Consider the following 121,896-nt stretch of genomic DNA (forward strand, 5'->3'; position numbering starts at 1 on the left):
TAGCACTAGGATGCTCCAGAGAATATGGAGGAAGCTATGTTAGTAACAAGTCGAATATGCAAAGCCACACACTTATTATTTCATTTGCTGTGACAGTCACGACAAACATTTACAGTTTACAGACTAGGTAGGACCACAAATTTGATCTATAACTTTCTTCCATGTGGGCTTGCACAAGTTTCCTAGCCTACCATGAGAAATAAGCGCAAGAGAAATTGTCTCGTGGGTCTGCAATTAATATTAGCCGCAGCTTTAATGCTTCTCAAGTGCTTCTACGAAAGTCTGGCATGTGGTGAGCATGCCCATTGTTGTGGTCTTCATCGTTTCAATTGTGAATTATACTTTTCTAAGGCAATTACGTAAAACCATGGACCCTACTCTTGTACAAATTTTAGCCTCACAAGAGAAGGCCTGTGTGGAGATTACATTGTTACTAGATAAACTAGTCTGCTCCAGAATCTACCAATGCCAGATTCTGTATTGGGTACACAAAGATAGGTACATAATGCCTCCTAACTATTATGGAGTCAGGGCATCAGGGGTAACCCCACCTAGCTGGAAGTGCCTCCATTTGACTCTAAAGAACCATCTGCTGTATGACCTTGAATAAGAAAATGGCACTACTCTTAGACAAATGGTACCCACCTTCTGGGCTGGTGTGGGCTTTGGGTGAGAGACTATACACAAAGTTCCAGAAAAAAAAAAAAAAAAAACCCACACAAGTTGACATGCTGGAAGCTCCTGCTTACTTAGTTACATCCAAGTGTAGCAAATGATACCAGATCAAGAAGACCCAAGATGCCACGGGAGCACAGTGGACAGGCATATAGCACACAGGAATGGCATCCAGGATGCTTTCTGGACAAAGACATGTAGATAACAGTTGAAGGACAGCTAGCTCCAACACTCAAGAACATTGTGAACAGAAAAACCTTAATAGCTAAGAAATGTACTGTGATGGAGTTTTCTAGAAAATTTCACCCCTGGGAGTACCTGCAGGATAAAACCATTCTCCAGCCCAGGTCAAGTAAACAGAAGTTGAATCACCCTGGAGTTCAATGGCCGGCTCTAGAGTTAATTGTCCACAAGAGAGCAGGCTAACTGTTAACATGGAGCCAAAGGCTACGGGTTTATTTATAATACTGAAACTTCAGGGCCAGGGTGGGAGATTGTCCCTTGAGCATCATTCTTTCTTCCACCTGTATGTGATATACAATTTGACAGGAACTAGTTCCCTACTTGGCAGAGATGGACCTGAATGGTCCAGATTTGAGCTACCCCATACCAGCCTATGCTGCCTCTCAAAACAAAATTAGCTTGGCTAGGACACACAACAGAAAGGTCAGCAGAGGTTCTGCCTAAGAAATTAGCAGAGCTTTAAATTCTGGCAGCCTCTCCCCAAGCCAGAAAGATCATAAAATCAGACCACAATGCCAAAACAGCTCCATTTCTCAGATACCCACTACAGCAGAGAGACTGGCTCTTCAGCAATGCTTAGAGAGTCATTAAGGATAACACAAAGTTTTCTGTAGCTAATAACCCAGGAAACAAAGTCAGTCCTCAGACTCCAGCCTCAGCAGCTTTAACCTAGGATTCACATACCTCTGAAAATATTTTTCTATCTCCCTGGTAGGGGTAGAGGGTGTCTAGACACAAGCCTGAGCCTCTCAAGAACAAATGCAAGAAAGCGCCGGGAGGAAGAGGAGAAGGGCCAGGGTGAATGTTCTTTGCTATCTCTTAGCTCTGTGAGTGCCTCTATTTACACAAAAGTGTGCTGGGAATTTTTCCATCCACATAACACATTTACAGAGAATGTTATGGTGTGTACAGATTTCAATCAAAGACTTGTCTCTATCATTGCGGCACCCTGCCTATCCTTTGTAAATATGGGGTTATTCCAAACTCTTCCCTAATACCTTTTAACGTCTTTATTGGCATATATTAATTACGTATTGTTATGGGTTTCATTGTGATATTTTCATACATGTATAATGTATTTTAATCATATTTGCCTCCCCCCTACCGTCTCTGGTCCCCCGCTTCCTACTAATCTATTTCCTCTTCCCAAGTTCCCAGTTTAACTTTGTGTTCTTTTTCACCAGATGAGTTTCATCTGGGTTGCTTACAGGAGCATGGTGAGAAGTTGTTTACAGGAGAAAATTACTTTCTTCTCCTAGAAACCATTATGATTAAGTGTTTCGAGGTGGAGTAAGCCTCATGAGTCCTCCCATCCCACGGATGCTGATGGGACCAATCTTGTGTGGGTTTGTGCAAGCGATCACAGTTGCTGTGGGTTTGAGTATCACAACCATGTCCTGGTTCTTGGTGCAATTTTTAGGTAAAGTCACCCTTCTCCTGGGATATAGACCCATACATAATTTTTGTTTGAATGTGTGTCAGTGGGAGCTCAGATATGCTGCAGTAACAAATATCCCCCCCCCCAAAAAAAGAAAACACAGCATCTTAAAACAACAAAGGTTTTTTTTTTTTTGTTGTTGTTGTTGTTGTTTTGTTTTGTCTCTCCCATCAACTGCACTAGGGTACAGATGAGTGTCCAGGTTGGCTACCCTCCATGTGACAACTCAGTATTTCCCATTTGTGTCAGGACGGACTTCCAACAATGCTGAGGTGGAAGAAAGAAAATGGATGGATGTCACACGTTTTACTTGATTTGCCTAAAAGTGGTTTCCATTACCTCCAAAATCCATGGTTCCACACACACCTGCCTCCCTAGCCTCATCTCTTACACCCCCCATTCTCTAGATCGCCCCTCCACCACTGACTCTTTCTGACAAGGATTTCCAGACTGGTTTTGGGTGGCAATGTCCCGCTTCCAGGCCTGTCTTTCCCTCCCTGAACGTCTATTTCACCCCAGCTCCCCAGAGTATGCAGCGTCTCCTGGTCAACAATGCCCTCACCGTCAGGTTCCACCTTGTCTCTTCTCCTTGTTCAGAGCCACAACACCAGGCCGAACCACTTGTGGAAGGGACGGGTACTCTAGAGGACAGGGTGTCACAGAAGGTGAGAACCACCCAGCAGAAGGGCCAGAAGCAGGTCTGAGGCAGAAATGACTCCAACAGGAATGTGTTCCTTGGGCTAGAGGCAACGGTTCTTGTTTGGGGGACTGTGAGTGGAAAGGCAAAGCTACGGTCACACAAAGAAGACCTCGAGTGACAGGCTGACAAGGTCGGACTCCTGTTTTCAAGGGCACAGGAAAGCTCCATAGACTGTTCAAATGATTCTGTGTGGTGCAATGTGGTGGGCAGAGGAGTCCAAAAAAGCACCAGATGAATTCCACGGGGTGAGAGGGGCTGACTACCAGGATCTTGTAACCAGAACTAATGCAAGATGGAGAGATCCAGGAGTAATGACAGAGGGGTCGCAGGACATAGGGAAAGGGCCACAGTGGGCTGTCACCTGACGTGTGCCAAATGACTCGATAAAGTCCCTAAGTGTCCTCTCATGCTTAGCTTCGTTAATCCTCACAACAGCCATGTGAGTTAGAAATGACTACTCTCTTTTTCAGTCAAGAACCCAGACTCTTAGAGATTTGATGACTTGTGGGGGGCAGGGCGGTCACCCAGCCAGTGATGAACAGAAATGAAGCTCGCTCTATGGCCCTTGGTTGCACAGGTTGCCACATGGTACAACACCCACATGGTAGCCAGGACAGCAGCAAAAGGATGTTATCGGGGCGGCTGGTTATTTACAGGGCTCCATGCAGCCCCATTCAGTTCTATTCTTACTCCTCTGTCGGCTCACAGGGAGGTCTGGCTTGCTTAGCCTCCCAGCTGTGGCTGCATGTCAGGTGAATTCTATTCCCACATATTCTGTTTTCTTAATTTCACCCGTGGCTTCTCTCATTAGTCTTCCATTTTAAAGTTTCCTTTGCCGAGGACTCCTCTCTTATTAACTTCAGTTAATATGGTTTTCTAACTGGGGCCTCCCTGCACTTGGTGAAAGGGGAGGAGGAACCCCTTTTCTTGAACGAACCTACGACATTCACATAATTAAACTAAGTAATTATGCCCCCGATGAGATGCTTTCTTTCTCACATAACATTTTCCTCATTTCATTCTATCTGGTTTGGGATTCCGGTCCTCTTTGCCCCTTTTCCTCTATCTTGGGAAATTCAAAATCTTGACCGCCCCCCCTCCCCACCCCCTCAGCTCCTGCTTAGCCTTTCTAACCACATTAGTCAGTTCTTAAAGACAGATGTTTTGGGGTCCTGGAGAGGGATGTGAGAGGGTCTCTGGAGGGGTGAAGAGAAAGGGGGCCATAGGCAGACAACCTCTAGAAACCAGGAAAACAAAGGAACCAACTCCCCAAGTGTCTCCAGAAGAGAAAACAGCACTAGGGACACCCTGCTTGCATCCCGTAGAGGCCAGTGTAAAATGCTGACCTACAGATATATAGGAGCACGGCATTTACATTACTTAAGCCACCGTGCAGAAGATAGCCTGTTCACAGCAGCTATTGAGAGGCACTTAAAGAGCTTATCAAATGATTGGCATATAACTCAACACATGTCGGCTGACTGACGCTGACCCTTTTCATAATGTCCTGTGATCGCTCATTTCTTCCGAAATCTAGAAAACCACTATGATCCCTTAGGACATAATTCTCATACATTTTAACATCCAACCTCGGTAAAATGAAATTCAAACAAATAGAAAACACAGTGCGAGGTCTTTCTAGGTTACTGAAGGTTGACCACAGAGGCTGGGTTGAAACTCTTCTGACCAGTTAGTTTCCTAAGGCAGGCTTCTGCTTCTCCACCTCTGTGTTCTGTCAGGTACTGTGCACGCCCCTCACAGTTTTCCCAGCATCCACGACCTCGTTGGGATAGGGAAGAAGCCTGTGCACTTGCAATCTGCATGTTAATAAGGCCCACAGATGGTTCTTCTGCGTGTTTCAGTCTGATGCACAGTTCTACATCTAAAAGTGAGCCTAAAAACACTCGCAGTGATTGCTTTCCAGCAGTCAGTCAGCATCACTTGCCTCTGGGAACAGAATTCCTCAAGCCCAGAGCTAGGTAACAACTTAAAATCATCTCGTATGATGACTTTCAAACACATCCACCAGAAGAATGTAATTTTAAAGGTTATCTCAGAAGATCAGAATATGGAAAGATGGAAGTTGGGAGGGATAGGTCCACAGGATAACACACCTGTCACTTCTACCTACCACCAACTCTTAAGAGTCTACCTTACCATTTAGAGGCAGATTTTTGGCTAAACCTTTCTTGATATGCAGGATATATTTTATAAATATAATATATACATATATATGAAATTCGTTCATATCCCTGCACAGTTACTAAGAAAAGGTGGGTCTAGAAGCCAAGCAGCTTCTCTTCATGAATGTGTTACTAGCTCACAGGGTACACACAAGTACAGTGTTTACTTTTAAGAGACAGTTTCGCAGGCCAGACCCTGCCAGTCCTGCAGAGTCCACTGAGAATGCCTCTGGAGCCACTAGTGGCCAGGGTCAACTTCACAGTTCTTCCAGTTCGTTACCTAGCTAGCTGCTCGCAACAACAGTGGAAGCCAGTGAACTTCACAACCTGCTGAGTCTGAATATTGACAGAAGAGCTTGAATGTGCTGTGGGGAGCGGGGGCAGGTGGGACAATTGAACATTCACAGAGGATCTTGAAAGTGACAAGGGGAGGGGGGACTTATTGTCTTCAGAAGGAATGGAAATCACTCACTGCGAAACCTGGAGAACGCGGGTATCAGAATGTAACCCTCCAATGTACTAAACATCAAGGATGACTGCTGTCTCTAGGAATGAACTGCTTTGTGATGGGTTCACTAACCAGATACAGGTAGGCAGCTGTACTGGACATCTCTGACAATGGTTCTCAGCCTGTGGGTCACAACCCCTTTGGGTGTTAAATGCCTAATACCACCAGAAAAAAACAAATATTTACATTGCTATTCATAACAGTAGCAAAATTGCAGGTGAAGTAAGAACAAAAATAATTTTATGGTTGGGGTCATCACAACATGAGGAACTGTATTAAAGGGTAACAGCACTGGGAAGGTTGAGAACCACTGGTCTATGAGGTAATAATGAATCTCTGCTTTTAAGTTTGGTCCAATCACAATCTATTGAGGCCCAAGAATGTTTTATGTAACTTTGGGTGTATAGATACATAAAATAAGCATGCAAACCAAACATTTACTAACAGTAAATCATAAGTAAATTTTTTTTTTTTTTTTTTTTTTTTTTGGATTTTCGAGACAGGGTTTCTCCGTAGCTTTTGGTTCCTGTCCTGGAACTAGCTCTTGTAGACCAGGCTGGCCTCGAACTCACAGAGATCCACCTGCCTCTGCCTCCCAAGTGCTGGGATTAAAGGCATGCGCCACCACCGCCCGGCATAAGTAAATGTATTATGAAACAGTTCTTTGGCATATAACAATTTTCCATTTATTATTTATTAAAGCAAATTTATATTTGCTAATCAGATTAAATGTAGTTGTTTATTTTTACATAAGGAGGTAAACAGGGGAAGGGCTTGAGAGTTGTCTCAGTCATTAAGAGCAATTGCTGCTCTTGGAGAGGACTCAAGATCAGTTCCTAGTACCCATATTAGGTAGCTCACAACTTCCTGTAATTCCAGCTCCAGGATGTCTGACTCCCTCTCCTGGCCTTTGTGGGCATTGCATAACACACATACCCTACACAGAAAACATACACATATACATATAATTAAAAATAAATTTTGAAAAATTAAATCTTGCATAAATATTTGATTGTGTAGAAAATAAAATATCTTCAACAGTTTTATACTTAATCTGTATCTTGATTTTAAATACATAGTACAAAATGTGTTTGGGGCCATTTCAGAAATAACTGAAAATTCTGTTTTAATCGTAGGCCAAAATTAATTTAGTGATGTTTATGAAGTTCAAGTCAAACAGGAATCTTTAAACCAAACAATTTAATGCAATACAATCTAAAAATACGGTAATTTGGTACTTTATTCTGAAGAATGATGGTAGAAAAATATTAACTTGGTTCTAATTAAATCATTATGTTCCTATTAGAGCAGAAACTTTGCGTGTACAGTAAAAATGCCACAGTTAATAGCATCCAATAGACTTGAGTCTCAGCGGAGGCGTTCAGGCACTATTCAATAGCACTGTACAACATGAGAGCATGCGCACTGTGAAGAGCTCAGAACCAAGACTGCAGAGACTCGGCACTATCACAACACAGCTACGCGCAAGCAGCAGCATCTCAGATCCATCACACATTTGATTTTGAGTTCACTTTTGATCATTGCATCTGCAGAAATGTTTTTCTGTTGCCACGTTTTTCACAACCCCAGTCACTCAGTTGTGTGGCTGAAAGAGAGTTCTCAGCCCACAGCTTAAGACGCGTTGGGCGAGGCTGTGTTTACGAGTTTCGTGCATTGGATCTTGACAGTAACCTAATGAAGGAGAGTCCAGTTCCATTCGTGCTGAGATATAGCCTCCATTCCAGAGAACAAACAGAAGCCAAAGATCACATGCACAATAAATGATAACAGGAGCTTCCTGGCCCCAGACCCTGATTCATTCAACGACCTTTCTCAACCCTTTATTAAAGATCTACACTACTGTAGGGATTGATGTCTATCCTGGTATTGGTGAAGAAGACAGAGTATATTAAAAAAAATCAAGCATAAAAAAAACAAAATATGAACAAAAAATTTGTGCTCTCAGGGAAGTATCATTCTAATGACACTACTTAAATCTCAAAGTGTACCTCAGTCTCTTCACCTGTAAGACGGTGATGAGAACTATACAGGGAATCTCAGGCAATAGCTCAGGCTTATTAATAACTATTTTTTACATCTTAAATAAACCCATTTCTATTAATCTAGGTTCCTCCATGTGGCATCAGCTCTCTTTCATCTTGTACCTCCTGCTTCTTTGTGTCTTGCTGGCTACTCATCTGACTAACTATGAAACACATCAAAAGCTACCAGGCACAGAGCACAGAATACATAGGACTTGTTAAAAATAGATGTCATTACATTATTATTATTATTATTATTATTATTAATGTTGTTACTATTAGTGTCACTGTAGGGTATGACCAACTTTCTGTTCTTGTGAACCCAGCTATGAAGCACTCTGGAAAGAACCTGAGTTTTTTATAAAGAGCCTTAGGAGTTCCAATGAAATCACTTTTAAAAAGTGCACTTACACTATAAAGACAGAGCAGAATTTCAACAAAATTTGTGCCCCAAACTGACACTCTAGCTCTCTCCACATGTTCCCCAGGACTCTCACCACATACTCTAGAGAAAAATTTATTTTCGGGCACTGATTAGCATCAACAGTTATGTGATAGGCTTGTTCTCAGAGAATCATCTAAGTTCTTAATAAATGGGATTTCCTATATCCGCAATGATGAATGGGTGAATTAGCAGTACCTCTGGAGTTTCTACTCCCAGGATGACCTCATGAACCTTGCATAAAGCCCAGGACAACACTGAACAAGAAAAGGAAGATCTTCAAGGGTAGGCAGTGTACTTTGATTACCCATTTGGGATGGGAATCCTTAGCACTTAGTTTTACTGTGTGTTTTAATACCACATTCTGATGTTCTGAATGCAAGCAGGCATAGTTTTGTCTTGTTTCCTTAAAATGACTTTTGAAAGTCTACAAGTTTGTTTTGCATACTTCCTGCCAGTAATGAATGTTCTAAGCCATGTCCCTAAAGACTATTTGAAATCCCTTTTAATCTACAGATTAACACCTAGTAGAAAATCGCATTCTTTCTCCCCAATAAAAGGGACAAGCAAGACAAAGATCAATATTATGTGTGGCAGAATTTCACAAAGAGCTGAGTTCAAAGTGAAGGCTGAAAACTTCAGGGAGAAAATATGCAAAGTATACAAGAAGAAAGCTGAAAGATTACAGAGAGGGAAAAAATGGATTGATAAAGTCTATGCCAAGGCAGGAAATCAACCTCGACATATTTTATTTAAGCCTCTTGACTCCCTTGTTCGAGTTGAATTTCAATGGCTTTGAACTTTTTGTCTTTACAACTTCTAAAGCTGTTTCTTACAGAAGGAGGAAGTGGGGTGAGATTGGGGCAGAATTGCAGGAGATTCATTAGTTATTTCAGTCCTTAGCCTGCGTGAAGTTTCTAGATTCTTCTCATGGATCTTTGCTTCACTTGGGAGTGCACTCAGGAAGTTTATTAAAACTTGAGGCACCTCCCCATCTTAAGTTTCTACTGAGTTAAAAGTCTGGGTACAGGTGTGAATGGGGGGATAGCTCGGGTTTTCAAACAGACCACAGGAACTCTTAAGATAGCCAGATGACATAATTCTACCTTTGCTTGTTGATCGGCCACCTCAGTGAAAGTCTGTGTTCTTACTTGGGTGTGAAAACTGAAACAGAGAAAAAAGGGTAGAATTCAAGCTAGAATTTTGCATTTTTATGGTGAATATGTAACATAAGATGTTACTGCTTCAACTACTCTTAGACTAAAAGGGTCAGTGTTGTTAGGTGGATCACACCATTGTGTTGCAGTTCACCACCATCCATCGCCGGAACAGTTTGTTCTACCTACCATACCAAATTCCATGTCTACTCAACCATAGCTGAATATCCCCCCATGTCTTCTGGAAGCCACTGTTTTACTTTCTGTCTCTATAAATGTTAATATTTTAAGTAAAAAAAATAGAAAAGAACTCATGTGATATCCATTCTTTTATTTCGAGCTTACTCATTTAGCTTATCTTCACGTTTCATGCATGTTGTAACATTGTCAGAATGACTCTGTTTTTCAGATGGAGTAATATTCTGATTGTACATGACCACACATGTCTGTATTTCATAACAGAAAGCCTGAAAGTGTATCTGGGTTTATCTACTGCCCTAGCATCAAGTTTTATTATTTCTCCATTTTTGTCTTTCATCTTTCTTCTCATACATTTTGTACATTTACCACCTGAAATTTTCAGTTTTAACTTTGAACGTGGCTGCTTAAAAAATATACACACGTGTGCGCATGCACAGAGAAAAAAATACTATTTCCATATAAACATGCCGTATACAGTATTTTAAATGCACACATACTAAAAGACATTGACTATCTGCTGTTCCTTCTTAACTTTTAATTGGTGCCCTGTATTTTATTGGACAGCCCCAATGTCCACTGTCAGCAAATCGTAAATGAAAAGATTTCTGTTTGGAACTCTGAGTTGCAAGGGTTTTTGCCTTTGAACCATACCTTCCTGTGGACTAACATGCAGCAGGCAAAGGAGAGCACAGAGCCCTCTAACTCAGGAACTTTGCCTGCTGCATCACATCCTCTCCTAGCCCTGCAACCACCATCTCGTCTTCTAGATTCGGAAGTGGGGCTCTCAAAGACCTCAAAGAGTTCCCAGCTTCCTGTCAGTGGATGTAGGCAGTGACTGAGATGGTCAAAATGGCAATTTTTAAAGAAGAATGTCTAAGAGTTGGTGGGATGTGGTCTCAGTTCACTTCTCTCTTTGGCTTTGTCTTCTCTGTCCTCTGGAACATCCTCGGGTGGAAGGGAAGGAAGGGCAGAACCTCCCTTATTTTATGCCTCACTGCATCTACTGCCTAGAATAGAGTATTCTCTAAAGTGCATTGTAGTAACTTACCAAATAGCAGGAAGACAAACAAGTGACAGACCCCCTGGTTGAACCATCCAAAGGGGTTCCTGATTTATCAACTACATTTGAATGAGCAAAGCAAAGCATCTCAAACTTCTGGGGAAATCTGAGTTTGAGAGACTGTTCCCGGCCACGTGTAAACAGAACTCTGTGTGTGTTCAAATGTTCCACACGCAGGCTGCCTTCTCCCAGCTTCCCTCTCCACCACCCTAGGCAGGCAAGTCCAGGGAGCTTATGAACTCTGCCAGATCCCCAGCTCCTAGAGCAATGTCTGGCGTACAGTGGCCTCTTGATTAATGAAGATGGGATTTCTCCTGGCAGAGGGAGAAACGGAGCCTTCTTCTCTTTTGGATCAGCACCCCACTCCACTCATCAACATTTACGCACAGTCATCCCCCTTAATCATCATCCACGTGACTTCAGGCAAATGGAAGAACATTGTTTTCAGAGGAAAAAAACAAGTTGAGAACCCAGTCAATAACACATTGGGGTCAGAGTGATATTATTTATTAAGAGCAAAGGCTTCCAATTCTCCCTATGGAACAATAGCTCAGTCCACTTCAATCCTTCCATCCCATCTCGCATTGGATGAACTTTTACAACAACTGGCATCTATGGAGTATTGTGGGCTTAGTTTATGTCTTAGCTAGAGTTTCTATTGCTATGAGGTGACAGCAAGGCCACAGCAGTGCTTATAAAGGCAAAACATTTAATTGGGGTGGCTTACATTTTCAAAGGCTTAGTCCACTATTATCATGGTGCAACATGGTGTTATGCAGGCAGACATAGTGTTGAAAAGTAGCCGAGTGTGAGACCTCAAAGCCCACCTCCACAGTGACACACTTCCTCCAACAAGACCTCACCCACTCCAACAATGCCACACCTCCTAACAGTGCCACTCTCTTTGGGGGCAAATTTTTTCAAACCACCACAGTTTCTTCCTTCCAGATTCTAGCTTACAACTTCCCTTTGCACAGGGAACATAGACCCTTGCCTTCTGACAGAGGAAGACATCACTGCTTTGTCCTAAAATTAGGATGAAAGATGACTATCATACTTGCAGATGCTTTGTTTTGCCACCAGCTCTCTAGCCTGGTGTTCATTCTCCACTGATTTATAAGCAGCAAGTGAGCTGAGCTTTCTTATCATCCTTTCTCCTGTCCCAAACACTAGAATCTGACCTTCTCCTAAACGTGCTGTTCACCTCACCATCAAGAGAATGTAAAAATCCTCCTCCGATCTATATTAAAATGCATAATCTTCCTCTTAATATAATTGACTTAATTTCTGAAACACTGTCTCTCTTAGAATGCACTTACCAGTCTCTATCTTCTTCAAGTCAAACCCATCCCTTCCCTGCTCTCTTCAGAAACATCTGAAGACACTTCCACTTTCCCACAGGTTTCTATCGAATCTCTACATCTCTCCACTGGCTCAGAAAGGAAGATCAAAGAAAAGTTTCTGACACCCACAGGTGCTAGCAATTACAGCAGAGCCCTAGAACACACCTATAGCAAGGCCAGATGGCTGTGGCAAAGAAAAAGAGGCTATTCCTAAGACAAGACAAGATGGGGTGCAGTCTAGGGGCTGTGTCTGTCTTGCCGAGCAAACTAGTACAGAGAAGACCAGTCTCGACACTCTATGTACTCATATGCAAATGAAGACAGCCGTGTTTTACTCAAGCAAGTTAGACAAGATGACGGAAATGAAATTGTTCTTATTTTGCAGAACTTATACAAATGCATTAAATTTCTGCTCTTCTTCAGTCTGGACACTTACACAATGAAATGATTATCCCATGTTCATCCAGAACTGCCAAGCTACCCTTGGTCTTTTTGGTTTGTAAGCTGTTGAAAAATACAGTGGAAGGCAGGTGTGGACAATGAGAAACAAAGACTTCAAAAGCAGACCGGCACCATCCTCATCATGCTATGTGGCCTTATTTCAGGATTTCAGAAAGAGTACTTCCTTCCTGTCTGGCTCCTTCAGCAGTCTCCTTCAGGTTCTAGTACAGAACAAACCCTCGTTTGCTGCTTGTATCAAAGATAATCATCTCTTCAGTCTGTAGTTGTTGAAACCTGATAAAACTCTACCACCACACGCTCTTCAAATGTGAGGGGCTTGAGAAATGGCCCAGCAGTTATGAGCACTTGCTGTTCTTGCAGAGAACTGGGTTCAGTTGGCAAAACTCACATGGTGACTAACAGCTATCTGTAACTCAAGTTCCAAGGGATTTAACACTCTCTTTTGTACTCCTTGGGTACCAGGTGTACAAATGATGCTCCTATATCCATGCAGCCAAATTTTCATGCATATCAAAAACAAAAAAATCTTCAGAGTAAGAAAAAGAATAAAGCACCTGAGGGCTGAGCGGATGGTTCAGTGGTAAAGCGCTGACTGTGAGAGAATGCGGACCTGAGCTCAGGGACCCAGACCCCACAGAATAGCTGGGCACGGAGGAGTTCACCTAGAACCCCAGCACAGTGGGAGAGGAGTCAGTTATATGCTCAGAGCTTGCTGGCCAAGAAATCTAGCCAGCCTTCACAGGTCCAATGATAGATACTGCCCAAATGAGTAAGGTGGAGAGTGATGAAGAAGGATGTCCAGTGTCAACCTCTGGACTCCACACACATCTTCAAATATGTCCTTGCACAGCCACATGCACATCCACACACCCACACAAATGTACAGACATGAAAGAAATACGTTGCCAGCAGATATGATCACACAGGGGAATGAAGGACTAGACACCAAAAGGAAATCTTCCTGTCATGTTTCCCTTGATCTGTTTTACTGTGACACAGAGCAACACCAACTAACAATAGTGGCTATTTATTGACACAAGATGAGCATCCCTAATCCAAATATACAAAAGCCAAGATGCCCAAAAGCGGGAAACTTTTTGAGAGAGTCATGATGTTCCAAGTGGAAAATCCCATACCTGACCTTATAGGATAGGCCACATTCAAATGCGAGTAAAAATATGGAATAGGAGCTGGAGAGATGGCTCTGTGGGTAAGAGGCCTGGCTATGCGTACATAAAACGTGAGTTTGGATCCTAAGAAGGGCCCTATGCATAACTTCAACCTTTGTGCTGAGAACTGGAGCAGCTGGGAACAGGAGGACAGCTAGATGCTGCTGGCCAGCCAGTCTAGACAAAATAGAAAGCTTTGGCTTCAGTAACGGACCGTTTTGAGTAAATAAAGTAGAGAATAATGGGGCAGGACACGTGCTATCCTTCTTCTCAGTCCTCTGCATGAAGCAGGTGCATGGGCACGTGTGCACGTGCACACACAAATGCAGAGTGTTACATAAAATTACATTCAGGTTGTGTCTACATACGGTAGATGACACGTAATGAATTTTATGTCAAGATGTGGATTTCATTCCACGTTTTCTCATTATAGATATGCAAATATCCTCAAATTCAAGATACTTCTGCTCTTAATCATTTCAGGACACCCTGTCACTTTCTTTTAACTCTTGTGTACTAATCAGAGTCCTCAAAAGAAACAGAACCAAGGAGATGATGAGGAAGAGACAGTCAAATACTTATTTTAATAGACTATGGCATATAAATTTGGGCAAATGAGTTCAAATTTTGTTTGTCAGGCCTTTGGCTCGAGTTAGTCATCTATAGTGATACCTGAGACAGAATTCCTTCTTTACTGAGGAGATCTCTTTCTCTACTCAAGATCATCAACTAATGTAGTAGAGGCTACTCACAAGGCTTCCTGGCTTAATCCTCTCATATAAATGTTGATTCTGTCTACAAAATACTTTCCCAGCATCTAGATGGCCAAACAAGTGGCACCATATCCTAGACAGACTGATGTGTAAAGATTACCACATCCTGTGTATCAAGTCTGCACAGACCTGTCAATGTGGAAGTCAAGCCCTGAGGAAGGGCACTGAAGTCCTTGCTTCCATCATTCTTTCCCAGTATGCTATGGAAAGACAATATCTTTTGTTAAAATAAAACTCCACACCTAAAAAAAATTCCTAGGAAAAATGCTTTCAGGACAAGCCTGGCTGAAGAGAGTTTCCTTATTATCTAAATGGAATATTATTGGTTGGGGGAAAAAGAACTTGACATGTTAATTGGCTTCCATCACAGTAACAAACTGCTTGAGATGACTAACTTATAAAATAAAACATTTCTTTGGCTCATGGCCTAAGAGGTTCCATCCCAGAATGCAATAGTTCTATTCTTTTGAAACTGTGGCAAGATAGGACACCACAGGGAGAGGTCTATAGGAGCAAAACAAAACAGGAAACAAGAGAAAAGAAGAAAAAGACCAGGGACCCACAGTGACTGTTGAAGATACTCCTCCAATGATCTCAATGAAAAGAAGTTCAGGAGACAGTGATATTGGTAAGCTTGAAACACCTTCTTCTACCAGGCCTTCAAACAAGAACCCTACCCTGGTTTCATTTGTGTTAGACTCTGAGTGTAGAATCCAGCAGTCTCCCACCCAATTCTGCCTCTGCCTCGGACCTGGAGAGCCATTAGCTCATGACTTGGAACCTCTCCACCCCCACCCCCCGCACACACACACATCCTAGATTCCACCTCTTAAAGGTTCCATCACCTCCCAAGATCCCCACCTTGGACCAAACATTTAACACGTGGCCCTTAAATTAGAGCAACTGATTTCTTTGCATTGCATGTGTTTGGTCTCACTACAGAAAATGTAATCCCTTGGCCAGCAATACTGGTATTATTTGGGGTTTTATTTGGGGTCCAGAGATTTCACCTACAACTGTTAAGTTGGAGTTATCCTAGTAGGAACTTATAATACATATATTTTCTAAACCTGTAGAACAAATTATCATAGCCATGCAAATCAAACCAAGCCATAAGCTCACCGTTCTGTGGGTCAGAAATGAAGGCAAGATGAGATAGGAGGATGCTGAATTCTATATCCAGAGTCTAACAAAAATGAAAGCAGTGTGGGCTCTTGTTTGAAAGCCTGGTAGAAGAAGGTGTTTTAAGCTCACCAATGTGGCTGTCTCCTGAGCTCCTTTTCATCAACATTGTTGAACTGAGATCCTTCTTCAGCAGTGGTGAGAAGGTTTGTTCTATGCCCCTGAAGCCTGCCCACATCCTCTCTCAAGATGCTGCCCCATTCTCAAAAATCACAATGCATATTTAGCAAACTACTTTCAACCTTCATCTGCCCTCAATCTCTGCCATGTATTGCCAGCACCCGGAGGAAGTGCTCTGTGTTTAAGGCCTTACATGATGAGATCACATCATGGATCATTTGCCTTCAGCAGCTGGCTGTGCCATGTTTGTAAAACACATACTGCCTTCATAGGCGCCTGTGATTCAGGAAGGACACATTGGCTGTTCCCCAAGGTCATTGTATGAAATAATTTACTCATTGCTGTGACAAAATACATTTAAAAGGCAACTTAAGGAAGAAAGGATTTACTTCCGTTCATACGATGAGGGTGCTGTCCATCGTGACAGAGAAGTGGGGGTGCCAGAAACTTGAGACGGCTCATCACTTTTTACATCTGTAGTCAGGAAGTACAGTGGATGGGTGCTGGTACCCAGCTAACCTTCTCCCTTTATTCAATCCAGGACTACAGTCCATACAATGGCATGGCCTACATTCAAAGTGGATGTGTCACAGTGTTAAATAACCCAGTCTAGAATGTCCCTCACAGGTGTGCCCAAAGGTTTGTTTCTATGGTGATTCTATGAAGTTAGCAATCAAAATTAGCCATCACAATCAACTGTAAATCCTAGGTGCCACCCCAGTGGTTCCATTAAGCACATGTTATGGTGCCCAGACTTGTGGGTTTGCACACAGTCAGCTCCTGAAACACGGGACACAGAAGCCCCTCAAGTTTGGTTAATGTAGTTTATTTATATTGCACTTCTGGGTGCCTTGTCTCATTAAATTCTCCTAATTGTTTAGTCATGGTGGGGGATGTATTTATCTAAGGATGGAAAAGTTGGGTCTCAGAGAGTCTGTGTCCTGCCCAAGAGGCTAGACAGAAAATGTACACACACACACACACACACACACACACACACACACAATCCAGTTTGGAACCCAAACTTCTGATTCAAAGCAAACATAACTTCCTCCCTCTCTTTCTATCAAATGGTGTGTCTAAATATTTATGAGATATAGGTTTTGGTAAATTATTAGAAGAGCAATTCTGTCACTAAGTTCATTTTTACTGAAGTGCAGGAGGCTAACAGAACGATTCATTAATTTGTTCTGTAATTATTCAAAGGGGGACTTGCTGCTGCTGGGTGACAGGCTTGTTCTTTGGTGGCTGAGACCAGCAAAATTGTTCCCTCTGCTAGAGTGGCATGTCAGTAGTCAGATGGCAGTGGCAGTTGAGCACTCCAGGAGCTGGCAGCACAGGGTGACTGTGACTGGTGTGGGGCATCTCTGCAGAAAGCTTTGCAATTTGCAGCATAAATATGACCAGGTGGCATTTAAATCACTTTTATGGAGTAGTCTTAGATAAAGGTACTTTCCTCTGAAATGTCTCAACTCCACCTGGGAGCAATGGGGACTTTCTCAAAGGCAGGAAACACAGATGCTAGACAGAGCCACCACCAACATAGAGAACATCACACACCAGCCCTTAGCTTGCTTTAGGAAGCCTCAGTTGGAGTAAGCTATCTTCTGGATGCTTTTGCCCGAGAGTGTTATCCTAGAAACATCAAGAAGTTCTAAGGTTGACCTCAGGAAAGGAACCACCAGATAGATACCTGCAAACAATTGTGTAGAAGCCATATTAAACTCTCTCTCATAGCCCAGGCTCTGCTCTCAGTCACGGAGCAAAAGCTGGGAAAGCAGGTAGCCTCAGAGTGGGCCACGAAGACGAGGCCTGGAGGAACTCCATGCAGCCAAACTGTTTGCCATGCCCCACCTTATGCCCAGAGGCCAGTTGGGTCTGGTAATGGTGTGAGCCCATCCAAGCCACAGGACTTAGACACGGAGCCAGGTCTGTGTCTCTGGCGAGCCACTTTCTCTCAGACATTTCAACAGCTCAAATGGAAAACTCTTGGGGACCCAGTTCTCGAGGCCCTGGCGGGACAAATCGTCAAGCTAAGTGATGCCACCTACATACTCTGTTGCATCTGGAAAGCTGTTCAAGTCTCTCTCTCTCTCTCTCTCTCTCTCTCTCTCTCTCTCTTTTTTTTTTTTTTAAGGAGTTTGAGCATCTGGCCACCAGATGCCAGCCTCCACTCTCTGAATGATGTTGGCAGTTTAGCCTGGGGGTAAATTAATGACCAATCCTCACTGAAGCTGGTGCTTTGCAACTTCTAGGCTGAACTTGGACTGTTATGGGGCATTTAAATGTAGGACAATGGAAGCCTGAAGGAAGAGATGGTAAAGGTGAGCCCAGAAAGCTGTCCTGGGAACAAAGTAATCGCAGCCAACAAAACTCCTATAATTTTTTCATGTAAAGCACTGTTCCTAGAGTAAATAAATTAAAATAACTGTATAAAATAGGGCCATCTTACAAGGAATAATTTAAAACAACTACCAAATTGCAGTCCATTTCAAGAGGTCTAACGTTTTATCAGAAACATATTTCTGTGAAATGAACTGAACTCATCCCAATTGATGCTTCAAACTCAATTAAGTCTTGATACTGCCAAATATTGCAGCATTCACTGTTTTGAAAAGCATACGTAAGATGAAGGAGAGAGTCCAAATTCTCAAAATAATTGCAGAAAATATTTTTGAGAACTTTTTCATCCGAAACCAATGTCCTTCCACGTGTGACAAACACACAAACCTGTCGTGTGTACAGTTCCGCATTGTAACAACTGTCTACCACTGTAGCCCTGACAACAAGCAAGGTAGTAAGTGTTCCAACAACTCCACACTTTCCCTGGAGGTTCCCAGCTCCCAGCCTCTCCCTGCCCCAAGTTCAACCCGCCCATTAGGCCTGAGGGATCAGTCTTTCCTTCCCTAGAGTTTCATGTTGTCAAGCTATTCCAGCACATTCGCTTCTGTATCTGACTTCTTAGAGTTTTCATTTATCTGTGTAACGTATGGAAATTGCCTGATTTTTGTTTGGAATAGTATTAATTGTAGAGATTTGACACCATTTGTTTATGTGTTCATCCATTACTGAAAATCTGGGCTGTTGACGGCGTTCTAGCTGAATAGATATACCATACACAGACATAATACAGTATGTTGTAGATGAATATATTTATTTCCAGATTTTTTAATCATTAGCTGGGCTGCTATAAACATCTTTAATTAACTTCTTAAAGATGTTTTCTCTCAATTGTTTAGGGTAATGTTATGGTTTGTATATGAAGGATACCTTTTATGAGGGCACTAACTCTCCATGAGAGTCCATCGGTGCAGCTTCATCTAAACCTAGTTACCTCTAAGTTCTATCCCAATGAGAGGTAAGGCTTCAGCATCAGAGTTGGAAAGAAAATATTATTCAGTCCATATTAGCATCATAATATTGCAAGTAAGCGTATGAATAAATCCTCCTCTCTGGTAAAACACCAAGGTGTTATGGAAAACTGCTTTAACCCCTTTTCAGGAGCAGTCACTATTGAGCCAAGGAGCTCTGAGAGACTCTGTCTCTCACATTTCTACCACCTCCACATGCCATCAGCCTGGGGACAAAGAGTCTTTTGCATAGACTCACAAATGACACACAGTCCACATCCTGCCCATAGCTGTATCTGTGACTGTCATCTCCATCACCCCACAAATCCTTCCAGGAAGCTACACTTCTCATCAGTGTTTGAGGCCAAGTTTATGTTGACGAGTCCCTCCAAAAAAAGAAGTTATTCAAGAAGGCTTCACCATACTCTTGCTACCATTTTGTCAGTTTGACGACATTCAAAACTATACACTACCATAGATCTCAGGCCTTTGGACTGTTAGCATTTCTTCCAAATGCAGTCTAGTGTTTTGATTTGAAGAACCACAAAACATGATGTAAACTTAGAGAGTCACTGTTATCAATGAAAATATATTATGTCAAGCTTTGGCTTATTCTAAAACAAATGTGAACAGTTCTCCTCTCACAGGTTTGTATAACCTTGTGTCTTGGCCCTTCCTGAACTAAAAGATTCACACTTCATAATCAGGAAGAATTTTGTTCATGAAGGCAAAATAAGAGTTGAGCCAAAGATTCTATCCATCCCTAAAACTAAATCCAAGAAAAAATGTTTTCTTGACTTTCTTCCCATTTCCCCTTTCATTCTGGCAACAGGCTGCCATCAAAATGCAATCATTTCATTTACTCATCATCTATCTCTTGCCTCGTCAGGATTCATAACCCATTAGCATCCTGTCCATAACATCATATCTGGTAGCATTTAGCAATTGCTTGAAAATGTATAAACACAGGCATGCATACCTAAAATTTGCCTCCTAAATTTGACCACATTTTTTCACCTTCCAAATAGTCTTCTTGTTTTGGTACACATAATAAATAAATTCCAGATACTCTGTGAGGCATCATGGTTATCAGAAAGTTACGAGAAAGTTTAAAACATGATCCTAGTCCTTGAAAAACATATGCTTTAGTACATAAAAAAAAGCACACAAGGAGAGCTATGACATGAAGCAGAAATTGGTAAGTACCCTTTGAGTGAGATAAATGACCACAGCTTGAAAGAATTGAGTGTCCTTGTAAGCAACTGCTTATTCTGCCAAGAGAGCTATGCAAGCGAGAGTTAGTATCCAAGTATGAAATAAAGCCAGGCTTTTATTAATAGCTGAGATGGTGCCCATTAATACTACCTTTGTACTGGGGGTGCGGGGGAAGAGCAGCTCTGAAGATAGTGTTAAAGCCCAAGACCTGTGGTTTGACTTAGAAGTAAGCATTGTCTGTTCCTATTGCTCGTTCTGAAATCTGTAAAGACACCAAGCCTTGTACCTTGATAAACTAGAAACAATAAAGACCTAAAACAGAATGAAAGAATGGTGGGGTCATCTTTTGGGAAGATGGCTTATTTGTACCTATAAGAAAACAGAGATTAAAAACCCACCTCATCTGGACTGAACATGAAACGAAGACTGTCTCATCCCCCAAAAGAGACACAGTTTCCTGGTGTGCCCATAGAGAAAGATCATTCAGAGGAGTTATGGGTCCCCTATTTTGATCCACTCACAATTGTTCTCTGTTAGAGGACCACTGGACAAGGGCAAGAGAATAATGCAAAGAGAAGACAGTAGGTAGCTCCCTTTCGATGGGCTGAAAATGAGCTGTGAGAGAAAGAGGAGAACTGCCCTCCCCTTTCCTTAAATATGGAGAGCTTTACCTATTGATAGAATGAACACAGCCCTCCTGCATCTGTGCTCTACGGTTTCAATGTGTTCCCCAAAGGACTATGTGCTGGAAACTTGTTCCCTGTGTGACAATGCTGCAGGTGCTGGAACCTTTAAGAGGAGGGGCCAAGTGAAAGATAGCTTGCTATCTAACTGAGGCTGTCACCATCTGGGGAGAGGCAGGTAGTCCCCATGGGATCCCAGTGAAGTCTCTTGAGGATGAGTTCTTAGAAAGCAAGCCTATCCAATAGAACTGATCCCCTTTTCATGAACCTGCCTCTTTTGATTTTCTACCATGCTGTGGCAAGGATAGGATACCAAAACTGTGCTAAATGAGCCCTCCAGCCACCAGAATCACAAACCAGATGAACCTATTTATAGAGTACTTAAACTTATTCACTATACTCCAACAACAAAAACAAAAATTGGAGACCATATCTTCTTTTTCACATTGACTCTGGACATGAGGTTAGCCTGAATCAATCAGTCATCAGCAACTTACATAAGCAGTCATGAAGAGACATTTGCTTATTTCTACCTTGAGATCTTCTTGACTTATATAATTGCCTGAGGGGGATACTTAACTATCTGATGGAGGAGACACAAGGGCAGAGCCAGCTGCCATAACCAATGACTCTGTAAATTCAGTACCAGCCAGAAAGCTTCTGGGTGTAAGTCAGCCTCAGCAAATTCCAGAACTGCCTAACCTGGGACGGACAAGATGAGCAAATAATCCATGGTCAGCACTTTCAGTGACTAAGGTTGTTGAAGAAGTTAATGCTAGAAAGAGTTAATTGATGTGTCCTCCTTGAAGAGATTTCCATATTTATCTTTTTAAAAATTTTTTAAAATATTTATTTATTATGTATACAATATTCTGTCTGTGTGCATGTCTGCAGGCCAGAAGAGGACACCAGACCTCTCTACAGATGGTTGTGAGCCACCATGTGATTGCTGGGAATTGAACTCAGGACCTTTTGAAGAGCAGGCAATGCTCTTAACCACTGAGCCATCTCTCCAGCCCTTCCATATTTATCTTACCATATGTCCCTTATCATAGAACATTTCAAAGTTTGGCTTCACAGATCATATCCCAGGAAAACATTAGGATAATAAAAATTATAATAATTCAAGGAACCCAAGGACACTGGCTTTAGAGAGACAACAAAGAAAAGACATTCAAGATCTGTGGTGGAGTGTTTTGCAAAGGAGGAAATGGAGCCAATAGTATATGTTTACAATCCTAAGCAGCTGGGAGGACTGTGCTGATAATGACCACTCTGGAAGAGTGGATCGAAGGGAAAATGGTTTAGCTTGAAATATTAAAGCCAAGGATTGCACTATTTCCAGGAAGTGGAAGTCAATAGATGTTAGAAGAGAGCCAGGTCCCACAGAGGGTGGGGTGGCACTGTGTGTTCTAAACAACAAATAATTGACTCAGGGAAGTGATTCTGCATAAGGCTGCCTCAGAGTGATGAATCTGGGAGATCACATACCCGGAGCTAGAAACAAGGGGCCGCCTTCTCAAGGCTGAGAGCAAAGTTGACCTGTAACTCAGATGTTCATTCTTTGGTCACCTTACCATACTTTTCAAGAGACATTTAGCCATTAATTGGATATTGACTCACTGGAGGGCAGCCCAGCAAACTGGCAGCCTGAATGAAAACATGTTTCTTGAAGAACAGATGCAAAGCCAGATTCATTAGACTTAAGGAAAGATGTATTGGTGGGGAGAAAAGGCAAAGAGTTGTTTGCGACTACTTGAGAGTTGTTTGTGTGTGGGAAAGAGGGCAGGCATATTTGACGTTGCTCGGAGAAATGTACTGACGCTTTGTGACATGGTGGTCCCTATCCCTGGGGAAAGTTGAGTAGAGATGGTGCGGACACCTGCCAAGACTGTGCTGCTGACCTTGAGTAGAATGCAGGGGTGAGTTAGAACATCCTCGAGCTTTCTCCCAAATATGTGGTCTTACAGTCTACAAATCAATGTTTTTCTATTCTTGTTCTGTAGTTTTGACTTCTACAATAAGGTGACCTGTTACCCTTAGTCACCATGGCAGTGAAAAAAATGCCTTCATATTAGTTCTTTCTGACAGCCAGGTTTCTGTTACCATAACAAAATAGCTGAAATATTTAATAAACTAAACTAAAATATTTAATAAGTTAATAAACTTATAAAAAGAATAGGTTATTTTAGGTAGCAGTTTTGGAAGTTTCCCTCTATGTCTGATTGGCACAATTTGGAGGAAGCCCTTGGCAAGATAGGAGGCACTTGTGGTACAGCAAAACTGCTCACTTTAGAGCTGAGAAGTGAAGTGAGAGACGAAGGCGTGGGTTCCACAGTTGCACGGGGTGGGGGACATGACGAGGACATGCTGTCAAAATCCTAAAGCCCTCACATCAGGTTACACCCCATAAAGGTCCCACCACCACCCTATAGTACTTTCTTGAGGACAAACATAGCAAATGAGTCTTATGAGGTCATTCCAGATTTAAACCATACCTCTCCCCCAAGATCAGAATCCACAAAGGGAGGGTGATAGTCTGCAAACCCCAGAAACGACTGTGGCACCTTCTGTGTTCTTAGTGCCCGAGAGCAGAGAGCATTATGTCAGCATCTGTGCATAATCTGAAATGAAGAAAGGGCCACACCTGAGCGTCTTCGCCTTGACACTGGGACTGGTCTTTCTCTACCACTCTAAACACAGATCATGTATTTCATCTCTGATTTCCAAACTTGACAGCGTCTCCCAAAGGAAAGATGACGCTCCCTGACAAGAGCTGTACCTCCTCCCAGCCTGTTCCTTCAGGTTGTGTGTAACTGATAGAACTCAGCAGAGATTTATTAGGACATCCAGGAAAAGTCACTGGGTTTCAAAATAACATTTGAAACTTGGCTGGCTTGCAGCATGCAAGCCAAGGATGATAAAAGTTAACCGTCAAAACAGAGCACAAAGTTTAATACATGGAAGTGATCTGAACATTATAATTCCATTCAGAGAGGAGCAGGTGGGCTTTCCAAGTGAAAACAACCTGCAGTGTTTTAGAAAAGTTTTCAGAAGAAACCAAAACTTATCACAAATATCTACCCAGCAATCAGGCTAAGGAAATGGATGGCCTAGAAAAGTTCTCTTCACTTGCCCTGAAGAAAACTTCTCAGCAACACACAAGAGTTTAGACGGACTGGTTAAAGCAGACACTCTCGGTGCAAATCCCTAGGTTTGTGACCATGAGCTAGTCACTTGGCCTCTCTGTGCTTCAAGTTGTCCAACCATAGAAGGATTATATTAGTTTTCCCTTGCAGGACTGTTAGGAGAATAAAATGAATTAATGAAATTGAAGATAGATAGATGATTGATAAATAGATAGATGATAGATAGATAGATAGATAGATAGATAGATAGATAGATAGATAGATAGGATAGATAGATAGATAGATGATAGATGACAGAGAGATAGATAGATGGATATAAATAAATAGACATAATAGATATCTAATAATATATAATAGATGAGACAAGAAAAATTTTTGAAAATGACTATTTATTATTATTGTTTGTTACTAGATTGTGGTAATGGTTTCATAGTTATATATTTTCCTCCAACCTTATATATATATATATTAAATATGTCTAGAATTTTGACTGATAACCATATTTAGATCAAAGGTCTTACTTCCTGCATATCAAATTCTTTCCTTACATTTTGTTTTTGTTCATGTCTTAATCTAGAAATCTAGACACTTAAACAAAAGTCTATAAACAAAATCGGCAAATTCTTTCTCTCTCTGCATCTCTGTGTCTCTGTCTCTATGTGTCTCTCTCTGTCTCTGTGTCTGTCCGTCTGTCTCTCTCTCTCTCATACACACACACCATACAAAAGTTACAGCAGCAATAGTATAACTACCATAAAAATTCTCATTCACAATAGGGTGAAATCAGAGACCCCATCATTCCTCTGATTCTTAGCATAGAAAACTTAAAGCCTGCTCATTTCCTTGTAGGCTTTGGTCATTTCTGTTTGTACTTATTATTTATATACTATAGAATATTTTAAGTGCTGCCTACTGTGTAATACTTACTTGAATGAACTCTAAAATACAAGGGAAGTATTGATAGCCTTTGAAATAATGATGTTCTATCCCAGGGCTTTTTTGCCTATATCTGTGCAGTGAGCATACTTAATGGAAAGTGTCCATGCCGATGTTTCTGATCGTTCTTGAACAGTTGATTTGTCTAAGAGATGTTTTCTATTCATTGAGGGGGTTTTATTGCACAGTGATTCATTGTCTATCAAAGCCATACGTTGACCTATTTGAATTTCTACACACTGTGACCTGTTGATCATTTTGAAAGGGATTGTGCATCTAGATCAAAGTTGACACAACTGTTGATTGATACAAACATAAGCATTACTCCATTCAGTATTTACTGAGCACAGGCTACTTAGCAGGCACTAAGCAAGAATTATTTTGATGTATACCATAAAATATTTTTAAATCAACATTTAAACAGTGCTTTAAAAGTTGGCTATAATTTTAATTCCCGTGTGTGTGTGTGTGTGTGTGTTGACAGTGGGGAGAAATGAATAATAAAATGCATAACACATTCACCGATTAAAATGCCAGATTTATTCTGATTACAGGCTAAAATGTTAGAAGATTTATTCAATTGAATAGACATAATTTGTGAAGCACGTGTCCTTCCTAGATTTATGCTACACATGTGAAATAATGCTTAAACAAGACCAATGTAAAATCATCTTAAGCATTTCCCTGTTTCATGAAAACACTGCGTGCGACAATTAAGGGCAGTCACAGAGAAACAATCCCGTTAGTAAAAGCGATGCGTGGACGCGATCCCACTGCTTCAGCCCCCTTTCCTAAGTTTGCTGCATAAACTTTCCCGAGTGCCCTTGTTGCGTTGGGGAAGTGATGCCAGGCGGTCTCTAGATCACACTCTAAAGGCTACAGCGAAATGAATCCACATGGTGCGAAGAGCCATGGCTGCGGGATAGAAAAATCCTCGAGATACCTGAGACCTTCGCTCTGCATCTGCCTCCATCTGGGGTTTGCAGAAGAGCCTTGCCCGCTCCTCCTCATGACTAACGAGTGTATATAGCAAACTCTTTGAAATGTGAGTATTATGGGAAGGATCGCAGTTGCTTTAAATTATAGAAGTTGGCAAGTGCCTGGGAGAAGGAGTGGGAGGCTGTTTAAACTGAGAAAGACGGTTGCAGAACTTCATCCGACAGCATGAGCGCGCGCTCCACACACATCCTCTGCTTTTCACCACCGTATTTCTCTGCATTGTTGTGGAGCAGCTCCAGTAGTAAACGCGTTTCTGCTCTGAATACTTGTTAATGGTTTCTAAATTCATGGGAGAACTAAAGCACAGACGTCTCATGTTTGGGGGAGAAGTCTGAACCCAGCAATGCCCAGGAGAGGTAAGCTATGGTTTTTATTACAGCTTTTCTCTTTTCCTCTTCTGTTTGGACTTTATCAAAATATTTGCGGGAAGAACCACAGACAGCTACTTGTAAGGAGATGGGGGGACATGCGGATAGAGTGTCAACAAATGGTAAATCAGAGGCTGGGGAGTCTCAGCAGCGGTGTCTCTCCAACTGTCTACTCCGCTTGGTGTGGCAAGCGTCTTTGCATGGAAATGCTGTTTCTCTAAAAAAAAGGTGGGAGGGGTTCTCTGAAACCCCCAGATTTTGAGCATTGACTGTCCAGTGGGCAGTGGGCTAATGCATAGTCAAGATCTCAATATCTGTTTATGCGCAACTCACTCCTAGAGCTGAGAGTCTTAGAACTCGGGAAACCTCCTAAACTGTGGTAACATTCTAAAATGTCTCTCAGTCGTGATTCCTGTCACTTACTGTTTATGGAATACATTCTGTACAGTTAAGGAAACCATTTGACTGTTTCATGTAAGAATCTAAGAATATATTACTAATATTAACTTTATCTCCCTGGAGGAGAAAAATAAACAAAACAAAAACAGTTGAACATGGCATGACATTTTGAGCTTAAGTCATAGCCAGCTGATGGCGTCGTTATCTGCACAGAGTAACTGACTTGCCTGTTGTGCCTTCGGATAGCTCTTTGTTTTTGTTTGGTTATTTTGTTTTTTTGCTATGTGTTGGTCTTTTGAGAAGTATCTTGGGGTGGAGGGTTGTGAACATTCTGTGTGTCTTTCGGTTTCCTGGAGAAACACTCTGTTATCAGCGAGCTCCTGTTTTTCCAAGGCAGAATTCCAGGTGCAATCCCCACCGCACCCTAGATATTCACTGAGATCAGAAGATGGATCTTGCAGGCTAAGAGTTTTTGCAGAGCCCCTGAACTCATTGCTCCATGCACACACACGTGTGTGTGTGTGATCTCAGACAGAGGTTAGAAAACTGTGGGTTTGGTTGAGCTTACATGGTTGGAACCTAAGGAGGTTAGGTAACCTCTATGGGCAAGACCCTCTCCCCGGTGTAGAAATAATAGCAATTAGAGCAGTTAGGCCTGGGAGAGAATGGGAGCTACTGCCGCAGTCACTGTCTCCAGCTGAGAAAGCCTCTACCTTCTTGTTATTTTTTCCCTTCTGTGTCAAAGTCTAGTTACATAATAAGAATTGCTCTGCCTTCCCTTGCCTTGAGGTCTTGTTGATTAAGATCAGAGTAAAGGCATTTTTATAAAAGCAAGGAGGAGCCTCTATTAGCTCCTGGCAAGGTGATTAAGGAGAACTATTTGTTAGCTACATCCCTCGACCCAAAATTGCTAATGGAGCAAGTAGCCCTCGACTGCCAATCCATAGGTTTCTCTAATTCCATATCGTCCCTAATTTCTTTTTCTCCCTCTGTGCTAACCACACTAGCCTACAGACCACTACCAGGGAGCAGGAAGTTAGACAAGTAAACCCATCTCCCCCTTTTCCAGTTCTTCGGGCCCATCCTGGACAGCAGAGGAAGCCCCCACCCTATCTGGAGGGGGTCTCCAGTACCCCACCCATGACCTCATCGCAGGCAGCCAGAGAGCTGGATGGCCAGCGCTTGCATGGCGCCTGAGTGGGCCCTGGGGATGGGTGCGGCCTAAAACTGCGCAGTATGGCATGACGTGGTTTCCCATCACAGGCTCCCACAGAGGCTGGCGGCATCTCTGGAAGTCAAACTTGCCAGGCCCCACCCCAGAGCCCAAGGAGCGTGCACGCACGCGCACACACACACACACCACACTCCCCTTCCCCCACCTACACATACACACACATACACCGTGAAGATGAAATCAAAGGCAATAAGGGTAGCTAACAAAAATCCTTAAGCCAGCTGACTCATCCGGGGCTTAGTCACGTGAGCTGAGTATTGAAACATGGACAGTGCCTTAGAAGCAACCAGAACTGTCTCCCAAAGGGTCTTGATGAGAGAGACCCAAGGTGACCTAAATGTGTCCTTGCTACAGAATCTAGGAGAAAGAAACAGACTCTTCCAGGAATGGGGAGAAGAGAATGTTAACTATTGAACTGCCGGGAGACTGTGGCTACCTGTCTGACCTGCTTCTGTGTGAGACAGGCTTACCCAAGTGTGTAGGCTATAGAATGGGTCTCAAGTCAGTCGTCTAGACTTGACAAGTCATGCTTAGGGGTCAAAGGTCCAAGGACTAGAAGAGGAACTCCATCTTGTTCAACAGGTCTTTCTAGATGTCACACTGTGTGCTGGGTGGGCACTTTAGCAATGGGCTTTAAATGCAATGTCACCGTCAGCAGCAGTACAGACAACACGAGACCACCAAGAAATGCCTTGTACCACAGTTGGCTTTAGTCAGAGAGAGATCCCTATGGAGTAGCCTTTGAAATGGACTTCGGAGGCTGAGCCCCTTACCACAAGAAAACCAAAGAATGGGCACCCCACACAGAGGCAAAAAGGTTACCCCAGCTCTCCAACAGGGAACTATTTTACACTGCTTCCCAAAGCGAGTTCCAAGTAACTGGCTTCATGGCTATTAGTCAGAGGATAATTCAATATATTGCTTGGTTAGGCGACTTGGGGAATGTGGAACAGGGCATTTGGTTCCAACTTTGTAGATGGCTGACATCAATCTCAGCCCTCATCCTGGCGTATGAACTTGGACCCTTTCAAATGTCAGGGTTTTCACTGGTTAGATGAGAATAGCAATGTATCTGTTTTCTGGGGGCATTCTGGGGGATTGCCTTAGAGGGTCTGTGCCCGGGCCTGTCTCGGAGCACCTGGCATGGCCCCTTGATAATGTCAGCTGTCATCAGCAATTCCGAGCTGCTTTTGCTGCAGAACCTATGCTCCTTTCCCTGGTTAGCGAGTCCTCTGGCTTTCCGTGAGTGGCTCCTAATGAGGACCTAATGTTTTCTAAAGTCATTAGACCAAGAAGCTTTTTTTATTTTTTTTAGAAAAAAAAAAAGATGCATGTTGAAAGACTAGTGAGCTGAGAACAAGTGTCCTTAAGCTGCATGAGGTTTCCCAAGACTTAATAGAAATGTACCAATTCCCGTTGGCCACTTCACAAACTGCCCACTCTGGAAACCCAACTGAGATTCTCAGGTCCAAGAAAATTGAGTTATAAAATCCATTTTCAATTTTTTTAGATGGAAAAGGGGCAGAAAACTAAAAATGCTGTCAGTGACTAAACACTGGAAAAGTCCGTTTCTACCTATTGGCCGAGGACCCAATTGAGCTGAGTGTGGGTGCTAAGTCAGCAGAAACTGCTATCTCACTTCCAGGGACTTCTCAAGAGAGGAAATAAAATGTGTACTAGAGATCTGAAATGCAAAACTCAATAATTGTAATATGAAATGTAAGAGAGACTCCAATTAAATAAAACTTCCAAAAAGAAGACCTGAATAATCAGAATAGTGAGCCTCGTTCCTTAATGCTGAGGTTCGCAGAGAGTCTTGCTCCATCCTTCCCAATAGGGCTAGCCCGGTCCTAACCTACAGCCCACAGGTGGAAGCAGGAGACTCATTCCTCACAGGAGAAAACCAAGGCAGAGGAACTCAGAAAATCCCCTAATCTTTCCGAGCCTAAGTGCTGGAGGAGGGAATCTCAAGTTGAAGTACATCTGATGCCTTGGCCCTGGCCAGGAAAGAGTCCTCAAATTAGGTGACATGTCACAGGATCCTAGAGTGAGGACGATGGGTGGGGCACTCCAGGCAGAGAGGACAGACTGAGTACAGGAGAGAACTGAGGAGCGGCAGGAGGGCAGCCCTGACAGAACAAAGTGCAGCCGCAGGGAGCACCACCTAGGAAGATGTAACCCCAAAAGCCTTGAATGCCATGACACAAAGTTTAGTGTCTTTCATGGAATAAGCAGTAAATGATTGCAAACAAGGAAGTAACATGATGAGAGAAGAGAGAGAACCATGCTGGAAGGCTAGGTGTGTCCAGGCGAGACACGAGGCGCTGAAAGGCTTGCAGAAGTTATGGGTAGAAGTTCACATAGTCTTTGAGATAACAACCCTCAGACCTCACCAGATCCACATCCCATGTTGGCCTCCTGTGCAATTCCAGTGTGGTGGACCAGGAGTGTGGGAAGGGCTGGCTGACCCAGGAGAGCCCTCCCAGTCTGTATTCAGGAAGATACCATTTTAAGCACTTTTATGGAAATCATTAACTATACTGTTCCCTGTTCGATCACTGGGTTCCAGACTCTTAGCTCATATCAAGCAGGCACATTTCCAAAACAACCTTTGGATCTACAAAAGTTTTATGAGTTTACAGCTAAAGCAATTACACAATAATGGTATTGGCACGCAATGATGGGGAGGGGGGTGTTCAGTTCATATAACCCTTCCGGAGGGACTTAAGTCCCTCTTCCTGGCTGTCTGCCTTTTGCAAAAATAAACTCCCCCTGTGTCTGAGAACTCTGACCGCAGCTTGCACCACATTCTCGGAGTATTTTGAATGGTATTACCCACAGGGGTGCTTTATGAGCCTCTGTGACAACCCAGGTGATGGCATTCAGGGATCAGGAGTTAATTCCCCTTGATTCCCCACTGCCTTACAAATGGAGCAGGCCTAGATCTTAATTTAGGAGCAGAGGGCTGCTAGAAGTGTCACATTCCTGTACTTTCTTTAATTCAACTGAAATCCGATTCCAAGAATCCACGCCAGCAGGGCTTGAGCTGCAGAAATTTTTGGTGCCGCCGGCTCTACCACCTACAGCACCAGGATCAGACAGTGGTCTCAGGAGATCCGCATTCACACCTGTTACACCAGCTCTTCTCCGTTTGGATCACACGTCCAAACCCTGGCTATGTGCTAGGAATCACTGAAAAGATGGCAGGGCCCAGTATCTGAGCGTTACTAGGCATCTCTGGCCTCTGAGATATAAGTCGTGCTGGATAGACACATTGATTTCTCATAGATTCTTCAACCCAAGTCTGCCAGGTCTGGGAAAATGTCTCATCAAGAAAAAGCCCTTAATTTTCCCCTCCTACACATATACATGGAAGCTGGGAATCTCTTTTTAATGATTTTTTTTGTCTTTTTTTTATCTTGATGTTGCGATTTTAATTACATATTTTTCTTTCCCTTTCCTCCCTCCAAGTCCCCCCATCTGTTCCTCACTCTTCTTCAAATTCATGACCTCTTTTTTCATTAACTGTTGTTGTATGCATATATGTATTTGTATGTACCTACATATTCCTAAATCTAGCCTGTTGTGTCTATATAATGTTACTTGTATGTGTGTTTTCAAGGCTGACCATCTGGCACTTAACACTAAGTGGTGCGCCCTTCCCTGGGGAGGACCAGTCCTCTTGCTCCTGGCTCCCAGCTTTACTCAGTTGTCTGGAGTTCTCTGTATGGGGTTGGAGACACATAGGCTTTTCCCTTTGCAGTTTGGAATATTGCTTCGTGTTTTCCTTGTGAAACTGAAACTCTCTAAAAAGAAAGGCAGAATTTTCTCTTTTCCTGAAACAAGGAGGTACATAGGGTCTGCCAACACCCTTGAAACACTGGGTGGAGACAGCGAACAGCACAGAAATGAACAGCTCAGGATGTTCCATTGTCTTCCTGCGAGGTTGTAAATAATCACCCAGGAAATGTGCACCCCACTAATTAACAAAGCAAATTCTTCGAAGTTACAAGCTTCTACCAGAGGAAGTACCTAGTATGTTCATATTAACAGTCTCCTTTAGTTACACACCTGCTACATTGCCAGCACTGTGCACCTACTGTGACCACATTACCCTTGTTTTTAGGCAAGAGAAGGTGAGAAAGTTGCCTAAGGACCTTTAGGTAGCATACGTGTGCACGTGCACATATGTGTGTGTGTGTTGTTTGCATCCATGTACATATATGCATATGGAAGTCAGACAACGTGGAAATTGTTCCTCAGGAGACACCCACCTTTTGTTTGTCTGTGAAAGTAGGCTAGACTAAGTGGCCACTAAACCCCATGATCTGCTTCAGCCTCTTCAGCTTTGGGATTCCAAGCTCATGCCACAATGCTCACTCAGCGTCATTTCCAGATTTTAAAGTAGGGATGGGTACTGGACATTGAACTTGGGTCCTGGTGTTTGCATGGCAGGCACATTACCAAGTAAGCCATCTCTCCAGCCCATGGAGTAGGTGTTTGCATGCATGTTATAATTGACTACCTCCAATTAAAATGGAACGTTTATTTTTTTATATGTATAAATGTTTTACCCAGTTGTATGTCTGTGCACCAAGTGCATGCCTAGGGCCTCAGGAACCAAAAGAGGTCATTGGGCACCCTGGTATTGGAGTTTCAGATAGTTGTAAGCTGCTCTGTGGGTGCTAGGAATGGAACCCCGATACTCTAGAAAACAGTCAGTGTTCCTAACCACTGAGCCATCTCTCCCGTCCTTAAAATGCATGTTCAGCGGAGATCTTCTGTCACTATGAAGCTTATATTTTATTTGGTAAGATGCACCCAAAGCAGCTTATTACCCAGTCTTGTAGTTCACCTGTGTGGTGGCAGACAGAGGATCCAGTCCTGTTGAAAAGAGGGCAACAAGGTAAAGGATATTGTCCAACGCAGAGTTGGTAAAGAGAGCAAACTCTCATCCATTCCTCTCTCATCTGCCTCTGACTCAGGAGAAGAAAGTGACCCCTAATTCACGAACAACTAACTACAGAACAGGACCAAACCCATGCAGTTCTGAGCCTCCGCATCCTACCAGTAACACAAAGCCAGGGCTGATCCTGTTGTCCTGAAACACATTGCTGCCAGATGGTCTCAGACAAAACTCAAGAGCAGTCATTAAAACACTATTTGCTTGCTAATGGACAACATCCTCCAAACAGCTTATCCTCTTAAATTAGGGCACGTTTCTTTTTTGAGTGTTGTGGGTTTTCTACATTAATTTATTTGTATAAGACCTTATGGAGTGATTTCTATTTCATTCCATTCTGAACTCTAGTTTAACATTAACCTGGTCTGGCATGAACTTGTTTACCAAGGCATTAAGTAATCACCTTCCAGAATCACTGCTCTTTCTTTGTTCCCTCTACAATAAAGAGGGTGCTCCTGGGTGTGGGTTTAGGGAAGGCTATGTTTGCAGTGTGTTTGCCAACAGCAGGGAGAAGGAACTGAAATCCCATGCAAACAGTATTGGGAGGCAGAGTTTAATGGGAGGAATAGGTCATGGGGAATTAGGAATTAGGTCCAGCTCTTGAGTGTACCGATGCCCTCTGCACAGGGCTTCCTTGTGGTGAGTTCCATTGCGTGGATGCTCTCATGTTCTGTTGATTTCTCAAATAAGACCAATCACCATCGCAGCCCTTCCTAGATAAGGGTTTTTTGGTCTGAGACTCCCCAGTCTCCAGAAGTTAGTGTTCATCACTCGTAAACTGCCCATCTCCAGTATCCTGGAATAGCACAAAGGGTATTGCAGCGGGAGCTTTAAGTGTCTTTCTCTTGAGCACTCAACTTGTCACCTCCCTGCCTTCCACTCTCCTCTAGAAATCCCAGACTCCTGAGCAGTCAGCCCTCCGTCCCTAAAGCAGCCCTTGACTATTCGGATTGTGAGGAATCCGAGTCCACTTCCGTTAACGAATCCTATCAACCCAAAGAACTCAGGGTCATATGATCCGAATATAGTCTGAAGATAGAATGCAAAACCCTTGTTTCTTAAAGGAATTTACCTACGAGGTCCTGGAATACTCAGTGCCCCTGCGGTCAAGAGTGAATGCGATCCAAATGGACTTTTAAACTCCATCAAGATACAGACTTTACTTTAAGCTTTAATACCAGCAGGAACAAATCCTGATGCCTAGTAAAGTCACCCCTTCTGTGAAACTGCACAAAGCATTAGAAAGGTTGCCATTTTATCAGAATCTGCCATTTTACTGAGGTTAAGACTGTCCTTATTCTGCCTTCTTACACAGCAAGGGAAAGTCCTCTCTCCTCTGCCTGCCTTCCCCACCTCTCCAGGGTCTCCATTTATGGAAAGACTGTTTCCCTGTGCTTTGTGGCTTACTAAGGATGTATGCGTGTTCTCCCTTGACATGGAATCCAGGCCTGACCCCAGGTTCCAAATGACCTCCACTCTCCCGTCATAGTTCCTATTTTTCTTGTTACTATGACACCAGTATCCTGATGAAAGCAACTTGAGGAGAAGGAGTTTACTTAGTCTTACAGGCAGTCACAGCTGGGAAGCCAAGACAGCGAGAGCTTGAAGCAGCAGCTCCTGTCGTATCTGTACAATTGCTTATGCCCAGAAAGCTTCCGCTCTTTTGCTCAGTTCAGGACCCAAGTCCAGCGAATGGGGCCTACTTTAGGAGTGTGTCTTCTGAGCTCAGTTATCCTAGCCAAGATTGTTCCTCACAGGAATGCTTATCCCGAGATGATCTCAGATCTTGTCAGACTGATAATCAGTATACACACCAAATCAAACCCTCCATCCCTAACTCCTGAAGAACAGAGGCTACCTGTACTTTTTCCCTGGGGTGGGGGAGGAATCTTATCCCTTATATTGAGCTAGCAAAAAAAGAACATGGCAATCAATTAGTGGATTACATGGAAACCACCACTTAGGTTATTGTCTGGAACCCACAGTCCAGGGGAGCTGTTAAGCTCTGTGACACAAAGGTCCTCTTCTATTAATGCTAAATTTGCAACAAGCCCATCAGTAAAAAATTCAACTAAAACCTTCTGTTTCTTAAAATGGTTCTAACAAAGCTTGCTTTCATCCATATTAAAATTGTTTTTTTTTCTTTTCTTAATTAACTAATTATTAATCATAAATTAAGAATCTGGGGTTATGATCTTTTTGTATGGCAGCCTCAGCACTGACTTTCCCCTGCTCTGTGGTGCTGTGTAAGTCATTTGATGCATCTGAGCCACTGTTCCTCCTTGAAAATGGAGCCAATATCTACCTATCCTCCTGGCTCACTGGATATATTGACACAGTCTGTATAAAAAAGTGTGCAGACTGGAAGGTAAACCACAAATGAGTTACTGGGGGAGCCTCGTTCTTTAGACACGCTTGATCATTTCACCTTGGCCCCCTTGCTACGGTTGACATATTCTCTCTGAACAAACTAATACCTAATTTAATGAATACAAACAAAATACAAGCAAGAGGAAAGCAAGCACTCCAGGGATGCAGAGAAAAGACTGGTGTGAGTGTAAAGATGTCAAGAAAGATCATTTCAGCCAAGCTGACCATACTTTCATGTGTTGTGAGGGAAAAATGACAAGCACATTCTAGGGGAGCTAGCCTTGGCTAGCTGTCATCATGTCATACCGCTTTTCTCCACGGTCTGTCTCACTTTCTATGGCTTCATTGTAGCTCAGCCCCATTCAGCCGTTATGGAAACTTCCATAAGTGCATGATTCTTAGGTTTTAATTTATAAACCCTTCAGAGGTATGTAAAACCTCACGGAATTTTGTACTCTCCCTTCCTGGAACGCTGATTAGTCCTTGTCGAGAGTATCCACTCTATATATTACCCACCGCTAGTCATTTAGTCGCCTTTCCAGTGGTCAAACTGAGTGTTCTCACGTCACAGTGTATATTCAGGTAACCCTAGTTTACTTAATACTGATCCCAAAGTGCAAACTTTTATTACAGTTTAATGCTTACACAGTGTCGATTGCTATAAATCCTCTTAACCTCTTACTGTACCTAATGCATGAATTAAACATTATTAAAAATATGTATGTATAGTTTTAAAAACCCATAATATACACAGGTCAGTGCTCTGTGAGGTTTCAGAGTGGGTTTGAGACTGTTACTCTCCATAAAGAATGGGGCATATGTGTGTCTGATTTGAGATAATTCGTGCTTGCTATTTGTATATACAATTCAACACACCTTCCCTGATGCTTCTGTCTATTAAAGAAAATATAACCATTTCTCAAAAAATACACTAGAAATAAGACATTAGCATATTTCTGGACAGTACATTGAGTCAGCAGTCATAGGCATAGATCTACAAGAGTAAACAAGCAGTAACCACACACGAACGCACATGTACTGGGAAAACCCCAGAGAGTGAGGACTTCGTGCTCTAACTGAAGCAGGCAGGGTCCTCATGCTCTGGGGATGATGTCCGAGGGAAATATGGCCTAAGAGCCAGATGTTCAGGTCTTTTATTATATTTTTTTAATTTACTTTTTTATTTTATATCCCAACCACATTTTTCCCTCCCTCCTCTCCTCCCATCCCTCCCTCCCTTCCTCTCTGCTTCCTCCTTCAATCAGCTCCTCTGTTTCTATTCAGAAAGGAGCAGGCCTCCCATGGGTGTCCATAAAGCACGGCATATCAAGTTGCGGGAAGACTAAGCACCTCTGCTGGTATTAAGGTTTAATGAAACCTTTGTGTCTAAATTTCTCAATAAAATTTTCCTGGGCAGGGGAGATGGCTCATTCAGCACAGTGCTTGATGAGCAAGCATGAGAACCTGAGTCTAATTCTACAACTCACAGGAAAAAACAGACGTGGTGGCAAATCCTTCACGTTGGCCTGTCAGGCTAGCCTAGTAGGTGAGTGAGTTTCAGACCAGCGGAACAATCTGTTTCAGAAAGCAAGGTGGGTAGCCCCTGAGGAAAAGCATTCATGGCCCCACACACATGCACACAAAGGCACACTGAGAAATACACACGAATGCACATACGCACAAGTAATTGTAACATGTTTGACCTACAGAAACAGAACTTTCATATGGCTCAACTGGCAACCATATAGAAATATTTTAAAACGGTTTTCCTGCTGTGTGGGAAATCCCAGGAGCATCTGCCACTCAGCAGCATGCCCTGATTCAGCATATCACATATGCAGATGTTCCTGGCTACAGAAGATGGCGCAGCGTACACTCATGCAACAGGAAAGCGCCAGTAGCCCGCAAACTTCCTTTCTATTCCGCAACACCATTATAAAATTCACACTACACATCTGCCCCTGTGAGACCTGAAGCCTTACATCAGTTGGAAGCAGCAACTACATACATGAATATATAATGTTGGCCGATGGAGCTGTATTTTCACACCCTTTGTCATGAGACTCAACGGGATACATGTGAATTCACTGCCCATTCCCACAGAGGCAGACAGTGGAGCAGACAGTGATGATCATCTACTCGTGGCAATTTCAGTCTCCATGTCCATTCGTTCTTCTGAGGTGACTCAATCGCACCTTCATCTCCCTCCTTTCTTATCCCAGCCAGCGGGATACGAACGGTGGTCCCTGGTAAACCTAGAGGAGGAAGAGGAATGAAAAGGCACAAGAGACACAAGAAATGAGGGCAAGACAGTATTTCTGATCAAACCGCAGTTTATTATTCCTCAGAAGCTGTTATATAGCATCCGGGCAAGGGGGAAGTGAGGGTGTCAGGTCTGACGGAAATCTGGCCTGGAGACATCCCTAGCTAAGAGGTAAATACTGGGGGTCTGTGATTGTTGACTAACAAAGGAAATGCTAATTGTTTCTAAAAGCCTGGTGCCTGCAGGTCTCACTAGGCTAAGGTCCTAGGTCCAGAACTTTCCCTGCAAAGGTGAATATCTTAAGATGGCTGTAAACAAAATAGATATCTCAAAATACAGGTCTTTGCTTCTGGCATTTTCTAGCCCTTAACCAGGTCCTTGATTCAGACGGCTGCTTCAGCAAGGTTTTCTTCCTGCTCTCTTCTCTGACCTGTGCCAGCCTTTCAACCTCTGGTTTCGATTTCCCCCTCCTGTCCCACATTCTCTTGCTGTTCCCGCTCCTTTCTCTCCAAGTCTGCCCTTTTCCCGTTTCCTTCAGGCAGCTTCTCCATGCACCCTCTAGTCCGAAGTTCGTCTCTTTGTTCTTATTTGTGCTTTTTATCTCCTGCAATGTCTATGTCCCTAGATAACCAAGGTTCCTCGCACAGGACCCGGATTTGAGCAAAAATTCCATAAATACCAGTTGGTCTTTTTGTACGTGATTTTAGGCAATGGGGAAAGACATGTGCAGAATAAACAATTGAAATGGAAACACGAAATCAGAGCCATGACAGGGAGAAGAAATAAAATATGTGAACCGAAAGAACCAGTCTAGTTAGAATGATTGAGAGTGAAATTTCGCTTCCTGGCAGCCCAAGCATGTATTCTCTGGTGTGTGGAAGGTGAAGGGCCAAAGGAGAGGAAATGAATTCTCCTTTTGCCTTGACTCAGCCCTGCTTTCGGAGCACATATCTTTCCCCATTTCTTCGTTCTGTTTTCAGCAATCCATTAATCTCTTGCTGAACATCCAGATCGTCACCGTGTCGGAGTCTCCCGCAAACCCTGTTTAGACGGTTGTTCTCTATAGTAAACACAAAGCTTCTGATGAGGACAATTTATGTTGATGCTGTTGCTATGGTGTTGGGAAAGGAGACTTGCAATTCTTGGCTCATCAGCTTCTGCTGGTTAGCAGGTTCCAGCTGCAGGGGCTGGCTTCAGGAGGGAAGAATCAGATAAAGGAAAGAGGGAAGGGCAGTTCTTCTGAATTCTCGTCCATTTTCCTCCATGGCCACCCTGAGCTTCATCCTTCCTCATTTCTAGTCTATCAGTCTCCCTCTGGGACCCATTCAAGCTGAATTTTTCATTCCAGTGGGACTTGCAAGCTTTACTGATAATAGTGATATTTAATCCAAAAGGCGGTCAACGTGAAGGCTGGCTTTCATTTTCTAGGTGGTATCATTGGTGAGTTAAATTTTACTTTGCATCTCTTTGTAAAATGTGAAGATGGGGTATACATCAGACTCACTATACAGCTACAGCAGGTAAGCACAGGGGTGTCAAGTAACCCAGCCACAACTTGGTTTGAGCCATAGGCACACAACACTCTCCCGACAGTGCGCTAGCCACCCAGAACTCCACCTGCTGTGAGCTACATCCCTCCCTACCCCAGAGCAAACCATTCACGGCAACCTAGAGCCCCCAACAACACTTAGCAAAACAGATCTTGAAGCTAAGGGCAGTGGGCCAATCTAGCCTAGACTAGTTCAGGCTGCTTGTGCAGGAAGGAAAACTCTATCCTCAAAATAAACATTTAGGGAGGGGAAAAAAAAAAACCCTGTTTACCATCTTAGGCCTATGCATAATCGGCGTATGATTACATACACATAATTACACAAGATTAAAATTAGATGCATCTTTGGAAAAACATGTCCAATGGCTTACATAAAGCAAATCTATCAATCAACGCGGAAGTCACCCATATTCTGCCCCCAGCACTAACTCTTCTGTCTGGAGCCACACAAAGACACCCCTGGCAGTCATCAGAGGCTTTGAGTACGTATTTGCGCTTTAAGTTCCCTTGCTATTTGTTCTGTCTGTACTTTCGCTTCACTTCTGACTGAAGCCCCTCAATACTGTACTAATTAATTGTGTGTGCTTCTTCGATTCTTTAACAAGATGCCAAGGGCCTGCAAACACTCAGTCCAGACAGAGACCACCAGTAGCAGGGTTTCGGTGAAACAGTAAGGGGCTGTATAAATAAATCATAGCTACTGTTAAAATCCTGTCTCCACCATTTGGAACAGACTAGAAGATAAACCCTTGGCAAGCAGCGGGTAACAACACCATGTAACTGAAGGATGTTGGGCCTTAACTCATAGAGAGGGAGCCTCAGAAACCCCTTACGTGCAGACTATCCCCACAACCATCAGAGCTCTGAGGGTGGACCCAAGGTGTGTATAGTTTTGTAGCGCTCCTCCATGACTTTCACGTGCAGTCTTTGTGAAGAATCACCATCTTACAGCCAATGATGTAGCTTAGCTGTTGAGTTCCTAAGGCCTTGATTCGAGGACATTGACTATTCTTCAGCTCCTGCTGGACCCTATTTGTGATTCTGACTATGCTGGGCGTATGTTTGCAAACTGAACTTTACTATCTGGCTTTGAATGGCCAGGGTCATGGAAGGCACGTGTGAGGACTTCTATGACTACAGCATAGACAGTCTAATTCTTCAACTAGCATGGTGGGCAGGAAGGAAGGAGGTTTGAGGAATTAGCAAAAGCAACAGAATCTAGTTTTGGAAGGCAATTGACTTTTAGAATATGTCAGACCTAAGCATATTTGAGCCAGAGTAAATCAAACCAAATTACATTAAGTTTACGAGATATTTTTTAAATAGTGAGAAGCTGTTTGCTTACATCTACTAGATGTACCAGAGTCTCTTGACCAGGTGGGTCCCCACTTCACACATCATCATAGATTTCTCTTTAATTACTGCTTGTGAAACTGCTCAAGCTTTGCCACTTCATTACCTCTCCTTTATCATCACAAGCTTCCCACAAAAGGCCTACCCTCCATTTAATACAGAAAGAAAACATTTCAGATGAGTCAACAGGACTCATTGAGAACAACAATTTGCCTGAAGTCAGTAGAAGCCAAACTAAGACGCAAGCCTGGGTCGCTATGACCCTCTCAAGCCCACTGGTTTTGACCCTGATACTCTGGATGTAAAGCCCAACCTTCATTCCTGCAAAGCTATGTGTTCGTTTCATAATCTGCAAAAAAGATGATAACTGTGCCCTAAAGAATATGACAGACACCAGAATCTCTGAACGAAGGAGAAGATATCACCAAGTCTGTAGTCATCTCTTCAGGTCCAGATCATTTCAGAGAGAAGTGGAGGGGTGTGGGGTCTTTGCTCTCATTGACACAGATGCCTAGGATGGTGGTGGAGGAGCAGCCAGAATAGGAATTGCCCATAACTGTCACTAATCAGGAAATGTTGCTCCCTCAGCTCGGGCAGTCGGGGTTGGATAGAGCTGAATGTGCCAAACACCATTCATCTCCGCCATCTGCTCCTTCCTACTCCCTGAACAAGGAGTCCTTGCTGACTTCTGCCTGCCAAAGCATCATGTGTGCCAGCTCATTTGCCATCTCCTCTTGAGGAAAGCCAGTCTCGCGTCCTTTGATTGCTCCGAAAACTGATTAGTATCCATTTGCAAGCCCTCGTCTCCTCCTAATGCCTCCAGGTGTCTGTGAGCCACAGGGCTTTGATTTCTGGTCTATTAACTCTGAAGAGAATTAAACCTAATAAAAATATAACATTCGCTCCAAATAGCTGGATACTGCATGGCAGTGAGATGCTCTCCTTTGGTCTGCACAATGCCGAGATTAGTAGGAGTTCTTCTTTGCAATGAGAGGGAAATGAGCAAAATGCCACTTCCTCCCCAGAAGAAAGGCTGATGCAATATCTCCTTGAAGAAGTAAATGGCACTTTATAGTGCTTTAATAAAAAAAAAACACTTTAATGTTACGTTGAAAGGGGGAAACTGACTTGCAGCTTCATTCCAGGATAAATTTAGGTTCCTTGAGAATAAATCTTAATAAGGCTATAACTTTGACTGTTCAGTTCAGATAGAAAAAATGTCCAATAAAGCACAGATTAGCTAAGCATTTTTTTCAGCTCACATTTCCATGTTTTTTTTTTCAAAAATTATTCTAGTAAGAATTTGAAAGAAGACATGTCACATACCCATAAATACAACCAACTCAGATAGAAAACGTGTCTCAGACCAAATTGGTCCAGAGAGTTTATGGCAATTTGGCCATGGCTGCTGTCCAGAAAACCACAGTTTATTGCAAAAGTTGTCAGCAATGCCTACTTTTCCTCTCTCCTGCCAACTACGAGGGGCTAATTCTGGGGGAAAATACTAGTTCAGCGCCCAGGTGGTTGTTAGTGCCCTCTTACCTAAAGACAAGCTGTGGGAGATGGAAAACATATACAACACAACCAATATATGCTTGAGATTGAACCAGATGTCTCTAGTTGTTCAAAATGTGTTTGAGTCCATGAATGAATACAACAACCAAGACAGAAACTGTTCAATGAGTCTTCCTAAACCCTGACTCTGAAGGCAAAAGTCTCCCACGATTATAAAGCTCTCGTAGGATATATCGCAGTATTCACAGCCAGGGGCAGCCGGGACAGCAGGTGTCAACAGTTGGTTGTGATGGGAGTTTTTGTGGAAGACTGATGCATGCACTTAATCACTGTTGAGACCCACTTTGCAACTAGGGAAAATGAGGCACGATTGTCACAGAAGAAAAGGGTGGACTGGGTTGTAAGAGAACAAGGAAACCCACGTGTCATCAGCAACAAGGAAGGAGAGGCTTGTCCATGCTATCTTCTATGAGGGCCAAGTAGCTCTGTTGAGTCAGAAAGTAATGTTCTGGAAGAAAAATAGCAAGATGAAAGAAAGAGATTAGACAAGGATTTGGATTGGGAAAGGATGGAAATGGAGGAGAGGTGATTCTGACTTTCTTCTGAAGGGAATGGGAAGTCATCAAAGGCTTTGGTGTGAGGGAAAGACATATGGGGAGCAGAGTGTGGGAGACGAAGCCACTGAAGTGCAGAGGGGAGGGATGGCAGTCTGAGGCCAGATGGAGGCCTTCCCTCATCATGCCGGAGCTCTCTGGAGGTCAGAGCTGTGTGAGGCTCAGGGTGTCCGGTTGGCTCTGCTGTTCTCTGCCCTGGGTGCAGGGAAGTGCTGCCGATGAGTCAATGGCCTGAGCTCGGCCTAATGTGTCTCCTGCTGAAGGGTCTAAATCCTCTTGGCCTTTGATGTGGAAATGTCATCAGTACATTGAGTGGATGCCAGAAAGTCTTCCAGGGGAGAACACGCAATACAGGAGGCCCTGCGCAACACACATGTGGGCCTCGGCAGGCAGAGAGATGGTGATGAGGGAAAAACAGAGTGAAGGAAAAATGAGATCTCTCCTCCAACGCAGTAGGACATAAATTTAAATTATGGGTCCCCGTGCAGAAACAATATGTGAAGCCTCACTCGAACGCTGCTGGTCCTTGAGGAACGGCTTTCTGCAGACATCTGCCTTACCCTCTGACGGTTCATACCTGCACATGAGGCCCCATTGGATGCAGGTTTTTATCCCAGCAATCTAGAGATTGGAAACATCCTAGCCAGGCCTCAAAGTTTTTTCATGCTGCTTAAAGGTTATAAAATTTCAAGAAGGCTATGCTAAGGGACAAGAATGGAACCTGAGTTCACTCTTAGCCATATGACCTTGGGCAAGTATGTTCATCTCTGAAACAGCAATAGAAACACAAGGGTCCAGGGACCCTGTAGCTATAACAGCATCTTACTCAAACCAGGGAGTTGACATAGGAGTGAGCAGGATAAAGCCAGGAAGAAAAAGCAAATGAATCTGGTGGGATTCCTGAGAATTCAGAGGTCACCAGCTATTTGCCTTACTCAGTATCCTCACGCACAAGGGAGTCACATGGAATGATTTGAAAACACCTAGACCGACTGAGAGAGACCAGAGAACAAAGAAGAAAGATTTCTGTCATTTTTCAAACAAGGGGTCTCATGTTTTAATTCTGTATTAGTCCTATACTATGTTGTTGGCCCTAGAGGAAAGACTGAGGGAGAAGGGATCTCTGATGATATAGTGGGTAGAAATGAGTCAAAACAGATTGATGTTACCAACTTTGAGTGGTGCATGATTCTTCCTTACATAGACCTCTGTAGGGCATTGTGGGGCACATGGTATCCCAGCCCCTGCCTGCCTCCAAGCAAGCCAGTTTCAGACACCTCTAAGAAAGTGCTCTACCACAGCCCCATGCCCATAGTAAACCCACCTACGGACAAAACTAGACTGTCAAAAACAATGTTAGTGTAAGAAACTGAATTGTGGAATTGAAAGATAAATTTCAGCATTGAAGATAATTTACAGGTTATCATTCGAACTTCTAAAAGCACTGCCAGGGTCCCTGGCACCTCGGTGAGAACTCTTCGTGATTCTAGGCCCAGGGGTCTAGCCAGAACAGGCTTCCATCCCTGCCAAAGAATGGCTCTTTCCCAGGAACACCCTCCAGCTGCATGGTAAGGCCAAGCAAGCAGACTCTGAAGACAAAGGAAGAGAAAAGGTTGATCACCATGCACAAAGCTGGGAGGCCAGGTGACGGTCCCACCCCTGGCCAGGTAGGGGTAGATATAGGCTGGCAGTGCCTCCCCCATTCCAGAAGTCCCAATGTCCTCTGCTCCAACAACCCTAATGTCCTCAGCTTTGACCTCGTCTGTCAAAGGTCTGGCAGGACTAAGAGGAATAGTCTACCCTTGGAAAAGGCCTGCAGTGGCCCCCATTTGAGCAGTCTGAGTAGCCAGAGTTCTGAGGCCGCAGCAGGTATTCAGGCGTTGAGAGCTCCTTTCTGTGGGCAAAAGTAGCCCCTAAGTCTTTTAAATCGTTGCCAACAGGTGAGCTGGCAGTTGCGGAGTCTGTGAATCGTGAGGCCTATCTACAAACGACATACTTAACGCACTGTTAGATACAGTCCGTTCTCATGGCCTACTGTAGTGAAGAACGCACAATAACCAGTGGTGTTGAACTGGAGCCCTGAGACGCCGATGAGCTCCTCTGCTGAGAGGTCTAGGACACTGTTCCTAAGAGCCTTCATCGCAGCTTTAGGAACTGCTCGTTATAAAACCTCGTCTTGGTTGTGTTTATGTTTAGATCACCTTTTCCATGCCCTGTTGAATCATTAACATTGAACTTCATGCCAAGAGCACTGTATCTTGTGCATGAGCAAAGTTGACCTAAGACAGTTTCCTCGGTAACACACAGCCTTCCCGCACTTAAGAATACTGATAGTAAGCTATTTGTTTCCATTTCTGTGATGGCTTTATTTTTATTTTACATGTATGAGGGTTTGCATGCACGTATGTCTGTGTACCGTGTGTATACAGTGCCCTTAGAAACCAGAAGAGAGTGTTGGGTCCTTGGGATTAAAGTTACAGACATTTGTGAGCTATTATGTAGGTGTTGGGAATTGAACTCACGTCCTCTAGAAGAGCAGCCAGTGCTCTTAACCATTTAGCTCTCGCTCCTGCCCTTCCGTTTTAAATAACAGGACTATAAAGTAAAAGAAATGTCATAACTTTAACACTAAATTCACTAGGGGGGAAGGAAGAAGAACAGTCATTTATAACAGGCAGATTGAGTGCAGAAGACAAAATGTCGTCATCTTTCGCCTCAGCCAAGCATACTTGCAAATAAAATAACTAGCAGAGCACCATGAGCATCCTTGTAGGGATTACAGATTTGTTAACCAAGGTTAAATTTGAAGATTCAGCATCTGTGACAGATGAGGAGTGGTTGTCTATGTAAAATCATCATTTTAACCCCGCCCAGGAGGTCTGTGATGAAGTCCCAAGTAGGCTTCTATCTAAGGCCTACCAGTGTTAGGCTAAAGAGGACCATGTGTCAAACGGAAACACAAGACCCTTGCAAAGTTGCATTTTGCTTTAAAAAGATGAAGATCTCAAATCTTTAAACCTTTCCAAGATACCACATAACCCATTTGCATACTCAGCATTAAATTAAGAAAATATTTTTCCAATGAAGGCAGACTCTTTAACTGAATCTTAAATTTATTTTTAGCATGGTTTTACCTAGGTTCATTTTGTTTTGAGAACTTACATCCTCGGCTGAGGATGACCTTGAACTTAGATCCTCCTGCTTCTACCTCCTTCTTGGTGGGACTGCAGGCATGTGCCTCCACACCCAGCTGATGTGCTCAGGATGGAATTCAGGGCGTCCTTACGCTGGGTAAACATGCTACCACCTTAACCACATCCCCAGCCCTGCCTTTTCTACTTTTAATTGACACATGATAATCTGATAGTCATGTATACTGTCCAGGGGAGAATGAGGAATAGTGGGTGGCAATTTTAAATTTTTCAAATAGGTATACAAGGCAAATTGATCATAGAGTCACCGGCAGATACATTACAAACACTTATTGTTGCTTTGTGTTGGGGACATTCGGAACTTTCTTTTACAGTTTTTTGAAACATGATTAACTATTAGCTATAGTTACCCCAATGATCTATGGACTACTGGAATGTAACTCTCCAACCTGAAGGTTTCACCATTTAGCCAGTGCCCCCTCTCAGCCCCCCACGTCTCCTCCACCCTTCCCAGCTTCCATTAGCCACCATTCTAATCTCTACTCCATGTCGTCAGTGTTTCATCCTCCGCATGCAAGTGAGAACATGCTGCATTTGTCTTTCTGCTTCTGGCTTATTTCATTTAGCATACTGTCCTCCAGACCATGTAAATCAGACTCTCTGGAACTGCTACAAACTCATCTTAGTTCTGTGCTTGGGAATGACACAGAACATGGTAACCCTCTTTCCACAGAGCACTCTGTAGGTTGTCTTATTACTCTTTCCTTTTTTTTTTTTTAATCTTTTGGGGGCCTGCCACCCAGCTCCCAAATAAATCACAATTAGAGGCTTATATTACTTATAAATACCCACCCTTATCTTGGTTTATTTCTAGCCAAATTTCCTTAATTTAAATTATCCCATTAAACTTCTGCCCCCAGGCTTTTTTCTTTTCTTACTTCTGTACCTTACTCTCGCTCTAACTCCACGGCTGGCTGTGTGGCTGGGTTACAGCCACTCGCACCCTCCTCTGGTTGTTTTCTTGCTTTTAGGTCTTTTTCCTCCAAAATTTCTCCTCTATTTATTCTCTCTGCCTGGCAGCCCCACCTATTCTTGCCTTGCTTTTGCTCTTGGCCTTTCAGCTCTTCATTAGGCCAATCAGGTGTTTTAGACAGGAACAGTAACACAGCTTCAGAGAAGTAAACAAATACAACATTAAAGAATGCAAGACATCTTTGCATCATTAAACACATATTCCACAGCATAAACAAATGCAACACATCTTAAACAACAGCGTCCTTTCAGACATTTGAAGATGCTGCCAGTTCCCACTTCCAAAACTACAGCTTCCCACCTTCAACACCCGCTCTGATTGTTCCTCACAACCTCTCCAATTTCTATATCTCAGTAGCTTTGGGGGCATGTTCTAATCAGTCAGTCAAAACTTATAGCCACCTTCTGCTCAGGCTAGAGAATAACATGATTAACACCAAACTCTGGGAAAGGCAATTAATTCACAGAGCTTTTCTGGGCAGATTTCTCAACACACGTGAGTCAACTCTTTTCGTGTCTCCTAATTTACCCTAAAGGGCACTAGTGAGGTGATCCAGGGAGCAATGATGCCTGCTCCCAAGTCTGGCTATCTGAGTTCAGTTCTTAGGACTCACGTGGTAGAAGGAGAGAACGGACTCTCACAAGTTGTCTACTGCTTGTCACAAATGCACCATGGCATGTGTGCATCTATGCAAACACACACACACACACATACCACACACACACACTAAAAATAAGTATGTGATTTAAAATATTCTGATGAAGCAATCATATACATGCACTAAAAGTAATTTCACCACAAGGATGCTCATTATGGAGATTTTTATTACTCCAACATATGGGTACAATTAAGACATCAAAACTTTTAATTCTAAAGAAAAATGTGCCACATCTGTCTAACCGCTATATACCATGCAGCCATTAAAGATGACAATGTCAGAAAGTCTTCATCGAGTTACATAGATATCTGTAGAATCATAGAGAACTATATAAAAGACTGGATACAATCTGATTACATTTTAACTAAAATAGCCATCTGTTCAAAATATATAGAGAGAAATATTCCCCAGAGGCTAGCAGTAGCTCTCTGTATCACTGAGACAAATACTTCAAAGAAAATGTTCATTGCTCGTGCTCTGTCTCCTGCTCTTGATTTGGACCTTGAGATTTCAGTCCGGTGCTCCAATGTGGGTCTTTGTCTCTGTCTCCTTTCATCGCCTAAATGTTTTTCTTAGGGTTCACCTTCTTAATTAGCTTCTCTAGGATCACGCATAATAGGCTCAACGTCCCCTATTCATGGCTAGAAACCAAATATGAGTGAGTACATCCCATGTTCCTCTTTTTGGGTCTGGCTCACCTCACTCATTATAGTGTTTTCTATTTCCGTCCATGGGTTTTTGATCCTACTGCACGTACTGGCTTTGTGGGAGCCTAGACAGTTTGGATGCTCACCTTCCTAGACCTGGATGGAGGTGGGTGGTCCTTGGACTTCCCACAGGGCAGGGAACCTGGATTACTCTTAGGGATGATGAAGGAGGGGAACTTGATGGGGGAGGGGGAGGGAAATGAGAGGTGGTGGCAGGGAGAAGGCAGAAATCTTTAATAAATAAATAAATAAATAAATAAATAAATAAATAAATAAATAGAAAGAAAAGAAAATGTTCAAAGAGTGAAGATTCATTTTGGCTTGAGGTGTCATAGGCTCCATCCCATCCGCGGTAGACAGGCTCTGTTGCTGTGAGCCTGAACTGATGCAGCAGAGCAGCGGAGTGGCAGGGTGTGACAGAGAGACAAGGGAGGGACCAGAGACATCGCCCAGGGGCCTGTTTAAGGGACCTGCTTCCTCCAGCTAACCTCCGCCCCCTTCTATTAGCCATCTGTTGAAGGAGCACCCCAGCTGGGTTTGACACCTTCAATCCATGAGCTGCTGGGAGACCTTTCATATTCATGACATGCATTTTCTGTAGCTTGTCCATCTAAAGTATTACTTGTGCTTCTTGTTTTCTTCAGTAAGAAACTTCATTTATAATAAGAAAAGGTAAACCTTTGTTAGTTGACTATTCCTCTCAGAATAAAGAACCACACCCTGGCATGGGATTGAAACTGCTGGTGTCTTCAGCTTCTCCTTACATTAGCATTTTCATTTTAATCCCAACACAACACCCAGATCCCCAACTTCATAGCCCTGCTGGCCATCTGACACCTTCTGATGATTGTCTCCTATAGAACACGATAAAGCCAGGCAGTGGTGGTGCACACCTTTAACCCAGCTCTCAGGAGGCAGATGCAGGTGATCTCTGTGAGACTGAGACCAGCCTGGTCTACAGTGTGAGTTCCAGTACAGCCATTCACAGAGAAAGCCCATCTCAAGAAAGAAAAAAAGAAAGAACAAGGTCAAGAAATTTTCACGGGTGTTCTAAATAAAATTTTTGTCACCGAGGTGTAAGAACCAGACTCTGCTCCCCAACACCCACATTTTAAAAGTGAGTAGGTATGAAAGCTACCTATAATCTTGGGGCTCTTGAGGCAGAGAAATAAGATCCCATGACAAACTACCTAACCAGACCAGCCAACTTGGTAATCTCTAGGCTCAGCAGAAAACCCTGCCCCATCCAATAAAAGCAGAGAGCAATCAAGAAAGACACCCAAAATCAGCCTCTTGCCTCTACATGAGCACACGAACTTCTATACCCACACACATGTAAAGCAACACACATGCTAACACGCATACCATACACACATACAAACAAAAAGCAATGCAGCTTGAAGAAACTCTTCTCAATTACATGAGTAATAGCAAGAAGGCAATGCCAACCCAAGATTGTGTGTCTAATCTAAGGCTATGTCTCCCCAGGACCAGGACTGTACAACAGGACTTTCCTATCTTTGTGCTATAATCATAGCATAGGCAAATCATTTACATTGTTTACAACATTATCTGGGGAGAAATACCCTGAAATATAGTCCCTTCCACTGTCATGTCTACAAACAATAAAAGTAACTCCAGATATGTGCTTTTCCCTTTTGAGAGAATGACCCTGGCCATTCAAAGCCAGATATTAAAGTTCAGTTTCCAAACACATGCCCAGCATAGTCAGAATCACAAATATGGTCTACTGTGTTTCATTATAAGAATTTAATATTGAATTACAAAACCTAAATGGCATAAATAAATTCCAGATGTCTTCCCAAATCCCTAAATCTCACATTAGACTAGAAAGAGACATCGCTGTGTATGAATGGTTACATTTAGTTCCCCCCAAAGCCCAGAAGATAGATCCTCCCAGTTCTTCAGCCCTCTCCCAAGAAAATCCACGAACGCTTGAGCTCCCGAGATTCAGAGCCCAGCTGTCTGCCATGTGCGCTGCCTATTTATCTCCACTCAAGGGACAGCGGCAGCATGGTGATACAGGGAATGGGAGCCAGGCTGCCTGAGTCCCGCACAGCGGGGTGGCTTTGAAAAATATCCTCCATCTTCTCATTTGTCCCTTGAGAATGAACACAGCGCCCCCCCCATTTCATGGTGCTCCTACCATGGGGCTAGCCACATAACAAAGTCCTGTACTTACTAAGATTCGTGTGACATGGAGATCCTTCAAAGCAGAGAAAGTCCACGTCCCCTCTCAGCCCAGATAAATAGACCTGTGTCTCCTTAACTTTAGATCACAAAGAGTCTCCTACTGGGAATGACCAATGAGCTAACTTTAGATCATAGTTGGTTCTAAACCTGGTCAAGCCCTGATTTCCCTTATTGCTGATCCGTGTACTCAAGCCATGTCATTCTACCAACTGCCAGGTGTGCAATAACAAAGACACAAAAGTTCTGGCCTCAGGTTTGTGGGAATGTTTTTTCCAATTAACTTAAAGATCAAATCTATGGAATTTACCATATTTACAATGATAACAATCAGAAGCTGATCATTTTCTTGCTTCTTAAACCGATGACCTCATTAATAATTGGCACCTGTGTTTATAAGAAAAATTACAACTCTGAAAGGTTTTCGTTACTGACCCTTAACAGAGTATTTACAGCCGGTGTATCCTCCAGTGGCGCAGCTCACACCTCCAGAGTGTGGGTGGACACCAGGTGGCAAGGGCACAAGCTTCATGCAAGTTCATACGTGGCCTGCCTTTTGCCTTGGAATAGCCACAAAAGTGTGCACAAATTTAGTGTTTACAGATTGCATTCACGTGCAACACCTTACCTACTCCTCCTACCAGCTCTGTGTGAGAAGGTTTTATCATCATCATCATCATCATCATTACCTTACCATGTTGCAATGTAGACAGCTAAAACCAGGGAAGATGAGAATCCTTGTCTAAAATTTAGCCAGCAAGAGAAATTGGAACACGGATTTCTTGCCTTGAAATTTGTGTGTATGTGTGTTTCCTACTAAACTTCACTCATCAAGTTACAGGACTGGCAACCAAAATGCTTAAAGCAGTCACAGGAACTCTTGGGCTATATCTCTTCTTTGAGTGTTCTTTGTTTATTTGAAGCTCTGGGTTTCCTGTTTTGTCTGATGTTCCCATGGTTGGGGAGAGCAAGCCCAGGCACAGGCTAGTCCTTCAGCCAGATGGAGCTGTCTCTGCTAGCTGTGACTGTGTACTGCAGAGTGGGGGAGGGGCCGGGTTTAACTGCTGTGTTATTGGAGCAGAATTTTGCTACACTGTAGCCAAATGATGCTTCATCTACAAAGAAAAATGAACTACTCCAGAGAATTTGTTCACAAAGAAGCCAAATCCTTTGCAACAGTGAAGGGTTATACTCAGCTCTGAAATTATTGCTTAATGAGTCTAGAATGAAAACGTGAAGGAGGGACCCGTCAGCGAGGGAGTGTATCTGACTTCAGGAGAAAGAAATCAGTCTCTGTGGTCTGGTCAAAAGACTTTCTCACTTAAAAGTGTGTGGAGATGTAGTCAAGAGTCGGTGCAGTGGAGTCTGACTTGGTTTGACCTCCTATAGCAAGATACCATTGACTGGGTGACTTAACAAATATTTACTGATCAGATTTGGAGACTTAGTAGGCAAATCTCATGTCCACTGATTGGCCATGTTCATCCTTCATTCTTGAAATGCTCTCTCCTGGCAGAGAGGGAGAGATTATAGGTCTCAGGTCTCTTATAAAGGGCACTAACCTCGTTTACGAGGATTCCATCCTCTTGACTTAATAACTTCACAAAGTCCTATCTTCAGCCATCACATTGAAAGCTAGGGCTACAATACATGATTTGTCAGGGAAACACCACAGACCGCTACCTTCCCGCATGTCTATCTTGGTAGCAGCTCTCTGTTACTTCAATGTCATGACTTTATTTTGAACCAATGACAAACTAGATACGATCAAATCTGAGCAGGCAATACAGACTTTGTCTTGCTTCTTTTCCAACAACCTCATCCATCAACTTCTGCTCGTGTACCATTCTCCCAAGTGGGTGGGTCACATGGCCTCAGCTGGAGTCTGAGAAAACGTGGATGAGCTGATTATACTGCCTCCCTAAAGAAGAGCTCTAGGGTAAGAAAGAAGGAGGAAATAGGAGTTGAGCAATATCTGGGAGACCGCTACTCACTGAAGGTCTGATAGGTACAATTTAGAACAGTTCCAAAGAGAAAGAGCACTCTCCTCGCATTAAGCATCCTGAAAGTGAATCCTGAGAAATGTAAAATGTAAAGGAAGATGTACTTCTCTTAGGAGATTGTTCTGTGGACATTTACACAAGACAGTGACTGACCAGATGAATACAGACACTCCAAAGATGACGGCAAATGGTCCTTCCTCTTTGGTCTCTCTCTCAGAGATGTCACGCTGCTTTCCACTTGGAATGGCTTTATATATTCTCCATCTAATTAATCTTTTGTGATCCAGCTACGACTGTAATACAGTTCTGACTGATGGTGCCCTTATCCCCTAAACCACACAAACACAGCACTGCTGATATACTGAGTCAAATCTCTTCTGCCTCCTGGTTGTCTCTTTTGGTTGATTCTAAAACTCTTGGGATATTTTATTCATGCTCAGCTAACATAGCAGTAGCCTTGGTACTGGTGATTTATTAACCTATTCATTACGCTTAACAATTTCTGGGACGAAGCGATAGTCACTGAATAAGTGTAATCCTGGGCAAGTTTCACACCTCCAATAGATAAGAAAAGAAAAGTTATAAGCTTATAAAATTTTAGAATTGTTCATTCGGCCACAGTATGATAGCAGCAACAGCTGAAAATTGAACTACCATATAGCCAAGGAGCATAGATGTGCAACAAGTTATGCCAAAGGTGCACACATGCATGTACACACATGTGTGCAAATATGCATGTGTGTGTGTGTGTGTCTAATACTAGGAACTTAACCCACAGCCTCACACATGCTAGGCAAGAGGTCCACTATTAATCTACATTCCTAGATCCCTTTTGACCGTTTATTTTGAGACTGGGTCTCACTAAGTAGTCCAGGCTGGCATTGAAGTGTGATCCTCTTGTCTCCTTCTTTTGAGTTGCTAAATTTATAGGCCTAGGACACCCAAGCCTGGGTTCAAGGGCAATAATTCCACAGTATTATCTGTACTATAATAAAATGTGTTATCTTTCTAGTTTGAATTAAAATTAACAAGCTTTTCTGAGTTGTCATAACCTCACATAAAAAATACACTGAAGAAACAATGACCCACAAACATCCCAGAATCCCTCTGACTTTTATGGCATGAGAAAACACTACTACAGAACAGAGACACTTCTTGGGCAAAAGGTAGGCTCAAGTTTCAGGGAACAGCTGAAGTGTCTCTGTGGTGCCAATAGATCTGGTGAAGGACCCCTCCTCTGTGGGGCTGCTCATGATTGTCAGTGAACCCCAAAGTGAGTTTGGCAGCCTGACAGCATTGCCTCAAGCTTCCTCACTGACTGAACAAAATGTAAATTCACAGCAAAGAAGGATATCACATTCTATCTTTACACTGACGTATCTGTCTCCTTTCTATGGAGCATCCAGTGAAATGGGGATTTTGGAAGCAAACAGCAGGTGTTTGGCATCAGCTCTGCTTGCAGGTGGAGTTTATGTCAAAATCTAATGCTAACTAGGATAGCTCAAGAGATTTTTTTTTCAACAGTATAAACATTGGAAATTTACTTATGTGCCTAGAATTAAAATTGGTTTGGTTCCCCAGGTCTTCCATGTAATAAATGTGTAAGTTTGGACCCATTACTTACTGCCCCAGTTATTTCATTGTGTGTAAGAGGGAAATAGTAACACTTCCATTGAGCAAAACACAATCTATATTATAAGAAGTAGGAAGTTAGTGATTTCACATGGTTCATCATGCACATCTCTCACTGGATTGAATCAAGGGGGAAGAACTCATGTCTGTCTGTTGGTTCTAACTCTTTGGGTTGCACACGATGGGTACCTGACTCAAAGTAGCTTACAGAGAAATGGAAATGCTTTATCTCATGCAGTGGATAGTCTTAGCTTCAAGCATGGCAAGATCTCCCCCCTGCTGTGTATGTTTGTGCATATGTGTGTGTTTCTGTGTGCCTATGTGTGCACCTCTGTTTGTCTGTGTGTGCCTCTGTGTGTGCCTATGTATGGGTGTGTGTGCATGTGTGTGTCTGTGTTTCTGTGTGTGCCTATGTGTGCATGTGTGTGTGCATCTGTATGTGTTTGTGCCTCTGTATGTGTAGGTGTCTAAGCCTCTGTGTGTATGTGTGTGTGTGCCTATGTATACACCTCTGTTTGTCTGTGTGTGCTTCTGTGTGTGCCTATGTATGAGTGTGTGTGTGCATGTGTATCTCTGTGTTTCTGTGTGTGCATGTGTGTGTGTGCATCTGTATCTGTTTGTATCTGTATCTGTTTGTACCTTTGTATGTCTTGGTTATATACGTGTGTGTGTGTGTGTGTGTGTGTGTGTGTGCGTGCATCTCCTCCTTCCTCTATGTCTGTAGACTTCACATTGTGGAGAAGATGGCCAATGATTGAAAGGACATGTTCCATGAACTGTCTTTCTTGAGTTATGCATGCCATTGACCTTTGTTGCCAGATATATCACGTGTGTTCTCCATGGCTTAACCTGCTTGACCTGCTCACCTTGTAGGGGAGGCTGTAGGAGCCAAGGACACTGCACAAGGCAGCCTTCTTTGAGCCACACAGAAAAGGAGGTCCCACAAAGACAGGAGGTCCTGCCTTACTGAACATGGCCTTGCATTACAGGGATGTGTGTGCAAGGCTCAGAGGCAACGCCATGCCCACAAGATTTACTGCTTGACGCACAGATCAAATAACCAACTTTGCCTAATTTGCCTAAGAGATCCCTGGTTTTTATCAATGGAGACCATGCTCTGGAGAACCTCTCTCAGCCCTAGGCAAATCATTTCTCACGTTTTACTTTTGGTGTCACATTTACCTTTCAAACAACCTGTGATTTGAATTTTGTTTGCATTCCCCAAAGTAGCTGTTATGCGTTGTTTGTAAAACAAGCCAGGCCTCAATAAACACACGAATCTCATATAATCTGCGAAGTAAGTAGGAGCTAATTGTTGATTAAGAGAAGAGCCTGTGAGCAGTGGCTGGGGATGCTGACATGATGTGGTTATAACGTTGAAATGAAGATGAGGAATGAGGAAAGAAGACAGGATATTGAGAATTTGGGATGGGGAAATTGGGAACGGGAAGGACTTGGGACCATGTTGTTAATGGTGTCTTGGTTTTACTGTTGACAGAGAAACAAATTATCAGTAAAGGAAAGTGTTGGGACTTGTCACCCTCTTATTTTGAGTCATCATTTATGAAGTAAACCAGGAAGTGCATTTTGGTCAAAAACCACACCAACTCTGCTTTGAAGCTGTCTTTCTTTGAAGTTTTTTTATCAAAATATTAACATTAGAGACAAGGAAATTTACAATCTTTGAAAGAAGAGCTATAAGTGGAGAAAACAGCTTTCCAAATTATAGTCTTAAGAATACGCAGGGCCAGTAAGATGGCTTAGCAAGTAAAGGCACTTGCCACCAAGCCTGAGGACCTGGGTTCAAATCCCCTGAATACACACAACAGAAAGAGAAAACTAGCTCAATCAATTAGTTATCATTTAATCTGTGTTCACTTTCCATGGTACATGTATACTCACACACATACATACACACATATACACAAAAGACCAGTAAATAAATATTTAAAATAATAGTAATGAGACTGACATAGACTTATACAAATTAACTCCAAATTCTAATGCCCCCTTCAGACATAGTTTTCAACAATTTTCACGTGACTTTTGTCCTTACCTAGTACCACTGCACCATTCATTCACCTCCATCGTTCTGCACATGTTTAATTACACAGACTGAGCTGAGTCAGCCAAGGCAGCTCATTGGGGCATCGTCCTATCTGAGTCCAGATGGTCTGGGCTAATTTTTAAAACCTAAGATTTCTGAACTCTAATGAGAAAGAAATATGATGTAACCTACAAGCAAACCAGGGGTCTTGGGTGGCATTGAGAAATGGCTTTAACCATACCACCTGGTTTCCCTCTAGTTTCTGCCCTTTGGTAAACTTTAGATTTTGTAGAAGTGACCTAAATTTTATCCTAGTACAACAGTGAAGATTAGTTAAAATGTTTCCAGAAGAGTCCGTGAACTGTGCTAGCACATTCCAGTGTTGGCCATGATTCTCCTCTTAAGCCAACTGGTTGAAATAGAGAAGGTTTACAGAGTTCTTCGGGGAGGAGTCTATTTATTTATCCTTGAAAAGCCAACCACATCACAAATGTGCAGCCAAGATCACCTTCTGAAACACATGATTTCAGGTTCTTATCCTGCTCTGGGGAAAGTAATGTGAAATAATAAATAAATAAATAAATAAACAAATAAACAAATAAACAAATAAACAAATAAATAAATACATTAGGTTCATGGTTTCCCCTCTACAAACAGGATACTTTGAAAGGAAATGTGTACCAATTCAAAAGGGTCAAAGAATCGCATGTGACCAGAGACTCAGAGGGAAAAACGAGAAGGGAAAGCAAAGTCTTTGAAAAGACTTCATGAGTCTCTGCACAAAGTGAGCTGATTAGGTTCAGTGGGAAAAAATAGAAACAAAGCAAAACAGAAAATCAGACAAGAAAATGTTAATATCCCTCTCTAGAGAACCCAGAAGCATTTTGGATACAGATGCTACTTGTTAGTGTTTAACAATCTCTGTCTTCTTGTTATGTGTATTTGTCTTGCATACCTAGTTTTTATTAATAGGGTTATACCCAATAACTGTGAGATCACCTTTATTTTCTTCTCAAGCATATACTGTTTCTAATGGCTCTTTTTAAATTTGCTTTGATTAGACTGTGATAGTGTGCTTATGTAAAGCTTTGGGTTTGATCCCCTCCAAACAGTTCTTTCACTAAACATAAACTTTACTTTATAACCTTAGCAATTCACAGTCCCATTAATCGTTATGCTCAAATCTGTTTCAAGTTTTGCTATTGCCAGAAGACATCATCAGTAGGGAAGTTAGCTTAGTTTCTTTGCTGGTGTTTAGTGTTTTTGTTTCTGTTGCTTCCCAGGATTGTGTAACTGGTTCTAAATAAGACATTTTATTGAAGGGGCTGTGGAACAGCGACTGCAGAGAGATGATGTCGCTTTACTGTAAACCGGGAGGCACACAGGAACGACTGCAGAGAGATGATGTCGCTTTACTGTAAACCGGGAGGCACACAGGAACTGGGCTCCCACACTAAGATGTTCCAAAAAAGCATCCTACACTTAAGCTCCCCGAATGTCAGAGGAGCTGACAGAATTTTCTGGGTTGGCAACTGCCATGAAAAATACTGTCCTCTATATTTCTTCTGCCCTCACATCCTTAGGAACCTCTCACTGGCTGGGTACTGGGGATTCTGCTTTGACCCTCTATTCCTGGAGAAAGGGGAAAGGAAAGGGGAAAAGGAGGGAGAGAAGGAAGGAGAAAGAGGAAGAAAGAGAGTAGAAGAAGAGGAGGGGTAGAGGAGCAGGAGGCAAAAATAAGAAATGGAGGTAGGGTGGGAACCAGCCAGGAGTGACAGCATCCAGGTAGAAACCTATTCCAATTCATTGATTCTTAACTTTCCAAGAGTTCGTGATTGAGGCTTTGAAGCGAGATCAGAAGAAAATTAGTCAGTCTTTTCAGATTACAAATTAAAGAATTACATAAGTAATTCAATTTCTAAGAATAACTTGTTAGTCTAATAATCTGGTTATCTTCATCCAAAAGAATTTATAATAAAAATATTTTAAAGAATTTTTCCAGTTTATAAAACAATTCAACATGTGTTTTCTTGTTGGTTATCTAGACACTAAATATTGGATATTAATAAAACATTTTATATGTGTGACACTTTCACTGCTATAATCCGTTTTCCCCGAAGTCCACCAGATAAAACTATGCTCCTTAGTTCTCTAAGCCCAGCATTCTGCAAACCACCTTCCTTGACCAGAATGCCAGAAGAGGAGGTTAAAGATCTGGTCCCCAGTCATCTCTCTTCACACTAAAGAATATATCCCTGGGTAGCCAAACTAGCAAGCCTATGCAAAGCAGGATGGGAAAAATCCATTAAGGGGTACACAGAACTTAACAAAGTGGATCCATTATTGTTCTGACGGGTATATCTGTGAACCCTTAGTACCTTTCTACTGTTTATCTTCTTTGTTAGCTGGTCTCTATTCAGCCCTCCTTTCTCCTCACAGACCCTCGTGTGTCAATATAATGGACGGAGAAACCTTTCGCAGGAGTACATCTCTGCCTTCAGGGAACTTGCAACAACCAGTAAGGCAGACAGACACTGTGCAATTTTTCTTGGAAGTACATATGTGCTTTCACAATTACAATCGTGCTGAAACACGTTTACGAAGTTTTAGAAAGGAGAAAACTTCATGAAAGAGAAATACTATAAGATAAAGTGAAAAACAATAGTGTGGGTAATCAAAGAAAAAAGCCAAAAAGAAGGAGTATGGGGTCAGGGTTTGAGCTAATTGTGACAAAGGAAGCAGGGAGACCTGGGCAGTGTCCAGAGCTGTCACCCTCATCTCTGTAGGAGCCTATAGGAGCCCCAGGGCTGCCTCTGAGTCCCTTTGCTTCTGCTGGTACTATGAGCAACTGTCACCTCTCAGATCGACTGAACTGGGGACTACTGAGGACAAGAGAGTCGGAACTGAGGATTACAAGTGCCGAAAGATGAACTAGGGAAGGGTTCCCATCAGAAGAGCAGGGCTCTGGCCATGGGAGGAGACAGCTGGCTTTGTCACTTACTATCTCTGTGACTTCTACCAACTTCTCAAAGCTGTTTCAAGGATTCAGTGAGAAGGGCACAAGTTGGCATCCTCAGTATCAGCTCTGTTCTCACTGTCTCTCCAGCCTCACTCAGACTGGGTTAGATACTCCCAAGATTCACGTGTCAGGTTGAGTTCCCTAAGACAAGGTTTAATTAGAAAACTGTTCTTGCCAAAGTGAAGATGCAGGTCTTCACCTAAATGACATTTAGAAAATGAGTTTATGGAAGGGCAATGAAAGTCAATGGTGTAATTAAATATGGGTTAGACCTGGGCTGTGCGCATTTTCAGTAGGAGACCAGGTCTCCCTTTGTCTGGGTTAGACCTGGGCTGTGCGCGTTTCCAATAGCAGAACCAATCTTCCTTTGTCTGGCATCTGTGACTGCTGTAAGGATGAAGGGAAATGGGAAGACAGTTTGGAATCCATCAAAGGAAACCAAACGTGGCGACCATGCAGAGGCAATAATGTGGATGACAGAGAAAGAAGAAAATTCACACCTTGGAGGAAGAGAAGTGCGGACAGAACCGAGGTGTCCTGGCACCAGGGGTGTGGACCAATGTCACGGATGGATGGAGAGGGAAATAGAAGTGCTCCCGGCCATTAGCCAGATTTTCTCTGTATTCGATGCTGGAAAAGATTGTTGTTTTAATTCAGTAGTCGAGCAATAGGAAAATGCCACAGACCAGGTGACTTTTAAGCAATTTATTCCTCACAGACCTGGCAACTGGTAAGCCCAAGATCAAAGTGAAAGGCAGTTCAGCATCTGGTAAAGACCCAGCCTTTGCTGGTTAGCTCTCGCCTATATCTTCCTGAGAAGTCCACTGTTGTGTGGTCATTCAGAAAAAGAGTAAAAAAGGTCCTTCCAGGTCTTTCCATAAGGTCACTAATCTCACTAGAGTGGACTCTCTCCCTGTGACTTATTTATCCCAAGGTCCTCACCACAGTAACAAGGGATTGTATCCCCAGTGGGGAAACAGGGTTGGAATAGTGAAGTGGCCCCGAGACTTCCCTTTGCTGATAAGTATTCTAGGTCGTGGCTTAGTCTTGAATTTTCTCTTTCCATATCCAATATTCTCTGTGAGCAAATGTCTGGACAGGCTATGCCTGTTCATCTGGCATAACATGCTTTCTCTGTGCCTTGTCCCATTCCCTGACCAAAACTCAACCTTTTCACCTAAAAGGGCTCAGAGCTTTCTTCAAAAAAGGTGATGAGAAAGAAAAGGAGAACAGAGGCCTGAGAGTGGGGCTATAGCGTTGAAATCTCATTCCACCCCACAATTCCATCCTTGATAGAGCTCTTCCTCCACATACCCACAATTCCATCCTGATAGAACTCTTCCTCCACATACTCAAGCAAAGGCCGCTACTGTTACCAGTAATCCCATCTTACAGCTGCCAAAAGCAGACAGAAAGACCCTTATCTGCTGATACATTTCCTAAAGGCCAAAATACATGTATCAAAACCCTGCATCTGCCTCCGCCTCCCATTGGTACCAAAAGCTAATTGGGGCTGAAGTGGGGGGTGGGGGGCGCTTAACTCCAGTTCTTCTACCTCCTGTGTGATTCTTGTGGAGTTTTGCAAACCCCAGCCTTCACATCTTTCCACGGCCAACTGAAGGCGATGACATTGATGGCTGCCACAAACATTCTTTCTAGCAGCAATTAAGAAACAATAGCAGTCAGCCTTAGAAGATCTGTCAGAGAACGTTGATGTCCCACATGTGAAACTTGAACTTTAGATCTTATCAAGGCTCAGCGTTTTTTTTTCCCAAACATGATTTAGAAAACAAGCCAGTAGATTAAAAAAAAAAAAAAAAAAAAAAGAATATTTTGTTTGTTTGTTTGTGAACCTCCTTCTAACAAACAGGCACTCTACAGAGATCTTGCGCCATTGGGTGCCCTGACCTTGCTGGCTCCTCTCTCCACTCTTTGAAGCCTGGGAGTACGCTTTTGAAAGCAAAACAGGAAAACAAGTACCAATCTGAAGACACACACACACAAATATGTGAGAGCTTTATGCTTCCAAAAGGAAAGGGGCTTTGAGCTCAAGTTCACATTTGTGCAGAGTTCCAAGCGTCCAGCTGTTCGAAGTTCTTGCAAGCACTGTAAGTAAACAGCCCTCTCCCCTTTCCCCATTCACGCAGACATCTCCAGGCTATTTTCTCCCTGGAGAAGATGCTTGGCTTCCGTTGTCTTGCACTCTCGCTGTGCTTCTCTGATGATTGGGGGTGTTTACTGACTTGGGTCTTCGTCAATAAAACATTTCTGGAGGACATGTGTGCCAAACTAAAGAGGGAAAGTGAAAGTCAACCTCAGCTTTGTCTGGGTTTGTTTTGAAAAGCTCCAGACTTATATTCCTCCTAGCTATGGATCAGTCCTCACGGCACTCACCGGGAGAATAGCACAGATACAATCAGGGCAAGCCAAAGCAGCCCTCTGACCTCCCTGCCAATGGCAGGCTTGTCTGTGAGTCTGCTCCTGCTGAGCCCAGGGTGAAGATGCTTCTTCCATTTGCTGTAAGATTCTAGTGAAGGAGAAAGAAAACCTCCAGGCCAACACTGCTCCTCTCAAGTTCTTTGTGGTGGAGAGATCCTGTGCTTGACTTCTATTTTGTGAAGAATGTTGATTTATTTACGGTCTGTTTTATGATTAAACAAATGTTCCACTCTGTGGGACTGTGGGCATAATGCAGGACAAAAGCATAATTATAGGGTAAAGGATGGAGTCTTGTTAGTAGCAATTTCAAGAATAGATTGTATGTTTTCATAAGTGATGAACTGTGTCAATATGCATTTCTTTTACCAGTGTTTTATATTAAATTGTGGTTTGTGACTTTGAAATTATGGAGAGAGCATAATAAACTTCAAGGGAATCTTTTTTTTTTTTTTTTTTTTGCAAATTTTCTGTCATGAGACGGGTCATGGGTTATGGGTCTTCATTGTGGTTTGATGGCTGTATGGGACTTGTGTCCCAAGATCTCATTACCTATCCCATCATCAGATTATATTTCCCAAAGTGTTTTCATTTAAATTACTAAGTTTCCACACCCTTGACTAAAGTGTGTGCTCCAGATTCTCTGGAATGTTCCCAAATTAACAAGAATAAGCACTCTTATGCTGGCTGATAAAATCTCTCTTCTTGGGTTCACATGACAGCATTCAATGATGATGATGATGACGATGATGATAAGAATGGTCTCATTCTTAGTAAATCAGCAATTGTCAACATACTCTTTTTTAAAGATTTATTTATTTATTTATTACGTATACAGTATTCTCAGTATTCTGCTTGCATGTATGCCTGCAGACCAGAAGAGAGCACAAAATCTCATTACAGATGGTTGTGAGCCACCATGTGGTTGCTGGGAATTGAACTCAGGACCTGTGGAAGATCAGGCAGTGCTCTTAACCGCTGAGCCATCTCTCCAGCCCTCACCATACTCTTAAAAGATATAAATGTCAATGAGATTCTACAAGTTATCAAGGATTCCCAACCGTCCAGTTCACACGCATAACTCTAGTGCACAAACCCTATTGACTCTGAACTTGAGGTGATCGCTAACCTTTCACCTTCACTTAAATAGATGCTGTCGCCTACTGCACTGACAGAAAAGCGCAGCAACTACCAACCCTGCTAAGACAAGTGTGTTTGTGGTCATAGCACAGCTCAAGCTAGCTTCCATTATACAGACTAAAGGTGCTGGGTGCTTGCCATTTGAGATGTGTGCTGGACTGTATCATAAGACAGTGGAAGCCCGGCGGTGGTGGCGCTTGCCTTTAATCCCAGCACTTGGGAGGCAGAGGCAGGCGGATCTCTGTGAGTTCAAGACCAGCCTGGTCTACAAGAGCTAGTGCCAGGACAGGCTCCAAAACCACAGAGAAAAACCAAAAAAAAAAAAAAAAAAAAAAAAAAAAGACAGTGGAAGATGAATCCATTGTGTGCAAGGAGATGATTTCAGAGGAAATGTTACTGGGCATTTAGGGTGTTTTGCTCCATTACCTGGCTACCTTTTACCTGCTCTGTGAAGAAGGTAGACAGCTGCCTAGGAATACAGGATCTGAAGCTGGAAGGGCTGGGGATAAAACAAACGGGCTTCTGTGTGAGTATGTTTACATAATGCCCCTGCGCCTCGGTCTCCTCTGTATAATACATCAGCAGCGTTCAAGTAAGGATGAGAGTTCATATTACAGGTGTTTATTGTTCTTGTGTATGTGTGAGAGAAGACTAAACCTAGTGAGGTGGCTAGCCAGGGTCATGTGAGCAGCTGGCCCAACACCACACAGCTCCCTGTGAGCAGGGATAGGATCCAAGAAGGTTTTCTAATTCTGCATCCTGTGATGCAGACTCCACATTCTTTCCTGCTCTTGCCAAACTGTTCAGGTTGTCAGCGCTGTGTCAGTCCCAAAAATAAAGAAGGAGCCTGCCAGGGCTGCTCAGTTGTTGTCAACAAGGTTAGAAACATTCTTGGGGCAGTACTTCATTTGCAAATGCAGGTGTCTGCCACTCCCTGATAGCAAACCCTCCAGATAATTCAGTTGTACCTCAGAGTTTATCAGTCACCATGTTCAACCAGCTCTGTAATAGGTGATGGGAAGGAAGGAGGGAAAGGTTGTGTATCAAGCTTTACCTGAAGAAAGTAGAATTCTCTTCGGGAGAAGAGATCGACCGTTTTCGTTTTTGGTTTTTTTTTTTTTTTTTCGAGACAGGGTTTCTCTGTGGTTTTGGAGCCTGTCCTGGAACTAGCTCTTGTAGACCAGGCTGGTCTCGAACTCACATAGATCCGCCTGCCTCTGCCTCCCGAGTGCTGCGATTAAAGGCGTGCGCCACCACCGCCCGGCTAGATCGACCGTTTTCTACCCACACAATCTGTGTCACGTCCTGTCGTCAGAGTGAGTAGTAAATCAGGGTTACTCACTGTCTCTTTTATGTCCAGTGAGGTCCCCCTCTTTCAGTGTGCGTCACTTTCTAAGCCCTGTGACCATCTGAGCTTTGGTCACCAGTCACATTTGCTGGCTCAGGTTTCAGCAAACAGCAGAGAGAGATTGCTTCTCTCGAGCTTTTCGTTTATTACAGATCAGTGCAATTTTAAACACTCAGTTAAGGGACTGGAGAGAGGGCTCCATGGTTAAGAGCGCTGGTTGCTCTTCTATAGGACCCTGTTGGATTCCCAGCACCCACATGGCCGCTCACAACTATCTATAACTCCAGTTCCAAGGGATCTGATGCCTTCTTCTGGATTCCGCAGGCTCTGCATGCACACGCTGCACAGAAATACATGCAGGCAAAACACCCATGCACGTAAAATAAAATACATAAAAATTTAAAAAATCAATCAATAAATTTCTCAACAAATGAGAAGTCATATATGGTATCTATATTGTGAGAGATTTGCTTTAAAAGCTCTTATCTATTTAATGTGCTGAGTAAAATGTATTTGAGTTGCTGCCTCTGCTGGCTACATAAGCACAAGCCTGTGAACACCAGAAGGGAGCAAGGCCAAACACATGCTTGAAAGCTGGGAACTTCATGTCTGAGAAAGGGGTCTTAGAGGTAGAGGAGAACAGGAACCATGGAACCATGTCAGGGATCAAAAGGAAATAATTCTCTCTTCATCACTTGTCAACATCAAGACTCCAAGCACATCACTTATCTCTTATGTTTGTGTAACAGACATAAAAGGCTCATCCCAGCTGTTATGTGCATAACTCCACCCCTTGATGCTTCAGTTCTGGTTCAGCTTGACCCCTAGCATCTACTGAACATGCAATATGTGCCAGTCATTACTCGAGACGTAACAGGGAGCAAGAACCAAGGTGCCTGCTCTCGTGGACTCTGGGCTTTAGAGGAAGTGGCAGACAAAAGAATCACAAACCCGAACGTCCCTACAGAGACTATGCCAAGAACAAGATAAGTTAATGGACAGAAGGAAGAGCAGGTGCCAGGGAAGGGATACATTCAGGTTGAGGTGCTTAAGGACTCATTGCTGATAAAGAGGCATTTTGCACAGATTTAAGTCATAAGGAAACACACAGAACCAAATCCAGGTTTGAGCAGCAGATTAAGCACGTAACAGCAAAGTCACTGAAACCCTTTAAAAAGTATTGATTATCATATACATATTTATGTGTGTACAGGTACATACCTGAAGGGCAAAAGACCATCTCAGGTGTTCCACAGGCTCTGTCCACCTTTATTATTATTATTATTATTATTATTATTATTATTATTATTATTATTATTATTATTATTATTAAGATGAGGTGTCCCTTTAACCTGGAACTTGCCGAGCATGCTAGGCTGGCTAGCTAGAAGTATGCCTCTCCCTACCTATCCAGCGCTGGCCTTGAAGTTAGGTAATTTTACATGGGTTCTCCGTCTTTCTGGGCAGATACTTTCTACCTAAACTGTCTCCTCAGCTCCAGCAAAACACTTCTTAGGCCTGATTTATGCATCACCTATGAGCTGCAGAGCTATGATAAATCTACAGGGTTTCCTTTTAGCCTTGGAGCCATGTTTTGGAGTTTACTTTTTCTTTTCTTAGAATCATGTTAGGAGTACATATACATAAATAAGGAAAAAAGCCCCTGAGCCAATCTCCTACTGTAGTTGTTTGCTTCCTTGTTCTATTTTCTGGGTTTTTAAATAATGTTCTTCCTCATCTGAGCTACATTAGGAGGTCCTAAATAAAGATTAAATAATCATTTCTCTTTCAAAAGCCTTAATCATCACCGTTTTTAGGGATTAAGTCGTTAGAGAAGATGGAGCCAGGACATGGCAAACTTTGGAATGGGATGAATTGTGTGGCTTCATGGTGACTTTCTGTGTGGCTTCAAGTCTGAAATGGTACATACGTTAACGACGTTAACATGCAGCATTGAGGGCAATCAGCCAGTCCATCCTTACTGGCCAAGTGTCAAGTGAACAGCTCTTCCAAATTGGCCCGGGATATTTCTTCTTAAGTCTGAGACCGCACATACCTAAAGAGAAGGTGCCCACGCAGAGAACATACCCCAGATGAGTCTTTGTCTCTTAATTATCCAGACAATTGCAGCCAGAGTATTTTTAGCTGTACGGATGCAGACTATTGTCTCATTGCTGCCTTTCGCGTTTGTCTCCAGAATATAATTTTGACGTATGGATCCACAGCCCAGATGAGAACAGATGCACGGGCTGATTTTATGCAGAGGCTCATTTTGTTGTCTAATTTGGCTCACTTTCTAACAACCGCCTTCTTCCCAAATTGCAAAACATATTTCAAATGTTTGTTTTAGAAACAAGTTTCAAAGCTAAGACTCAAGGGGCAGCAAGAAACGAGGGAAGAGGATGGGATTAGGGGGTTGGAGTTCGTTGGCCCACGGGGCAGGAAACTGCGCAAGTGAGACACTTTGGCAGCTTCGGGGTGAGACAAACGGCGAACTGCTGTGGGGTGGGAGAGAGGACTTGGTACTCTTACAAAGCATGATTTTTACAATATCCCCAGCAGCATATCCTAATTTGCTCTTTCCTGTGGCCTTAGAGGATGGGAGGCAGCTATTGTACTCTAAAGCTTGTTTGAGTGGTGCCGGAAGAAAGTTTAATGGCTAGCGTGAACTAGTGAGTAACAGAACTGCAGTTTAACCCAGGACTTCCACGGCTAGTCCACTAACTTGTCACTCAGCCCTGGACAAAGAGAGTGCTTTTTTTCCCCCATATGAATTGCATGTCTATTTAAGTAAAACAAGAATGTACTGCAAGGTTTTCAAAGTTGATATAGTCTCTTGAGGGGAGAGACTGCGGAAGTGTCTTCTTTGGAGGTCTATTAAAACCACATTGGTTATCATATATGTCTGCTGCGGCTTCAGTGTGGTCCATCCCCAAGGTAAAAAACATAGACAAAATGAGCCCTCCGGTTCCTTTCTCATTCTCAGAAGGTCACATCTGTATCCGTGCAATGCAAATGGAGGGTCACATGCAGTCCAGTGTGCACTCGCTACCACTCCCTCTATCCCAGATTGCCTGGAAGGATGATAGTCTCTTGGGCCATGACTCTGTGGACTGTCTTCCTACAACCAGGATCGGGACCCCACTCTGCTCTAGTCTATGCCTAGCAAAACAAGCACCATCCTGAGGACTGTCTTGTCAAACTTCCAATATTTTTGAAACAAAAATTCAGACAAAAACTGGCATGAGTGTAGCGCTATGTTAGAAAACTAGGATTCTCTTAAACTTATACTATGGGCATTGGTTAGAATTGTATTTGCCTGTATCATAAACCCAGTTCCTTTAGCAACAAGGGGCTTTATGTCATTATGTAACAATAAACTCAAATGCAGGTGGTCCAGGGTGCCGCTGCTAAAGATGCCATCAGGAAACCAAGGCCCTTGAAATTTCTTGCCCCACAAATGTCATCATGTGACTTTCATCTTCACAATGGCAATATAGTTGCTGCACCTCCAGTGTTGATTTCCTATTCCATTCAGGAAAGAAGAAGCTAATTCCTTGTCTAACTTTGCCTTATACTTTGGAATAAGAAACTTTCTTTCAGGGACTGGAGAGATGGCTCAGAGGTTAAGAGAGAGCACTGGCTGCTCTTGCAGAAGTCCTGAGTTCATTTCCCAGCCCATGGTGGCTCACAACCATCTATAATGAGATCTCGTGCCCTCTTCTGCATAAAGGCAGAACACTTTATACATAATAAATAAACAAATCTTTAAAAAGAAAAAAAAACCTCTTTCAGAACATGAATGTGCAAATTGTCTCCTGAATAATGTATGGAATGCAGCTACCCCCAGCCACAAAATCATTTCAAGTCTGCATGTTTTGCAGTACAGTCTTTGATATAGAAAAAAGGCAAGTGAAATATACTTTGAAATTGGTTTTGAATGAGTATTTATTAAAATATGTTATAAATTCCTATGTCTCAAAATAGTAAATTTGGAATTTGGCACAAAAATGAGATGCTATGTCAATATTTACTTTCTGTGTTTATTTGAACATTTAACAATTTTTCCATGCACGAAGAATGATTCTAGGATAAGCAATAAAGACAGACAGTGTCATAATTTCAGTTGCAGTAGATGACATTGAAAGATCTAGGGTGTCTGGCCAAGGTCTTAATCCCAGATCACTAGGTATGGGCACTTCTGGACCTCAATTTCTTTATATCTAAAATGAAAGGTCTGGGGCTGGAGCTCATCCGGTAGAGTGCTTGCCCAGGATAAGAGTGCCTGGATTCCATTCTTCCAGACGCCTAAACCAGGAGTGGCAGTCCACACTGTAATTTCAGTGGTCAGGCAGAGAGACAGGAATCTCCTAAGGTCAGGGTCATCCTTAGCTACAAAGGGAATGGAGGCCAGCCTAGACTATATGAGACCCTGTCTACAAACAATAAAATAAAGGTAAAAGTTTAAAGAAAGGGCAATCTTCACAAAGAATTAAACAAGTCGTATAATTCTCATGAAAAACGTGAAGTGCATAGCAGGCACACAGGAAGTGGGAACTTTCTGCCCGTTGCTTGCTTTGAGTTTTTTTTATTCTGCAAGTCTGTGAGCCTTGGGAAACCTACCTCAGAGCTAACAGTCAGAGCCTCCTCTTTACAAGAAAAGGGAGCAAACCCACTTCGTGGTACCCAGGCTTTTGGCTGAGTACACGCCAAACTCCTTTCATTTAGGGCATCATCACTCTATCTTAGCAAACCAGACAAAAATGCCTAAGCAATTTTGTTTTTCCAAGATGCATCATCCGCTTCAAAGTGCCATCTGCCTCTGCCTTGTTACAAAACAGAGTCAACAGAGCCATTTGGTGACATTTTTAAAAGTGACTTCAATGTTTGTTACCAAGGGATCTAATTCCTCGCATTTGGGCAATTTGTTCTGTGTTTTGGGATGTGAAATAAAGTCCTCATGGAGGCACTGGACTATTGCAATGCATTGTCCTCGTCCTAACCCACAAAGCCGGCTTTCCAATTGGCTTTCCCTCCGTTTTAATTATCTCCCTTGTCACTCGAGTAACTCCAGTCAAAGATGGATGCTGGCAGTTTATCACCTCACGTCACGGCTGTAGAATTTAAAAGAGAAGCAGATAAACAAACCCCAAATCCTACCTAGCAGCTGAGCTCTGCAAGATGGCAAGATGAAAACATTTGAGTCCTGCTCAAAGTCATGAGGAGTTCTCACGAACTCTGCCTCTGGTGAGGGACCATTTGACCTTATTGACTCCGTTCCTATCTCTAACAAAGAATAAACATCATGTGTCTCACACAACTCTCCTGGTTGATATGAAAATTACTGATATAATATGCCTGCATATAATTATTGATATAAATACGCACATACAAAACAAGGCACGGTTCATCCAAACTTATGTTGGTACTTCCCACCTTGCTAGAGTACGGTGTGCACCAAGCTGTCCCTCATGATTAATTCCATACCCCTCTCATATTCTCCTTTTGTTTCTCGTCTTCTGTTTACGTTCAAGCTTTCTTACAGGAGGTCTTTTTTCATCCTTCTCTGTTCTCTTCTCATCCATGATCTCGCTTTGCTGTAGTCTTCCTGGGTTTTAGTTGAGTCCTTGTCCAGACTAAGCAGCCCACTGTCTGCAAACTGACAAAAAATAAAATAAGCAGACTGTTAGTACATCCCAAGTGGACCAAAGAAACAAAATCCCTGGCAGAAGTATGTCACTCCTCAGGCCTCTCAAGAAACACCAACAACCAAGTGGCATGCTCTCCTCTCACAGAGCAAGCTCTTGGTGTCGGTGCTAAGCCCACCTGAGAACACAAACCAAGGTAACAATAACTACTATGCAGAGGCAAACCATGGTCCCCAGTGTCTTGACATACAGCATCCACATAAATGACTCAAGTCCCTGCGTCTTCTTCATCAGCCAAGAGAACTGGTCATCTTCATCAGCCAAGAGAACTCTGAGGCAGAGCTGTAGAGAGAGCTGGCTTCCAGGCAGTCGCCTGGTTCCTAGTTTGCAGAGGCACAAGCCATTGTTGAATGGTTTTCCTGAAAATTCTGCTCGCACTGCCCAACTGAACTTACTCCGTCAGTCCTCAGAGTCAGACCATCACTAGAGGACAACAGAAATGACTTAGAACCTCACTGGCCACTCCTCTCTCAGGGATCGCACACCCTGCATCCCTCACATCTAGCTCCAGTTTCTAGTTTGCCTTAGTTAGAACATTCTAGAAACCAAGGAAATCTGGAAGCTATTTTAAAGCTGTATGCCTTCAGAATGATAGTGCTTAGAAATAGTCATTATCAATATTCCATTAGAAGGTGGAGGTGGAAACCATCTCCAAACCATACTACTCTGAAGGCAGAAGTTGTTGAGCAGGTTCACCTAGACGCTTTCCTGTGGCGAGCTCGGCAGCATCCTTAAAAAGAGCTGGATTGCTTTCTTTACCCCTTCTTGTTCTGGGGGCTGCTTTTACCACGTCAGGCCCATGTCTTTTTTGGGAAGACAGGTGTATGCAGTGACTAGAGATGATCAAGGGAGCCAAGTCAGTATTGTTTCAGGAGGGAAGATACTATAACACTTGTATTAACTGAAAACAATCACCAGGAGTAGAACCTGGAGAGATCAGAGAAAGAGGGAAATGAGGGTTCCAGGGGATCTGGGTATGTGGGTGGCTGGGGAGATGGCATAGGGAATAAAGTGCTTCTTGTGCAAGCCTTACTCTGGATCCTTAGTGTGCACTTAAGAGCCACAGATGGTGGTGTACATGTGTTACTCCAGGACTGGGGGCGCAAAGACAGGAGAATTGCTGTGACTAGCTGGGCAGCTAGCCTAGCTTAAATGGTAAACTCTGAGTTCAGGGAGAGACCCTGCTCAAATCCCCTTGCCCCAGAAGTAGAGAGCAATACAGAAGAGAAGAAAATAATACGTGTGATTTCTGGCCTCTGTGTGCACACCTGTGAGTGTACATAGGCATACACACACTTACACGTACAAACAGACATCCAGAGAGAGAGCGTTTGGTATTGAGCACTCAGGTTCTGACTGATCCCTATGTCTCCTGAGCCTGAGAGATGCAGCTAAGGAGAAAGTATCATTGCAGGAGGAGGGGGCTATAACAACCCGACAGTGTGTTTTCCTTGGGAGGCTGGAATCCCAGTCACTGCTTAAGATTAGGGAAGAGAGCTGCCTCGTTGTGCACTGTGAGAACCTGCTGGGGTGTGCCACAAATTCTGCTCTAGAAGAGAAAATTGCAACCCCACCTCCCTTGAAAGGCTGAGATTTATACCAAATGTTTATCTACAAAATGCTTCCCATAAAAATAGCCCGGGCAGCCACCCACATGTTTTGTCTTCTAAGGGAAACACATGAGCTTTCTTAAACTTTTAGTTACAACTTCTCTAAACTCGGCTTCCTTTTGAAAACAACTTGGCTCAAATGCAGAGAGGATCAAGGGAGCTTTCTGACCAAGGGTATCCTTTTGTGACCCACGGCTTAGAGAGTCCTGGAGCCTGGCCAGCAAGAGGTGCAAGTAGAAAAAGAAAAAAGAAAAAAAAACTGAGATCTTTAGCTTTGGTACTCAATGCTATAAAAAACGGTTCCAGACATGCCATGTGGGAAGGAGATAATCTAAAACAGGGGCTATTTTCATGTTCGGCCTTTGAAGATTTTAATAAGCGTGAGCTCAATCAGGTTGTTGGCTTCAAATGTTTCAGATTTACACTGTCTTCCTTTGATTAGTTGAAATCATAGGGTTGTTTAGGGAAATTCCCAGGCAGCTGATGGACAGCACTCAGCAGGTAGTGACCTCCAAGAGAGTCTCCTTCACTTCATTGCTTCATTCCTAACCCTTCAGCCAACCAGGAAGGCAAAAAAAAAAAAACGAGATTGTGGCTAGACTGTTCAGTTCAGTCCAGTTCAGCAGGTTTTTCAAGGACCCCAGGAGGAGGATGTTCTTGTGTGAACAACGGTCAGGAGCTTGAGGTTTCTTGAACTAATTTGTGTTCTCTCCCCCACCCACCTCCACCCTGCCTTTTTTTTCCCCTTCTCTCTTCTTCCTATAAGCAAGGATGGGCCTCTTTGGCTTGCCTTTAAGAACTCCTCGTGACCCACAAGACTAGTATATACACAGAGACCCAGGATTAAGTACTTGGGACATGGCTGGACAAACACTCTTGTGGTCATCTAGGACAGATCTGGGATAACAGCCAACAACAAAATCTCTTTTTCCTGGTCCTTACAGTCCAGCTGAGACAGAGATAAAAACAAACAAACCAACAAAAAAGCGCCAAGATGAGAGGACCTGTAGTGTCCTGTTCAACGGGCTCAAAATGGCTAGAGTCACAGAGGGTACCATTAGCATGTCACAGGGCACTCTAGGGGCAGCCGTGGTGCTCTAGGAGTCACAGTAGGAGAGAAGACACCAAGGGCCTTGCTTGTGCTTAACTCAAGGACAGCAAGGGCACCAGAGAGTCTGTTTGCCTGAGGCAGGCAGAGGCTTGAGGTCAGAAGGAAGTGGTAGACGGTCACCTGTCCTCTTGAAGAGCTTTGACCTTTACCTGTGAGGAGCTGGGAAGCTGTTGTAGGGTTTGGAGCAGGAGAATGATGGATGAACTCCAGGTAGAATCTAAAAGTCTAATCTGCCTGCTGTTTGAAGAACAAGACTATGAGGAAGCTGAGCGTGGTGGCTCCGTCATCCGCGTTCTCAGCAGACTGGCTGGGCAATTTCAACAGCATGCTTATGGATGAGATTCCACAGACCCAAATCGAAGTGTCATACATTGAAGAAGGGAAGCCATAAGACATACAGCTCATGTATTCTCCTGAGTGCTCTGTTCGAGGACTGGCATACTGTGTTATAGCGTGCTGGTAAAATGAAATTCATGTGACCAAGGACCTTTCTATTCGTGTATCTCATTTCACCACCAGCAAAGCTCAAATACCAAAAAGTCATTTTCAAGCCAGAGCTGGAGAACAGAGTATGGCGCCATTTGTTCTCTTTCCCCTCGGACATGCCTTCCCCTCAATGAGAAAGCTTTTCCACAGACAACAGGAAGGGAGTCCCATCCCTGGCTGACTCAGTATTCAGAGGTTCTACTTGGAGATCTGTGGCCAAAGTAGAGACCTGAGGTCAGAAGGAAGAAGAAGGGGGTCATCTGTAGTCTTGACAGACGGTGAACTATATCTGTGTGTGGTAAGACCTCTTCAGCAGGGTTCAGAAAAGTGATGTCCCCACTAGCTGCAACTAACTCCTGTGCATGTGGCTTCCTCCGATCATGTGTGGGGCCTGGCATAAAACTATCTAGTAGAAAATTTAGTGCTGAGGTCAAGGGTAGTACGGCAGTCAGATGTTGAAGAATATCATCGCAGTCCTTCATTCTTTGTTCTATTCAGGAGACGCATGGCTCTGATGCACACTCAACTCAGCCACAGAAAGAACAAAAATATCAGACTTTGAAGAGCTTCCTTTTTAAGGAAAAATAAAATGAGTCAAATATGAAACATGCTAGATAATGATGCATGCAGTGGGAAGGGGAGGGTGAAAAACGGGGTGAAGAGTGACTGGGTTTGGAATCAGATGAGGAACAGTTAGAAAAGCTTCACAGGGAACAAGAAATTTGAATATATACATGAAAGAAGCATCAGCATATAATAGCTGAAGTCCGTGTAGCTATACGACATCGAATGGAATAGATACACACATCAGACAAAACCGTTCAGGAAGAGGAGAGTGCAGATATCCTGTAGAAGGAAGCTACATAGCACTCTTGAGGAGCAATGCAGACACCTGCTCAGAGGTGAAGGACCAGAGAAGAGGACGTGGAATAAGAAAAGCCAAGATAAAGAGAAGCTAGCCTTGGACAGTCTTCATGCTAAGCTTGCAGCATTAGCTGAGGGAAATCACTGGAGATACTAGAGGATTGCTGTCTGTCTTCTGGTGGCTTCTCCAAGGACACAAGCAAGAAGACTACTTAAGCAGGAAGCAACATGAAAAAGACAGGGGAGGCAGCAGTAGAGATGGTGGGAAATGGAGAGACACGAGATAATATTTAAGGAGACTGGCAAGGATGGTTACCGCCAGATCTTCAAAATGGGGGAATCAAGAGGTTTATAAAGTGCTTAGGCAAGGGCTGGAGAGATGGCTCAGTGGTTAAGAGCACTGACTGCTCTTCCAGAGGACCTGAGTTCAAGTCCCAGCAACCACATGGTGGCTCACAACCATCTGCAATGAGATCTGGCACCCTCTTCTGGCCTGCAGGCATACATGGAGGTAGAATGTTGTATACATAATAAATAAATCTTAAAAAAAAAAAAAGTACTTATAAAAAAAAAAGTTAGGCAATGTGGGCCCCAGGTGGAGGAAGACCAAGGGCCATATACGTGTGTGTGAATGCCTGCTGGAGAAACACATGGGGACAGTTAGTGGATGAGTAGATGTGAATATTTCCTTTGGAATGGAGGGCTGGGCTCGAAGTGGATCTTCCCTGCCCTGTGACTGACTGGGGTTACAAGTCAGTGAAGTGAAGACACCTAAGGGTGGAGAAGAGAAAGAAAAAGTGGAAAAGGGACTAATGAGGATTAGCTGCAATAGGAGAGTGAGGAGAGGAAGGGCAGCAGTCAAGTCCCAGGACCTGGGAACTGACCACTGAGTCAGACACAGGCGTTTGCTGCTGATCTTGTCAACAGCAGTGCCAGTGGGACCGTGGGGCAGAAACCAGATGTGACTAAGAGAAAATGGGAAGGCTGAAGCTAAATAGTGAGTAGAAGTCAGTTACCCAAGGAATTCTCTCTATGCACTGGGCCAGCCAAATTAATAGTGAAGAAGAAATGATAATATGTGTATATATAAGGAGGAAATACATGCAATGTGCTACTATATGTATCATTTTACACTATTTCTAAAATACTACTGTATATATAAATACATATACATTATAGTATAGTATATTACTATCCACACCACTATATCTACACACATCTAAGTGATCCTCTCAAGAAGAGGAAATTTGTGGAAAACAGAGAAGAAAATCTTGAGCTTTAATACGTAAAGAGAGCAGTTGGTAAGGAAAAGTTCAAAGACATGATCACATGACTGTAAGCCTACAACTGAATGAAAGATAGGATCATTAGAAGAAAATCTTGGAACTTGGAGACCAGGACATATGGACAAGTCTTCCAGCTAGACATTGAAATCATGAAAAACAGTAATATAAGAGAGAAAGGCACGTGATGAAGGGCTGAATTCTACAAGTAATGAGGGGAGACAGGGAACAGGGGACCACTTCTCTCAGGATGAGTGGTGAGTTTTACATATGAATTACATGAGATTCAATACTGGAGGTTGAACAGTTTGAAGATGGCAAGAAAGAGAAAAGAGGTTACTTGCTTCATTCAGTGAACAGTGACATGGATTAAAATGTCACCCCACGAGTAGGCTGCAGAAGACGAGGATATTCCTAAGGGCACAATCAGGAGGCAGAGGATATTCATAGTGAAGAGGAGAACACAGGGGCTGATCCTGGTGATCACTCTCATGTTCTCAAGTTCAACAATAAGAGGCCTGAAGTCAGGAAGGGTGCAAGATAGGTCAAGAAAGTGGTCATAAACCAGGCAGTGGTGGTGCACACCTTTAATCATGTGGCTCAAGAGGCAGAGGCAGGCCAAGCTCTGTGAGTGGGAGGCCAGCCTGGTCTGCAGAGCAAGTTGTAGGACGGCCAGGGCTATACAAATAAAGAGGGAAAGAAGGAAGGGGAAAGAAGGAAGGGGAAGGAAGGAAGAGGAAGGAAAGAGGGAAAGAAGGAAAGAAGGAAGAAAGGAAGGAAGGAAGGAAGGAAGGAGACAGATGAAAGAAGTAAAGAAATGGCCATAAGATATGAAGCTCCACTAGCCCAGCAATGGCCTGGATAGATATAAAGGGCACAAATTAGGTTTAAGCTGCGATTAAACTCCCTGTTGTCTCATGGTTATGCCTGCCAGTGCGCCTGTGCATGAGAGGAAGGAGTGAGGCCAAGCCCACAAGAACTATGGCAGGTCCAGTTTCTCTTCACTCCCATCAATGGAGGGTTTGAAGCAGGGGGATGCTGAGTCTTGTGTGGAGCACCCATAAATGTCCAGAGTACTATCTGCTGTCATAGTACCTTGACAGGCACATTGGTAATCCCTCATCCTAATGTGTAAGGCTGCTGATGAGGGGTATGAGGCAGGGACATGTCATGGAGAGAACCATGTGTCACCAGTACACTAGGACCACCGGGCTTACTGGTGTGCCATAATTCCTCTGGGATTATAAAGATTACAGACTTTCTTCTGCCGCCACATAACCCTGGGTGTCTGCTCTGCCAGCAATTCCTATGCTGTATACAGAATCACTCAAGCAGAAGCCTGAAGCCAGCAGGAGACAGATGTTGAGAGACTCACTGTAAAGACTTTGGTTCTGTGAATGTGGGCCGTGGCTAGAAGTCTCCCATTGAGAGAGGGGACCTCCAGGAAGGAGAACTGGCTAGAAGCGTCAGGCAGAATCTGGCGTGGCAGATAACGAGCAGAATTTCTCCTTTATCAGGGAGTCCAGGCCACAGCTCTATTCTTAATTCCTTTCAAATGATTGAATGTTGAAACTTGATGCAAAGTCAACAGATCGTGGAATGTAATCATATGAATGAGATGTCTTCCCAGTAAGACCCAGATGAGTGTCTAATGAATGGCTGGGGACTAAAGCTTAGCAAAAGGAGTCTATAAAACAAACCATGATGTCAGTGACGTCTCTAAGCCCCATATATCCTCTGCTGGGGACAATTTTCACAAGCAGGGAGGAATCTGACACATCTGAAGAAGGGAGAGAAATTCCACCTTCCCGTGGGAAGAGATTACATCCGCACACTTACATGGTGAGCAGTCTTAGAAAAGAACAGGAAAAAAAAAAAAGTACTAAAAAACACAACTTTGTCCATCTCAGATCTAGAGACGGTCTCAGTGGGAAGCAAAGCAAGCTAAGCATAACCCCAGACAAAAGCCATCCTAAACTTCCCTGGGCATCTCAAGAAAATAAGTATTTCTCTAACATGTCAGGATATTTAAGTAATGGATCAAAAATGTCTGGCAAATCTTCCACTGAAATTATGATTGAGAAGTTGGCAAGCATTTATGACCACAGAATCAATGCCCAGCACTCTCTGGAAAACAGAGAAAAAAAAATAGCTTATATCCACGACACTTTTCCTAGGGGTATATCAGGAAATCCTTCAGTTAATGGCTTTCTATTGAAAGAGACAGAACACCCAACTCAAAACTCCTCTGAAGTAGGAGTTTTTAGTGCTAGGGCTGTAGTGTGGGTGGACCTGACGGCAGGCACTGGTGTGGGCCGAAGCTCTCGGTACACATACTCAGGGTACCATCGTTCCAGAATTATTGGGTCTGTTGTCTCTGGGATGGCATCATTATCACCCAGGCCATTCTTGGTGGACAGAGGAGATACTCACCCACAATTTCAGGTCTATGGCCTTACAGCTCAGCCACCTCAGTAGAGAAAACCACTAGCTCCTAAGCTGCAGTAGAACCCCAGGGCTGGACCTCAGTGGATTGTCACACATGAACTCCCAAAAACAGAGTAGCCTGGAGCTTCTGGAGACGAGATCCCTATGAGCCTATGTTCTAAGAAAAAGTAAAGGGAAAGTCACTAGGAAAAATCGGACAGGCTCTCCCAGAAGAGCTTGCAAGGCAATTGACACAAGGCAATGCCTTTCACCCAGAACCATAGAGACCAATGCATGGCAGAAAACAGTTTCATGGACTCCCGCCCCCCATTCCTGCCAGTCTGTTTGCTCTGTCTCTGAGGGGGTATGATAACTTTTTATCATGTCTCACAGGCCCAAGTGCTGTTTAAGACCAAATGAGATAACATACATAAATATGCCTATCGAACAATAATGGTGACATATATGCCAGTAAGGGCTTTTGAATGAAGCAGGATGTTAGTTTGGGTTGAATGTGGGATTTAGGGAAAAACAAAAAGCAAAGGAATAGGTACTCATAAGAAGGCAGTTGACAGCACCCAAAAAGAGGAGTTTGTTCTGTTCTGCTAATGTAACTAGTGTCTGTGACCTGTGCATCTCTGATCCTATGGGATCCCCTGGGAATTCTGAGGACCAGTGGTCTCCAGACTACTACTCCGGGTAGTCTTCTTGCTGTGTGATCTGAAGAAAGGTCGCTGTCTTCTCTGGGCCTATTTCTTCTAATTTAAAAGGTGGCAAACGCACTCTCTCTACAAGGTAAGCTGGGATGAGTTGAGGACCTGGAAGCATTGCCACAAGGACAGGTAATGCACTCGGGCAGTGCATGCTTATTGAGAGCCTACTATGTGCTGAGACTTTCCTAGACATGGACACAGCACCAAGTAAGACAGTAACTCGGCCACATGGACCTTACCCTCTGCTGAGGTGAGAGAGTCCGTGGGTAGCCATTCCCTACACTGGAAAAGAACTACACCAGCCAAAAAGTGAAGTGGAATAAATGGACAGATGGGGCCAAGACTGGAGGGTTCATTTCCTCTGAGGGCCAGGGAAGGGCGTGGGGATGCTGGCATATCTACAGGGCTCTGAAGGAGGTGAGAAAGCTATCCTGAGAGGGTACAAGCCATAAACTCCCAAGGCAGGGGCAAAGCCTTGCAAAAAGGCCCCGAGGCAGGGATGTTTGAGAAAAGCAAATACATTCGAGATTTCTTTGAGCTGATGTGACTGAGTCAGAAGAGAACCCAAGGCCACAGAACACAGCTTCAAAAAATAAGAAGCTGACACATTACAGACAACCAAACGAGGCACTATGTCTTATACCCATATTGCCACACACTCTGCAGGCTGAAGCAGGAGGCTCGGGAATTTAAGAGTAGCTTGGGCAACATAACAGTTCTCTGTTCAAGATTAATTAGTGACTTTCTTAATGAAAGGCAACCTAACTATTCATTGGGGGTGAAAAAATGTCTGGATAAACTCTTCCAATTGAGCTAAATAATCAGATCAGAGACAGACAGACAGCATGTGTTTCTGAGCACAGAAGCAAGTCACAGAAAGCAGGCATGAGAGAACGCCATCTTAAACATAAATCTATCTCGATGGGTGTGCATGTTTGTACAGGGTGAAAGGATGTGCTCATAAGGCAGCTGATGGGGGAAGTCTGAAGAGCAGGGTTCAAAGAACAACTTCTGCACAGGGGGACACTGGACTTCCATGAGAAATACATTCTATTGCTTTCAAAAGTATAAACTACATACTGGACCCAAGTTAAACGAGACAAGGCACTCTTCATACTTGGGGATCACACGAGAGACGATGAATCCCAGACTATCTTGAACCATAAATCCTGGCTCTGACGCCTTCTGACCAGAGACATCAGCCCTAGGTGCCTTAGGTAAGCCATCCATGTACCAGAAAATCTAGTCACTAATAGCAAGTTGAACGCCTCATCAGTTTTACAGAAGGACTGGGGCAGAGCTGTCTCCTCAGATGATTTTAGTATGTAGAATGACTGCCCCCACTGCTTAGTGTAGATGTAACAATGTAGGTGCTCTCATTTCCTGGAATAGGGGACACATGGCGTCACACTGAAGCACACATTGTTGAGGAGACAGGACCAGGAGGGCAGAAGGGTGAAGCAGAGCTTTTGTTGTGGAACATAGAGCTAAGGCAGGAAAATGGTTGGGAAGCTAGAATAATTGCAGCAGGCTCAGGAGCACAGAACTGCTCTGAGCTGACTGGCTAGCTTTGGGATGATTGAAAACAAGAGTATTGGCTTACCTTGGCCAAGTTCAGCAGAAGAGATGCCCATGGGTGACTTAAGGAATGGGCTCTGGGTTGGTTGGTTTGCACAGAGAGGAAATGGCCCTGAGTAAGCCTTTTGTTATTTCTTATGCATGTCTATCCCAGAGTAGGTGCCTTCTCTAGTCAGATCAGCAATATTGAAAATGTGAAAAGGCAAATGACCTAGGTGACCCGATAGTACTTATTCCAATTCTGTGACCCCGAGCCTTGGGTCAGTTCCATCCTGAACTTGGGGCTTGGCTTCCCCTTGCCTAGAATGGGGATAATAATAGCAATACACGTACAGTTCACATCCGAGGATCCCCATGTGAAGACTCACGTCAGCCACAGCACCAGCTACGACATCTCAGAAGCAACTCTCCCATCCTTTTCTCCCATAGTTCAGTTGGACTGTCCCCTTGTTACCGTCTATCACTCTAAATGGAACAGTCCTGCAGAAGACCCGGTGCATCAATACTGAGTGGTCAAGAGAGTGGACTGAGGGATCACTCTCAAAGTTTACAAGGTGATTTCAGGTCATTTAGACTGAGGCTTGAGACCAGGCCCCACCCCAGAACTCTTGCTAGCTCATCTGTCCATGCCATTAGCCCCATAGGGTTAAGACTGCTACGGCATTTTCATATTATTATGGGTGATGAAGCTCACGTGATTTTCTAAGGCCATGCCTCTAGTGAGTGACAGGACAGAGTTTCAGACCACCTGGCATGGTTCTGAATGGAACACCGCTGAGGCTCTAACATGCAAGCTATATTTGAAGAATGTTGAGACCAACGCTAAAACAGTTCCCATTATTATTAGGCCCAACGGTCTCTCAGAAACACAGGATGTCTTGGATTGCATTCACATTTCTTTTATTGTAAAGAGATTTTTAAAAAAAAAAAAAACTTGACTGAGAAGAGGAGAAACATTTATAGACTATAAATTGCAACAGAAGGGGACGGCAGCAGTTCCTACGACTCTTGGGGAGATATAGATGATCACTGTAATCTATCATAAAGTGGCCACATTTGCTCAGGGTGGGAAATAACACTGTCAACAGCATTCGGTCGGTGCTCAAGAAGATATATTTGCAGTCAAGGAAGCAGAGAGAAGCAGAAAGGTATTGGCTTCTTTTCTGGTGAAGACAAGAACTCTGAAACTCTCTGCAACCTGAGACCCTAACTGGATCTTTTCCACTTCCCTCCAGTACTGGATGATACGATTGGAGCAGGTCCATCCTAGATGCATGACGAATGCTCTCCTCTGAGCCTCACCTAGCCATCTCTCATGGCTACCTCATTCTCTGGCTTCCTTGTGCTTGCTATAGAAACCATTGGCTTGGTTTGCTTTGCTTAAAGGTAGAAAGCAAATTTAAAAATTTAAAAATTCAGTGGCTTCCAAAAAACAAGGTTTGTGATTGTTACATTCTCACGTTGAAGCAGCTGGGCTCTGCAGTGATCACTGGCAATCAGGGACTGGCTGTCTTTACATCCTCCACTGTCACCAGTATGGCACAAGGTCAAGAGTTCACTGATGAAGGAGTGGAAGATGTCAATGACTCAGGCTTCTTCTGGTCACATCCCCTTACCTAAGCATCCCCTTACCTCCAGCAAGCCAGGCCAGACATAGGTCTCGTGCATGAGGGAGGGTGACCCTTCTGTGTGCCTCAGAGAGAGGAGAACTGGCAGTGAAACTACACAGCACAGCAGCAGAAGAGTCCAATAAAAATCCATTTCCAAACTGCAGACCAGTAATGGGGAAGGGAGTGGCTGATAACTAAGAGGGAACCGAGAACGTATGTGGGCTTATGTTGTTCATGAAGTATCTCTTATTGGATACTCGGGACAGAAAGGGATGAGGAGAGTGGGGAGTCAGGACCCTCACATGGCAACACAAGCTGTATTTCTAAGGGATTCCTTGTGCGCTGCTCTGATGTTCTGAACAAACCTGAGTGGGACATTTTACCCAGGAAGGTTGGGTAGAAACGTCAGAGAAAGATCATAAATCTAACTGGACACTGGTTAGCCATGCCTCTAACACACACACACACACACAACTGCTGGTAAAATAACAAAATTCATCTGTTCTTGTATGAGCAATGCCAAAGAACCTGGCAAGGACATTACAAGAAATAAATATAGAAGGCAAATGACAAAGCAAAACAAAAAAATAACCCTCATTCTATCTTAAGTGACTGGCCACTACGCAGAACAGAGGTTAGCTTTCGTCAGTCTTTTTTTTTTTATCTTTTTTTTAATTCTTTTTTTTTTTAATTCTTTTTTAATTAAAATTTCCAACTGCTCCCCGTTTCCCATTTCCCTCCCCCTCCTCCCACATATTGCCCCCTCCCCCCGCTCCCCTCCCCCTATCCCCACTCCACTTCTCCTCCCCCTAGTCCACTCCCCCTCCCTTTCGATACTGAAGAGCAGTCCAAATTCCCTGCTCTACAGGAAGACCAAGGTCCTCCCACTTCTATCTAGGTCCAGGAAGGTGAGCATCCAAACAGGCTACGCTCCCACAAAGCCAGTTCATGTATTAGGATCGAAACCTAGTGCCATTGTCCTTGGCTTCTCATCAGCCTTCATTGTTCGCCTTGTTCAGAGAGTCCAGTTTCAACCCATGCTTATTCAGTCCCAGTCCAGTTGGCCTTGGAGAGCTCCCAATAGATCAGTTCCACTGTCACAGTGGGTGGGTGCACGCCTCGTGGTCCTGATTTCCTTGCTCATGTTCTCCCTCCTTCTGCTCCTCATTTGGACCTTAAGAGCTCAGACCGTTGCTCCAAATTGGGTCTCTGTCTCTCTCTCGATCCATCGCCAGATGAAAGTTCCTGTGCCATTCTCCTTGGCCTCTCGTCAGCTCTCATTGTCCACCACATTCAGAGAGTCCGGTTTTATCCCATGTTTTTTTCAGTAGCAGTCCAGCTGGCCTTGGTGAGCTCCCAATAGATCGGCCCCCCTGTCTCAGTGGCTGGGTGCACCCCTCATGGTCCTGACTTCCTTGTTCATGTTCTCTCTCCTTCTGCTCCTCATTATAACCTTGGGAGCTCAGTCCGGTGCTCCAGTGTGGGTCTCTGTCTCTATCTCCATCCATTGCTAGATGAAGGTTCTATGGCGATATGCAAGATATTCATCAGTATGATTATAGGATAGGTTCATTTCAGGTTCCCTATCCTCAGGTGCCCCAATGAACTAACTGGGGACATTGCCCTGGGCATCTGGTAGCCATTCCAGGTTCAAGTCTCTTGCCAACCTTTAGGTGGCTCCCTTAACTAAGGTATGAGTTTCCCTGCTCCCCAATCCAACCTTCCTTTAACCCCAATCACCCCGATTCCCCCAGTTCCCCTCATCCTCTCTCGTCAGTCTTAAGAAACAGAAATGGTCAAAAGAAAAATAAGATGAAGACAAACTGCAAGGGGCTCTCTTGAAAGTGTGTGATAATGAAACCCCAGCACAACAAAACGTGAATCAAAATTAAACACTCAACAACTAAGAAGTGGCCATAAAAAAGCAAGAGTGAGCGTTGCCTTCTTCCAAACATGGAGTCAAGACTAAACAATGATGGGAACTAGTTCACAGAACAGAGGAGAATGCTATGATTTTAGGATATGGAAAATTAATAATGCAATTATACAAAAATGGGAAGCTGGTATGAGGGAGAGAAAATATGCATAGTCTCCTTCCATGGAGGCAAGCAAATATTAGTTAAAGATGAAATATATATTTTTTAAAAGTGAAATTTGGGGACAGGAGAGATGACTTGACAGTAAAGAGCACTTGTTACCCTTCTAAAAGACACAGGTTTCATTTCCCTGCACCCACAGGGTTATTCACCACTATCTCTAATTCTGGTTCCAGGGGATCTGATGCCTCTTTCTGATCAGTTCTGGCACATACATGGTACACAGACATACATGTAGGCAAACAAATAAAATGAAATAAATCTTTAAAATATTAATGAAATTCTGCCTTAAACAGAGAACAGTCTGAGAAATCGGTATCTCTTGTTGTACATAAATACTTACCTGAAGGTTAGTAATTTCTTATGTTTGATTCTTACTTTTTTATTCTTCTAGTAGATTCAAGTAGACTTAGTGGCAGTCAGTTTTATAAAGTGGTGTGTGCACAGTATGAATCTCTTCGTAACATCATCTCCACTAAGGCTTCTGACGAAGTATGTATCTAAAGAGGATCTATATCAATACCCACAAATGTTGGCAGAGGATTTCTAAGTTTGTTTTGTTTCTTTTTTCACCCTCTTCTATATTCATTTCTAAAATTATAAAACTTTTATAAGCAGTTACATTTTTTTTCTACAAATATAATCAGCACAGTCCCACTGACGTAAATACATTGCTACTTAAAAGATTCATCCCTGAAAGCCACCACTACTGGCTCCATGCTTCATGAAACCCTAGGCAGAACCAGTAGCTTGTTTTTCCAGGAGAAATGCGTCTGGCCTTCCCTGTCCTTCCTCACTATGATGAACCAAACATTTAGTTTAATGCTTCTCATTTTAAGCTCCAAATGACTTTCTCACTTAGCCTCATCCTCCTAGATGTTCAGGAATGCTTTATGGTACCCTGTTGCTGCTGTAACAATATTCACAATAAAGTTCTTGAAGCCAGAAGTCCTAACTCCCAGTTTGAGTGATGTTGGTTTCCTCTTGGACTCTTAGAGAGACTTGGACTGTTAGATTTTAGAGTACAGAATAAAGAGGAGGAAAGAGACCGGAATCTGATCTCAACAGATCATGATCATTAGTTTATTATTATCTAGTGCACACAGCAAGGAGAAGATACTCTCCTGCAGGAATGGAGGGATCATCAGGGCAGAAGGGAAGTACTTAGAGTTTATACAGAAGCTTGGGAATGAGTAAGTTGATTCTTTGAGCTTCTGGTGGTTGTCAACACTCAAGGGGTCTTAGATCATGGATATCTCCCCCATTTTTGCTTTCTTTTCCATCTGTTTTTCCCCTTGTTCTGAAGACATGACTATCTCATCTCAATTTCTTTACAAGCCAGGCTTCTAAATACAGTCAAGTTCACCAAGTACAGTTGGTTGGGGGGGGGCATGGTAAATGTATCTTTTCAAAGACCCTGTAAAAAAGTTTCCAATGGTATAAACACAAACTGTGAGCTGCTCCCTTGAAGAAATCTATGCAAGCAGAAAGCTATCTACTAGATGAAGGTTTCATACAAAGTCTGGTGCCCAAAGATCTCATGAGAGCAGAAATCAATGTGGAATCAGACAACAATGTGGTGTGGATTGGATCTGAAATGTCCTCCATGGGCCCATGTGTTTGAATAATTGGTCTCCAGTGCTTATTCCTGTTTTGGGAGCCTGTGGAAGCTTCTACTCATGTGTCATAACTGGAAGACACTGGGTTACATAAACTTGGCTTGAGGGTTATGGGCCAGATCCAAATCCAGACTAAGCTTCCTGTTTCCTGCTCACCAAAATGTAGATAATCGAATTAACCCACTGCCTTGAACACTACCTTGATTTTTTTAATATTATGGGACTGTATCTTTTCAAATTATGAACCAAAATAAATATGCCATCCCTTTCTATGCTTCTATCAGGGATATGATCACAGTGATTTAAAAAGACGTAACTAATCCACTAGGTACTAACTCTTAATTGGATATATTGGGGAAGTCGCTTAACTTTTTTGGGTCTTGATTTTCTTCAGGAACATAAATTCTAGTGATTAAATCATGCTAGAGAATAAATGCAGGGTACAGATAATGCCCACAAAGGATTTCATAGTGTCTACAATGCAGCAGGCTTTGGTCATGCTAGTTTATAGAGTATATAGTTCAGAGAGGGTGTGGTAGGAAGAGTAGGGGCAGTAAGCTCTCCGTGGAAAAGCCGACAAGCAAATCCAAAGATGCTTTCATAAGTCCATGATCAGGATCACTTAAATTGTACATTCTTTGATCTTTGATGTGTGTTTGGAACTTTAAAGTGGCAAGGTTGGAGCAGGGCTGGCTATAGTAGTGTCATTTGATTCTTAATGGGAACCAAGATCATGGTAAACCAAACTGAGAGAAAGAGAAATCCCAATTACCTGCCCCAGAGTCTTTAGCATGGCGCATCTCTGGCAGAGGGCATCTGTGGAAACCATTCTTACATCGGCTGCCATTTTAATGACATATCCCCAATGCATCTGAGGTCAAGAGCCCCAATTCCACAACACACAGTGCTTTAAATTGAGGCCATCAATCATGTCAATTTTAATACATGCTGAGGTGTTCAGAACTCCAGTGATATTCCACGGAATGACCCAAGGAAATAGTTATGTGTACCAACTAAGAATGCTAGCCAGAGTAGCAGACACTGACATTAATTGGCATTGGCGTTATTTCATGAAACAGGGTGAGTGGTTACCACATGGGTTCAGATGCTCATTAAAGCCTCCAGGAAGCTGGGCTGCCTCTCTGTTATCATTGTGTGCCTTCAAATGTCATGTCTCGTGTGCTTGCTTATCATCAGGTGATAGCAGAGTGCCTATGCCCTTCAGAAAGTATCTCTGTGTCAGAGGCAGGCAGAGGAGGAGAGGGGGGGTCTGCCACACAGATCTGTGTCTTTTCATCAGGAAAACCAAGGCCCCCCAGAACTCCCCATAAGCTGTCTGATCCTTATAGGCCAGATTTTGGTCTGGTGGATATCATTCGGTCTCCTAGAAAGGATTTTGAAAAGGAAAGATACAGACAGCCAAATGTCATTGTTCAACAAACTCAGGATTCAGGCAACAAAGAGAGAGGAAGAAGTGAATGTCCTATCAGGACGCATCACAAAAAGAGACCTGGACCAGCTGGGTGTGTTGATGCATACCTTTAATCCCAGAGGCAGACAGATGTCTATGAGTTCAAAACCATCCTGGTCTACAAATCTAGCAGGTGTCTTAGCAGGTAGAGCAACTCTTCAGTTGAATGTTAAAGATAAAATTGAGCAGAGTGGTCTCTTGAAAATAAAACCCAGGATGAGGTCCTCTCTTGCTTCATTCAAGATGATCCCATCAAATTTCTAATAAAAATTAAACTTCTCCCAGGTCCTTGAAGACATGTACAACCCGGTCCCCATCCAGCCCCTGCGTTTTCTGACATGCTCGCCCTGGTTCTCTCCTCTGCTTCTCTCTCTCTTTCCTACTTTGATCATTCTTGCCCTGTGACCTTTAGGGCCAAGTTTCTTCAGGGACCTCACATCCCAATGTCCATGAGTGGTGCCTTTACCTGACTCAGATGTCACCTCTTAGATTTCCATCCAAAGAAGCCTGTTCCCCACCCGACCCCACCATATATACATTAGCTGTTCATCCTCTTCCCTCTCGGTGCTGCCAAAGCAGCTGTCTAGACTTTGCAGAATTTCTAATGTTTAAAAGCGTCAGTCTGCTGCTCTCTTTCTGTCTGTTATCACTCTGGGAGGCCACTCGCTGAAGGCAAAGCTTTCATGTGTTGCATTTACCACGGCTTTCCCTCCACCCGGATCTCTGCTTTCAGATACCAGATGACTGAGTGTATGAGGGAAAGAGCAGAGCTAAGAACCCAGACGGAAAATACCCAAGCAGAACCAGCAACAGGCACACAAATGAGGGGTAACAGAGTAGAAACACACAGCTGGATCTCCACAGGCCTGGGAACTCCAGAAGAGGAAATGGAAAGAAGCTATGGGCGCTCACCGCCCTCAAAGAAGCTTGCAGTCCATCTAGGAAGACTATGGAGCAAGGGAAGTTAGAGGAAAAAGGGTGGGGTTGAGCATGAGAGCTGCCAGCTTCCAGCTTCCTAATTGGAAAATGGTACATTTCTCTAGAGGGATGCTCATTGCAACGTTATTGGTAAAAAGTCAAAACTTAAAGACAACTGAACATCCCAAAACAGGAAGCAGTGAAAACAATTCTAACATGCTGATTTGATAGAATTTTAAATTATGCTGCAATTATGTTTTATGAAGCTCCGTGAGATTAATAAAGAAGGACAGAACACGGAAAAGTGATACATGCTAGCGAGAATAGACCTCTTTCCAGCTGCAGCTCCCCAAACGAAAACCAGGTTGTTTAGGGGTGAACTGTTGACAACCAGCTTCTGCCATCTTCCTCTTCTTGTTTATGTAGTTTTCTTTGGTTAATGCTTTAATTGAGCAACATTTCCCCCAAATTTAAACAACTGAATTCAGGTCCACATGCTGAAGTCTGTCTCAGCAGTGTAATCCTAGGTGGATTCGATCCTGCGGAAGAAAAAGAGCAACGGCAAAGAACCGTGAAATCTGGAGTATCTGGAGATTAATTGCTAGGAAAATAGGAAAGGAAACACAAATAGGTACAGGTTTTTTAAAAAGCTGATCTTGTAGAATGGGGAGGAGAGCTCCTAAGTTAGAAGCCCATCTGTTCGGTCACCAGCTTTCCTTCACCTCAACACCAAAGAAGACTTTAGGCTCCCCTTGGAGCCATTTTGGTTCCACTGAGCTGGACAATTACTTCATAGCTCCCAAAGGAACAACGTTATGGATCAAATGTTTGTGTTTTCCTCGGGCTTTATGCTAAAGCACCAACCTTCCCGAAGATGGGGAGATGTTAGGATTAGATGGGGTCCTGGGGGTGGGGTCCTAGTGATAGCGTTAGTGACTCCATAAGACAAGCTAGAGTATTTCATTTCCTCATTGCTTGCACTTTTTCTCTCCCTCCCTCTCCTTCCCCCTTACCCCCCACCAAAGACCTACGTTTCTAAAACACAAACAGTGATCCCTTACCAGGAAACAAAACTTTCCCGCACCTTGATCTTGGACTGATAGTTTCATGAGACACCTGTCTGCTTTTTACACCACCCGGTCTCCAACAACTGATTCCAACAGCCCAAGTCCACTGAGATGTCCAGTCCCTCTCTTGTGTTCCTCCCTGGCAGACTTTCCAGACCAACCTTCAGTGTCGCTCTGGTTAAAATGTACAACTCTAAAGCTGTTAAATCTGACAAAATTTAAAAAATTTTTTTTCTCCTTTAACCAAATGTCTCTATCTCTAAATGTCTGTATACACCGAAAATAGTGTTCAAGAGAATGGTAAGGCGTTGATTCCTGTCTGTTTGTTTTAGCCCCTGGGACATCACTGGCACAGAGTTTTCAGTGCCAGGCTCTGGGTCTAATTTCCCTGGGAGACTTCTTTAAAAAAAAAAAAATAAATAAAGCAAACAAAAAACCCCTCGTTGCTGGGAAAACTTAGGAAAGTCTAAGTCTCTAAATCCTGAGTAGGTTCCTGCTGTCTATCTGTATCTATTTAGCGCTCCCGTTCGCAGTGGCATCCTTTGAGTTAAAACGTGGAACAAGAGATGAGGTGAAGGAAAGAGGCATACTGACCGGGTATGCTTTTATGGCATGGAATTTTCAAAAAGAATTCCTGTGTACAGGCACAGCCATGATGGAAAGCTATGAATCTGCGGAGACCTGCAGGTCTTCTCGATAACAGGGCATTGCACAAAATCCACACTGGACTAGAAAGTGGGGTCTACTCAGTCAGAGTTCCTGCACGACACAGTGAGCTGCAGAACCTGCCACCGTTCCTCAGCCAGGCAGGCCATGAGCTCGCGTATGCTTTCTTCACTTTCCTAGGCATCTCATCTATAAAATCTATGAAATAATATGCCCGTCTCTCGTCCCTGTGAAAAATAGCTGACAGAATCAACTTACGGAAGCAGAGGCTTAATCTGTCTCAGATTTAAATAATATGGTCTATCAACCACAGTGAGGATGGAGGAGTGACTCCATCCATGGCAGAAGAACAGTGAGGTTACTATAAGTCACCTCATGGTAGCCAATCAGGAAAGAAAAAACAAAGCAGGGGCTGGAGAGATGGCTCAGAGGTTAAGAGCATTGCCTGCCCTTCCAAAGGTCCTGAGTTCAATTCCCAGCAACCACATGGTGGCTCACAACCATCTGTAATGGGGTTTGGTGCCCTCTTCTGACCTGCAGGCATATAGACAGACAGAATATTGTATACATAATAAATAAATAAATATTAAAAAAAAAAAAAGCAAAGTAGGAAGCATCCAAGAATACTGATAGAGTCCTGTTTTTATCTGAAACCCTGTAAGTACAGCCTACCCATTCCTCTATGGTCATTCTGGTATCTCAAGCTCTCATGTAAAAGGCCCATTGAGCTCTTCTTACAGCACACTAGTGCTTTCCTAGACTACATCATCTAAAATGTAGTTTTTCACATCTTCTCCAGCTTTGGAAGCAGCTCCAAAGGCTTACATACCACTTGGTCATCTTTATCACGGCAAGGATTTGCTCCTGGAATAAGATTTCTCTAATATTCCTCTTCTCATCACAGAGGTTGGTCACATCACAGCAGCCAGCCAGGGTGTGGATGGTGAAGCAGAAAGCGGCCAGGGTCGACATACCTCCAAGGAGAGTAACAAGTGGCATAGATTCTCTTACAAGGTCCTCCCTCCTAAAGCTTCCACAACCTTCAAAAATGGCTTACACAGCATGACACACACTGCATGGCTCCCACGGCAAACACTTGGTGAGTCATAGATGGGACATCCTCCCCTCCTCATACTACAAAAGAGGTTGTTAAAATGATCAGAACAGAACTCTTTGGGGATGCTAAACTCTTTCATGTCTCATGAAACCAAATTGGTCTGCTGAAAGGCAGACAGCTGATGCACCAGAACAATTTCCATACACCATGCTAAGTGCTTATGGTAGGATTCTTTCCCTGGCTTTCCTGTCATCACAACCTATCAAGGAAATTAGAGAACCCTGGGCATTTTCATTTAGAGTTCTAAGTATGCACATTCATAATTTTCCTGGATACCTTCCACACGATTTTGAAGTTTTGACTTACTGTTTTGTGTGTTTTCATTTAGTTAATTTTTCCTTGGAGTTGTAAAAAACTAGATTGCTAAATATGTGGAAAATAAAGAAATAGGAAAACAATAATTTATAATTCTGCTGCTTTAATAGAGTGAATATTGGTACTTTGCTATATTTTCTATTTATATGTGAGTTACAATCATCAAAATCACCATGCAAGCAACCTTGTTCTTGCCTTTCCCCATAACATTATATTGCAAAGCTTTTCCTTATTGTGTCAGTCATTTTAACCAATACTTTTGATGACTAGTAGCATAATACTCCAGTGAGCAAAAACCACCAATTATCTAACGTTCATTTATTCCAATGTTTCTCTGCTATTTTTCAATAGTGGTGCTATAAACATTTGTGTGTATAGGTAATTAAGAATTAACCCCTAAGTCTACATTTGCATAAGAAGGATAAGTCTTCTGGAGATTAAAAGATTACACTAAGGAACAGAATGAATGGCAAATATTTCGTATGAATGTGCTTCCTCCTTGATCTTCAGAACTACCAGGCCAGTAGGTTTCACAGAGCAACTATAAGGCAGCTTGAAATCTGCCAAAGACACACAGAGGTTCAAAGGTCAGCACTTTATCTGGCTGCTAAGACTTCTTATCAGTGGTTAATTATCACCAACACAAAAAGCCAAGTTTGGGAAGCCATCACTCCCTGTCATCCAAATTACATCTCTCATTCCATGTGTGAACAGGAAGGACAACACCCTGCCATTGAAGCCCACTGAAAGAAACTCTTCACAGTGCTAATGAATATGTGAACTTCTAAGATTAGCTCCTGATGCTGTTTGATTTTTCTTTTTTTTTTAGCAATCTTTACTCATGCTTTAGTAGCAAGCGTTCATTCAACTTCCATTATTCCAGGGAAACAGCATTTCAATAAGAACTCCCTTACATTGATGACTGTCAGTATTCGTTAAGTACCTTGGCCAAGGGGTGCGGCTCAGTGGTAGAATGTTTGCCTAAAATTCTTGAGGATCTGAGTTGGATCTCTAGGACTGCACATACACACACATGCACAAAGCAAACTTCCTGACGAGCCCTAGAGAGTATATTCCTACTGCTCCCTATAGCTCAGGCCGGGCTTCCTGGTCTCTAGGTTTCATCTGGCATATTGGTTTTTTGATCTCTGCTATCAAAAGTTAAGCCAGGTGCAGTGGCTCACTCCTGTAATCTCAATACTTGAGAGACTGGGGCAGGAAGATTATAGCAAGTTCAATGCCAACCTGGGCTCCATTATGAGTTCTAGTCCAGCCTTAATCCTACCTACCTTCAAAAAGAATTTACAAATTTAGTGGCTTAAAGCAGTATAGTCCTTGTGAAATGCTTAATAGGTTCTCAGGACTGTGGTCCTGCTGGAAGCTCTCGGGAAGAAGGCAATGAATGTCTTATCTGCGCTGTCCTCCAGGGGCTGCTGCACTTCTTGGTACACAGCTCTTCCCTCATCTTCAGAGATGGCAAGGCAGTGTTGCTCCTCTCTTCCCTTCCCTATACCCATCCTCACATCACACTCTTACCTACTTACTCCCTCTTAGCAGGAACCCCATGTTTACTCAGCCAGTCGCTCAACCCATTCAGCCAATCCAAGATGACCACCCTGTCCACGATCCTTTACACAGCTGCATCTGCGGAGACCCCTTTGCCATAAAATTACATATTCACCAGGGCTGTGTGTTAGAATTAAGACATCTTTTGGCACACAGCTTTGAGGGATTGTTATTCGGCTTATCAGAGCTTGGGAACAAATATAGCTAAAAGAACAACCTGAAAAGACAGAGTGTCCCTGTAGAACCACTTTCCTGGAGAGACTGTGGGCGAGGAAAACAGCAACAGTTAGGATCCTAACTCTTCCATCAGAGCCAGAAGCAGAGGACAGAGAACGCATTTAATGGGCATGAGTTAACCCTCTCAGCATTCAAGCCCTTGATAGTTCCACGTGTGTCATTTACCTTGACTTGTTATTATATTGTCAATAACAACCCAAGCAAGGTTGAAGCATCCTTGTCCCCAAAACAGGGACAATAAATCCTGAACTCCGATTCATTCAGTGACTCTTCTGGGGTTGGGTCAGGCCTGTGACTAGGACCCACACAGCTTTAACTCCAAAGCCCAGGCATTATCCACCCTGCTGGGAAAACAGACACCAAATTTGATCAAAACTAACACGTTTCAAACACATCAAAAAACTAGAAAGGGTGGTATAGGCCTGTAATCCTGGCACTCAGAAGGTGCAGATAGAAGATTCATAAGAAATATACAAAGCCACGGAAACAGGAGATCTACTGCAAATGTCAGCTTGCTAATCATCTCCGGATGACCTCTCTTTGCCTCCCCACAAAGGAAAGGATCTCACCTGTTGCTAAGCCAGCTATGAGTGTAGGAGAGGCACAGAGGAGGCACTAAGTAAATGTTTATGTAAGAAATCAGGAACACTTCTTTGTCCCAGAAATAACCAATGTAAACAAGCACAACCATTGCATCATGGGGAGGATGGATGCTAAAAATGAACAAATGCTCAGGGGGAAGAAAAAAAACTCCGCAACAGCCAAAACAAGCATGAATACAGCCAAGTGCATGCATAATTTCTTTGGAAAATCCCACCAGACCTAATCCAGAGCCTGCATTCACTTTTTAAAAGCTGGTTTCCAACCTGCGTGCTGAGTTTTTAGCTGCTAGTCTCGAAAGAAAATGCTTCAAAGGCGAAAGGGAAGAGATTATTTATTTAAGATGGTGGAACAGTATAACACTGTGCCATCTTAGCAGAATTCAAAAGATGCACCTGGTTGTATGCTCTGTGGGTAGAGATAAGGAGGCAGAGAAGACTGGCTGCTCTTCTCAGTGTGACAAGCTGCAAAGCCACAAACCTAATGTTATGTCCTCCCTACAAAGTGAGCATCTCAGCTTCCTTTCCGGTTGCGGCTATAAAACGCCCCAACAAAAGCATGGTGCCACCCTGGGAAAGCCCTCCCTCCTCAATTTACACAATAAAGATAATCCTGGACAGTCGCCTCCAGAGACCCAAACTCCCAGGTAATTCCAGATCTTAACAAATTGACAGCTGAGATTAATCACAATGAATGTGTCTCTCTGTTTTGGTCCCATGCCCTCAAATATACCTGTAGCTAACAAAAATGACATAGAGTCAGAAAGACACAGTGCGTTCATGTGCCGGTAATGCTGTATGGGCATTTACTTGGTGTTTAGTTCTGGCTCTCGGCCTGCAAGGACAGTTAACACTGCCTTTGCTTGGTGGACACGGATCTCAGAACTATAATGAAACACAAGTACTATTGTATTATGTCTTTCTACTCTGTTTTGTCTTCTATAAGCAAAACTATCTTGTTTTTATTTTTCCCCTTATGAAATTGTATGCATGTGTTCTTGGTGTGTGTGTGTGTGTGTGTTTAGTTTTGTGCTGAACACTGTAGTATAAGCTTTGTCCCACAACATCTCATGGTACCAAAGCTTGATTAAAGCCAAGGAATGTCCTACCGTGCCTTGGTTGAGCGTAGTATTAACTTGAACTCTGGAGTGATCAGAGGAGAATTATAACAGCCCACATCCCAGCTGTTATAAATCAGCCTGAAGTTCCCCAGTTCATCTAGAAAATCCTTTCGTTTTGCCTCCTTTAGATTTTGTAGCCTGTGCCCTAAATTTAGAACCCCTGCCTCTCCCCAGTGATGAGCAATGATGGACATACCGCCATAGCTAAATCATTCCACCAAGACTTCTTTCAGAAAACACGGCACCCGTCACTTTGTCTAGTGTTCTATTTTTTTTTTCTACTAACATAAATACTTTCATGAACTCACAAAGCATTTTAGCCATAGCGATCAAGCGGTCCCAACTGATAACTTAAAAACAAGCTGGGCTTGGGATTCATTTCAACATGTCTTCCATGCTCCAGATTCATTCCTCATTGACAGAGAGCAGAGGCCAGTGCCTTGAAACCAAACATATTTTTATGAAACCAAACATCGTAAAACATGAGCAAAAGAAGCCTTACATCACTCGGGCCAGGAAGATGAACTGACATGCTGAAAGCATTGTTTCACACTTGCTCAACTGAACAAATACAGCTCTTCACAAAACAAGTCCGGACTCTTGGCCGGGCCAAGAGGCCTGTGATCCAAGACTCCATGCTTTCAAATTCCTCAATGAGAAAGGATTGGAGGAGGGAATTTGGACTTGAACCAGAAAAGGCAATAACACTGTACATTTAAGAATCAAAGCAAGGGGCTGGAGAGATGGCTCAGTGGTTAAGAGCACTGGCTGCTCTTCCAGAGGTCCTGAGTTCAATTCCCAGCAACCACATGGTGGCTCACAACCATCTGTAATGAGATCTGGTGCCCTCCTCTGGCGTGTGGGCATACATGGAGGCAGAATGTTGTATACATAATAAATAAATAATTTAAAAAAAAAAAGAATCAAAGCAAGGGGATGATGAGGGGCAAGTAAAGAAAGAGGAAAAGCACTAGGCAAATATACTGAAGTCTTTTGTTGTGTTCATGTTATGTTTTTTTTTTAATTTTTTCAGGGTGTTGTCGACTGAGTAGGTACCGTTGGTCCTCATTTTATGTTACATCTACTGATGTGTTGCTAAGGCTAAAAGGAGTGTGTTTATTGTCCCTTGCAGGAGACTTGATAAGCACAGTTGAAGTGAAAGTAGAAGCTAGACCTCAGCTATCATATGGCAACAGAGGTACATTAATGTTCTGTCGTGGCCTGTCTCAGCCTTATGTCTCCTACACGTATTATTTTTAGACCAGGATGAATGATCCAAACTCCTCAGCAACCTATGTTTTTCCTTAAATGGCTTATTATAATTATTTGTTTTTGTCATTAAATGTCCTGAGAATATAATATTGATACTTGAAAAATAGCTCTTTTGTTAATGTTCCTTTAACTTAACCTCTTATTGCAGCAGAAATACTTTACAACAGTGAAAAACTAAACATGGGTTCACTGTGGTCAACGCACCTGTGCTTACAGCTTTCTCTACGCTGCTTCTGTTGTGTCCTTCAGATGAAATTCTAAGAGTATAAATATCCATTTTCAGACTCTTGGTCTTTAGATTGCTAAAATTGCTTCATTTTGAGTCAGGAATGGTGGTACCTATCTATAATTATAGTATTCAGGAAGCCAAAGCGTAAGTTCAAGGCTGCCCTGGATTCCAGAACAAGAACTTGCCTCAGGGAAAAAAAAAACAAAAACAATCAACAAAATAAAATAGGAACAGAAAAAACGGGGACAGGAAGTGGGGGAGAGAATAGGAAGGGAGAGGATGGGGGAGGAAAGAGGAAAAAAGATGAAAGAGAAGAAGGGGAGAGGAAGGGAGTGGGAGTGAGGGCAGGAGAAGAGAAGAGAGGATAGGAACAGATAAGGAGAGACTGGAGGTTACAGGTTTAGTTGAAAATGGTCCACCTTGTACCCGTTCCCTGACCCTTAGGAAATCTTTAACATGAAGCTGGAGTGTTTCGTTCCTATGTATTTTTAATCACTCATCATCTTGCTAAGTGAGTCACATGTCAGGAAAGACATTTTATGAGGCATTTTATATGTTAGCAATGTGGTACAGCAGTCTCTCCATTAACACATGGTCACCCTCCCAGCTCAAGACCCTCACCTATGAAGCAGTAAGCACCTCTATGCTCCACTCCATCCAACTCAATCAGCTTTCTCTCACTCTGGACTTCCTTATCCTGGATAAATCATATAAATGTGGACTCACGCAGCATGGGTTCCATTGTAACTTTCACTGAGCAACATGTTTTTAAGACTTATCCATGTTACAGCATATGCCAGTAGTTCATTCCTTTCTATGATGCAATCATATTCTATTAAACAAACGTACTAACTCGAGGTTCACATACCTACTTGCTGTCCATTGTCTTATGATCGGGTTTCAACTCTGTAGCACTGTAAACAAGGCCCTGGCTTCCATAATATTTAAGCCTGGAGGGAGGTAAAGATGCTCACACACAGGGTCATCACTGGCACACTTGAATCTGAGTCACAGATTCTACCATTACATAGTCACGTGAGTGTATTGAATGCAGCTGCCCTTGTTAGGCTATGCTATGCTAAGCTAGGCTGTGCTGTGCTGTGCTAGGCTAGGCTAGGCTAGGATGTGCTGTGCTGTGCTGTACTGTGCTATGCTATGCTATTCTATACTAGGCTAGGCTAGGCTAGGCTATGCTATGCTATGCTAAGCTATGCTAAGCTATGCTATGCTATGCTATGCTTCACTGTGCTGTGCTATGCTATGCTATTCTATGCTAGGCTAGGCTAGGTTGTGCTGTGCTGTGCTGCACTATGCCATGCTATGCTATGCCGTACTGTGCTGTGCTATGATATGCTATTCTATGCTACGCTAGGCTAGGCTGTGCTGTGCTGTGCTATGTTATGCTATGTTTATTCATCTATACAAGGGATATGTATATGGGGTGGAAATGGTTTGGAGTGCAGTGTGGTCGATGATATCTACATGGATAAACAAAACACAGCCCTGCACAGCGACAGTATTACAGTACATGGTAATATTGGTTTTTTTTGCTGCTGCTGTGATAAAGCCCTCTGTAAAAACAACATAAAGGGGAAAGGGTTGATTTTTGCCTCCTGTTCCAGAGGGGATGAAGTCCGTCATTGTGGGAAGGACATGACATCAGACTTTTGAGGCTACCCAGCAGTCATGTGACCTCTTGACCACAAGGAAGGGTTTGGGGTTGTTGCTTTGAGAGGTGGCTCAGCAGTTAAGAGCACTTACTGCTCTTCCAGGGAAGTGGAGTTCAATTCCTAGCATACCATATCAGGCATCTCATCACCTTCTGTAGCTTCAGCTCCACCAGAATCCAGCGCGTCTGGTCTCCATGGGCACCTGCACTCGCTCAGTCTCACACACATGCACATGGTTTAAATAAATAAATAATTTGGGGCTTTTTTAAATAAATATTCTTTATTAAAAGCATATAAAAAGTCACAGGCTGAAGTGTTCTGGTGTCCTTGAGACATGGCCTCACCAGAGGGTGGCTGCTATGTTCCAGCACAAAGCTAAATGAGATCCTGCCTGTGGAAAGAATGAGATGGTAATGTCCCTTAGGCGGTCACCTAAAATCATCAGAAATATTCATATTATGATTCATAACAGTAGCAAAATTACAGTTATGAAGTAGCAGCAAAAATAGTTTTATGGTTGGGAGATCACCACAACATGAATAACTGTATTAGAGGGTCCCAGCGTTAGGAAGGTTGAGAATCACTACCCTGGGCAGAAGGTTATCCTCATCCATGTCCAATTCTTCCTACACACTTGCCATGAGCCAGGTATGGTGACAGCTGTGTGAAGCTGTGAATGAACAGGGTCTGTCCTCTACTGAGGTTGTGTGGCACCGGGGGCATTCAAGACAAATAGCTTATGAGATGCTAATCCAGACATGGCACAATTGCCAGAGTACTGTGGAACAAGCCTGGATGTCCCCCACAGTGGGGATCAGTGTCATTGAGGTAGTAGTTTCCAAATTACACTACAGCTTTGCCAGTGCTTTGGGGACAAGAATGCCTAATGGGGGGGTTGGGGGCTTACAGTTCCCGAGGCTTTGCTTTTATGCAGGAATGGGGCAGTGTAAATTCACACAGCCATTTGCAACGCCATTTGGCAGCATGTACCAAGATAGACATAAAACATGCAAACCTTTTGACCCAGTAATTCCACTTCTGGGAAACTATCCCAAAGAAATAATCCTAAATATGGATGAAGGCTTGGGCACAAAAACAGTCACTGCAATCTCATTCAGGATAGGAAAAATGGAAACAGCCTCATTGTGCAATCATAGAAAAGAATATTAAATAAATTATAAAATGACGACTTTATGGATATTGTTTGGCTCCAAACCTAATAGGAAAGAATCCTTGTGATGTACTGCTAGGTTAAAGAGAAGGCAAACACAGTGTACCAGTGATAGCAAAAGTTTAATACACACATACACACAGAGCAAAAATAGACAAAAGAAATACAAAATGACAATGGTGGTATTCTGAAAAATATAACTGTAAATAGTTTTATATTTTTGTATCTTGCCTTTTTGTAAATTTTCTTTAAGGGGAATGACAGTGTACCAGTGATAGCAAAAGTTTAATGACACACACACACAGAGCAAAAATAGACAAAAGAAATACAAAATGACAGTGGTGGTATTCTGAAAAATAGAACTGTAAATAGTTTTATATTTTTGTACCTTGCCTCTTTGTAAATTTTCTTTAAGGGGAATGTATTTAAAATAAATGTGGTCAATTTTTTATGGCAATTATGCCGAATCTGTAAAGCACAGAAGGTAAGTGTTGAGGTAAAAGGCAATATATGTATATCTATATTTTATCAAAAACTTTGTAAAATGTTAGTAGGAATTATTTGGAGTAAAGTGCATGTGTGCGCATGCGCCCCAAATGAGCCAAATGTACAAGTGGCCTGAAATGATCCTGTTACTTTTGAAGCATAGCTGGTAGTTGCATAATTTTGTTGCCAATCCTTGTTCAAGAGTGCTAACTACCAAGAGCTCTGTTCCTCTCATCCCTGCTTCTTCCAACTCCTACATCCCTGCTACTTCCAACTCCTACATCCCTGCTACTTCCAACTCCTAGCAGCCCATGACATGATTATAATGTGCTATGCGGTCTCCTTTCTTCCAGGTATACTCTTTGCTGATTTCTTATTGTCCCTAAGATCCAGCCCAAGCCCCACAGAGTTCTGATGCATAAAGATGCAGTTCCAGCCATGGTGTCCATGCACCACAGTATCTCAATACCTATATCCAATCCTTCTGGTCTCTCCAGTTTCCCCTCATTCTTGCCAAACTTCCTGGTTGGTTGCCTTGATTTAGCATCAGGCTCTTATTCAAGTTCTACCTGAAGTGACCATTTCAACCCAACCAAACCCCATCTTCCTAGACACCTCACAATGGTCCTTCAGGTCTCAAGAAATTAAGAAGTATCTCTTGGGAAGTCTTACTGACCACAGAGATTAAAGCACACATCTAGGTACCAGGTGGAGTGTTCAAAGCCATGCATGCCTTACTCCTAGTAGGGACATAGAGGAATGCCTCTGGCTTAAAGTCACTTGTAGAGGGCTTGCCTTTGTGAGACCCTGGGTTGGATCCCTAGCATGGATTAAAAGTTTTTCAAGTGGGGGTTAAAGAGATTGTGCAGTGGTTAGGAACAGATACTGCTCTTCCAGAGGACTGGAGTTCAGTTCCCAGCACCCACATCTGGTGGCTTACAGGCCACCAGTAACTCCTTTTTCCCTCCATCCATATTAGTCCCCTCTGTCCTCTGGGACAGTTTTCCTTCTGCTTACATGTCACAGATACATGCATGATTTTATGCATCTATATAAGATCTAGGATCACAAAAGAGAGAAAACACGTATTTATCTTTCAGACACTAGCTCAACTCAGCTAATAGGATTATCTCCAGTTGCACCAGTTTCCCTAAAAACCACGTAACTTTAGTCCTCTATATGATGAACATCACACACACACACGCACATGAACGCACATGAGCGCACATGCACTACACATACGCACACACACACAAACATGCATGTGCATGCACATACACAATGATTTGGGCATTTTAAAAATTTAACTTTATAGACAAGAACACTGTTTCCAGAAGATAGCACCATAACCTGACTTCTTTACCTAAGGTCCAAGGCTGACAACAATGACTTTGGCCTAAAGCCAAGGGTCTCACTCTACCTACTGCCACAATGAAATGTCCATGAGCAGAGAGAGAAGGCCTGGAGAGTCTGCCAACTCAGACTCCAGGAGAACATGTCACTGCGTTTGTCTCTGTCGGTCTGTGATGCCTAATCCTCCCTGGCACACGGTGAGTGCTTGTGGGACTTCCCAGATCTCCCCACATGACATAGTCTGTGAGGACATTGTTTGGATAAAGGGGTAGTTCATGCAAGAGATACCACACTCTTCTAAAAGTGCCTTTGTTGGGTCTATGGCAGCAGCTCTTGACACTGCCCTTGGCTGTCACTCATAGGCCCCTGTGCCAAGAGGCCTCACGGGTTTTTAACAGAAGGCCAAGCAGGAACCGTGTGTCTCCCACTACTGGAAGAGACATTTAAAAGTGTCAAAACATTTGAATAGACCTGAAATGTATGGAAAGAAATGAGCTCAGTAGACTATTATTATTATTATTATTAAATAGTAAGCATAAAGCATCACCTGTGCTGTTATTGTCCTTATACATACTGTCATAAATTTCTCATTGTTAGGCAGGATCACTGAGTGACTCTCCTGGAGCTGAGGAAGGGCCTCTGAATGATTTTCAGAAGGGGGGGGGACAGACAGAAGACACACAGACAGATGATAAAACTTATCCAAGACCAGCAGCCAAAACTGCAGTACAATAGTCACCGTTTAGCATTTACCCAGCACCCACTGTGTGCCATACACAGCATGAACCACTTCTCGTGAAGTGTCTCAAGTCATCACTGGTCCCATTTGAAGCTAAAGGGCAGGGTCTGAAAAGCCTGCTTTTCCAGGCCATGTTTATCTCTACACAGCTGCAAGGCTTTGGACTATTTCTCTCATTTGAAGCCTGTTTCTACGCTGGCAGTAAAAGGATAATACAACCTACTTCTTCCTTCTCTAAGTGGTCAAGACTGACTATGGTGGGGATAAAGACAGTGCTGCATAAGCAGGTGTTACTAGATGTCTTCAAACTGGGATCCCAGTCAGTACGCAGCACCCCATTGAAAACGTCCGGGTTGTGGCTGAAGCCCTTCGAACAGGCCCTATCTTGACCCACAAATGTATTTCCCTGGACGCCACCTATGGGCAATGCAGCGACCGTGCCTGTCCACAAACAGAGGAGCTGCCCCTCTCTCACTGGAGGTATAAGCAGACTTCTGGCTGCCCGTGCATTCTGGGGGGGGGGGGCAAGAGCAAGGTGGGTCTCACATTGCACCCAATGCCACCTACATGGTGGAAAGCAACCCCCCTTCCATTTGCACTTCTGGTTCTTTCCCTTTACCTTGGCCAGGTTTGCATAAGGAGAAGCTCTGGAACCAATTCCTTTTTATTCTTAATGAGCTGAAGGCTTTAGTTAGCTGGCTGCCAGGAGCTGCTGGTTTCCTCACACAGCCTGAGGTGAGATCCCAGGTCCCTCATCCCTTCTGGCATCTCGTATTTCCTTCATTGGGGACACTGGCCACAGGTGTCATTCTGAATGAAGCCAGACTTGCCCTGCTGGCCTGGAAGGAACTCCTCCTCTTTACCTCACCTAGAATCTACCCACAGAGCCATGGCCAGAATGAAAATCCCAGAAGCATTTCTTGGCTGCCTGTGTCCCACCCACCATCTAGCTGGACATGGAGAGGCAATTACGATGGAAACTTGGGACTGGAAGATGTTTTCCTTGAAGCTCAGCTCTTCATCTGGGCTCCAACACTTACCCCCCTGAAGCTACAGCTTATGTGGATATGCAATGGGGATTATAATATTCACTTGTGGCTTACTCTTGGGCAGCTTCCTGTCCTTTTTCCTTGTCCTCATAAAGGTCAAAATGAGATACACTTACAAATCCAGCTTTTAGGAAATTAAGACAAAGGTCATGTCCTGGGTCCGGCACCTGGCACCTAGCAAGAAAGCTATCGCCTTCATTGTCACACATGGCTACTGTCAGCCTCACTGTGAATGGCTTTTCCCCCTATATTGTAACTGAAGTTCCAGTCAAAATGTTTTCAAATCAAGTACCTGGTTTCAACCAGAACATCAGCACTGCCATTGCCTAGCGAGTTCTAAACCCACTTATAACGTAGGTAGATGCCTACCAAATGTTATATACTCAATACCTTTGCCCACTGTCAGCTCCTTTCCATCACTGATTCGCATTTTCTTTGAGTCAAAAGGGATGGAGTGTATTTAATCAACAGAATAGTTTTCAAATAGACAAGTGATATTGTTAATTTATCAAAAGTCTATTGTTTAGCTTCACTTTAGTCACAGACTTGAAGGAAAATGTTGAAGGAGGTTTCTGTCCTGCCCGGTCCCACAGCCATTCAGTCCCAAAGAAAAAGACAGAGGCTTACATTAATTATAGACTGATTGGCCTATTAGCTCAGGCTTCTTAGTAACTAATTCCTACATATTAAATTAGCCCGTAATTCTTGTCTGTGTTAGCCATGTGGCTTGGTATCTTTTATCAGCGAGGCATTCTCATACTGCTTCCTCTTGGTCTGGGTGATGACTGCAGACTGAGCCTTTCCTCTTCCCAGAATTCTCCTGTTCTGGTCACCCATCTATACTTCCTGCCTGGCTACTGGCCAATCAGCATTCCATTAAACCAATACAAGTGACAAATCTTTACAGGGTACAAGACCATTATGTCACAGTAAGAAACCTCTTGCCAAGATGGAGAACACAGTGCAGAAGCATCAGGTGAGAGATAGCAGGCAGTTTTATAGCAAAAAAAAAAAGAAAAGAAAGAAATTATTTCCTTGATTCTTTTTTTTTCATTTTTTTTATTCTTTTTTAATTAAAATTTCCAACTGCTCCCCGTTTCCCATTTCCCTCCCCCTCCTCCCACATATTGCCCCCTCCCCCGCTCCCTTCCCCCTATACCCACTCCTCTTCTCCTCCCCCCAGTCCATTCCCCCTCCCTCTTGATACTGAAGAGCAGTCCAAATTCCCTGCCCTACAGGAAGACCAAGGTCCTCCCACTTCTATCTAGGTCCAGGAAGGTGAGCATCCAAACAGGCTAAGCTCCCACAAAGCCAGTTCATGTATTAGGATCGAAACCTAGTGCCATTGTCCTTGGCTTCTCATCAGCCTTCATTGTCCGCCATGTTCAGAGAGTCCAGTTTCAACCCATGCTTATTCAGTCCCAGTCCAGCTGGCCTTGGAGAGCTCCCAATAGATCAGTTCCACTGTCACAGTGGGTGGGTGCACGCCTCGTGGTCCTGATTTCCTTGCTCATGTTCTCCCTCCTTCTGCTCCTCATTTGGACCTTAAGAGCTCAGACCGTTGCTCCAAATTGGGTCTCTGTCTCTCTCTCGATCCATCGCCAGATGAAAGTTCCTGTGCCATTCTCCTTGGCTTGATCCATACTCATCGGTGGTTGTCCAGAAACCAACCAGTTTTTCTGTTGTATTATCACATTTGATTAGAATTGGTTGTTAACTCAGTAAACATGTATTGAGAATTTCTGAACTCTAGTCCTTGACTGTATAGGGTGGTGCAAGAATGAATGAATGAATCAGGATTATGATTTACAGGTGTTCTTTGAGGGACTGGAACGATGACTCAGGAATTAAGAGTACTTGGTGCTCTTGCGGAAAACCAGAGTTTAATTCCTAACATTTTTGTCTGGGTGGCTCCTAATCACCTGTAATTCCAGCCCAAGAGGATCCTCCACCCTATTCTGGTCTCTTTATGCTCCTGCACATACATGCTTACACCGCACACACACACACACACACACACACACACACACACACACACAGTGAGAAAGAGGGAGAGAGAAGAATATTTTTTCAAGACTCCCTTTTGTGAGGTGAAAATGTTTCACCTGGATCTAAAGCTGGTAAAACTTAGGCACAAAAATCTGGCTTCCCATACTTGCCTGCAAATCCTTTCAAAGTAGAAGCTGGTTTTCTCACTTGTATTGTATTGTGGCTCCCAATAGTTTTCTCCATTCCTGCAAGAGATCTACATTCAAACATTGATAACACTTTCAAAATTTAAATACAGGAATTTTTATATATAAAAAGTGTTTGGTTACTCCCACAATATTGTGCCAATGATTCCATTTAATTTAACTGAACATGTACCCTGCATCCCTTCAGTCTCCCAGCATAAAGAAGACACAATCACCACATCAAAACTTGACTTGTGTGGATATAGACCTTAAGGCAAAACCTTCAAGTAAATAATTTCTCAGTGTTTAACATTGAGATCCAAAGATTTCTTAGATAGGCTTACAAGCACATAGAAGGTGAGAAACCCCTTTGTCTACCATCTTCAAGTGGAAGATTCTGGAAAGCCAGTGAACTCAAATTCCTTAGCTCTGGTAAGTTGATAGTGAAGATTCCAGCCAAAGTTCCAAGGTTTGAAAGCCAGGAGTACCCAGGTCAGAAACAAATCAAAGTCCCAGTTCAGTTGTCCGGACAAAGCACAAATGTCATCCTCCTAAGCTTCCCTGTCCTCTTCCAGGCCTCAGAGACTTGGTGGCAGATTGTGTGCTGACTTCAGAAACTGCCTTGCTTCACATGGCATTGCTCTTGAGCACCATGGGAGTGTGTCATCTGTCACTCTGAGCTGAGCGGCATTCCATTGTGCTGTTGCATCACTTAGCTTACCCATCCTCGGGTTTGCCGCCCACCCAGCCTACATTACTGTTAACTCAAGGTCAGTGAGAACCCTGACTGCCCAAACAAGGTTAATGACGCCTATTGAAGAGAGCTAAGGCTGTCCTCTGGTCTCCACACACATGCACACACATATGCACTTGTATGCACATACACTTGCACATATACATGCTTACATGCACTAAAAGACACACTCCAAAACTGACGTGTTCAAGTCTGTAAGGCCCTCAGAGTAATGCTGTTTGCCATGTTACCTGTTACATTCCAAGATTCTAGGATGACCTGTTCTCCAGCGATTCCCAAACTCTCTTGAAACACTATGGCAGATTTTGTTCATAAAGTATAAACTTTGACACTAGCTAGAAGCCTAACCCTTCCTCAACGTGTAAAGGCACTGTGCATAAGCTTGGAACCACATTGCCTCCCAGAATTCGTGGTTCACAGTTAGACCTGCCGTGAACCCAAGTTTTCCTGAAATTTCTGTGGTAAGTAATCAAAGAACTCTTTCTTCTAGCACACAGAAATTTTAGTGGAAAAAAAATCTTGATGGTCACATAAAAATTACACTTCTGAATTTTTAGTGCACAAAAATAGTGGTTTATAAAAAAGTGCTTTTCAGATGTTTTGAACATTACCAGGACATGCCCAATTGTGTTTAAATGGTCTCAGGAGCCAAGAGAGCTATGTGGTGTCAACCACACTATCAATATGCAAGATGGTGAATATTTTTGTGACTAATTATAGACAAAATAATACTATGTCAGACATTTGCTTGAAAATGCAGGAAGGGAAAAGGCAACTAACAGCATGAGGGTGTCAAGCCAGCAGTATCAGCCTTAGTCAGCAATGAGTACGGGTGGTGGGAACACAGACTCACTACTAGACCTTTTCTCCTTCTTTGAGTATGTTTGAATCTTCCTGTACCTGTTTTTACATTTTGGATACGAAAAGTGGCATTTTATACAAAGATAAGCATTATAACCTTAGACACTATATTTACAATAATGAATATTTGTGCATATCAAAAATGCCAGTGTCTTCTACATAGGAAGTTAAGAGTAGGGTCTTGGTGAGGTTGTGCTTAGTGGAAAGAAGCTTGGCGACCATGAAGAGACCCGAGCTCTAGTTCCAGCTTAGAACTGATAAAAACATGCCAAAAATGGGTAAAAATCTCTTCTTCGTTAAACTGTTTCTTAAGTATGAACTGAGAAAATCAGGCAGCTGTCTTCTAAGGCCCTTCCCAGGGAAATAAGGTAAAACCCTCACTGGATTCAAGCTTGGTCTTTGCTTTTTCCTCTCAAGGCTGTGTGCTCAGGGCCTAGGACATTGCGTAGTACACAGGAGGGGCCAGTTATACTTGTTCCTTCGGTGAACCAGGGTGTTGCCTTTTCAAAAACCCCTTTACTCCTCTGAACCTACTTCTTCCCTACAATGAAAGTAGGTCCAGCTCAAAAGCCAGCTGACACCTTTCATTGTTTTAGGTCACTTTATAAAGCCAGAGAGTGGCACAGCCACGGGCTCTGCCTTCTTCATCAGCAGCATGGAGGGAAAGCCAGAAATTCTTCCCTAGTGCCTGCTCACTGCCCTTCAGGAACTTCTACCCAACCCAAAATAAGAAACAGAACTTTCCATGATGAGCAGAGCCTACATGGTCCAGGATCACCACCATGCTCATTGGCTCTTCCCATTCTCTTTTGCACCACACACTCAGATGTAGGTTTTCTCAGTCTGGCAGTGTTCTCCTGCTTCTCTGATTGACAATTCTTACTCCTGTTTCAAATTTAGATCATCTCATTCCTTTAGAAAGAGATCCTCTGGACCATACACTCAACTGTGTTACCTGTGTTTCACAAACACCCGGCGATCCCTTCTCTGTGCTTTCAGAACGCTCTCCAAAGTTTATGAATTGATTAAAATTCTGTTCTTCACACAAAATAAATAAGAAACAAGCTCATCTTTCTCCCACTCATTGTTTGAACCCTGCCTGCCTTTTCATGACCTAACAAGCAAATTCTTCAGCTTCCTGGTAATATTAGGCACAGGAACACTTTGGTCAGTCTGTTTGATTCATCTTCAAATACTAAGAAAAAATTGTAAAAACATCTATTTCAATCCAGTACAAAACATGGTCTTTCTCCATAGCTTCAGCTCAATGTGGAATGCTCTTCCACCACCTGGTACCTGTCACCACAAGTCCTTCCCACTGTTGGTACCTCTACAGTCATCTCAGAAGGCAAGAGAGGTAGAAGAAAATGATCAGATTACCTAAGTGGCACTTATGCACACTCCTGCTACCTGCTCCATGTATTTAAATGTTGACTTTGTTAAGTGAAGTACATTAACATGTCACCAAAGATATCCTTGGAACCCCATTCTTCACAGCATTCCAATATGGACAATTCACTTCCAAAATGATATCCAGTGAGGTCGGTGTCTATGTCCTGGGGAAACTCCCCATTGTAGCCAAAGACCTAGTGTAGATAGTCCAGCTCCATCTAGCTCCTCAGTGCTTTCACACCCTGGAATACTACCCTCTGCATAGCTGGGCCTGCTCTGCCCTCTCTTCTCAAGCAGCCTTCATCTTCTAAATGTTTAGTGTCTGGAATCAAGGAAGACTCCCAGGCTGGAAGTTGAACTTCCTGCAGTCTCTGAGAAGACCCCTGCCAGCCTCTCAGCTATTGTTCAGGTATCGCCCAATATGAAGAAGGAACCAGCAGCAGCACTCTTCCTGCTGGCTCTCCCTAATCTGTTCAGTGATTTCCTTTGGCTTCTTGTCAATCATACATTGAAAATAGATGAGAATGAATATCAGAAACTTCTGATTTTCAATCAACTTTCAGGAGGTACTTAGACATTAATGGTCCATTTTTCTCTGTCTCTGGTCCTCAACTGGAATTCCATGATGGTGGACATCCTTAACGTCCTATCAAGCACAGTTCTGGGACTCTTGGATGGATGGCTGTCTTCTCCATTCAATTTTGACTCTATAAGCATTCTCTACGTTTGACGAAAGCCAAGAGTTCAGCCCCTGACTACCAGATAGTACGAGAACAAGACGAAGCTGTGAATCAGAGGGTAAGTTGAGTGACAGCTGAAAGTTCCCAAAGCCAGGCTACCCATCAGAATCACCGAGAGGCTTTTGAAGAAAATATCTTATCCTTATCCATTGATATGCAAGTTTAGTAGATCTGGTTTAGAACCACAGAAGTAGGATTCATAGAAACGTCTGAATAACATTTTAGGAGACTTCAAGAGAGAGTCTCATAAATGCTTGAAAGATATCATGGAGAGATTCTGGTGGACAGAGTGATGAGGAAGATGAAGATAAACAGATGGAGAAAGGGGCTGGAGAGGATTTGGGTCATTCGGACCTGAAGCCGCAAGGAATATCATAAGCAAAACTCTAAGGCTAGAATAACAAGATTTGATTTCAAGCTCAATGTTCCTGTGGGGAGGAGGAAAAGAACAAATTTGTGAAGCCCACAGCTCTGTAAACTGTTGGGTGCAGAAACGTGGTTTCATACAGTAGCTACATACTAGGAATAAAATAGGTATCACGTTGGGACATGCTAACTACGGATCAGGCTCCCTGTGGTACTTAAAGGAGAACAAGAGGCTATAGTGACGATTGAAGGACCTAATGCTTGTCATCTGCTCAATAACTATCATCTGGAACCACCTTTCAAAAGCAATTCTGTTACTAGCAAAATAACGTGTGTGTGTGTGTGAGTGTTTGTGTGTCCAGTGGTGTAATGAGCCACCTTAGATCCACCATTGAAGGTCACTTCTGCACACAGCTTACCAGTTCTGTATTTTGTGAATGTCATGCTGTAACTTCAAATTGGTGACTTGGGGAAATCATAGCAACTACAGTTATGAACTTCATTTTTCTCTTTTTTGAGAGGTTGGGTTACCAGAATGCTTTTGAGTGTTCTCTGAACACTGAATGGATTTGAATGGGTTGAACTAAATTAAGTTGAAAAGTACTTTAAGAAAGTAATAGTATGAACTGAGAGAGAAAATTATAAGTTTAGGGGAAAAAATCACAGTAAGACCTTGGCCTTGAGGCAAGTAGCCAATAAAAATGGAATCGGAGGTGTTAATCTAAGCCAAGGTTCCCTTCAGCCTGTTTTCTTCCCATAACTTTTTACCAGTGCTTCTGAAATACATGTAAAAATAACTGCATGAAATAGAACTAAAAGTATTGTCTACATCTGAGCTCTGAGCATGCTAAGAGGGCATTCCAAAGGTTCATTTTCTCTGGAGAGAAAAGTTCAAGGAAGACATAGATTGTGTTAAATTATGTGAAATGAAAAGTGATTTTAGAAAGGGCAAAAATCAAATATTAAATAGCATAAAATACTATGATCCTTTAAATATATGAGAAATATTTGCACATAAAATATGATAAATACTAGCCAGGGTATATTGGTGCATGCCTTTAATCCCAGCACTTGGAAGACAGACAGGCCAATATTTGTGAGTTCAAAGTCAGGCTGGTCTACAGAGTGAGTTTCCGGACAACCTGGGCTACATGAAGGTAAACACAGTATAGAGTAGCAGCAGTTAATACAGGCTGAGGTCTGTAGTATCAGGAAGATGGAAAAGCAACAACTGGTTTTGATCAGAGAATGATGTAGACATATGTGGAAATACCGCATGGAACATCATTTAATGTACACAATTACTGTGTGTTAACCTCAGAGATCATTCTATTCCAGACAGTGAGGAAAAAATCATCAAAGAAGTCATCATTTAAAAAAAACACAATAATTAATTAATTAGTATTATGAAGCTGCACCATCTAAAATTAAGCTTTCCATGGCTGGAACTTGATGCACTTTATTAGTGCATGTCAAGAATTGTAAGAAAACCTAGAAGTAATGAAGCACAAGCATTGTGTTTGAAGCTGAGAAGTAAACCTAGAGACTCTTGTAGGAGTTGACAGTGATTCAGAAAATAAATTAGCTGACTGATGTTTAAGACTTTGTACATGCCAGGATGGCGTTCAAGTTCTGAAAGTCAACAAGTTTAAAGGATCTCCCCTCCAGCCTGGAGGATGGGTACTTAGAAGTAATGTATATCTCATCAGAATGAAGATCCACTCCTGGCTTTGGTCAAATCTGCAATCAGTGTCCAATTCTAAGACTCTAGGAAAACATAACAGAAAACAAAAACGAAAACCTCTTTCAATTAGAATTCTTACTGTTGAGAAGAATTAGAAGGATAAAACGAGTTTTTTTTTTAGTCACCTAATTTCCATAAGTGACATCATGTATTACAGATGGCTGTTGCCAAGGAGATATAAGAAAGACATGTCAGATGGCAACAAGGATGTTGATTGCTGTAACAGTGAACTGCTTGGGTTTTAGAGATACACCGTACCTTTGGACTTGTTAGGAAATGTTGTCAAGCAACAGTGGAACCTATATATCCATCTCCTGACACATGCAATCATTTGTCTATTCAGCTAAGAACAAAGAAAACATCAATACAGTGCTCATAGCACTCTCATTTGCAATACAGAGAATGAAAGGCCTGCTTCCTGCCATGTTTGCCAAGAGTGGGGATGATGCTTCTTGGTCCCCACCTAAAAGCCCCCACATAGTAAATGATACTTTTCTCTAAACTAATAACCAATTTCCAGTCAGTGAGTAATTGTTTTTTCCCAGAACCATCCTATTGGAAAATCAGTGAAAAGAGGAAAAAAAACTAAATAAGCAAATCTTTAAAAGAGGCCACAGCAAGAGAGATGGTAAGCTTCCAAACGTACCAGTCAAGAAAAGCCGGCACTTACAGCTGGTCCCAAACAAAACCATAATTTTAACTAATTCCTGAGTTGAGTCTCACTGGATGAATGACTTCCAGGGCCTCTGGCTCTTTGGGACTAAGCGAGAAGATTATTTTTAGCGCAACTATTTGGAAATCTTTGAGAACTTGGACCTGCTATTCTGTCTGGTACCAAAGCAAGTTTCTCACTGAGCTCTTAGGAAAGATCCTGACTTTTGTACATTGGGGATCCTGCAGCAACCCACCCTCCCAGAGCACGGTACGGTGTTTATTCTCTTTTTTCAGAACTTTGGCAAATGTAGAGATCATGGCCCATCTCCGTTATGATGGAGTCTTTAGCTCGGTAAGCAGGTAGCTCTTTAGGAAGGGTCCAGGAAGTAAAGACCTAGCTCTGAATCTAACAGGCACTGGCTTCTTGGCCTTGGACAATGGTCTCTGGCCCTTGGCTGCCTTGTAACCCATCACAAAGGGGTCGTTGAGTGAGTGATATGAACTAGGGGTTAGTCTATAGATTATAAGAATTTTGCAAATATCCAAGCTTCTTTTTTCACTGTTCTTCCATCATAGTGCTTTACACAAAGGAGCCAAGACTATAAATCATGAGCTGTTATATAAAATCCTAATAAACATATATTTTCTCATTCAAATTGTTGAGCTTCTGCTGTAGTTCAGCCTGTCATATATGTCAGCAATAGGAAGTTTACGTTTTGATATGAAAATGACCAAGCAAATACTATAAAAACCAGTTGTGTGGCCTTGAAGGGACCTGCAGAGGTCCAGGAGAAGGGACTTCATTTAAATCAGAAAATCAGTTCCACACAACAGGAAAATGGGAGCTGCATGAAGCTAACGGGCTCATCAGAGAAGGAACTGGGGTTCCTGTCCCTAGCTCATAGTACCTCCTAGTGAAGCTAGAAGAACAGATTCTGATATTGAGCAATGCCTACCTCAGAAGCCAAGGAGAGGTCACATTTTGGCCCTCCTCAATAACCTCTCCTCTTCCTAATGATTTCCAGACAAAGCGTATTTTGAACTTGAATTAATCAAATCCAGTCTTCTGTCATGAGGTCATAGACGAACACTCAGTGCTTGCGACAAGATGTCAGTTCAAATCCTAGCTGTGCCATTTTGTGAATTTGAAAAGTTTTGTGTCTGTGTGACTGTGGCTTGTCTAGGCGAGTTGAACGAAAAGAGTATTATAGGATCTGCTGTTTTTCTGACTTGAGTGTTTTGTGAGCATAAACCCTTGAAAGTCCATTCGTCTTGTGGCATTCATCAACATGTCTTGTGATTTTTCAAGCTGTTGCGTATGTGTATCACAGTTTATCTGTTAGTGAACACTCAGGTTGCCCTTTCAGCAGCTGTGAGTGCTGTTGCCATGAACATGAGGATGCAAATATCAGTGTGAGCCCCTGTGTTTAATTCTTTGTGGTGTACTCCCAGTAGCGGGCCTACGTCACCATGTTTGAGCCTTTGAAGTGTTCTCCAGCATTTGTGTTCTCATGAATAACATCTTCTAGTCTTAGAACAAAAATCACGCTATTTACTAAGAATATATATGTACTCAAGCTGCACATATATTTTCTAGAGGCTCAGTCTTTAAATTGACTTAATCAATGCCTCCCCAAGTGTTTCTTATGGCTAGTTTGGCAAGAAAGGATTCTATGAAAAAAATAAATAAATAAATAGCATGCTACATCCTCCCTTAAAGATTCAGAATACATATTTACATGAAAAGTCTGGAATATACATATGTTTTCAACTGTACGTTTTAAGATCTAAAAAGATCTATCACTTTGCTATCCCTAAAGAAAAAGTTAGGGTAGAAAGCCGTTTACATTTAGCATTCAAGGCCTGTCTGAGATTAGCATTATATCCAAAGCTTTGATTTTCTAAGTCCAAAGAAGCATAAAAGTGGAAATAAAATACATGCCAGTACATATTCTACATAAATTTACATAATTCAAGCCAATGCTTGAAAGCATATTGCAAGAGAGGGGACTGCTAATGGAGATGTTTTCTCCTGAGGATTTTAAACATATCCTAAGGTTGGCTAATCGTGTGTGCTGAGCCGTATACTTTGATTAGTTTTATGCTGTGCAAATTATGTCTTTCCAAGCTGTCCAAAATCATTATAATGTAAAGTTTTGACTCATGTGGTTTATTCTCATTCAAAACAACCAAATTCCATGTGATGCATTAAATTCTGGGCAGTGGATGAGAATGGGTTGTTTGGAAAATGATACTGGAAATATGCAGTTGTATGGCTGCCTCGACGTCTTTAATCAGGAAAAGTCGGGTGGAGCAATTCTTTATAGGTGATAAAATAAAATGTGAGAATTGAAATAAATATAAAATTATATTTAGTATCTTGAAGTGTGGAAAATCTTTTAAGCATAATAAATTAGACTTTAGAAAAGGTTTTATTAATACAAATTTTTAAATGTATGTAAAAACAGGAGCTGGAGAGATGGCTCAGTGCTTAAGAGTACTTGCTCTTTTGGAAGATCTGGGTTTTGTATATAGCACCCATGTCAAACTTCCAAGCACATTCCAAACGACCTGCTACCTTTGTCTACCACTAACCAGATCTCAGCCCATTCCTTTTTGATAGCATTCCCATGAGGACTTTCACACCACCACCGCTGCCCGGACTTCCCAAAGCTCTTTTTCTCCCAATATTCTCAAATCTTTCTCAGAAATACCTCTTGACCTCAGTCTTCAGTCGTTGGTGCTCTGTATGCGTATGGTTTAAATCCTCCTCCTGAGCCTCCTCCTCCTGAGCATCTTCCTCCTGAGCCTCCTCCTCCTGAACCTCTCCTCCAGAGCCTCCTCCTCCTGAGCATCCTCCTCCTGAGCCTCCTCCTCCTGAGCATCCTCCTCCTGAGCCTCCTCCTCCAGAGCCTCCTCCTCCTGAGCCTCCTCCTCCTGAGCATCCTCCTCCTGAGCATCCTCCTCCAGAGTCTTCTCCTCCTGAGACTTCTCCTCCTGAGACTCCTCCTCCTGAGACTTCTCCTCCTGAGCCTCCTCCTCCAGAGCCTCCTGCTCCTGAGCATCCTCCTCCTGAGCCTCCTCCTCCTGAGCCTCCTCCTCCTGAGCCTCCTCCTCCTGAGCATCCTCCTCCAGAGTCTTCTCCTCCTGAGCCTCCTCCTCCTGAGCATCCTCCTCCTGAGCCTCCTCCTCCTGAGCATCTTCTTCCAGAGCCTCCTCCTCCTGAGCATCCTCCTCCTGAGCATCCTCCTCCAGATCCTCCTCCTCCAGAGCCTCCTCCTCCTGAGCCTCCTCCTTAAGTGTGTTCTACAACAAGGAACTGATACTTTAATCAATGCATCCAGTTTTAATGATACCAAAGATTGTGCATAAGATGCCCCTTCTATTATTTTTTATCTGTGTTTTCTTCAAAACAGTTAATATCTTGTTTTTCTAAAAGAAAATTTTGCACAAGTACAATACATTTTGATCACAGCCATTCCAAATCCTGCCATGACCCCCACATCTCATTTTCCAATTCATGTCCTCTCTCTCTCTCTCTCTCTCTCTCTCTCTCTCTCTCTCTCTCTCTCTCTCTCTCTCTCTCATATAGATATAATTATATATTATATAGAGATAGGAAAATTTTATATATATGTGTCTGTACATACAGGAGTTTAGGGCTGAACATCAAAGCTTAGACAACATGGGGCCTGTATCTTCAGAAAACTGATTTTTTCCCTCGGGAGTCATAACTTCTCCACTGAGGGGAACAGGGGATACTGTAAGCCATATCCCACCCACACTGGGATGTTGTTTGGTGTGCTGTTGTGGAGGTCTTGGCAGGCAGCTATAGGTGTTGGGAGTTTATGGAAGCAGCATCCCTGCCACAACCAGCTGAAACTCCTTTGCAGCAGCCCTCCAGGTCCCCTGACTCTTAGCATCTTTCTGGTCCCTCTTTGTGAAGTCCTCCCGAAGGGCTCATATTGCTATCAGAACTCCAGGGAATCTCAGAAAGTGACTTAATCCCATTTGAACACTAGGATCAATGGTTTGAGGTTGGTACTTGCCCTGTTTGGGGTGTGATTTAACACAACGATTCTCATGTTAGAGGCTTGATCCCACTGTGGTGGTTTTGAGAGGCAATGGGAGCTCTAAGGGGTGGAGCCCAGAGCAAAGTCACGAAATAGGTACTTTCCATTGTCCTGGCTTCCTGTCCCCCTATCCCTCCTACCTTGATACTACATGCCACCGTAAGATGCAGTCACATTGACCTTTGAGAGAGCCTGCCCCACTTGGCATTTTCGGTCTTTGGAGTTTCGGCCTCCAGACTGCTAACTAAATAAACCTCTTTCCCCTGTGAAGCTCTTGTCTCAGGTATTTCATTATGTAGCAGAACACAGACTGATATAATAGTGTATGGCAGGTCCAGTCCATAGAACACGGCAAACACGTTTTCATCCTTTGATAGGAGGGTCTAGTAACACTGAAAACATTGCTTAAATATTTTTTATAATAAGATCTCTAAGACTTGAGATTATTCCAAAATCTCATGCATATTTCTTAGGTTATTAATCCTGCGGTGGGGCAAAAATTTTGGGTATAATTCCAAGAGGTTGCATTCTCCCCATGGGCGCCATAAAAGTAGTGTGCCTTTTAAATTTCCTGGGGTGGCAGTCAAAAATAACATCTGATCACTTTTCCCATACTTTATTATTATCCTCCTTCAGAGAGAATTATCCAGCTCAAGCACTATGAAGATTCTGTATGAAAACACAGGCCCAGTCATCCAAAGACTATTCATGTTCACAACCCACAGAAACACGTGTGTGCATTCTCTCATTGAAGAAACTGCTCATCCCTAAGGATAGCATAGTCTGAAAAATTCAGGTCTCCCCAGCTTATGTCACCCCCCACACCACGTGATTAGCCTGCACACCAGAATGTCATACTAATAAATCCTTCGTTACACTCTGCATCCAGGCTCTGTGGAGCAAGACGCCAAGTCCTATCGGGTTAGACTCAGAGAGACCTGGATCTGCTTTCCACGGTGCATGTGGCACTATGCACAGCTTAAGTTCACCCAGCTCTTTAATTGACCCCTAGTGCTAACAGCTTATGGGACACAGAGGCATCATATCCTGAGGATTTTAAATTAACGTGTCAGACTCCCCCAGGACCTACATAGTACTGTAATTACCACTAATTGGCATTACACATGATTAACAAGTGAAAACGTGGTTTTTCCGAAAATGTTTCTTTTCTCCCATGAATCCTAAAAACCTGACGGATGCATGCAAAGATGAGGAGGATTATTCCCAGCGCGTGTACGTTGGCGCAGCTCTGCAAGTCACGTCTATACATGCAAGAGAGGAGAGAAAGAAAATAATTAATGCTACAGATAATTGGTCCTCTAAGAGCTTACATCAATGTTAAGTGAAAAACAAAGTCCTAAATCACAGGATTGGCACAATGTCACTTTTCTCCGCAGCACGGACGCACACAGGAAGACTGGAGATATGTAGATACTAAACAATAAAGGACAATTAGTCATCTCTGAGTAGTGGCAGCAGTGCTGGCGTTTATCTGAGTCATTTTGAGTGTGTCATTTTCCTTTCATAGCACAAAAAGCAAAGGTCTTTGCGCTAAATCCATGCATTCTTGCAGAATAAATGCAGCAAAGAGGCGCGTTTAGAATGTTTTCATCCTTCATCTCTATCAATCCCCGTATTAGGCACAGAGGATTCCATGTCAATAACAAATTGACAGATCTTTAAATCTTGAAAGGAAAAGCAGGGTTCTAGACGTGAGGAAAATCAGATTTGGAAGAGGCTGGTGTACACGCCCAGTCTTCAGTTCACACCAACTCCGTTGTGCCAAGGCCCCTCCCTGGAGAGTGCACTGATGTCTGTCCTTCTCTTCTAGAGCCCAAAATGATTGTCCTGCTCTACGTGACAAGTCTTGCCATCTGTGCAAGTGGACAACCTCGGGGCAGTCAGGCCAAGGGAGAGAGCTACTCTCCAAGGTACATCTGCAGCATTCCCGGCTTACCGGGTCCCCCAGGCCCTCCTGGAGCAAATGGCTCCCCTGGGCCCCATGGTCGCATCGGCCTTCCTGGAAGGGATGGTAGAGATGGCAGGAAAGGAGAGAAAGGAGAAAAGGGCACGGCAGGTAAGGAACCGTGAGGTTCAGCAAACACCCCCTCCACCCCTCCTCAAACTCCTCCCTTTGTTGCTTCTTCTCGGTGGAAACTGCCCCTTCAATCAATCAATCCTCTGCTTCACCTTCCGTGATCTTAACAATGTCCTTTTCCCTGACCATGCTTCAAATGCTGCTTTAGCTCTTTCCAGCCTTAGCTGGCTGCAGTGACAAGTCTCTTGGGTGGACGCTGAAACATTGGGAAGGTAAGAAACCTGAGCCTGGTTAAAGGCACTGCAGGAGAGGGACACGGATGGGCATGCACTGTGCATGAGTGCTGGAGCTGGACTCCCAACAACTGATGCCGGATGGCCAAACAACAGCTGGAAGCGTGGAGGCTTTAATAAACAAAGAGGTGGGCCAAAGCAGGGAAAGAATTGGGTTCAGAAACTCAGTTTCCCGCCCTGCTCAGAGCTAATGTTCTAAACAAGTATTCCTCAAGCTCTTCTCTGTTCTTGCATGCAGACAGCTAGAAGGACAGCGGTGTCGCATAGCCAGCCTTTCCTCACGCGGCACTCTCCTGCCTGTCCTGTTACATAGCTCTCCGCGATAGTACACTTGTCCTCTCATCCCCTATCATTTTCCGGCTTCCCATCTTACAGATAAGTCAGCCTGGGAAGCTTGCCAGACCCCCCAGTCCTTGAGAGGAAACCAAACTGAAATTCTCCAGAGGCTGTGTTAACTCCACAAGAGGAAGGAATTTGAAATCCATCTTTGAAAATGCGCTCCTTAGTGTACAAGTGAGACAAAAGACAAGAAGGGGGAAAATACATAGATCTAAGAAACATGCCTCTACCCGATCACCACACCTGATTTACTGGGGTTCTGAGAGAAAATGCCACAGCATATATCCAGATTACTGGCTAAGTGTCATTTCCAAATGCTCCATGCAGAACACATGGGGCAAACCGAGAGCTGTCAGATGTGTGAGCATTGTTCAATAATAAAGAACCTTATGTAAAGATTCAATGTCAGATAAACTTTGAATTTGGAGTTTAAACGTAGTTATTCAAAGGTGGCTGTCTATAAGGTAGCTCATGTGAATACAAATTACCCTTGAGCCATGATTACAAATATTCTTACAATTCTATGGCACACAGATTATTGTTCTCTATGACCGACCCTTGAAGTGTGCTGTGTCTGGAAGAAAGAAAGTAGTGGTTTATCACACAAGCCTTGGCACCAGAAAAACAGACTCAAATCTTGACTCAGTTTACTTAGCATCCTCGGTCAAATAGCATCTTTGAGCCTCGTTTGAAAGTTGGCAACAGTAAGGGCCATTGTGAAGTTTAAGGATAGTCATATATACAGAATGTCCTGTAGAATAACTGCTTGTGCTAAGTACTTGTAAATGTCACATATTGTTAATTATTAAATTGTGAATCACAGGTCAAAGATAAGTCTGCGGCCACTCAAAGCCACAGAGTAAACAAAAATGATTAATATAACCATAAGGTAGTTCCACTGCTATTTCAGATAGGATTTAATGTCCTTAAATGCTACAGTCTTAGTTCTATTTGGTTAGGGATACTCCTGCATACATCAGTCTATTCATCCCTCTACATATCTGTGCACAGAAACATTTTTGTGCGCCTCTAGCTATCAACTCTCATTTGTGGAGACTAGTTTTCAGACTCCACACTAATGCCATGCAGTGCTGCATAGCTGTCATGGTAGGGTGAAGTATTAGGTATGGTGTTTGACAGCGTGTCCCTGGATATCAGTGGCACACCTTTCCCAGCCGTAGCAACCACAAATGGCTCTAGACCATTGGTTCTCATCCTGTGCATTGCAACCGCTTTGGGAATCAAACAACCCTTTCACGGGGGTCTAATATCAGATGTCATGCATATCAGATATTTGCATTACAATTCATAACAGTGGCAAAATTTTTAATTATGGAATAGCAACAAAAATAATTTTATGGCTGAGAGTCACCACAAGGTGAGGAACTGTATTAAAAAGGGTTGAAGCATTAGGTAGGTCGAGAACCATAGCACCAATTCTAATTGTCCTTAATAATAAAAACCCAGAGTGATGTATAGGGGTTAATGCTGAAGATCAGAGAAGCAGAGCAGCCAGCCGCTAGAGAGTTCTTACCTCTACCAATGCTCAGACCAAAGTGCGATCCTTTCCTCAGAAGGTCACTTTTGCTGATGGCTTTTAATCAAGATCATTTTTTTCCTGTAGTTAGTCTCTAGTTAACCTTCAGATATAAACCTTTGGACATGCAGAAAATAATCCTACACAGTGGCTTAGACTTGGTTGGAATTCTTTCACATCCATTGTTTTTTCTATATGGAAGGAGACCTGGAGAGGTTAGGAGACAAGTCGAAAGGGAGACATTAAGTGGCAGAGCCAGTGGCAAGGTAGCAGGCATTTAGACAGAGGGGAGAAAGACACCATGAGGCTGGGAAAGCTTCGGGTCCTCCTAATCCTGATACATCATCAAGTCCCTTGGCCTCCTCGGGACTCAGTTTCCTCCTGAAAAAGCAGGACTATAGAGTGGTGAAAGCAGTCATCATTTTTTAGTTATAGTAGCACGTGATGACCCAATGTTCTAGCTTCCCTGCTCCGGAGTTGGACAGGCAGTTGTGCAGATCACAGCTCCGTCACTCAGTAGCTCTGTTCCCTTGATTCAGTTTCTTCATCTGCAATAAAGCTAATAATTCTTGGTTTTTAAAGTTGTTGTGAGACCTAAATAAGATAATGCATGAAAATGAAACATTTAAATAGATGACAAATAGCAAATTTGATTTTGATTAATTATTTTGTTATTAACACTAACAGGGATAGAATAAGACAAAGACTAAGATGTCTCCAAAGCATCTGGTTCTGTCTCCTCTCGGTACTCACTCTGGGAAAAATACCAGCAAGCTTCCTGAAGTCTTTTCATAGTGACAAGTGCCTGGATAAGACTAATAAGCACCAGGTGATTTGTCTTCAAAATAATAGCTTATTAGTTTAATTAATCAGGGTCTAGTTGACATCTCAAATACTGGAGAAAAATCTATGTGAAGTTTTTCTATTTTCATTTTTAGTATATCAGTGATTTCCAAAGGCGCTTTAGTTAGCAGGAAGCTATTGATAGTTAGCCGAAAAGATATGATTAGGGTGTGTAGGCATGTTGTTTGTGACTCTCTAGAAGAACTATTGATTCATCTATTAACTGTTTTTAAAGGTCTAAAAGGTAAAACTGGACCCCTGGGTCTTGCTGGTGAAAAAGGAGACCAAGGAGAGACTGGGAAGAAAGGACCCATGGGACCAGAGGGTGAGAAAGGAGAAGTTGGCCCAGCAGGGCCTCCTGGGCCAAAGGGAGATCGAGGAGATCAAGGGGACCCAGGGCTGCCTGGAGTGTGCAGATGTGGAAGCATTGTGCTTAAATCGGCCTTTTCAGTTGGCATCACAACCAGCTACCCAGAAGAAAGGCTCCCCATCATATTTAACAAGGTCCTCTTTAATGAGGGGGAACACTACAACCCTGCCACGGGGAAGTTTATTTGTGCTTTCCCAGGGATCTATTACTTTTCTTACGATATCACGTTAGCCAATAAGCATCTAGCAATTGGGCTGGTACACAATGGGCAGTACCGAATAAGGACCTTTGACGCCAACACAGGGAACCATGACGTGGCTTCAGGGTCCACAGTCATCTACCTGCAGCCAGAAGATGAAGTCTGGCTGGAGATCTTCTTCAATGACCAGAACGGCCTCTTCTCAGACCCAGGCTGGGCAGACAGCTTATTCTCTGGATTTCTCCTCTACGTTGACACAGATTACCTAGATTCTTTATCAGAAGATGATGAACTGTGATCCGGACTGCAGACCTGACTGTTGTAACATGAATCCCACAGTGGCTTACATTTTGAGTTAATCTGGGGCTGCTGGAAGGTGGAGCATGTGACAAAAGGATTCAAAAAATCCTTTCACAGACAGCTCTGGCAGAATTTATCAAGCTAAGACAAACCACCGGCCAGCTGAAATCACAACAAAATGAACGATATAAAATAACCCCAGACATGAACCCCTTGAAAGTAATGATGACAAATATTTAAGCAAATTAAAGATAATATTAACAAATTTGAATGCCCTTGGCCATCCAACCAGCTGGTAGTGACACTGCCTCATTAAACATTCATAAAACTCACAAAATTTTGTTCGTTATTCAGAATAACCATAACATTATAGACAAATTCTTTGACAATTCTTTTTTTTTTTTTTTTTTTTTTTTTGGTTTTTCGAGACAGGGTTTCTCTGTAGCTTTGGTGCCTCTCCCGGAACTAGCTCTTGTAGACCAGGCTGGCCTCGAACTCCCAGAGATCCGCCTGCCTCTGCCTCCCGAGTGCTGGAATTAAAGGCGTGCGCCACCACCGCCCGGCTTTCTTTGACAATTCTTAAGAGTCAAAGAAAAGTAAGAGATGCTAAGAATTTTCTAACAAATTAAAATGGAGTGATAAATCTCTTTATTCCTTTATGATTTTATATGTATACTCACCAACTCTGTGTGTGCATGCATGTGTGTGTGTGCACGTGCATGTGAGTGCGTGTATATCCGTGTATGTGTGTGCGCATGCGTTCGTGTGCATCTGTGTGTGTGTGCGCACGCACACATGCGTGCATGTGTGTATAAGTCATAAGACAACATCAGCTGTCATTCTTCAGTCACCTTCCACTTTTTCTTTGAACCAGAGAGTTCACTGAACCTGGAGCTCACTTAATCTGGGTAGCCTGGCTGGTTATTGTGCCCCAAAGACTCTGTTCTCATCTCTCCCGCTCTAGGATTACAAGCACAAGCCACCACACCTGGCTTCTTTTTACATGGGTTCTGAGGGATCAAAC

General features: G+C 43.1%; 1 protein-coding gene across 5 annotated transcripts; it reads left to right on the forward strand.

Moving 5' to 3' along the window:
- Nucleotides 1-25,777: 25,777 nt before the first annotated feature.
- C1qtnf7 (C1q and TNF related 7) lies at nucleotides 25,778-121,241 on the forward strand. 5 transcript variants are annotated; one of them, XM_057772353.1, is made up of 3 exons: nucleotides 25,778-26,076; nucleotides 116,785-117,030; nucleotides 120,239-121,241. In XM_057772353.1, the coding sequence occupies exons 2-3, from the start codon at nucleotides 116,793-116,795 to the stop codon at nucleotides 120,868-120,870; spliced, it is 870 nt and encodes a 289-aa protein (XP_057628336.1). In that variant the 5' UTR covers nucleotides 25,778-26,076; nucleotides 116,785-116,792; the 3' UTR covers nucleotides 120,871-121,241. The 5 variants fall into 5 exon arrangements, with proteins under 5 accessions (XP_057628336.1, XP_057628335.1, XP_057628340.1 ...); XM_057772352.1 differs by lacking the exon at nucleotides 25,778-26,076 and adding an exon at nucleotides 26,085-26,386; XM_057772357.1 differs by lacking the exon at nucleotides 25,778-26,076 and adding an exon at nucleotides 105,128-105,139.
- The last annotated feature ends 655 nt before the right edge of the window (nucleotides 121,242-121,896 follow it).

The sequence above is a fragment of the Chionomys nivalis genome, chromosome 6 (assembly GCF_950005125.1).
Source record: "Chionomys nivalis chromosome 6, mChiNiv1.1, whole genome shotgun sequence".
NCBI classification, from domain to species: Eukaryota; Metazoa; Chordata; class Mammalia; order Rodentia; family Cricetidae; genus Chionomys; species Chionomys nivalis.

What these genes read in the sequence shown, in the direction of transcription:
- C1qtnf7 (XM_057772352.1), top strand. An exon ending in AGGAGAAAAGGGCACGGCAG is followed by an intron (nt 117,031 to 120,238) that starts GTAAGGAACCGT and finishes CTGTTTTTAAAG; the next exon opens with GTCTAAAAGGTAAAACTGGA.